General features: G+C 29.7%; 3 protein-coding genes and 2 long non-coding RNA genes across 8 annotated transcripts; 4 read left to right on the top strand and 1 right to left on the bottom strand.

The window, feature by feature from the left end:
- The first annotated feature begins 3652 nt into the window (after positions 1-3652).
- Positions 3653-79758, top strand: LOC132951627 (two pore potassium channel protein sup-9-like). 2 transcript variants are annotated; one of them, XM_061023444.1, is made up of 6 exons: positions 3653-4623; positions 20854-21219; positions 37963-38118; positions 43143-43461; positions 49311-49497; positions 78574-79758. In XM_061023444.1, the coding sequence occupies exons 2-6, from the start codon at positions 21093-21095 to the stop codon at positions 79111-79113; spliced, it is 1329 nt and encodes a 442-aa protein (XP_060879427.1). In that variant the 5' UTR covers positions 3653-4623; positions 20854-21092; the 3' UTR covers positions 79114-79758. The 2 variants fall into 2 exon arrangements, with proteins under 2 accessions (XP_060879427.1, XP_060879426.1); XM_061023443.1 differs by having other exon boundaries at positions 3653-4611.
- On the top strand, positions 55380-56128 carry LOC132951628 (uncharacterized). Its single transcript, XR_009665371.1, has 2 exons — positions 55380-55526; positions 55651-56128. It is a non-coding gene; the product is annotated as an uncharacterized LOC132951628 (long non-coding RNA).
- Positions 56252-58793, top strand: LOC132951626 (zinc finger MYM-type protein 1-like). The gene has a single exon (XM_061023442.1). It carries the CDS (start codon positions 56697-56699, stop codon positions 58791-58793), a length of 2097 nt encoding a protein of 698 aa, XP_060879425.1. The 5' UTR covers positions 56252-56696.
- Positions 79759-84829: 5071 nt separating the features above from the next.
- LOC132951957 (uncharacterized) lies at positions 84830-86137 on the top strand. The gene is made up of 3 exons (XR_009665428.1): positions 84830-84864; positions 84938-85073; positions 85137-86137. It is a non-coding gene; the product is annotated as an uncharacterized LOC132951957 (long non-coding RNA).
- On the bottom strand, positions 86137-118778 carry LOC132951956 (uncharacterized protein DDB_G0287625-like). Of its 3 annotated transcripts, none has more exons than XM_061024033.1 (19): positions 118179-118778; positions 108983-109171; positions 108298-108428; positions 107669-107764; positions 104533-104652; positions 102530-102607; positions 100671-100736; positions 97998-98063; positions 93978-94055; positions 92837-92908; positions 92639-92701; positions 92255-92518; positions 91895-92146; positions 91766-91822; positions 91582-91671; positions 91094-91183; positions 88564-88635; positions 88113-88499; positions 86137-88045 (listed from the first exon to the last, which is right to left on the bottom strand). In XM_061024033.1, exons 1-19 carry the CDS (start codon positions 118308-118310, stop codon positions 87760-87762), a joined length of 2589 nt encoding a protein of 862 aa, XP_060880016.1. In that variant the 5' UTR covers positions 118311-118778; the 3' UTR covers positions 86137-87759. The 3 variants fall into 3 exon arrangements, with proteins under 3 accessions (XP_060880016.1, XP_060880015.1, XP_060880017.1); XM_061024032.1 differs by having other exon boundaries at positions 91895-92170; positions 118179-118771; XM_061024034.1 differs by lacking the exon at positions 91094-91183 and having other exon boundaries at positions 91895-92170; positions 118179-118774.
- Between the last annotated feature and the right edge of the window lie 25401 nt (positions 118779-144179).

Here is a 144179-nt window from a genome sequence, read left to right on the forward strand (position 1 = left end):
CGAGTTTAATATTAACATATTATCTATAATTTATATTATATTTATAGTTTTTGTTTTTGTAATTGAATCAGTTGAAAGTTTCTAGTGTGAATGTAAATTAGAGTTTAGTGACGTAATATATTATACATATATAGTTGCTAATAAAATTTTCATTCGTACCTAAACTTTAAGTAAATAAACCATTTTGGAAGTAGTGATTTGACAGCCAAAAATATTTGTGTGGTTAGATTAGACACTGCATGGTTGAAGCTGTAGGAAAACTGGAGAGAAGTACAATATAGAGAGATTACAATATATTTCGAATTCTGACGATTGCAATGAACCTATACCATACTCAAACTCTTTTTTGATTTGGCACAAACATATTTTTGTTACATTACGCAGGTCTCAAGTCGCAACATTTAATTATTGTATCTAATAGGGGGGGGGGGGGGTTGATTCATGAAGGATAAAAGTAAAACCGTTTATAATTAAATAATATTTTATAAAAATTAAACATTATTTTAGATTTTGAGTAGAGCGATGAATGTATTGTTTTTACAATGGTATATTGGTATGTATTATTTATTTAGTCTTGGGACACTAAAGATTTTCATCTTCAGTATCTTATTTAATATTTAGTAGAATATCGTGAATCTAGAATGTACTTTGCAGAGCCCTCTCGCCTAGTCAAAATAAAAAAATTCCTAGTAGTTTTCAAAAGCATGGAGAAAAAAAACTAGACATTTTTATGCAACACCAGTTTTAAATGTTGTTTTTTTAGTGTAGGTACTTACCTTAATCCTGAACATTTACAAACGTTTTTGAAATTAAAAATGTATAAAATATTCAATTTTTACAGCTAAAATATGATACTTTAACACATGATTCCTCAATGCTCATAGTAGTTCGTACTGAAACCAAATTTCTAAAAAAATATGTATGTACAATATTTCTTTAAAGACGTTTGAAGTTCAAATTTTGATTATTTATTCAAACTAAATAAACTATACGAAATTATATCAAAATTATTTAATTAAAATATTTGCTTTTTCAAAATATTGAGATTAATATTAAGCTGTTACCTACCTATTTATTATTTATACCATGGACCTTCTTTTCACAATGTTCTACAGTAATGACTTAAGGTGGCATCGATTAATAGTTAATAATAATAATATGATATGATATAAAATATATACAATACTATAATATTTATAGCTATTAAAATTAAACAATTTTTTTAAAATTATTTTTATACGCCTCAATTGCTAAGGTTATTGGCGTTTCTGAAATACATTATATTTTATAATTTAAACAAAAAATTCGAAGTTTGATGCATAAAAGGCTTATTATAATTATATCTTAATTTAATTACATGTGATAATATTATATTCTATGTGTTGTATATGCCATACTTTCATATTAATTGTCTCATTCAAAAGTTGAGGATGAATCGATGTCGTATCTGTGTTGGATGCTAGTATATAAATATAATTAAATATTAACCATATAATAAAGGTAATGTTTTTGGACATCAATTAAATCTATAAATATTAAAACTAATAGGTAGTAAAATAAATTACCTACCTAGTTTAATAGAAATATCAAAAAACATAGTATCATGAAATATACTTGACAGAACGTCTCCACTCAGAATCGTTTTTCGTAAACAATCATATATCATTGAATTAAAAAATTTAACTCATCCATTACAGTGAACTACATCACAGTGATCCCTACTTTTTGTTAAAAATTAGTTAAATATTTTTTCAATTTTCGTTTTTTGGTCACAACAAATATTGGACCGCAGGTTGAATGGCTACTTTTTCTATGGACGTTAGAAACATTATAAATATTGTGTATTAAATTGGGTATCAGTGTATCACACACCAATTGCTATAAATATGAACAATTTTATTTTCTGGATCGACTGCGTCAACGATGTGTCGATGTCCAAAGGGTACCACGGTAGAAACCAAAATGATTGAGATGTGACGATAAGATTATTGACTGTATTATAGTACATTGCAGGTACGAAACAGCCTAGACCAAACATAAAATCAACATATTACATAAACGGAAATTTCAAAAATTAATTTTTACAACCCTTACGATGAACACGTTTCAAACAATATTATGTTACAGTCACTAGCACTTCCACCAAAGTGCATTTTCGCGTAAACAATGTTGGCGTATATACCTATTATCAAAGTAATAAAATTATGTGAAGGGTATAGCAAAACGTAGATTAGATAATTGAGAATTTTTTTTTTGTCGGAAAATTCGAGTCGAACTATATTAATTCAGACTTATATTATATCGGCGCCATGTGTGTCTCCGTCCGTTTCAAATAATATTTTATCTAGAACGCTCGACTACGGCTAATATGGAGGTTTTGGAACTAGCGTCGCAGCGCTATCTAAAACAATTCTAGGAAATAAAATTTAAAAAATTGACAACAATGTATTCAAATTTGGTTGTGAAATTTTCCCAGAAAGCAAATAATTACTTTCAAAACGATTATCCATTAAATAAACGTTTTAATATTTATAGATATTAAAAAAATATATTGTCGTTTAAAAATGTTTTCAATATACCGTAAAATAATTATCTAAACTAAATTATTTTGAATAACCAAATCATACTTGAAAACTTATTGATACTTAGGCATGTGTTTTTATTAATAGAAACTACTGTTTGTTACAGGATTACGTGTTCTTTTTATGTTGATTAATTTGTTTACGCACAATATTAATAGCAATTTTAAAATTTCATTATTAGCTCTAGTGTGACGATATGAATAAATTGAATCATGAATTTTATTCATAAAAATTAAATGTAAATACTTAGCATACAATAACGCGTGAATATAAGTTTGAAATTTTAACAGTATCTAATACGGAATAACTAAAAATAACACTTGTGTTTACATGGGTAACGCGTTAGTAATAAGTATAACCAAATTACAGTGGCAAACTTGGGTAGGTAGCTTAAATAAACGGCACAACAAGCATATAGATTATTTTGTACCCCATTTAAATTATCAGCAGTAAGGGATTGTTGGAGGCAATATGTATGTCTGGGTAATCGTTTCATAGTAACTGTTAATAAAGTGAAAGCTTAAACGGAAGCTCGACAGTAAGAATTTTTTTATTAGAAAACAGTTCATTCTTACATTTATTTACACCAATTATAGACATTGGGTCAACAATTTGTGTAGCCTGGTAAATTGTTCAAAAACGTGGGTGGAAATAATATTCCACACTTTCAACCAACTTTTACGAGTATAAATTTAAAAAAAAAGTTGCCGCGGAGGGTGTATTATACGTTACGCATGTAGTATAGAGTTGGGGAGCTTAGACGTCGCGGTGACTGGAGGGGAGGTGGTCGATACTGAGGGGTGGTCGGTGTGTGTGCGTGAGTGGGGTGGGGTCGGGCAGAGGAGAATGAGTATAAGTGGTGAACGAGAAGGAGGTGTAGATGTGGTGGGTGGTGGAGCGGTAGGATGAACAGGAGGAGGGAGAGGAGGTTACCGTCAAAGACCATGTGCACGACCGGAGATGACGTCACAGGAACAAACGGGATGTGTCGCGCGCGAGAGGGGAAATATTGATTCTGGTACGGCGGCGCTGCGCCGACCGCCGCGTTTCTCTCCGCGGATTCCTGCCGCCGCGGTAGTCTCTCTGTCCGAGCCGTCGGCCAACCGACGACGCATACCCGGATCCCGGCGTCCCGTGTACGCGCGTTGTGCCCGTTACCCTCCCACACACGACATTCACACACGCTCTCTCACACACAAATACATACCCACACTCATACACACACACACATACACACACCAACACACACACATACACAAACACACACTCGCACGCATCCACACACACACACAAACAGACTCACATACATACACACGCGCACAAATACACACACAAACCGTAAATAACACGCATCTGCATGACGTAGGTACGCTACAAGAAAATAATATTACGCATATATTATAATATTTATGTTATCGTAAACGCCGGTTTTTCGTTTTGGTTTTCTTCAAAATTTTTTTTTTCAAATTTTAAAAATATATTTTTTTTTTTTTTTGAAATGCAGTGATAATAATACAATTAATAATACAATAAATTATAATATCGATATTTACACGCGCATAGGCGTGCATGTGCGCGTAATACACATACTACAGAGTAAAACACCGTTCGGGAGCGTTATCTATTTCTCCCTCCCCGACGCCGCCGCGTGTGCCACCGATAGCCCTCGCGGCGTCCGCATCCGACTCTGCCGCCGTATGTACACTCGCGGACGCCGGTGCAGTTCGTGTACGCGCCCGCTATGATCGTTATGTGTATCGCATAAATTGCACGTGCGAATTTCGATCGTCAGCCGCCGCGGTTGGTGGTCAAACAGAGACGGACAGTTAACGCACGGGGAACGGACATTATATTGTCATATATTATCGTACAATATCGTGCAACGGACATCGGTCGTCCCCGCGGTAGTCGTGGTCGCCGCCGCCACCGCCGCTGCCGCTGCCGCCGTCGTCGTCGTCGTCGTCGTCTCCGCCACCGGAGCAAAGGAGCCGCCGACGTCTCGTCCGACGAGTACTCTATGCTCGCTTAGGTAAAATCTACGGTATAATACAATGTTAAATTATGGTATAATTATAATATCGTCGTAATTTATACATAATATAGGTACCTACCTAAAAGTATTAAGTTTCGAGTAGCTATACCGGTCCGCGCACGATCGCTATATAATATCATTTTACTGCAATAATACTTGACCGTACCTATATACGCTCACATCACTGCTATAATAGCCATCTACGGAAAACTTTGCTGATTCACGTCACGCATTTCGGACTGGTCGGTACTTATACTATTACGTTCTACAACAGCCCTATACATATCACTGGGTATATAAACCGTATCGATTCACAGTATTTTTTCGCATTCAGAACCCTGGCTCGTCTTATACACGTGAATACATGGTATTATATAAAATACAATAAATTCACGTATGTATATATATAGTTTGCACATATTTACATAGACTATCAGAAATTGATATTCGATATTGTGAAAATATTAATGCAGCGTCATTGTTAATTTGAAAATTTGTCCAAACGTTTTTATTGCAACCTTCGTAAAAAAACTAGGCTTATTTAATAATATGCCTGTGATGGATTTACATAACTATTTTAATATAATATAATATATGTATATTTTTACACCGAGTTGTAATGAGATGCGATATTTAAAATGTTTCGAAATCAACCATCTTCACAAAAAATTAATCACGTTGCTACGGTGGTAATAATTAATTTTTAACAAGTACAAATGTTTATCGCGTCAGGTTTAATGAGTAATTTGTATTTTAATATTGTACGAATATACGAGTATACCTAATATAAATCTGTAGATTAACAGAAAAGAGCCTATCATTCGGTTGGTAATCACTAATCATAATATTATATGTGGTACAGTTGTATTCGAGGTTAGGTATGTGTAAAGTACAGACCGATATAGTGGCCGATGGAACTTAGCGTGGACCGCGTACAGTTGGGCTTAACAATAATAATACATATTACACTGCCACCCCTTTTATTCTTAACCCATTGACCGCCACCGCGGTGTATTAATATCATATCAAATTACACAGTCAGGCATGCTGTGAAATGTAATTGGTATATTATTGTTATTATTATTGTAAGGTTGCATCATAAAAGGCGTTCACCGCGAGTCTGAAGGAAAATAAAATATAACAAAAAAAAAAAAAAATCGAAATGAAACCTTTCCCGTCCCCATTGATATAATATATACTGCTAAACGTAATCAATGAAAACGTGGTCAATTTGATGTCTCAGCAGTAGCGTTTTTCGACAAGCTTTAAAATTTTATTTTTTAAAATAACAACAATACCTATGTAATAACAATATATATATAAAATTAATAATTTATATCACATAAAGGTAACAAATGTTATTATGTACAGGAAAATTATGTATTAGGTATATACATTAGTATTTCATAATTTTGTTTTCATATATTATCGTATGCTGGATTATCAGAACATGCCATCAATAGGACAGTGCACATATATTATTTGGTATTTATCACGGGAAGCGGAAGAAACATTTTTCGTAATATGCGACAATAAAAGTGCATTGTAACATAAAATGGATATTTAGACTAGTACTTAAATTATTAATGTATAGGTCATAATATAATACCTAGGTATATTCATAAAAATGTATGATTATATATTTATATAATATATAATGATTTATTAACATACCTAACCAAACAGTTTTTTTTTATATTAAAAGTGGTATATAGTATTATATTTTCGTTCTATTATTATTATTATTTTTATCAAAAAATGAATTATATAAATTTTATAATGTAGTATAACTTTTTTTTTGTTAACATTTATTTAAAACTTTAAATTTGTATTAATATATAATATAGGTAATATAGGTAGTAACAGGAATTTATTTGTTTTCCCAAAGTATTGCTTTAAAGATTTATTAGTGTTATAGTAAAACTTCTTAAACAGTGACATACATTTTAGTTAACCGCATTTTAAATATTTAAAATACATTTTGTTAGGAAAAGTTTTGATATTATAAGAATTAAACATACAATAGAGCGTTGGTACACAATAGATTTTTATGCTTATTAAAATATAGCCTAAACAAAAGCCATAGCGTTTTTGTATTGCCCTTTAATGACCTATAATAAATATAAGCTGTTGAAATTATCTACGTATAAATATGTTACACTTACATATCTATGTATTATAATATATACATGAAAATGTAATATATAGGTATTATATATTACATTTTCAGGAATAAATTTGAATTATTTTTAATATGGATTTATAGTAAAATATCCATTACCTATTACCATTATATTGAATGTTGAAAATATATGAATACTCGTAGTAAAATTTACTTGATTAATCTTATTTAATACACCTTAATATGTTCATATCCATATGACTCGTAAAATAAACACCAATATATTACGTGAGAAAATATATTTTAGCTCAAAAATATTTGAGTTAAAATATTTTACATACATTTTATATTACTGCAAATGTTATTAGAATAATAAATTCATATATTATAATATGTAGTTAATACTATAATTTTATAAACTTACTATACCTAATTTTATTTTAAACGTCTACAACAATTTGAATACAATTATCATATGCCTAGCTATTGTTAACACTTAAATTACCAAGTTTATTAAGCATACAAAATGTTGATAAATCAATAACTTTGATGAACAAAATTTTTTATTATAAAATTATTGAAATGTTAGAAGCATAATACGTAATTTGATATTGCCCCTAACGTCTTATTATAATAATATCACGAGACGCAGACGCAAAGTTTTGTCGATGTACAACGTGTGACAACGATGTCATACACGACCGATTATCTGTTTAAAAAGTATCGAATTTTTAAATATGTATTTTTTTTAGTGTAGAAAACACGGCTGATGATTAACTAGTTGAAAATCGTATGGTAAAAATAAATAAGTAGAAAAAGGCGTGATCATTACTTTTTATAGATTTTTCCCAATGTTGAAAAGTTCTTATAGTTTCCTATGCTATAAAATTTAATTTCTTCCCTTCATATCATTTGTGGTGTAGAAATGGACTGCAGGTTTTAAGGGAAGGGATAAAGAGAAATAAAAAACAAACTCAACTGGAAACTAAAAAGTTGCAGGTCTATAAAAACTAAAAAGTATGTATTTTTAATATTTATTATTTTGGTTTTATAATATTCAACATTCATATATACACTTACCTACGCCTTATTTTAATAACTTATAATACTATAAAAATAAATATAATTAAATTAACTTATATAATTTACTAATATTTATAATACATATTACATAATATATTTAAAACTATTTTATTATTAACAACAAGAATAGGTAGGCATCTAAGTTTTTTACAGTATTTGTTCTCATTGAAATATTTCGCATGGATTAAATATATAATATTATATTACTATGTAGTGATACAACGGGAATATTAACGCTAGGCATGGAGTTTTCGACATACCTAATATATTCAGTTTTATACAACATTTTTGGATTAGAATCATATAGACATTTTGGGTCTTAATGAGCTATTTATAGGCATTTCAAATTAAAAATTTTTTTCTATAAATGTTTAACCTAAGTCCTAACCTAACCTGTTTATAAAAACAATTATAATATCTCTTATGGTTTTAGTTTTAATATTAATACCTATATTGTAATTCAAAAAATATTATTTCTAGGGATTTTAAACTTTTCACATTACATATTATTAGTTTCTATACATAATTCAATTTTCATAATAGACTAATTTTATAAGCTAATCATACCACACGATTCTATAATCACACCGGTCGAAGGAACGTCGGTATTGACTTATGGATGCAATAATATAATATAGGTATGCCATGTTTTCGGTTAAAACTAGTTCAACTCACCGTATAACCAATGGAAAAATAAATTAATAATGGTAATAAAAACAAATTGTAAAATATCCTTAAAAATAGATTCTGTGCGCACCACCACCGTTCAGTATCATTTTTCGTATGCGATGATTACCTACATGGCTATATCTATGATTGCAGTGATATACACAATTATGAGGTATACTCGAAACATACTATATAGCAGATCGGCTTCTTTTGTTTTTCTCTCAAGTTTTTTTTTTTTAAAAATGTTCTAATCAAATGATTGAACAATGTTCTCAGAAATATTAATTGTATTATGAATTTTTTCAATGTTTGAAGTTATTTTAAGGGCCAATACAAATCGTTTTGTGGATTATGACAACACGTAGGGCAGACAATCTGAAGCGCACTTAGAAAAGTCGTTAAACGAAAACTTCTTATTCACCTTTTTTACAGATCCTCAACCATCAAGTGCACTCAATGTCATTTAAAAATATCTCATCCTTGAATTCCGATTAATTAGCTGGAAACAATTGATAAATATTCACAAATTTTTACTTTACACCAAAGTTTAAGAACTCAATCAAGTGGTCGTATAATCCTACTAAGATAATAAAATAAATCTGTAAAAGTAATAATCATCCTAATAATATATATTTTTTTTTTAATTGAAAGAATACAAAAAACATAATAATTAATTTAGTTGTTATATAGTTTTGATAATATGGTTATACCATTGTATGATATATTTGAGAAAAAAAAATTAAATTATGTTTAAATTAATAAATTAAAAATTCCGTTTTGCATATTGAATACGCATTAAGTGAAAAAAAAATAAAGTATATTACCAGCCTATATTTTCAAATTTCAACTCAAAATACCAGGTTTGTATTAAAATGTATGAAATAATCAATTTATTAGAAATATAATTATTCGTATTGACATATTTTTAACAATCGTATGCCTGGTAATATTTATTTATAAATAATAACAAAGTAAAATATTTTAACTTACTATTAGTTAGAATAAGCGAATTGAGTAATTATTTACTATATATAGACATTTTGGGTGGAGCCTTGATTACCTACATACTAGCATTATAAAAAAATAAGAACCAAATTTAACCAAATTTTCTAACCAAAAAAATTGACTTATTATTCAAGCAACACCCCTCAACAGAATTATGAAAACTATAAATGAGTTAAACATCAATCTGCTCATATCACCAAACTGCAACCCTTTTAAAATGTCTTGTAATACCACACGCTTGTATTCATAGATATATCTATATTATTAATTGTATATTTTATTTCATTGTTTTTTCTTTTTAATTATTAATGAACGATTGTTATTATTATATTATGTATGTAATTGCGCCTAGCCCGTTTAAAGCTGAAATAAATAAATAAATAAATACAAAATTAGAATAAAATGCCACCACCAAGGTTCAATTTGTTGACCTGGCCCAACGCTGATTTTCTAGTTTGAAATTTGAATTTAATTTTCACCTAACCCTGTTGGCCGTTTTGATGAAGATGACAAAATCCATATTGATTTATTTGTCCATTGTTTTATTTGTATACAAAGGTAGCCTGATTAGCGTTGGGTATTATTTTTAATACTATGTAAATATGATCACCTATATGCTATAGTTTAAATTAGGTATCTAGTGATTTTTGGTAACTTAGTAAAACGCCTATGCATTATACGTTTACCGGATTATATTCATACTGTTCGTAATAAATATGTATTTTATATACCTACCCTCATTTATGTAATTTAAGAATCATCTTATAATTTAATAATTCCTTTTAAGGTTAAAAAATGAAATAGAATAGTAAAAGTAATGTATTATCAAAATAATTAATATTTAAACTTCAAAAAAGAGTAATTGTATATATTATAGTCTATCGACACTATAAGAATATTTTAAATTGCGTGTTTTATGTTAAATTCGAAAATATATAATGAATTTAAAAAAAAAAATAGGAATAATAATTAATTATAAATATGAAAACTTATAAATTATAATTAGTGTTAAGGCTTAAGGGGAAATAATATCATTGTTAAAAATAACTGTACTTAATACTAATTAAATCAACACGGACTAATTAATTAAATTTTTTTTGGAACATAACATAAAATAATAATTTTATTGGTTTGAATGTATTTTCAATATTTTTATTATCATTATGATGTCTACATAATATCATAATATTAAACTACAGACATTAAAATATTAAAAACATTTTTTTCCTTGAAAATTAATAGATATAAATACTTAATGATACTGTATATTTGTATAGTAATAATAATAATATAAATTGTATGGCTTAGTTACTTAAAATAATTAGATATAAAGTATGATTAGGTACAGTAAAATAAATGTTTTTAAGTACTACCTACTGTCAAATTGTATTATGATTAGTCAATATATTATATTCAAAAAAGTTATAAATTAATTCAATTATTATTTACATCGGTTAATGATGGCACCAAAAAAGTACAGCATTTAAATAGTTTTAAAAATATTATGTAATTTCTTTAGTTATTTAAACTACTGTTTTTAATTATATTATTTTCTTGTTAGATTGTTCTTTTTCGATTAGTCTTAGTCTTATTATTTAGACAGAATTATGTTATATTATTAATGGGTGAGTAAAGGATTAAAATATTATGTAAGTGAATTATCAAATACGTTATATTATGTTAATTTTTTATTAACTAGTACATTTATTATATTTATATATATATGTTTTAAATCTGTCAAGAAGTTCCATCACTGGATGGATTCTTCTTTCAAGCCTCCAACCCATCAACTCCCATAGCGCTTGTACTTATTGTAAAAAATTAATTTACAGATTGTATAAATAAATTAATAATGTAACAAAAAAAAAAAAATATATATATGTAATTATTGCACTTTTTTTTACCCAGTTTAACCTTGTTTGGTATATCTTAAAAAATATGTCGGTTATAAAGACTATTATTTGAATTTATCTGTAAACAAATTTTAGTGGCCAGCTTAATGAAGTTGATTTTCTCATTTGACTTTTGTGTTGAAGTTAAGACACAGTAAACGATTTATGTGGGGTTTTTAGAAACATGTCTTGGTTTCTTCTTTTCTTCATATGAAGCAATTGTTTTAAAATAAGAAAACAATTTAGTTTTGGCACTCGCTTAGAAAGTTTTACTAATACATATTGTTATTTCTAAATTTCGTTGAGTGTTTCAAATATAAAAATTAATTTCGATCAAAACTTTTCTAAACGCGAACCAATAATTTACATACGTAACTATGGTATGATTATTAATACCTTGTACTTTTTTCAAGACTGTAATATTTACAAATCGAACCTCAAACGATTAGTTGATTAGTTATGACTTTTAAGTATTTAAAGTTTTAATGATCAAAGTAGGTGGCTCAGGGCCAAATGGTATTCCACAAAATGTTGGTCCACTACTTCCACTCATCTAATCTTTAAATACTTATAAGTTATAATTAATTAACTACTCCTTCGAAATTAGATTGTTAAGTATTGAAGTACCTACTGTGAAAATATTCTATTTTGGAATATGAACAATATAAATCATCAATCAAAAAAGTAAAAACTCAAAAAATTATCACGGTAAAAATTGTAAAAATATAGCTGGTTGGTAATAAATGTTGTTTTATAATTAAATCAAATTATGTAAAAAATATTTTCAAAATAATTCAAAGTTTTCGAAATAATTAGTGTACTTATGTGGATCACAATATTAGGTATTTACCATATTATAAACCCTTTATTTATATCACGATTGACTAATAAAAGTCAGTTTGAACCTTAATATATGTTACAAATAAACATTTAATTTATTGTATTAGGTATAACATATTTTGATGATTATTTTACATTTTAGATTTTTAGCTACTAGGTATGTATACATATTTGTATATTTCAATAACACAATAATAACTATGACTATATATTTTGACTTTTGTTTTTGTATTGATCATGTTTTTTATGAAGTTAATCATTATTTCTAGAAACATTCATAGCCAACAGTTTAGAACCAATGTAGTTCTCAATACTCGGGTGTAGCAGAATCGCCTATAAATTGCCCATGCATGTGCGATGTGCGTGTTACATTTGATGCTACATGTTTTGATCCACTTGATGTCTAAAGTCTAATGGGTTTCCAGTGTAATTAAAAACTGAGCCACTGTTATAATACGACAATAAAACTGAAATACAAAACAGAATTAAAAATATTAATGTTGTTTTTGAATTTAAAATGATCCGTTAAAAAAGTCTTTTGTTTAGTTAAAGATTCTATTTTGACAAACGTTCTATGGCAGATGGGAAAAAAAATATAGAAAAAAAACCATACACTCAACAAGGACGATGACGACTTGCACTAATCGACCTCTCGGGTAGAATAATAATAATGACTATAAAAAAAAACTCTCTATAGTACAGTTCAAAGACGAAAACACTCGAGCTAGAGACAAAACCACAACATCGATTGATCTCTATTGTGCACACGATGATTTGCCAAACTGAGCTTTCAATATTCCCGTCGTTATGGAAATTCCAAGGCGAATTACCTGGGTGAAAAATCGTTTTTTTTTTTTTATTTAATTTTGACAGTGTTTGGTGTGTATATTAGTGCGGGGCGGATGATAAAAAAAAAAATCATGGATAATATATATATATATAGTTTGTCCAAACAAAAGAGTCGACGACTCGTCCATCATCAGCGGACAGGGTGCATTAATATATATAATGTATCACGTAGTGGATTTCCAAACCCTCTTTCCGGCTCTCTATGTATGCTCGCCCACAAATAATACACACGCGTGGTCCGTGTTTTCTGCGATACACAATATGAAATTACAACTTTGATCGGACCCCGGTGTATATATATGCTGCGTACGTGTAAGTGGATTTATGTTTGCGCCTCGGTGTTTCAATATTCAGCTTCTATATATATATATATATATATATATATATAATGTATATACGTATACACATGTTATATAGTATATAAATATAGAGCCCGGGCTGCAGTCTTGGAATTATTCATTCCGCTAGTATTCGTAAATTATGGTTTAATATCCCGAATATTTTGATGGTTACAGTGTATTGTGCAAAAATTATTCCCGGGAGTGAAACAAGACAAAAATGTATGTTACATAATACCAACGCTGTTTGTTCCGGATAAGGCCTGCCCTATAGCCAATATAATTTCTTTGTGGTATATAATACAGTTGTTTACCATTTTTCCAGCACTCATTAATTCTAAGTGTGTTACTTAAAACAAGATTAGTATACGACGTTAAAGTAATACGGCTTCACGTCAAAAAATATTTGTCCCCTTTTGCTTAAAAAAGAAGTTATTTTAATGACATAAAATATTCAAAAAAGTAAAACTTGGTTTTATGGTTTTTCCAACGTATTAAACACAGCATATATGGTTGTTGTTTAAATGCAAAATAGTTTTCTTAAGTTTCTTTAAAATGTGTTAAATCTTTTTATTCAATGAAGATGTTTGTTTATATAAAGTTCAAAGATGTCTTTATATTTTACTCTTTAGTATGATCACTGTACGTATAATTGATATTTGATCCTTTTCAGATTCGTTATATTATTATGAACAATTTACGTACTTTTTGATTTCTACATATACAATATTATTATATTATACATGTTACAATTTCAATGAGCAAAGTCAAGTAATAATAAAGTACGAAATATTTAATGAAATATGCAAATATATCTTAAGTTACAAATCATTTAATTTATATTTACTTTACGGTTCATATTTGCATATCGAAGAGCCCTTTATAAGAATATTTATTTGAAGACTTAAATTTATGTTTTTGCTAAGTATGGTATAAGAACAAACTCTTAAAGTTTATTATATTTTATAAAAAAAAAATATATATATTACTTGTTTATGTTTCAAACAAATGTCTATAATTTACCAGACATTAATTTTTAAATCAGAAAAACAATGTATTTTCTAACTGAATTTAACTAAAATTAATTAAAAGATTAAAGCATGAAATATTTTGAAGTTAAAAGTTTAAATATGTTTAAGTTAACTAAAAAACATATTTTAAGCAATTTAAGGTCTATATGTACAGTAATATTTACGCAAAACTATTTTTCGACAAAATGTATTTGATAAAAAACGAATAACTGTAGAAACTCGAAATTTTTACCAAATATTTATACTAACAATTTGTAGACATAATGTAAATATTTTATATGTTTGAGCTATTTAAAGACATTATACAATATGTTTGACTTAATTTCAATTTTTTTTTATTGTATAATCAAATTGTTGTTTGTCAGTAAAACAGCTTAAAAATGTAATACAATAAAGGTACTTATATCCTTTTAATATTCACCTAATAAGTACATTTTTCTTAAAGAAATTTAAGTTATTGAAAATACATTGTCAAATTTATTATTTTGAAATTAAAATTTCATAAAATGTTTAATTTTAATACTTCAAGCTTGAAATATTATGCAAAATTTCTCAAGTTTTTTAACTAGAATTTAAGATAAAAGTTTAGCTTTTAGCTGGATAAATATTTATGGGTGTTTAAAATTGAAATTTTGACGACATTCGATATTCCAACGTATAATAACCAATTTTATTATCCTAAAATGGTTTTATTTTATTTTATTATTATTCAAAAAACATCAATCACAGAAATTTAAAAAATGCAATTATTATTTAAATTATCATTATCATCTATTCACTATGAATATTTAAATATTTAGAAACTCGATATCAGCTAGGTATTATAAAACAAAGTAACTTGTTCGGTTTTTTATATTTCAAATTGTTATAGGAAAAAATACTAATTTATACCTTTTAGGTATTTTTATTATTGTAGACTTAATTTTCTTAATTTTCATCGTATTTATAATTTGAAATTTTATGATTTTTATTTGTACCTACCTACTGTGTATAATAGTTACGATTATTCTTTAACATAATCATATTAATATACTTTGTGAATTTTATAAATATTTCTTTTAGAATAATTTACGATGGACAGTCAATTTTGTCATTCAAAGAAAGTCAATTTCACAAATCATTTTAATATAGTTATGTTAAATTAAATGTAGTAGTTCATTACACAATATTAATAACCTAGTTAATTCAATTTGAATTTAAAACAAAATAAAATTACATTATTCATTCTTGTATTTACATGATTATTTTTTGTTGTGAGCAACGTAGCAATGTAGATATGTAACTTCCGAGAGACTACACTGGTTGAGATTGTCAACATAATTTATTAAAAGCCGGGAATAAATTCAAAATTAACTCATTATTTACTAAGTTTAAATGTGTATAAAATTAAGTTAAGTTAAAAAGTAATGTTCATAAAAAATAAATGTAAAATATCATTAAGTTAAAAGGTTGAAAGGTTAAAATTGACTTAACATTTTAGCTGGACCATAACTAATTAATTCGTTGTACTCAGCCTTTGTGTTTAATAATGAAGTATGGTAATCAAAGTTTGATAAATCATTCCTTTTTTTCCGTTAAATTTATTATAAACTATCATTATTATATAAAGTTTTATAAATGGCCTAATGGGTTTTTATGTTCTGTATACGAAGCGTTAGTTTAAAAGGATAAAATATGTACCTAAGCATAGTTATTAAACATAGTTCATCAGAATATATGCACGTAAAATCACACTTTTGAGAAGCATGATTTTATTTTTTTGGGTATATCACATATTATTATATGTTTATTAGATTGTTAAGAAATGTAGTAATATGTTATAATTAATATTACAGTATTGAATAGGTAAATATTTGGTACTTACTTATGTAGATAAAAAAAAAGTGTATACAGTGTAGAAATGTTTAAATCATAGTACCTACAACATTTTATAGGTGCGTATAAGAATTAACTCGAAAATAAAGAATAGTGTACAAATTTGTTGGATGTATTTCATAAGTGTCTGTTATGGTTGTGCTGATGGAGGTAGTAAACTATGATGCCAAAATATACGTCATAAATTATGTATGATTTTTTTATAAAACTTCAAATTTACGTTTTAATCTTAATTTTTGGTAGGATGTGAAAATTATTTAGTTTTAATATTTAAAATTTGAAAATACTGTTAAGCGATATTTTTATCAGTATTATATACTTATAGTTATAATAGTTATACTTATTTATGATCTTGGAGACAATTATTATTACACTCATTGTACGAATACTATAATTTTGTAACATCTTATAATTACACGAATTTCGTGTTATTAATGTATGGTTTATACTGTTTATACAGCTTCTGTGGACATAATTTTTGGATTGGATAAAAGATAGTTGTTGCTATTTTGTATTACAACAAAATGTTGTGTGTACCGTGCTTTTAAGGTATTTGTACTGCAGTGATTCGTTGGGAAACGTACTGGGGATTTCAAACAAGTACAGGTGGTCTTAGTGTAATGAATTGGAATTATATTGTATGTGGTAGATACGGCTTAAATCGGTCCTAGATCAATCCCTTATAGGACGGTATAGATCTTTCGTTAAATGTATTTGTACAATACCGGCGTTGTTTTATACTATCTACGACCTATACCTATACCAAGTTACGCAGCTCCAAAAATATGAAACAATATGCATTTGCTTGGTTTTCTCTTTGGTTAATAAAACAAAAACACAGACATGAGTGAGTTGTCATTATTATATTACATTATCGTTGCGTACACCGTTAATAAACAATATTATTTTATCTGTCTGTTCGTACGACATGACAAATCGCGAAGGCTTTGTCTTCGATAACTATATTAAACGATTGCCATCGCCGCAGGTACCTATTCTGTCAAGTCCGAAATACACAAACACACACACACACACACACACTATAAAATAAACATTTATTATAATTCCCAACTGAAATGTATATCATATATACGCTTTACCAAACTAATAAGTAATAAATATTATACGGACAATGACGTCGTATATTAATAATAATATATAATATTATATTAATTGAAACCGACGCGTGGTTCAGCGCCCAGCGGTAATGTATTCAATCAGCAGGCTCTGTTTAAGTTTAGCCGAGTCAAACACAGTAGTATAAGTATAGCAACTATAATAATAATTGTTGTTGTACTTGGACCGGGGTATAGTTTTAAGTTTTAACCACCACAGTTGCGTGCCACAACTCACTACACCGCGCGCTAAACTAATAACATTGTGTTTATTGAACTCGAAACGCGCGGGAACTCGACGTTAATAATATACGATACGACAATACGTTCTTCGTTTCTGGTGAGTCTGTATTGTAATGATAATAATGTATACAGGGCGATTTCACACCCCTTCCCATTTTATTGATTTATATACCTATTTACGAATTCAATTTTTTTTTATTCGTATCAGTTTTTTTTTTAGGTGTATCTACTTAATGACCTGCATATTTTCAAACACGGCTGTTATTACGTTTGAGTTGTTCGCCATAGCGATACAAATTTATTTTTACTCCGTAAATCGATTTGCACCGACAGATGATTGTTTTCAAAACGGTGTATGTGGTACACCTAAATCGAAATTCGATCGAATAGTGTTTGAGTTTTATTTTATAAAAATAATTTTAGTCAACGGTAATCGTTCTAGGTTCGAAAACGATGGCAATCGAGACGACGTATAGTCGACAGTTGCAAAAATCAGAATTTTAATGATGCTTATAGCTGTTGAGTTATTATAAAACGGTGGTGCGAGTATTTGCTTGGCCAGTCACTATCTGTAAATTTATTATTCGTCGAAATGACGCCGAACGATTTTAAAACATTCCGACGGTAGTGTCTTTGTCTGGATTTAAGTACTATACTCATCATGTATTGTACACGAATGAATATATTTTATTATGTTATATACATATACGTATCTTGTCATTGTGAAATGTCGCACGTATACTGACCGATGTCCAGCGTGCGCCATGGGACCACTATATAGGTACTTTGTACGTTCGAATTGTTTCGACTAACGTTTACGGCGGCAAATCCCTTCGGTTTTATATAGGTACGCGTAAAACGATTCTATATTGGACGACCGCCACAAAACTCAATGTCACGCGTTAACGTTCGTCGCAGTGGCGTATTTTGTATTTTGTTTAATGGGATGGAAAGATATAACTAAAAGTATTTTAAATTTCCCTCGAAACTATAGGCTGATTCATGATAGAATCTTTACAAGTTCGTCCAAATTTCCTACATCATAATATTGGACAAATACATCTCCATACATATTATTACAGCCATATATGATCACATCACGGAACGGGTGTGTATATACTATATTATACCTACAACTACTGTGTACAGTAGATATTAATATATTATATCATATAAGTTGTAGGTAGAACACACTTAGTTTTATCACCTAACAGTACCGTGTTAAGTACCTAACACGGACAATTTAGAGATTTACCCGAGGTGAACAAATCTCTGAGAGTGACAATATTTTGAGGGTGTGTTTTTTAGTAGGTATTTTTCTATACATTTCACAATAGAATTGTTATAGAACAGTACTACAGAAAAAAAAATGTGATGATATTAATATCTACGTGATTTTTTTCGGTAGGTTAGAGAACAAACAATACTGTAACACATCATTGCCTATCCAATTTAACATTTAGAGAATACTAAAAACTATACAGAACGTACCCACATATACGATATAATACCTACATGGACGAGAATGAAGCGTGGTACGCAGAGTGTACGACGAAGGTACACATTATATTATAATGAAATATGATATTATGGACATTTGAGTGTTTTTTTCTCGGTCACTATGAGCGTATAAGCCTATATTATTATGTATACGATAGCGCGCGCACTCTATACGTACGTGTTATTAAAACGAAATTTTGACAAATCGTTAGTGGGGTGTAATTAGCGTTTCCCAGGGGTCCCTATGATACGCGTAGGTATATATACGCATGGAGATAATAATAACGATGTCACGTGCGTGCACATATTGTTATATATTCGTTATATAACGCAATGATATAAAGCTTAATGTTGTACAAGTCGATTTTGGCGGGGAGGGAAGATTAACCATTAAAACGAAACCACTTCAAAATCCGATGTATCTACTTATTTGATACTAAAGAGTTCGAAATATCATGCGTATGTGACCAAAGGTATCAACTGTATCGACTTATACGACGCGTAAGCGAATTTTAAATTATAATATTCTAGTCACACAGCGAAAAGACTTATTATGCTATAATATTATACGTCTATATTGTAGGAATATACAACGAATACATTGTCGAAGGGTCTTCATTTATGTTGATATAGGTAACCATTATAACATATTATATTTTCGTACGTAATCACCAATACGAAAAAGTACTAAAATATAAAGAAAAGATTTTATACAGATTACTGCAGATTAGTACGCCAAACTGCGTTATTTTATCCGTATGCTTCTGATATATTTTGATCTGGAAGTTTTGTGCACTTTTATAATCTTGTCTGGCTAATACTCTTTAGATACAGATGAGAAATGAATGAGCTGCACATACTTGGATGTTGAACGTTACATCAGCCTGCTATACGAATAAAACGCAATTATTTTCCTACAACGACCTAGGACTGGGAATCTAATACCCTGAAATCCAAAATACTGTACACATTATATAAAATTCATTTAAATTTAGTTATTTTGAACAAAAATATTATATATTAAATTTAAGAAGACGTATTGCAGAACTGCACAATTTTAAATCTTCTACGTATGGACTTTTAATTTTAAAAAACAATAGTTTTCATTTGATTTGCCATCACTATTCATGATCTTGATTGTTATGTCATACGGATCCGTTTGAAAAATTATGATTAAAAATATAAAAATGGACAATATTCGATTAGGTAAAAACCTATTGTTAGCAATTTACAATGATTCTTTTTTTTTTTTATTTAAAAAACTATCTTTTAGTGTGGGATGCCCTAAAACCCTTAAATATCTTTAAATTGCTCAGTTGATTTTCGTTTTTTCATTGTTTAGACTTCAAAGTTTAGAGCCTGAATAATGAAAACAACGAAAATTGTCAAAAAATGCAATATAAATACTATTCTTATTCTAAATCAAAAACATAATGCAACGTATGTGTTAATAAAATGCTAGGTAAACGATGCAGCATATGCATATAGATCCCAGCCCAGAATGACCTGTACCCCTCCATATATTGTACAGAAAATGTCTATTTTTTAATAATTGTTTTCAAAACTCATTGACTGCATACAAAACGACTGCAATAATGAAACAATAATAATATTATCATTATTAGGCATCGTTTTTTTTTTCGGAACTTTTTGGTAACGATTGTGTCTTGTCCGCAGGTCCGTGTGATGGGTGCGCCGGAAGACCGCGGCCGCCATGTTTGTCAGACGGCGGACGTTGTGCGCGGCACCACTCAGCGCGGTGCGGTACGGCGCCCGGTGCGGTGTGCGACGTGTGCGGCTCGGCAATCGCGGTCGGCGACCGGCAGCGGCTGTGGCTGCTGCGACAGCTGAGGTGGCGGCGGCGTCGTTGATAAGGCGCCGGTGGCGGCCAGCACCATGGTGGTGTCGCCCGCAGGATGAAGAAGCAAAACGTCCGCACATTATCGTTGATCGTTTGTACGTTCACCTATCTGCTCATCGGCGCCGCCGTGTTCGACGCCCTGGAGTCCGAGACGGAGATACGCCGGAAACAAGCGCTGGACTGTAAGTTTTCCGGTCGACCGGACGGCAGAATATAATAATAATATATGCGTTTACTTAGCAAAGTCTTACCAGCGTTTCTGCCCACGTGACCCGTACCCCACCGACAACCCCCCTCCCCCCCCAGCACCCGCTCGCCCAACACAACGATCGGCCCGAACCAAGACTAAAAATATTTTAGCTGTGGGTTGTGCTAAGCTCGTACAAAAAGTCGTTCCCATCTCGGGGGGGGGGGGGGGGCGTATATGCAACGACGGTGTAGGCTTCCTATATATATATATATAGGTATAATAAAGACATAATATATTATACGGTCTGTCGGATGTCGAACCTATTCGAATTATTTATCACGTAACGATTGTTTACGTTCGTTATTAGATCAGTGGTCTTAATAATTCATTGACCTCACTTGCAACAAAAAAAAAAAAAAACAACAATATGACACAATTGGGACAAAGCACTATAATATTGTTTCATTATCATAAAATTTATTATTTGTTTATTAAATAAATTCCGCACTAGAATTATATCAGAATATAAAATCTAATAAATAAAAATAAACCGAAAATCATACCGACATAATGTTTAAACTCAATTCTAAAGCGTATTCGACCCGTTATTGGGTAATTTGTCATTACCCACTGGCTGAGATAGTTGCCGTGTAAGGAGGGAGTGAAAACTCGTGGTTTGTAGTTTGTACTACGATAGTCACCCAAACTTTTCACCACCAAGATAATATCATGTCCATTATAACTTTAAACGGTTGTACACGATTAACTATTGAATATTGATCCAATGTTTGTGTATCGATATTTACATAACATTAAATAGAAAGTCAAAATTGTAAACGATTGGCCTAAGGTGAAAAAAATGTCTGTAGATACCTGGTTAAAAATTCTGAAGTTTTTTCTAAGACCGTTTCCTCGTTAACAACGAACCAAAATACACTAGTAAAACCAGACTAAACGATGTTCTATATTACACCAAGATGCTCACATGTGTATCCGGTATATAGACGAACAGTATCGATATAATACACGATAATAATATTATGATATTTATATAAATTATGCTAGGTAAATTAGGGTATATATACACTGACCTATTATACAGTGTGTCCACGTAAAAGATAATAGTACCACTAAAAATTTCAGCTGGATGACTGATGAAATAGTGGTTTGACTTTTGGAGGTGCTACGCTTTGTACCAAAATATGTACACATTTCGAGAAAACTTCAAATGTTCAACCCTTTCGTACCGAAAGTTGTTTTGCTTCGTTTAAACACTGTACGACAATGCGATTTGATAACATGGATTTTACCTTTATAAAAAACAAATTTAAGTCAATTTTTTTTTAATTACGATCGACAATCAGTTATTACAACAAGGTATGCACTAGGTGTACAGTATATATACCTACACTATAGACGCGTACTATAATATGATAGATACGTATTATTAACTGTCAAATTATCGTATAGAAAATGAAATGCTGATTATTTTTACGTCATTAATTAATGTCGGACCTATTTTAAATGCGCAATTCTATATACGGCAGCACACACATTAAATCATATTATATTGTACGTACAGCGAATTAGGGCACGCCACCCTGCACTCCAGCAGGCACCACTAACCAGTATCAGCATCGAGTCCGTATTATCCTAAACCTCCATAAATCATCACTATTGAATAGTGCCCGCGGACCGACCGAATTCATTTCTACCGAAATACGTTAACATTTGGCCTGTGGCTCACCTATTCGCAAATAAATAGATATCGGGCTCGTCGTCAACGCATCTTTTCGGGGATTCGGAAAAATGTCGAGGCAGACATTTTCGTGCGTATGGCGCTTGACGTCGCGTTGTATACGATTGTATGAATTATTATATTATAATATAATGTACGCATTGTACACTGTAGCTTTCAACGGCGAAAACGCCATATTTTCGATCAAGGGTGATGGGCAGCAGGCGGATGTGCATTTTACTCACGCTCGTACAACAACAACTGTCTTGTGTAGGTGATTTTTTTTCCCACGAAAGCTCGGACACGCTGACAAAACTCCATTATTACACCCAGTCACGCGGTCGGTGGCTTACGGTGGTTCGTCTGCGGGGAACACCCTGTACAAAGGAAAAGTGAAAAATAATAATAATAAATAAACGAAAAGAAAAACATACATTCGTATACGCTGCACACAAACACAATACGTTACGCGACTTGAGTGCATGTTTCGTATTTTCAACACAAAATTCCGTCCGTACAAAACCTTTTTACTTCGCCGTCATGGTTCGACAACGTTTTATAAATGATACCGTTTCGGGAGAACCCGAAAATATACGAGTATCCACTTAATGTTTCCCATCTGCTTTTGTTAGCCATTAAGATTTTGATAAAATACTATACAATAAATTATATATGTATAATATTGTGCACTATTATGCTATAATAATATTATATTAGTATATTATATTATTATCTACGCAAAAAAAAACTTCTTCGTATTTGGATTTCACAAACGATCGTCAAAACTCAAAAGTAATTTCCATAATATTACGCTATACAAATCTATCTTTTAAAAAATCCGCATTGTCGTCGTTTTTATACAGTACATTTTTTAATGCCAACAGTTATGTCTATTTCAATACAAATGTATGTTTAGATTTTTAATCTTCAATATTTCTGTAAATATTTACGACTACGACACAATAATAATTCCGTTCCTGTACATTCATATTAGTCTTATAGACTATAGTTTAAGTAAGTAAAGTTATTATATTATTATGTACATTTCCAACCTAATTAGAATACTTTATACTTGTTAGGTAGGCGGAAATAGCCCTGAGTTATTACTTTGAAGGGAAATTTCGTTCAAATCCGTAGTACCTAATTCATCACGATGTTGAACCTTTGGGCTATGACTAAGTACTTGCAATATCTTAGCTGCAACGCTAAGACTTTTTTCCCATACAAATGTATTTAGTGGGCTTGAGAATTATGATCACACAAATCATATTATATGTATTGAAAAATCTTTAATAAAGAGTTAAGCGATAAAAGTTTTCATAACATTTGGAATATACGGAGTACTCATAGATAATAATATTTATTGAAACATATTTATAAGTTATTCGTGTTGAAACTATAATGTGGGTATCAAAATGACAAACATTTAAATCGATAATTACAGTTGTAATTAATGATAATTCCGTATGAAAACAAATCAAATATGTATTTACACTGCGCTCAATAAATAGATAATTAAAAATCCATAAATCACGCGTTGTCAGTTAAATACTTTCAATTTGTTTAAGTGTAAATACAAAAATAAAATAAAAATAATAATATTCAAATATAAACAATTTATATTATCTAATGATATAAATTTAAGGGTACAAAATTACCTAATTTTATAAATTAAAAACTTCCACGGTTTTCAATACGTCAATCAAAACTACTCCACGGTAATGAATTACACTCACATTGGACGTTTATATAAACCATGTATTATGCACATGAATAGAGTATATTATAATCTAATTACACTTAGGGTTAAAAATAGCTGATGCACTATGTTTATAACGAGAAAATTCGGTATTTATTTAGTAGTGGCGTTAGTTAATGATAAAACGTTTTATATTTTCTACCTATTCATTGGTATAATAAAATCAATGCAGATAATGTTTCAATAATGTTATTATATTTTACGGATAATATCGTTCTCAACGGGGATAAATATTATTTAAATAATTTTTAAACGAAGTTAATTAATTATTAATTACTAATTATTATACTATTGATAAATATTTCAAGACAACGTTATTGAATTTCCACACGAAAATATCTTATTCCCGAAGTATGGCTATTATAAAAGGTCATCTCTTTGAAAAGGCTTCATTGAAATGATGCCTGTAAATTATTTTAAAGACCATGTGACTATTCAGAGTTGACTTTTGAGAAAATGTAAACTAATTTCTGGAAGATTATTATTTTATAAAGCTCTAAAAATAATTAAAAGCATCAGAGAAGCCATTAACATTTATAATGGCAGTGCATCGATTGGAAATATCAATAATATGTAATCATAAATTAAAATTGTAATGAATAATTGCATCATAAATTCTTTTAATTTAAAAATAACATAAAATACCTAATTACTTATAAGTAATAAACTAATAACACATAATATTTTACTCAATTAACAAAGATAACTGGGAAAGAAAATCGATATTAATTTCTCAATGTTTCTTACTACCTATAATTTTACCAAAAAAAATTTAATTAATGGGTTTTGGCTATTTGAGCCATCTTCAATTTCTTATTATATTCAAAAGGAAAAACATTAATTTCTTATAGTTTATTATACACAACATTAAGTATACTACCTACTGTTAGAAACAATTTTTGTGATAGAAGTATATACGTATATATATTAAATTTTTATTTTTAAAAATATTTACAAACTATATAATTTAATACGTATAATAAGTCAATTTAATGAACGTATCGTAATTAAAATAAAAAAAAACTACGAAGTGACGTGAGTTGAATAAATATCCATTTATATTAATCAGCAACCATGTCCATGTGTATAATATACAAGGTGATTCACCAAGCCCAATTTTTTCCTTTAAGAATGAATTTATTCAAATTTTGATATTTGGCATTTTTCAGTATATTCAAAGGCAATTTTTTCAAATTATTGAATTTTTATGTTTTACTTAAGGAGGTTCCTCCCGTGACGATACATACTTCTGTTTTTTTTTTAAATGGTGTTACAAAAGATGATTAAATAGACGTAATATTGGATCTAGTAATACTATAGTATTTATGTATTTATTATACTTGTGACATTTTTACAAATTATTTATGTTGACAGATAAATATTAATCACTACAATTTTAAAATCTCCATAGCTCCCAACTTTAAAAAACCCGCATTATCATGGACCTATTATCCTTAGTACTCAAAGTTAAATAACACAAAAACTACTCGTACAAATTTTGATTTTGATAGGTCAACAAGTTCAGAAAAACTATCTACTAAATAATTTACAGCAGAATGTGTCTCATTTAAAATACAGAAGTTTGTATCTTCATCGGACATTCCTTAAGTAATACAAAAAATCTCAAGAATTTGAAAATATGGTCCTTAAGTATATTTAAAAATTCCAAACCTTGGATTTTAAATAACTGCATTATTGGAGAACACTGTGGGTGAAATACTCTGTATGTAATTATAGTAACAATAACTGTTAAATAACCAGTGTTCGGATTAGATAAGTAGTTTTTTATCTAGATAAAGATAAAGATAAATACTTTTTTATCTAAATAAAAAAAGATACAATTTTTTTTAAATGGGTTTAAATTTAGGTATATTGTAGTTGGGCACTAGGAATTTAATAATAATAATGATGATATAAATAAAAATTATTACATTAATTATAAACCATAAACTTTGTTTGAGAATCTGTATAAATATTTAAATGCGTTTGTACAATTTCGCGATTTTTATCAATGAAAAATGTATCTAGATGAATTCATTTAGATGAGTAAAAAAATTATCTAAGATGAACGTTTAGATACCTTGTAACTATTTATCTAGATAATATAAAAGATGAACAAATAATTATCTAGATAAGTCCGAACACTGTAAATAATACGTTTTGGAACACCATGAATAAAACAACAGCTATTCATTTTTTGACTTTTTTTCATATGTTATAAAGTAAATTCATATTCTTAAATATCTTACAAATTAGTATTGGTAATTAATTTATTATTTCGTAAGTATTTTGTATTTTTATATTTACCTATTGACAATAACCATTATCCTATGGGAAATAATATGGTCAATCTATCGTAAATCGTAATAGAGAACATCCGAATAAATAAGATATATTATGAAATGAATTTTTATATCGTCATATCGGTTATAGAGACACCTATAGTCTAGTACTCTAGCAGTCCAGTTACTAGGTTCACGTCCAATCCAGTGGCGTCATTTCAGTTTTTGAAAGGGGGGGGGGGGGCAACATTTTTGATCGGCCCATAATAAAACTGAAAAAAATACCTTTTTTGAGAGATAACAATGACTAAATAATTAATACATACGCAGTGGGATACCAAAATATATTACCTATTTACCTATTACTATACCTATAGCCAAAAACTGGCCTGACAGCGGCCCGTTAATGACAAGGGCGGGGGGCAAATGCCCACCCTGCGTCTCTGGCATCCTAAATGACGCCACTATTCCAATCGTTCGTGTTTCTATGCAGCACTTTTCTTTTGTTATATAATTAAAATTTAAAAAATGAATGCGTACGCATCCTAATTATAATAACAATGATAATAATATAGTGAAAGTGGGTGCTTAAAATATTTATCTATACCAATTCAATTTCATTATGAAATCTAAACAAACAAAATTGTATTTTAAAAGTAGATACCTATTATATTTCACTATCAAAACACTTTTTATTTACTTACAATATGCAGTGTAACGTGATTTTTATTTAAAAGAAATAATATGTAATTTATTTGATATAAATAATGTTTTTAAAGGTGCCAACAATAAATATGGTTTATATTTTATTTTATGTGTATTGTAATTTTATACATGATTTTGATACCAGTTATCTTAATAAGGTCAATGAATGTTGCATATTTTATAATTGTGTTCATTTTCTGTTTTAGCAATAATAATTGATAAAAAATAAAAAAAATTAAATGACTGTTACCATAATAATTTTGTAATGGTTTACATCGCCTAACATTTTTTTTTTTGTAAAATATTAATTCAATAGGTTAATTATACACTATTATTCACAATTTATATTTAACCATTGTTGTTAAAAATTAGAAAATAGTAATATCCTAATTTATATTTATTTCTTAGTATTATATTTTCATATAAAATTAATTACACGGGATTGTATTTTATATTTCTTATAGATTCGTATCAAAAGTTGTAAGTTATTTCATTGCAATATTTCACGAAATTAATTTTGTGTAATACGACCTAAGCCGCATTTTGTTGGGAAGACGCTAGTAAATACGGATAGAAGGATAGATATAAATATAATATAATATAAGTCTAGGTAGCAAAACACACCGTGGTAATTCAAAACCTGATCCAATTCATAAGTACATAATTATTATATATTCAAACATAAATCAGCAACAGTTTTATTCCAAAAATAAAGGATTTTAAAAATACACAATTATATCAAATTATACACCACAATTAAGGGGACATAGGTTGCACTATAGAAAATCGTGTCATTAGGTCAAATTGATGAGCGGCGGATATATAATTAATGTTATCGAGGAAGAAAAATTCTAAATAATTAGCGGTGAAATAATATTGAGCATATATTATGTGTTGCTATTGTTTCGTGCGATTGTCGCGTGGGAAATCGATGAAAAAAAAGAAGTAGACAAAGAGGCCAATATAAATTGTATTGTACCCGCAATGGCGTAATGCGGATGACCGTTATTGGTGTCGTTATGTATCCGACTCGACGATAAAAAATAATATAAAAATAAAAAAAACGTGCCACGTTCAATTTGTTCTATTTTTTTTTTTATATATATAATTTGTCAAACAGAGCGTGTATAAAAAAAAAATTCACAATATTATATTATAGTCGAGTATCGGTCGTATTATATATTTTTTTTTTCTCTCCGTCTTTACGTATTCTAAGTCTCTCCGCACGCTCTGTACTTGTACCATTATCTATGTCAGCTATACATACTGATATACACTATATCTATCTTTTTCTTTTCACTATATACTCTATCTGTTTATAACTCGAAATATGATATATTATGAAAAACAGCCGTGGCAGCGCAATGGCGCGTGTGTGAGTGTTGTAGGACGAGAAAAATAAAATATATGGAAAAAGTCAGGGAAAGTCTAAAGAGCAGAGTGCAGGGGAAAAAAACAGGGTGTACCGCGGTGGAGGAGTCGTCGAGAAATTAAAGTCGTCGCCGGGAGAAGAAAAATACGGCGGACAATGAGTGCCGGCGGCGTCGAAGGGTTTATGCGGGGCGGGTGCAGCGTGTATACGGCAGCGGTGGCGGCGGCGGCGTCGACGACGATTGCGTTTACTCTCACCCACCACGCCGACCCCCGTCCACCCATCGTCCCCCGTGCACCGCACCCCGTCATGCGTCGACCCTGCTACGATATGCCGCGCCACGCCGCCGGTCGGTCGCTATGGATACACGCAATGACGTCACCGGCAATACGCCACATCAATCACGACCGGCCCCGCCGCCAGCGACAATCGCCACCCGGGGCGATGGAAGTGGCGGCGGTTGTGGCGGGGCGCGAGTGGGTGGTGGGTACCGTGCGTAAAAACTGCTCATGGGATAATGTTTCCGAAAAAAAAAATAAAATTAATTGTATATTTATTATACGATTCAATTCTTCGTCCGTACGTCCAGCTCCTCGCCCTGCGCCCCACGCACACCCGCCGCCCGGCACCCACCGCGCCGCCACCACTGCAGTAGTTTCTCTCGACGCCAACGCGCCAAACCCTCACCACGCGTAACGTCTATCCCGCGGCGGTGGAGCGATGCGGGGGGGGGGAGGGGAATAGGGTTTAAGGTCGATATGACTCGGGATGATATAGAATGAAAAAAAAAAAATTTCGATAACATTTACTTTAATTCCGACGAGGTCTATAAGGCGAGAGAACTATTATACCACACATATTAAGTACCTATATAGCGTACAATAATACATTATTATATTTTTAATAACCGGAGAAGTCGTATTACGTCCCGTGACGCGCAAATTCTGTTGTTTTTGTGTAGACCGTGCAGATGCACCACTGCTACGACTGCATCGCGTATGATTTGTATGCATTTATAGCTGCCCACTCGAAGGGTTGAATGCGATCGTTTACCGAAAATTACAAAATACATTCTATCGTGATAATAATAATAATATCGTTGCAGTGCTATAACGAGTACGGTCTCTTTTCATTTTCAAAAAAACAATATTTTCATAAGCCCGCGCCTTGTGCATAACGTCCACTCGCAGCAGTAACAAAACGTCCCGTAATGTAATAATATAATATTAGTATATTACATTATATACTATTATAATTTATATTATGCAGGGCGTGGCCGGAATTCTGTATAAGTACATACATCAAGTCGTCGGTTAGGTTAGCTACAAAACGGTTTAAAAAAAAATTATAATAATAAAATGCGAACGACCCTATAAGAACAAATAAAATTAATAGCGTATTTAATTTATATATATTATATAATATTATTATATTCAATCATGGTTCGAGATAACTGATAAGATTTTATTTTTCGACACACGTTGTAGGTAAGTACCTACTACTGATTCTTAACGCAAGCTACGCGGCACATTTAATTTTAGCCTTTTATAAAAAAAATAAATATGCATATAATTTTATTCAAAATTGTAAACTATAATATAATACGCTATAATTGTTTTAAAAGATTTTTCACTATGGTGAATTTTTATGAATTTTTAACCTATATAATATATTTTAAGCCAGATTATATTATAGTCATTGATCACTAACTTGACGCAAAAATAACAAATACTGGACTAATATATAGTTATTTATATTTTATAAGCATTTAATGTTTGGGGCAAAATATAATATTGTAGTTCAATTTCGAAGAGAATATTTACTTACACGAACCTACTCTCTTATTTTAATTTAAATAATTGTGCATAAAAAATGAATGGTTCGATATTCGACAATTATATATTAAACGTTAATATTTTCATAAATATTTTCTGCATATGAAATATACCTACTATATAGATTTTCGTTAAAAAATATAAAACAAAAGAACACTCAAATATAAAAATAAAACACATAGGTAGTCAAAGTTCTTTGTTAAAATATATTATATAATAATGTAATATAACAGTATATATACCTACAACTACAACTATACGTATCGACTTTAAACGGTTTTATAAATTATAAAGAACAAATTTTTTGAAAATGAATCGGCAGGGATTCTGATTTCCGAGCGTCCCGACCAGTGGTGGATCTAGAGGGAGGGCAAAGGGGGCATTTGCCCCCCCCCCCCCCCAATCACCGTAGTTTCCCTATGTTTAGCCAATTTAGAAGCCAATTTTCGTACTTTTGCCCTCCCTAAAATTAAGCCCTGGATCCGTCACTGGTCCCGACTTGGAATAATCACCTTCGTGTACGCGAGACTGTTGGTCTATATAGAAGATTGCCCCGTTGAATTATATATAATTTATATATAGTAAGCAGCCACGCCGTTATTACACGCACCTGCAGGATTGTGACGGGCTTAGATAAAACACACATATTATATAAATATTAAATGAGTGCATTTGTGCGTGTGTGTGTGTTGTTTATTATAATACGAGAGGAAGAAAAAAATTACTATTCTGTGCCTCCGGGACGTAATTATTTATAAAAACTCGTCCCGGTCAAGACGTAGGTATACACGCGGTGTTTATATTATCGCCGACCTGCCGCGAATCTCTCCGAACTGTTCAAATATTTAATGGCACCTACACTGCAGCTTCTTCGGTACCGCCGTAACCCGCGTCGGGTGTGCTGAGTTCAATTTGATCGCACACAGGTCGTAGGTATACAATACATGTAGGTACACATGGTATAATATATATTATATCGCACTACCGAAATTATTTAGCGAACACTGCAACTCAAAAGACGCTAATCACTCAAAAGACACAAATTCCTCTAAAGTGATTAGACATTTGAGATTTTAAATATATTAGATACCTGCTATGATCCCACAAACGAACTGTATTTTAATTTTCATTCCATTTTGAATAAGGCGTCAAAAAAAAAACATTTGGTTATTATGTATATAGGTACAATGTATATCATCATACTCGATCGCGTTGGACTATTTACTTTTTATTTGGAAAATGTCTGAAGGATATAATATAATAACATTCGTTCCTTATCTTTTCGTCTTGTGATATTAAATTGAAAATTTAATCACCCAGGAAATATTATCGATCACAAAACGGTTATATGTATTTTATTAATAAATTCCACAAATGTTGTGTTTTCTTTAAGGATAATATATATAATAATAATAATGCGTAAGAATAAACCATAAACGCATTATGCACGGTACCCGCCTGCGATCACTCAGTTTATTACAATACACGAGCAAGCACCTAACAAGAACGATAATGATTTGAATTGAAAACAGTTTTATTTTTTCAAAATATTTTTTCTTATTCGCATGATTGGATTTTCAATAACTTTTTTTACTGGAAATAATATCGCGATATTATTTATCATGTTCCCGACTATGACCAATAATAAAATCATAAGTCTCGAATCGTAAAATACTTTTTGTTGTAAATTTTTTTAAAAATATTTTAGTACCTACGTATAAAAGTGTAACATTACAGCTACAGGTATAATGTGTAGCTTAATCAAATTCTACACTCTTAACAAAACTTTTTGGAATTACGGAGTATAAAAATGTTATCTACTTCAAATAGTAAAGTTAATGTTAAAACCTTAAAACCTTCCAGCTATAACACGCCATTAGGTGTTAAAATATGTGAATATCACGAAAAATAAGCTCGTTACCTATACATTGAGTAAGATTATAGTTATTACTTTATTAGGTAATAGGTTGTGAATTTTAATTATAACGCTAAATAATTAAATTGGGGGTAAATTATTCCAAAACTTTTTAATTAGTGAGTATACACCTGTTTTTATGCTGCTTGTTTCTTGTATTTGAAATAATTTCAACCATAATATTTCTACTAGAAAACGTAGTAATCTTATATCACATTTTTTATGAAAAATAATTACTTACCATATAATATGAATTACAAACTAATCTTTCAACTTATATCGAACATTTCATTTTGTAAAAACTTTCAATTTTTTGTGATCTGTCAAATAGTTATATGTACCTACAAATTTAAAATTTGAACCAACGTTCCATAACATTACCTGAAAAATTAACAGTCAATGCGTTAATTAATTTATGAATTTATAAATTAGGCAGGTATTATTCAATAAATGGACAGTATACACAATGGATTCTTAAATATCATCGATTTAAAAACCTGATAATATGTTGCCTTCTGCAAATGTATAATAATATTATGACGAATTCATCTTTTATAACAAAAAGAAAAATCGAATCAGATATTTTACGTTTGGAATTTTCGTTTTAAAACTTATATAAAGGTAGTCATATTAAGATAATATATATTTAAAAAGCTACATTTAAAACAAATGTAAAGCTATAACTTGGGAGAAGTCGATTTAAAAATATTTAAAAAGTTGGTAAACAACATTTACCAGATGTGAAATTTTTGTGAATCGTGACTAAATTGTAATAAAAAATATGAGAATTCTAAAGAAATAAAGATTATTTTCGTGTTCACTAGGTGTATTAAATAATTATTTGATTGGTTGTTCATCGTCCAGAACATATCTAGGCATACTTATGTAAAATTGAAATTTTAGACCTATGAATGCTTATAACTTGTGGTTGCAAAGAAAAGCCAATATTTGAGTGTTAAAAATGTAGGAACATTATAGAAACAAACATTTTACATACAGTTTTATTTTATAGGAATTATAATTTTTAATTAAATTTTTTTTACGTGTATCATAAACTGAATTTATCAAAACTGTACTCAGTTTAAAATTATCTTTTTATAAGATTTGTTTATTTTATTAAGTATTATAATATTATGTAGGTTGTCGTAATGTGGTTAGTGGACCATTTGGTCGAGTTTTTATTTCTATAATTTATAATTACGTTATGAAATATTAATGTTCCTATATTATGTTATGTGGTTTCAAATTATTTATTATTTTTAAATAAGACTAATATGATTAATAAATACAAATAGCAGTTTAAAGCCTTCATTTATAAAGTCAAAGTAACTTTTTTCAATTTAAAAACTACTTCAACTCAGATTTAATAAAGTTGCTCTCTATTGTACTCAATAAGCTATCTACTCCAACGCACATATGCTTATATATATATAGTATGTGTATGTATGCGAGTGTGTGCGTTTATTGTTTATGGATTGTTTCTTTTGTCTCTGTTTTTCGTCGACACAATCACAACTATCCAATTCTATTAGTCCCAATCTGTCTGAATGTTCGAATCCCAAAATGTCTTGGTTGTTATCTCTACTTTTCGTTATATTATTAGCAATATATTTTCGTTATCATGAACTGCTGTTTTACTTTTATTTAAATCAAAATTGTTTTGCTCTAAACTTTAAAGTCTAAACAAAAACAGACCATACTTAGTATAAAATAAGATTTGAACATTATCTGATGTTTATTCTTGCCATGTTAAAGCAACATATAGGTGCCTACAAATTATTAAAAAAAATAAAAATTATTAATTACCAAGGTAATAATATTTAAAATAGATATATTATACGTCTTGTATATTATTAAAAATGTATGTTTCAACTTAATTAATGTTCATTGTTTATGGTTGTTTTCATATAAAATCAATATGAACTATAAAAAATTCGTAATCATCATCTAAACATTCCAAACAGTATAGGTAATAATAGCTAGCGGCCTTATTATAAGGTTTTTGTCGTTTCCCGGAAACAATCTTAATAAGTCCGATCGTCCCAGCAATAAAATATTTCAAACGACTTCTTATATCAAATGATATAATAGGTATATTCGCTCTCTGCTTAACTGTAGGCAATGAATATTTTTCATTACTATATCGTAAACCAATTCACTTAAAACATCGATAAGTTCATAAAATAGACAGAAAAACATTTAACGGCGATGTGAGTCTATCTAATTTAATCGGTCGACTTTTTTTATCATCTACTCTCGGCCGTTACGTGGATACTCTATACACAGGGTGTTTACTGTGAGGATCAACTGTATGTTCAAGCGAATCGTTATGTGTTAATGTCGCCGCCGTTCTATATAAAATATGTATGTATGTATGTGTGTGTGTGTGTGTGTATGTATGTATGTATGTATGTATGTATGTATGTATGTGTGTGTGTGTGTGTGTGTGTGTGTGTGTGTGTGTGTGTGTGTGTGTATGTGTGTGTGTGTGTGTGTGTGTGTGTGTGTGTGTGTGTGTGTGTGTGTGTGTGTGTGTGAGAGAGAGAGTAAAACGTTGTGGCTTATGTGTTCCAACTGGATTATTTGATCGGGCGAAAGCAAAATCACTTTTGGTCGCACATTTTGCTTTACCAAAATCCTAGCAGTAAGTTTTGGTTTAGATTACTGATACGCGTATGGGAGGAGACGATACGACTACAAGAACTGCCGGGCTTTACTGCACCGAACAAACGGGGTCGCCGGCAGGTGGCGGATAGTTGTAGCGCATACCCGGAGAATGTGACGAGCTTTTTAATAAACCGTGTTTCGCTTATTTCGGTATCCTATGGTTAAACAAAGGTTATGGGATTGAGAAACCGAGATAAAAGACGAAATAATATTTCGTGCCCAACGCAGTACTATAGAAAATGACGAATTTGACGACCCCCCCCCCCCTACTCAGCCTGCAGGAGGCGTTTATTGGTTTTAATGATGATTATAATAATAATAATAATAATAATAGTGATTTATGTCCTGCAATGGGAAAAATAATCGCTTTCACAGCTCGTTTTAATATTTTTAAATATTTATTTTCGCTTTTCAATCAACGAGAATATTTTGTTTAAAAAAACCAAAGGCGTGCTGTTGTTAATCTAACGAACAATTTTTTTTTCGTTTATCCACACCATACGCAAATATAGATACGCATTATACGTATGGGGACTTGATCCCTTATACCGTTCTCAGAACCGTGGCATTTCACGAAAAATAAAATGTTATCTCATATTCTTAAAACGTGAAATTGAAAGGCGTAAAAAACTTTTCAGGAAACCCGATAATATTCTTCATATAATATATATACATTCAAGTATAATATGTTTAAAAGGTTCCTTATTTTTTTTTTTTACTTTATGATTACAATATTACAATCAACCCGATATAATTTTCTTCGTATTCCTTTTCAAAGAAATCACTGTCAGTGGGTGGAATATTAAAATATAACATGAAAATACTTACGGAATCATTTATTACAAAAGATCTGTAAACAAAATTGAAAAATATCCAATACCTAGGTACATTTTTTCATAGTTTCAAATTCTATCACAGAATTATTTGGTTTTTCCGTGTATCTGTAAAAAGATATTTTTAAAAATGATAAAATACGCTTATACATTTCCTAGAACCGTATAATATATATTATAGTAGAATTATTTTTACGATCACGTAAGCAATAAATTTTGGCTTACTTATAGGGATTTTTCTTAAAGCACCGAGCATAATTTATATACGTTCATGTTAAATCTTTGGTGGTGTGCCAACAATGTAAATCTAAACAACTCCATGAGACCCAATGGTTGATAAACAAAAAAAAAAACAACAAACATTATCATTAATTTCAATTAAAACACCCAAAACAGAATTTATACTTCCTATGTAGTTCAATTAATATTGGTAATACGCAAACAACATGTGAACGTAATGGAATTAATAAACCGTAATAAATAATGTATTACTGCAGGCAACATTAAAATTTGTGTATAATAGTATAATATTATACTATTGTAATTAGCTTATTGTTTTAAAGCAATCGATTAAAATGCGGTAACTAAAAAGGGGTTACTTTATACTTTTTTTTAATCACGTGTTAAATAGTTTTGTTTTTGAATACTGATATCTGCTGTGACGCAAAACTCGTGCTGAATTGTTGGCCAACTATTATTATAATATTGTGTCAGTTGGTAATGTGAATATAGATTTGAAAGTTTAAACACAATTATTATTATGAGTCGAAAAGCATTATCGGTCAATGGCGATGTGGATGTGATGTGATGCGAAGATCCTGCGAGACGTGTCCAACGCAAAGAAGACAATGTTGTGGTCAATTATTAATGTCGGAGAACCATTTTGAAAGGACTTTGGATAAGAATTAATTTCGTCGGCATAATGATTTTCAAGCGCAAAGTTCGAGTTCTGGTTACATTGCGCACACGTTTTTGCGGTCCAAGGGGTGTGATATAAAAAACATTCATGAAAAAGAACGTATTTTTTTCTCCTTTTTGTCAACGATCTATACACAAATGCGTAGACGAAGCGATAACTGGGTCAAGGAGTCGCGAGAAAAACTATGTGACAGAGTCGAGTACCTACTTATACAATATGTATTCGTGTGTGCGCGCATATGGTAATAATAATATGGGTACCTTACCTACTGTTTATAGGTATAGTGTTTGTTCGGTCGGGCAGGTTTTATAATATATTTGATGTAAGTCGACAAAGTATTGAAACACCAACTCACCCATTATGATGAGTACCGCGTGAATACAGGGTGGTTACATTCTACGATAAAAAAATATGTGCGATTACCACAGACAATTTTTGATACACGCTCGTCTCTAATAATTATTATAACGGTATACGCATAATAGAACATTAAAAGGTTTTAAACTAAAACTTTTGAGGTACCTTGAAACACAGTTGCACATATCCCTATTAAAATATTATAATGGTGTGGAACCCGCGGTGATAGACAAATCGAGAGTCTAAAATCTATATACATAGAACGTCCTACGCAGCTAAGCTCGTTTTAATGTTTATTTAATTTTTCAAAACCATCATAATTTTCTTCTTTTTTGTTTTTTTTGTTCACGCAGCCATAGAAGGGATAATCCTCAACAAGTACAACATATCCACAGACGACTATCGGCTGATCGAGACGATTGTGCTCAAGTCAGAACCGCACAAGGCCGGACAACAGTGGAAGTTCGCCGGAGCATTTTACTTCGCTACAACGGTACTCACGACTATTGGTACGTATATACCTACGTTATAATGCGTATAATAGACGTTATAATAATATTTGCGCACGCTCTTATATGAATGTGTGTGTGTGTGTGAGTGTGTGTATTAATTTTATATAGATATAGGTTTATACTTTGTATACATAATCCCAATATCAACTACCGTCGACAGAGAATAGCATCGCTTCTAAAAGGATTATTAAGGATTAAAACACTTTGCACCTTTTTAAGTATACCGCAGGCGAAGTGCACTTCGATTTCTCTCGAACGTTTTAAAAACGCTCCACAATGCACCCCGATTTTTACCCTCCACTTAATTTTTAAAACAGAAACAACATGCCGCTGCAACAATACAAAATATTTTCAGAGGAACTCTTTTAGAGTTTCTTTTCATAATTATTATTTTTTTTTCATATTGATACTTTTGAACTTTGTACTTACAACAATAATAATACTCGAGTTTAAATCCAAAGATTTATAATATTGTACACTTCTTTAACTTGTAATCACTGAACAGGGCACTGTAGGTTTTTAAATTGGGTAGGTTGGTACACGTGTGGTGTGTGTTTTGGCAGAATTTCTAATGGGGCACCCGTAAGTTTCTGCCGTGCCCCGGGTGGGAGGATGGCGGCACTTGTTCTCCGGACACCGTGACTTGCCCGAAGAAAAATGCCACCCGCGTCCGACGTATCGAACTCGGGTCGGCTGCGTCGCAGCCGACGCCTTAGTCCACTCGGCCACTCCGTCCCCCAAATGTTATTATTGTAGATTAACAAAACAAAACACAACAACTAAACAATTGTTCATGTTCAAATTGTATAAGAAACTAGCTTATATGAATTATATTAATATATTAATTCCATGGAACCGTAGTATTGGAACTATCACTTTCAAATTTTTCTCAATTTTACAATCTTGGGAAATTAATAATAGGACATAATAGTTAGGACACTGGACATTTTTTTCAGTCATAGTAAAAATAAACTGTTATACAAATGGAACTGATTCAAATTCTACGAATAATCAAGTCGATTAAATTTCTTTTTAAGCAATGACAAATGGTGGTAGAAATTTGTTTTCATTTCTATTTAATGAGACAAACTGTGTAAGAAAATATTTGAATGGTATTATATATTTTATTTATTAATAATATATTAATATATTATAATATTTTACTAACATGACTGTATGGATAAAAACATCCTCCTTTCGAATAGGCATCGCTCTCTCAGTTAGGTATGCGTAATTAATATGTCGTTACTTTTTATTCCTTAAACCTTCCGTATGCTTGACCTAGTTTATTAAAACGTAGGTTACCATTGTTTAATACTATAGTAGCTACCTACTATGTATGAGTACTATTTATAATACTACTTGACAATTTAAAAATAATATTCAAACGGTTGGTTGTTATATCGTCGCACACAATATCAATGTCATGATTTTTTTGTGATACCCTATTATACTTTTAACTTTGAGTCGGTAAAAATAATGACGTTCCAACGCACGGCTAAATTCGTGATTGTCGGTAGCTAACTGAACTCTTATCTAAGTGAATTCGCAAAGATGTGTGATCACTGTTCTGTGACAATTTATTTGTATTTGAAACAAATGTATTTAAAAATTTCAAATGATTTTACATAATATAATAATTATAATAATTAAAATTTATTAAGAATAAAAACTACTGTCCATTTTAAAAAATAACAAACTCTATGAACACAATTAGGTACGGTATAAAAACTAATATCGGTGGCCGGTGCATTATACTGATCAGCGATCACTGAGTTAATAATAAATAGCCCTCATGAAGACACATTTTAGATTCTGAGCGAAGCAATGAATGTATTGATTTTACAATGATGTGTGTTTTTTTTTGTCTGTCATCACCTTTTAGGACAGTAAAAGTGCTTGGATTTTCTTCAACAGTAACTGGCTATCTTGTCGTATGCGCTCTACCGGCAACATTGCGACTGGAGTATGCGCTCTACCGTGTCTTGCCACTCTACAATTATATTAAGATTTTAGACAATATATTATTCTCATAATAAGTGGGATGATGTTAAGGTGGTTTTAATGAAGATCTGGAGCAATGAAGCAAATCTGGAATTGTACCACACATATTTTTCATAATTTTTAGCCTCAGAGGCCGCCATAAACTTTCAATCTTTTGGGTATGTGCCTGCCTTTGATATTGGATCTACGAAATTTTCGATATGATTTACAACGTAGTGGTTGTACCCGTGTTCCAAGAGTCCATTATATCCTGACCAGCTATTGGAATGTATTGAAGACCCAACAATAACCTCTCTGTATAATTTCGTGCAAAATCGTTTTATCCCTTTTTTGGACAACAAAATACCTTCCTTCGTTGTTGTCACACAAGCCGAATACCCATGGCTCATCAAGCCGTCTTCCGTAGTTTCTTGCCCCGTTTTCTATAGGATCAACGACTAAATATACGATCAAAAATTATATGATGCAGGAAAAGAGAATCCTAATCTTTATTATCACGATAATAAAGATATAAATTGCATAGTAGAGCGCATATAACATTATAACAAGTGTTGGCAGGTAGTCGCAGGTAGACCGCAATCTGGGGTAGAGCGCATACAACAAGATAGCCCAGTAATTTTTCTGGTAGGAAAGTGAATCTAGTTGGTACTTTGGGGGGTCAAAAAAAATTCCCAGTAGTTTCAAAAGCGACGTGAAAAACAAAAGAAAAATTAAGGAAAAACGGAAATGTTTACGCAAAATCTGTTTTCGAGAAAATCGATTTGTTTTTTGGTGAAACTCTAAAACAAATGATCGTAGTTACATGAAATATTGACTGAATAAGTTTGTTTATATAAGTATTTCCTATACATCATAACATTTTCCAAATATTTTGACTTATTTTGAGCTGTTTACGGACGTTTTCAGTTTTCAATTTTTTTAGTTTTTTTTTTCTATAAATATCAATAAAATTTTATTTGTTGGGTAAAAAAGCGTGAAAATTTAATATAAGGCTCCTGATATATCGTTCTAATAGCAGTTGAAAAATATTAAAAATACATAGGCACAATTTTTTTTATAAGCATTTAAAGTACAAATGTTGACAACATCTATCAAATTTATAATTTAATAATTATTTTGTAGTTAAAAATGTATAAAATGTTCAACTTTTATAGCTTAGGATTGAAAATTTAAAACAAGGCTCCATGTAAATAGGTTATTTATAAATTACTTAATTCACAATAATATCATGAAATATACTTGGTAATATCATAGGCTGACTGACCGTTTTCGCTCAGAATCGTTTTTCTTATACAATGATATTATATCATTGAATTCAAATTTAACACCATCCATTACATTGACCCACTTGTAACCTACTGTACAGCAGAGCGACATCCACTTACCCGCCTTTTTACCATTGTAGCTGGCTGAAGAAAAAATGTTAGACGTAACAGTGTTATTCCGTTATTAGTTATTATTTAATATTATATTACACTACAGCAGATACGCAATTTTTGTAATATTTATTTCATTTCTGTAATAATGCATAGTTAGTTCTAATATGAAATTAGTACAATTATTTAGTTAGCATTATATTAAAAACTATTTATATATTATAAAAAAATCTCAATTTCAAATTTAAATTTTCTATAAAAACAATATTGAAAGAAAATTAACTATTATGAACTTACGCGTGAGTGTGCCACGTTAATCTACTGATACAAATTATGATGACATTTTTAAAATAAACAGTTTTTTAAAAATTGATAAAAATTTAATCGAAACAGTTTCATATTGATTGATCGTACCACACTTTTTGTTTCTTTATACTGTAATAAAATATACAAAATACAAAACCATTGATTGCGTCTAGCTTCGATCCTATCAAAAATATATAATATTATTCAATATTAATGTGTTAATATTGAAACTCACCAAGTGTCAGTGTTCTAAAATTACGTTCACGCCTTATTTCAACTGATCAAAGAATGAGTTATTAATATTTTCATTAATTTTATCTCGTTTGTTGAAAAACTATTGACGGTACCTAACTATAATAATAATATAAATAACTTCAGATATTATTATTATTTTATTTTGTTTTAGATATTCCCTAAAAGCTTTAGAATTACGACGCCACCGATGATACTAACATAAAAAGTACCGAGAGTTTAACTCGATCGAAACTAATTTATTAGGAGATTGTCCGGGAAAACTCTAACTTTCATAATTAATAATACCACACTATATAGTATAGGTATATTCGCATTGAATACAATAATTGGCATCCAGTCATTTGCTTTAGGTTGAGTCGGGAAATTCGGAATCCGCAAGTCGTCTGTATAAGAAAATACACGATGTCACAGCATAAATGCCCTCCTCGGAAAGGTTAGGAAACACTAAAACACCCTCGTCTCACATCATTTTCCGACATAAATACATTTAATATACCAGAGTGCCTTCTCCCCTAATTTATACACCTTACTGAAATATCGTAGGAAATCCAAAATCACAGTCCTTGTATAAAAAAAGTTTCTCCCACCCTCGCCTTTTGTAGTGTTCATAACCCGGGAGTTTTGCGGGATTGTTATATTATCTGTCGATGACGTAGGGGATTGCGTATCTGGAGGACTCGACAATCACCGAAATCACGTTTAAATAATATTTATAAGATCTTCCAGGTCTGTACAACCTGCAGTATAATATTAATCGCCCGTCATCTTTTGCACTTGCTCCTGCAGATTACGGGCACTCGAGACACCGTACACGAAATCCGGAAAATGGTTCACCATGTTCTACGCGAAATCCAAAATCACAGTCCTCATATAAAAAAAGTATCTCGTCCTGCCCTCGCCTTTTGTAGTGTTCATAACCCGAGAGTTTTGCGGGATTGTTATATTATCTGTCGATGACGTAGGGGATTGCGTATCTGGAGAACTCGACAATCGCCGAAATCACGTTTAAATAATATTTATAAGATCTTCCAGGTCTGTGCACTCTGCAGTATAATATTAATCGCCCGTCCTCTTTTGCAGGTTACGGGCACTCGACACCGAACACGAAATCCGGAAAGTTGTTCACCATGTTCTACGCTATGGTGGGCATACCGCTGGGCCTAGTCATGTTCCAGAGCATCGGCGAGCAGCTGAACAAATTCTCGTCAGTGGTGATCAGACAGGCGAAGCGGGCGCTCGGCTGCAAGCGCACCGAAGCCACCGAGATCAATCTCATATTCGTCGTGTCCTTTTTGTCGAGCTTGACGATCGCGGGCGGCGCGACGGCGTTCTCCACGTACGAGGGCTGGACGTACTTTGACTCGGTCTACTATTGCTTCGTCACGCTCACCACCATCGGGTAACTTGACCCATACCTATAGATGTTTATTCGGTATAACACGGCGGTGATGTACAATTTGATTGACGACGACAATAATAATAATAATGACAGCTAAATGGTATAAAAGTGACGATTTAGTATATTATGTAGTTCGCTTAATAATATATTATTATGCGGTGATGATGAAGATTATATTATTATAATGATAATGATCACTCCGTATTATAATAATATAATATACGTACCTACATATTTACCTACTTCGGATAATAGTCCCCCGACGACGTTTTCGCGTTATCTGTAGATATAACACATCCCCCCTCACATTTGTGGTCCGATTGTTTACGACCAGTTACGAACAAATAAATATTATCATCGTTCCACCGTTATTATTATTATAGTGCATGATTTTATTATTATTGTTATCGTTTATTGTCCGACCGTGATTATCTGAGCCACTGTAACCGCTTTGCTACTGCAGTATTATCCTAAAGTTAAAATACGCTTCGTTCGCAAAACCAATTTCTGTACTGAATCAACGTGTACTATGTATTACATTAATACACGATACAAATAAATATAACATACTGCTGACAAAGTGAAAATTGTATGATTGCTTTTTTATTATAGTAATTTTATTTTTTTATTATTTTTACCTATAATAACGTAATGGCTTGAGCTTAATAATTCGACCTGACCTTCGTAATAATCTGCCGATACGGCCAGAACCTACGACCACCTATTTTCCACTTATACGTAGGTACTAACTTTTATACTTTACACTCTACACACGCCAACTATATTATCACATTTATACTATATTTATCACATTATCACTTAATTGAAATTAAAAACAAAAAAAATAAGTGTCAATTAAATATTATCAGCACTAATTCCTCGTTGTACCACATTATGGAATTTAATAATGTAATGATTACGACCACTATGATTTTTATGAATATTTTGATGATAATAATTGTATTAAACTACTACAACATCCATCTCATTAATAAACGTTTAAACGGGTCGAGCAACGAAATAATGTATTATATGGTCATATAGGTACTGATCTGTGGATTTCTTGATTTTTTTCGCATTAAAATTTGTAATACATAATATTATCTTTATTGAATTACAATTAATACTCGAGGTCTAACCAAAAACTGTAATAATTGGGTTATTAGATTTTTTTATCATAAATGAACGAAATTTATTTATTGGTTTTACAATTATAAGATGTATTGTTGTTTTTTTTTTTGTTTGTCCATTATTACTTTTTTGGGTAGAAAGAGTGAGCTAAAATTTTAATTTTAAAACAATATATAATAGCCTCTTCAGACACTATACTGTATACATTATAAGAAGTAGAGTTCTCCCCTCTATAGATTGGATTTTGGCAGATGATTCCTACTTTTAAGTGGTAATTTCTGCAGTAGTTTTCAAAAAAGTTTTTTTTAAAAATCACCGATATATGTTGATCATATAACAATTAATTGCAAGGAGTGGTCATAATATTGATTTGATGTACGTCGCTTTCTTGTTGTACAAATAAATTTCATACTGAACGCTCTTGTTTTTTTAAATAATTTAAAGTTAAAATAACAAGTTTATGACGATAATTTTTAGTAAATGTTTATAAAGTTTTAATTGATCAATATTTGACTTAATGCTGATCTTTCCTTTTGAAAATGACTTTATTTATCTTATTTTTGTTCCCGTTGAATAACAATATCTAAAAATGGTTTAACTTAACTTTGTAAAATAAAAAATAATACAATATACGGAAATCAGAATACAATTAAAATATAAAATAATATTATAATAATGCTCATATATGTATTTAAATGACTGTATATGTTAGCGTTAAAGTATTTAATGGCAATATTTCATGAAATACCTAGCTATTACATACATTAACCAAATCAATGCGATAAAACATATAATATTAAATTTAACTAGGTATTTTATGAATCTCCCGTGATTGCTCAGTTATAGTTTATATATTAGATTTCGTTAAGATAAGGCGAGATAACGTCAATAATAAGTGACGGTCAAATCTAACCCAACGTTCCGATAAATTTATTATTTCGTTGTGGTAGAACATATAATATGTTTGTTTCTCAACCAGTTGTTTGCAGTACACCATAGTTACATTTAACGCATTATACAGCTGTATTACCTACACGTGTTTTAATTTTTTTTTTAATTCGAAATTATATTCAATATGGATGAAACAATGATTCTTATGAAACAACAATTTTACGAATCAATTGAAAAACGTGAGTACAAAAATAATAGTGCTATTTTATCTAGTGAAAAATATTTAAATTTGATATCTGACGTCAAAAATATGAAAATTAAAAAAACTCAAACCCGTGATTATTGGCTTGCGAAACATTACGATTTAATAACAATAAATGGCGTTGAAACATTAATTTACCCATTTAATGAAAACAATCCTAATTTCAAAATATACGTTATGATAGACGATATGTTTGACATTTTAAACAGTGTTCATAAGTCAATTGGACACGGAAGAAGGGACCGAATGTTATTTGAACTTAATAAAAAATATAAAAATATTACCCAAGCTGATGTGAAGTTGTATTTAAATTTGTGTATTCCATGTCAACAGAAAAAAAAATCACAAAAAAAAGGTATTGTAGTCAAACCAATGGTTTTTAACGATTTTAATAGTCGCTGTCAAATTGATCTTATAGATTTTCAATCACAACCTGATAGAGATTTTAAATTTATATGTGTCTATCAAGATCATTTAACAAAATTTTGTATTTTAAAACCTTTAACTTCAAAACGAGCAGAACAAGTCGCATGTGTGTTATTAGATATTTTTTGTTTATTTGGTGCGCCCGCTTCTCTTCAATCTGACAATGGCAGGGAATTTTGACTATTATGACTATAAGATAGATCCAAAACCAATCTTGTATAAAATATTTTTTTTAAATGTTTATTCATTTTTATGATTTATTAGATTTTTTTAGAATAATTTATAATATCAATTAATATTAATAATATTTGTTTATCCACTTTAACTAGTTATCAATTTAAAATGTAAACACTTTAACGATTCATTATCTGTAATTCTATAATATAACTAGTTATTTTATGCATTTTCTAGATAAAGTCTTTATATAATTTGAATGTAAACACTTTAACTAGAATGTTACGTTAAATTATAAAATAACTGGTTTAATACTTTAACGGTAACATATATAATTTAATTTGTGTTATAGATTATGGTAATATGATTAATTAACGATAACTGTTTGGTAAAACAATTTGTGTTTACTGTATGATAAATAGATGCTAATAATATACGAGGTACAAATTTTCGTACAAAATAAATATACATCAAATATACGTGGATATTGTTACAATGTCTATGAATAAAAAAAAACTTTTATTTTTCAATTAGTGTTATGGTAAATAAAATTGTATTGAGTTGCAGTTTTTAAATTCAGAGGTGGAGCGAATGAACGAATTGTATTTAACAATGATGTGTGTTTGTTTTTTCTGTCTGTCAGTAGCATTTAAGGTGGGTAGTAAAATAATTGCTTTGATTTTCGACATCAGCATTTTTTCTGATAGAAAATTGAATGTAGTTGGTACTTTTGAGAAGTCAAAATTGAAAATTCTAAGTAGTTTTAGAAAGCGTCAAGAAAAACAAAAAAAAGTGGTATAATTTTTAAACAAAACGTATTATTGAAAAAATTAATTTTATTTTTTTGGTGTGACTCAAAAACTAATAACCGTAGATCCTTGACATTTTTATATTAGCATTGTCCATAAATGGTTTTAAAAATTTTAAAAAATCATTTTTCAATTCATATTGAGCAAGTTATAGCCTTGAAAAATTGTTCTTATTTTGTAAATTTTTATAAAGTTATTCTCGATAAAAACTTTTTTACTATGTAAAAAACTTGAAAATTTAATAGAAGGTTCCTTATAAGTTTCATTAATGGAAGTTCAGAAATATTAAAGATACATAGGCACGGTTATATTTTATATGCATTTTATGTTCAAATTTTCATCAAAATTTTGAAAATTGTAAAAACTATTTATAAGTTAAAAATCAATTTTCCTTTTATACCTAACATTAGATAATATGTTGATAGAAGATTCCCCACAAATAATATATAATGAGCGTTTCAACTTATCTTTTTTTCAATATTTAATATTTAGTGGTAAATTATCGAATTTTCATTAAACATTTTTTAAACTCAACCTCTCATCGGCTGTTACTCGTTTGTAGTGGTTTGTGGTATTAAATTGAAAACAATGTAATAAATCATTAAATTCGAAAATCAGCTTTAAACAGCGCTTACAGCTGTCATTTCTTAAAAACCATACTTGCTTGAATTATTCCAGCATTTTTCGACGGGATCGGTAGTTTTTCTTTGCATGAAAATAACCTATTGATAAAATTTAAATTTACCTTTTCAAAGTACCATCTAGACTCGATTTCCAAACTACAGAGGCGATACTTTAAGAACTTTTTGGACACTACTTTTAGTTTAAAAAGTTTTCACAGCAAAACAAATTTAAAAGTATATGTTTTACAATACTTTTCTTGCCCTACTCACATCTATATCCTCATTGGGTTCTCAAAATATTAATATTACAACAATATTATTTGAGGTAAAGTTATGTATAATAAATCATCAATAAAAAAACTATTTCTTACTACCTACCTATTTAATAACTTATATATTTTGCATTTGTATAATATAATAATAAGTAAACATCGTAAGTTGTAACTATTTTACTGTATATTGTACTTGATTTATATAGTTCTATTTTTCATCATTGTATCACGTTATTCGTATTATTTTAAAACTATTTCAGAGATAAAAATATGTATTTATTCATATTTCCTGCGGTGGAAAAAGAATAGTGTTCCTTTGGTGGAAAAGAGAATCTAATATTATTATCTAGTCTGGTGGAAAAGGGATAAGGTTTATTCTGTCAAAAAAGAGAGCGTTCTTCAATGTTTGTCACAAAATAAATAAAATAAACAGTAGAATTTTGTACATAAAAAAATATGCTCATTTTATAGTTTATTTTGTTCAATGAACAATATGCGTAGTATAAAATATATAGGCATCGTGATATTGTTATTTACAAAAGGTCATAATAAACGTATATCTAGATAGATATGGTTATTGATTCTTATTATTATTTCAAAAATATTTCTTCAAATCAATTAACATTTTTATGAAGTATAAAATAAAAGAAAACTGGTATATAAATATTATAACAATATATTATTTTTTCATATTTCCTTTTCAACGAAATCTGTTTTACTAGAGCTTGTTGAATGTAGTTGTCTACATGTAAGTACCTGTAGCTAATGTATTATTTATACTGTGTAAAAAGAAGTCTCTATAATATGGTTTTACTTCAAAGTTCAAACTATATTTATCGTGTCAGAAAATAAAAATAATTGCCATTCAAATTTAAAATATTTCGCTATACACTCATAGAATATTATATTTAAATTATTAATTACTTTTGGCGTTGTATACCTTTTTATTTTATAGATTATCATATTTTTTTCGTAACCTCTTTATCGCACGCTCAAAGCCGACCCATATTTCACCTTATGCATACTTATTCAAAACTAATGACAATATTTGTGAATATATTTATACAAAACTATTTGTCTTATACAAGACAAAAAGTGGAATCGATGACAATTCGCTGGCTGCTTAGCATGCGTCTCAACTATTTCTGCTACTGTAGTGCTATACTACCAATTTGCTATTTATCGCAATGGCTGCATTATAAGTTATAGGCATATAATATTCTATATTTATTGTAATTTTTTGATTTCGGACTTTTCACAGGTTCGGCGACATGGTGGCCTTGCAGAAGAACAACACGCTGAACGACAAACTCGAGTACGTGGCGTTCACGTTGATATTCATTCTGTTCGGGCTGGCAGTCGTGGCAGCGTCGCTCGACCTATTGGTGCTCAGGTTTGTCACGATGAACACCGAGGACGAGAGACGGGATGAGGCTGAGGCGTTACAAGTAATGTTAAACGATAATTTATTCATAATAACCGTTACAATAAAAAAAAAAAAAATTAAACAATAATCATCAGCAAATGGCGAGTGTCGTGCGCGCAAAAAAAAAAACGCAATAAATTCCATTTCCCGGTAAAAAACGCATACACACATAAGTGCATGTCATATGACGTTGATGTGGAATTTTTTAATAACGTTAAATATAATATGATATAGGTATTGCGGGGTGCCGGGGTTGAACGGAGTCACGGGGAATGTCCCGCTTAATTTTGGTTAAAGGCATTTAAGAGACACGGAAAAACCTTCGAAATCGTATTTACGAAAACAAACGATTGACCAGTAAAAATGAGTGTCCGACATAAAAAAAATATCGTCGGCCCCGTTTGGAAAAGTCCGCAATAACCTGCGTACCGGGTTTGAGATTTATTTAATCTAACTCTCGTAACCGATGTTTCGAATATATAAGGTACCTATACCACTACGGGACGGACGATCACGACAACGATGGGTAGTGGAACGTTTCGAATATGTGCCAAACAAATATAATATAATACAGCGTAGACGCATGTCCCATAGCAGAGTAGTATACAATATACATATATGTTTAAATATAATAAAATTATTTACATACGGACAGATTTCCGTTTGTTTTCATCCGATTTTGTTGTTTACGCGTATGTTTGTATTCGTTTCAAATACCTCGGGCAAGGCAGGTAGAACAAATACTGTGGGGAAAAAAAACACAATGCAATAATAAAATCCGTGTACCAGACATGCGGTACCTATAGCTATCGTACGTCGATGAGGGGTGGAAAAATCCGGGAAAAAGCCACAACGCAGTGGGACTGTCATCGGATGGGGATGTGTTCAAGGCGGCAGTATACGATTATACAGAGTGGGCCGTGATATGTTATTGTTTTTCTGCACGTATTAGCAATATTATATGCACACCTATGATTGGTGTATCGCGGTCAATTATAACACCACAAAATGGTATAAATATTTATCATATATTTTATATTATTATTATTTTTATTACAATTTATATGTAAAAATGTTCGATGCCCGCGAGTTTTATGAAAGAATTTCGGTCAAGTATCTCGTCGCGTTGTAAGACAGTGTAAGTACAGTGTACACATTGAGTTGCTAGAGAGGGGAATACAGTATGACGCATAGTATATTATGTGGTATAAAATATAATTTTAGAATGTTCAAATTTACCACCAGAAAAATTCAAATTGCAATAAAGTAAAATTTTAAGAATTAGTAACTATTGAAACATAAATTGTTAAATCTAGTTATTGGTGTAGCCGTAACCTTCCTGTGATAGGTATACTTAATAATGAATAAATATTGTATTTTTATGGTTAATAATCGATTCGACAAGGTGTTAACACATAATACAATAAAACAATATTTATTATATGTCTTATATAATATAATTGTATCATAAATGTATCAATAGTTCGTCAAATAACCATATAAAAATTCAATTTTTCCAAATCTATTAATATTTACTAAGCATTTTATTGACTTTATTGAAGAATAATGAATTTATGAAAAATTATCTTAAGGTATTTTTTATAGATAATACACTTAAGCTCTACGCACATTATAAGGTCTTGTAAATGTTTTTGTAAATGCTTTAGTTTTTAATGTAATTTAACAAAAAATAGTTCAAAAGTAAGGACCCCTCAGTGTAGGTATATACCAGGGATGGGCAACTCAATGCTACTAGAGGGCCAATTTTGAATGTGCGAAAATCTAGGGGGCCAGAGAACATAGGAAGCAAAAAAAAAAACCTAATGTTAACTAGGTATACCTCTATAAATAATATAATGTTATTTACATTGAATAGTTCAATACTAGATAAGAATTTATACCTATGTTTTACGATAAACATATTATATTGTATCGATTTTAATAATTTTATAAATATAATAAAATAAAATACAGAAAAATCTTGACATTTTATATTTTTATAAACTAAATTGAAATGTAGCACGGGCCAGTGAAAAATGGTACGCAGGCCGCCAATTTCCCATCCCTGGTATATACAATATAACACATACGATATACGCAGTATACATACATAGTGTATAGGCACTATATATGATTATGGTCGGTGGAAAAAGTTTAATATACAACAGCCTGGCTTTTGTTGCTCCTCTCCTTCCTCCCACTCTCGATCCTGATCCTGATGTCAATTCTATCTATATATATATATATACACACACACGCACTTTTTTAAAGTTGTCAACATCGCAGAATTTCACTTGACGTGACGCTCTTATAGTCCCCATACATGTATAATATACTATACCATACTGAAATTCTGATCCTATTTGTTCCTCGACGTCGACATCCTCGTTATTGTTCACACAATATATATTATATTATACGAATAAAATATATATACGTTCGAACGATAAAGCTTAGAACACTTTCAATTATTTTTTTTCCCTAAAAAAAATATCGTTTTAATTATAAAATATGTGAGCGAAAACGGTCGACGCCCACTCGCCTTCCGTTTATTTCATAATATCGTACACTCGTTATATTTCAATATACAATAACCTATACGACACACGAGAACAGAACACAAATATATTATATTATACACATTCGCATGGATTGATAGGTGGACGGGTGTGTGTGTTTGCATATAATATTATTATAACAATAATATAATATTATATATGCAAAAAATGTGTGTGTGTGTACGAACAATGTACGAGCCAGTGATAATATATAGATTGCGTGTTGCTCCGCAATCCATATTTTACCGTGTTGGGTTATTATTATCATTATTTTAAAATGTTTCGCTGCAGTACTGATGCGATGTATATATTATAATAAAACGAATTCTACGGTATCGTCAAAAACAATATATTATATTTTATGCGTATAATTTTTAAGAAAATATTCAGAGGCAACATTATGATATACGCAACACTGCCACAACATGTATTATATTCCTATGCAAATATCGTTTTATATTGTATACAGGCAATTATATTTTGATTGAAAATCAAAGTTTTTCTTGCGCTGCAGTGGCACATTGTTATTACACTGTGTAAGACGACGCAAAATTTAACTTTTAAAAAACTTTCCAATGTTGTTTCATTGTTTGTGCCTCCGAGGGATTAAAATAATATAATTACTGAAATTGTGAGGTTTCAAACCGTTACCGCGGCCGATGACTTGGAAAAAAGCGTACAACGCTGACAGTAATAAAATATTATAAAAAAAAAACTTTTACTACACACACACAGCTGAGTCGGCTGTGGTAGCGAAGCGTCTTAGAACACTCGAATTATTATTAAATAGTAATAACAATAATAAACGCCATGAGTGAAATTATTATAAAAAGTTTTATCGAACAATAATATTTTGGCAGTCTTTTTTGTACTGGATTCCAATGCATCGTATATACGTTGAAAAATGATGATTATATTTAAAATTAACAAACGATTTGTATTAAAACTAATGCGGTAAAATGGATTATAAATTAGTTATGTCGAACCATTCCGATGCAACAATACATTTTGTAGACACTATATGATAACGATTCCAAGTTTGGCTCGTATAAATTGTTTCATCCGTTGTCGCCGTCGACATAATGTTGATTGCAACACCTTTATAATGCATCATAATAATATGATATTAAATACATATCGGCACATACAAGTGTATGATATATAGGGTAGGTGCCTGTATATGTCATACGGGTGTAAATAACGATTGAACGCGTAAAATTAATTACACTCCGACCATTTAAACTAATTAAGAAATTGCAGTGTTCTCGTTCAAAATAAATAAATTGCGATAGAATATAATATATATGTATGGCTTATGCTAATCTCGTTTGCGCCGATATACTCTATATTATAATACAATAGAGCTGCAGCTGTTAAACAATAATGTCATTTGACACGCGCACACAAGGATACCGGGTTTTATATTATTATAATACTATCGTGCCAGCCCAACCCATGCGTGGCAGTGAAAATAATTGACAATCCCCGATGAAAAATTATTCATTGTGGCGCGCATTATTATACCTACCTATTATACTGTTAAATGTAAAAAATCTATGTGCGAGCACAGCATAGCCAGACAATTTCAAAAATGTATGACCAGCGCAGTAAATCGAAAACAGCTCCCTATGGTTGTTATTATTATTATTATTATTATTACTATTATTGTTATTATTATTATTGGCGGAGGCAGATTCGATTTGTGCGCGGGGGGTGACCGCAGGTCGAAGCGCCGCTGACATAATTCGAACAAAAGGTTAGATACAAATTACATTTCAAACGCATATTATCCTACGTATACACAAGGACACACACGGACACACGGACATTTCTCGTTTTAATTACAAAAAAAAAAAATGTATACATAAAATATGTACACTCGTGTCGTATAATATGCGTGTAAAAAATACAAAAAAAAAAAATTCTATCCAATGTACGCGAGCGAACGACGAGCGTGACACTATGAAAAGGGTTCCTGTATACGTTAAATGCGTACGTGCGATATTATATTCACTTGACTGGTTTTTAGTACCACGTGCGTGGTTTTTGATATTTTATTTATATCATCGACGGGTCGTCCCGTCAAGAAAAATCTGCCCGGGCAATTTCGCTATTATTTAACTGCTGCACGAATCTATATATAATAGTGCGACCGTTTCTCTCGAACACTGCACACTAAACATATTTTTATAATAGGCCGTTTCGCCCTGTCCGAATATATTATTATTATTATTATTATTATTATTATTATTATTGTTATATCGTTATACACTTACACCGCGTCGTTATATTCGCACTATTACGATCGTAATGTCGTTAGAATAACAGCATGGTTTATATGGCGCTAACCTGCTGGCAAGTCTTTCTATAGATATTCATATTTCGTAGAAATTATTTCGCGGGTTCTCGCCTAGGCCTTGGCGATTTTCTCCCAAAAATGAGATAGGTACCTGCTATGTTCCTCTATACTGTAAGTGAAACATTTTCCTCCATGATATCGAAGTAAGAACTTTTCATCCTCTTATTAATTTAAATATAACTATCGTTTTCATATTCTGATCAGGAATATTAATATTGTATGTACCTACAAACATTAAGTATGAAATAAATTAAAATTAAAAATCATTGTAATTTAAATATAATATTATAGTAAAATATTTAAATATGTATGTGTCTAGAATTAAGTTTAATTAAGAACTATAGTAAATTTAAATTTAAAAAAAGTAGGTCAGCGCATTTCGGTGGTGGATGTTTGTCCATCGTCCCTTTGGGCCTCGGATAGGATAGTGTAATTTTACTGTATTCGATTTGAATGCAATGATTGCATTCGATAAAAAACGATTCTGAGCGGACGAGGGAATCTTTTTTATTTAATTTTATTCGTTTCTATGGTGATATACAAAGCGTTTTTAGAACCATAGGCGTGCGCACGGGGGATGCCGGGTATGCCATGGCATCCCCTGCGGAGGTCATCTTTATCATAGTTTATGGTTGTAAATATTTTGATCAAAATTTAAAACATTTTGGTTTTTGACCAAAATATTTTTATTTTTACTTACAAAAATGTTTAGAGTTTAAATGATATCTAATATCAATTAGATTGCGAATGATGCTCATATTTTCTATAGATAATAGCTGATAGTAGATACCATAACCATGATGTTGGCATAATAGCTTGATTATGTGAATTATTATTTTTACATTATCTTAAATCGTGTTCACAAACGACCACGGTTACCACGGTCCGCGATATAGGCATATACATGATAAAATAATGTTCTTTTATCATGGGCATATATTTAATCATATCTCATATTCTCATTGTCACTATTAACATTATCAACATTCTCATCATGACATTACACCACAGAATTTTATAAAAAAAACGTTATTCTGTCATTATTCTAACACACAATAATCATGGCAGCTAAAAGTAAAAAATTGAAAACTTTGCATGAGTTTTTTATGCCAAACACATCAAAACGAAATTCCGGTAAGTTTATATTAATTATATTAGTACTTTAATATAATATAATCCACATATCCACAGTCTATACATATTATGTAAGCTGTTTTATTTAACTTATGAATTAATAATATTCATTTTATTAATTTAGGTGACAATGATCTAGATGATCCAGTAACATTAGAACAGTGTAGTCAAACAGTTGTAGAATCCGAAAAAATTACTGTACATGAGCTGTTAGGTATTTATTTACAATTATTTTAATAATGTATTACCTAATGTTTATGTTCAGTTCTAGACTGTATTTATAGATGCATTGTCTCTAGTTAAATATTTAATTTATAACTTATAATATATTATGTAATATGTATATCCTAATTCCTAATGATTTTGTTTCATAAATGTCTTATATTGTGAAATACCCTGTGGCCTGTATGGCTGTATATTAACATATTAGTTAGTAGTAACTTAGTACCTGTCTATTGTCTAATATGTATTTATTTAATAACATTGATGTTAAATGTTGTAATTAAATATTTTGTATATAACTTAAAAAAATTGTGTTGTTTATTTTTTTTGTGTTGCTCTGTAAGAGTTAATATAATAAATAAATTATAGTTTATAAGGTATCTATTATTTAATCAGTGAAATTGCAAGACATACATTTTTTTTTGTAGGTGAGTAATTTTTACGCTTGAGTTTTAATATGACTTTAACCTGACATATTTTTGCTTATAGTAGGTAAGTTTTATTTGAACTTTTAACAAAGTTTAAAAGTTTTAATAATGTTAAACTTTTTTTGCATTTATCATGATGCATTTCAAATTTCAATATCATTACCTAACATAGTAACATGTACATATTTATCAAAATGAAATAAAGTAAACATTTTTATAAGTACCTAGTACCTACCTATTTGTGTTGCTGTCTTTTATTTAGCATAGTATATTTGACAAGGATGTTGCATGATTGTATTATATTAGGTACATATAAATTAACAAGTATTTTACTTTTCATCTTTTTCTATTTTAATATAATAATACAGTATTCTGTATCTTTAAATAATTATTAGACTCAGTATGTGACCATTATGATTGTGACCCTGAAGATCCAGCGAATACAGATAATACAGCACCAACTTATCGATTAGAGCGAAAACAGAGAATACATAAAGGGCCATTCCAGCCAAAATTAAAAATGTATCCCAGGACACAATTCGGTAATAGAGCTCGAAGTTTCCAAAGCGCCTGGTATGATGATTTTAGCTGGCTAGAATATAGTTTGAAACTTGATAGAGCATTTTGTTTTGTGTGCCGAATGTTTAACACAGCTTCTGGGTTAAATGTTGGGCAGATAGATTTAGCTTTTACAAAAAAAGGTTTTCAAAATTGGAGTTCTGCTACTACAAAATTTAAAAAACACCAAAATTCAAAAACCCATAATTTCACCATGACAGCGTATCACAATTTTTTGAGTTCAAAACCAATTGACGTCACCTTGGATGAATCTAGAGAGCTGGCCATAAGTGAAAGAGAAAAACAGAGGTTATACAATCGAAGCATCCTGCATAGATTGATAGACATAACATTGTGTTTAGCTAAAAGTGGCAAACCATTTCGTGGACACTTTGAAAATGATTCCCATGTGTGTAAAGGTTTATTTTTAGATATTGTGGACATATTGAAAAAATATGATTCAACATTACAAACACATTTACAAAAAGGGCCACAAAATGCCAAGTATATAAGCAATCATATACAAAATGATTTATTGGCTTCTATTAATAATGTAATGAAACGTTGTATTGAAAAAAAAGTAAGTAACCGTCTTGTTACGATAATGGCTGATGAGACTAGCGATGTGGGACATCACGAACAGATGTCTGTGGTTATACGCTACTTTGATGACGAAGCATGTAAACCTGTTGAACAGTTTATTGGCATCCAACGTTTGACTGCAGTAGATGCCAATACTATATTTAATAGTTTATCAAACAAAATTGCTCAGTTTAATATTAATTGGAAATCAGTCATAGCTGTATGTTTTGATGGAGCCTCAGCTATGTCTGGAAAATTTAACAGTGTACAGGCCAAAGTCAAGGAAATTAATCCATGCGCATTGTATGTTCACTGTTATGGCCATTGCTTAAATTTAACCTTGGTTGATAGCTTAGGGAATAAGAACCGGATTATATTTGATTTTTTTGGCTGTGTTCAACTTATATACAGTTTCATTGAAGGAAGTCCAACGAGGCACGCTGTTTTTGAAAAAATTGTTCAAGAAACAAATTCTAAATTGAAAACTCTTAAGACGCTTTCAACAACCAGATGGGCATGTCGTGCTGAGGCTGTCACAGCTGTTGAAAATAACTATTCATCTGTTATTCAGTGTCTTCAAGAAATTGCCAATAACACTAAATATTCAGAGGTAAGAGCAAAAGCTAATGGTATTCTTTATCAAATGAAGAGTTTCAATTTTATTTTTGCACTTTATATGTTGAAACCTATTTTAATTCAAATTCAAATTGTCAGTGCTCAGTTACAAGCTCCCAACTTGGATTTATTGGGAGCAGTATCTATTGTTAATGCTTTAAAAAAATCTTTAGGTGAGTTAAGAAACAACGATGATAAATATTCTACACTTTATGATAATGTTCTTAAAGTTTGTAGTGAATTTGAAATTGATATACCATGTGTCAAAAATAGAAAGGTTTCTACAAAAATAGAAAATAACAAAACACAGCATACACACATAGATAAAAAAAGTGAAATGAAATACTGTGTATTCTTTACTGTGTTAGATGATATGTGCAACGGTCTTGAAAATCGTTTCAACCAGGAAACTTTAAATATTATTAGTTCAATAGGCCGCTTAATACAACTGAAAGCTGAACAGTTTGATATTGATTTGCTATCTCAAACATTTTCACTCAATAATGATGAATTAGAAGGCGAGCAAAGTCTTCTACGTTCCATGCCAGATTTTATACCAGGCACATCAACTAAAACAATTTATCAATGGTTGGAAAACTTATCAACAAGTCAAAACTTTTTAAACATTCATAAGGCATTGAAACTTTTTGTAACAATTCCAGTTACCAGCTGCTCATGCGAAAGAGCTTTTTCTAAACTCAGTTTGGTAAAAACGAAATTAAGAAGCCGTATGAAGCAGGAGAGATTAGATGATATGATGATGATTTTCATTGAACAAGAATTAGCATCGCAGATAAATCCCGAAGATGTAATTGACGAGTTTAAGAATCTGCATCCTTTTGAGAGAAGATTAGAACTCTAATACTATTTAATTTCTTTATAAATATTGTTAAATATATAATTAAAAATAATAATTAAAAACTATGTTTTGTATATATATTTGTGATGATTCTGATTTTTGGATTCGATACATTATAAATCATGCTCTTTGACTATCACCTTTTTATTTATAATATACAGAGTTATTGGGGAGTGATTTTTTTTGTATTGGGTTAGGTACTTTTAAAAATATTGGCATCCCCTGCGAAAAAAGTCTGCGCACGCCTATGTTTAGAACAGCTTAAGAACGATTTATATAAATAGATAATTTATATAATTATAATTATAATTTATAATTAGGAAATATCATAAATATGAAAAAAAATTTAAAATAAAAGAAAAAGCTCATAAGTCGCTCAAATGTTTTGAAAATGTTACCATGTCTAGTTGAGGCTAATATAAGTAAACAACCCAAATTTCAAGTTTTAACGAATGTTTTACACCGAATTACAACAAAAAATTCCCAAAATTAAAATGTCTATAAATAGCTCAAAAATGGCTAGCATTTTCCGAACAACTTTAACTCGTAAAGAACGAATTCCAAAAAACAACAAAAAATATCTCTTGTCATTTTTCATTTGAAGCAATATTGCTGGTAGAAAACGTCGTCCGTAATTATTTAATATTATAAAATAGTGAAATCGTACGTTTTTCTCTTTTAACCGCTTTTATTTCGAGTAGCGTTTCGAAAATCGAAAAATGACCTCTTTAAAATACCAGCTCAAGAACATTACCTTTCAGAAAAGATGCTACACTTGATACTTTTGAGCCAGTTTAGAGGGAGAAAAACTGTTTACAGAATAAAAAAGAAAAAGAAATAAACATCATTGTAAAACCATTTCATTCCTCGCTCCGCTCAGAATCTAACAATATAGTAGGTATACAAATAGTTAAGTAGTAGCATTTTTTAAATATATAATATTAATGTGAGATTGTTATATAATATACTGATGTAAGTATGAATTTATACGAATCAAACACTTAATCTATATTTTACATAAAAAAAATGTGTAGCAAAAAATAGAAATTTTTAAATATTTTTGAGAAAAATGAGCATTGGAAGAACACTATACTTCATTTTTGGTGGAAAAGTGTCCCTCTCCTCACCTAGACCCCTATAATAGATGGTGTTGATTTCTATGTAATGTATATTATATCGTTCTATAGGTATTTCATATAAAACCGCAAACACATTATTTGTGACTTTAACACATCATCGCCTAATTCATATTCATCAATTATATTTTGATACAGATAATGATATTGAGTTGTACGAATATTTGAGTTCACAATACCAACGCATAGGTCAGTAAAACATGAACAAATTATTATGGACTGGATAATTTATTCAAATTGATATTAATACTTCTACATTTAAATCTAAAACGGATTTTCACTTAACTACTCAAAACAATTAAATTAAAATTCTTTCCGAGTATGTAGTAAATTCTGCTGTATAATAGTTGTAGTAGGAATTAGAAATCAACACGGGCCGTTTTTTAAGTCCAACCCGATAAGGTTCGTTCGTTAATTTTAAGGGCAACATCGACAAAAATTGACGATAAACCATTTTAAAATTATTATAAACTATGATGGACAAGTCAATAACAATGTATGTATATTGTATACCTATAATATTAGTACCGTTTAGAATTCTCGACAATCGTTTCCTGGGAAAACATATTATAGTTTCGCTATTTTACTTTGCTTGTACAATTAGACGTCAAATGTCTTATATAATTTTTGTTAAAATGTAATTGTAAAATTTACAATATACGTTTTATTTTTGACCCACCCGGTCCAACCATATCCAACCAGAAATATTTTTCTTGTGGCTCTGCTCGGTCCATTGCACTCAAATGGATGACGTATTAAATTTGGATTTAAAAATAAATCATTTATATACGATTAAAAACAATTCCAAGCAAAGACCGTCTTTTTGGTAACCATGGTTACCATTTGAATATTTTAATAATAATTTCAAAATTTTAACAAATGTTCGTATTTTTTTTTAGTTTCTCTCGATTATTTTAAGAAGTACTGAGAACTTTCCATTTTCACCTTTTAAAAGTACCAACTAAATCCAATTTTTCACAAGAAACCTCCATCGAAGTTAATAATCAGAGCATTTTTTTTACTAGAAAAAGTGTCTTTAGCACACAAAAAACATACATCATTGTAAAATCAATAGAACCTTACGCTCTACGAATCTAAAAATAGCGTTCCTCAAAATATAGTTATACAACAGTTCTCATAATTTTTGTTGGTATTTACAGTAGCTACCCAATTATAATAATTAATAATAATATATCAATTATGTATAACGATATAAATATTTAAAATATATCGTATATATAGTATCGATTTTGCTATAAGTAGATCTTTTACGTTTATCCATGTATTCATAACTAATAAAGCTTGAGAATAAATTATCTACAAGGCGTATAAAAATGCAAATAATAAATGTACAATTCCAGACATAAAACAAGTTGAAATTTGTCGTTTAGATATTATATTAATATTGTAAATGATCTTTATTATAAATAAAGTATAGCATAAATTACACTGACCCGGAATGAACTAGTAAAATATACATTTTAATCCCTTAGATATAATATTTGTAAGAGAATACTGAATAATAAATATGGTACTATACTGTCTACTGGTACTGCAGCGCTGGTAAGTTTGGTTTATGTGTATAGTACTATCAACTACATGTTATGATTTATAACTAAAAACATATCTAAATCAAATTAATGTTGGTTAATGGTCTCAAAATGATAACAGTACTGCAAGTGTATACCGAATAACTTAATAATCTTGACAACCTTTACAACGTCTATAATGTTTCGCATGATTATTTTCAACGACCCATCGAGGGAAACAATAACGTAGTTTCGACTGAACGCATTTCGTAAATAAATTCATTTTTTCTCCTGAAATAATATATTTATTTTCATTCTTTATAGCCGAATAAAACATACTAGTTTCCAACACAGATACGTACACAATGTAACTGGTTTACGACTTATTAGTTTTAATCTCGAGTATTATATATGTTTTAAAACCATGATATATTTCATATATTTATTCAAATATTCCGACTACATATTATTATACATTTATACCTTACCTTTACCTAACTTAACATCATAGACTTTAAGTACAAGGCTGAGGGTTAAACGACACTCTAATGCAGACCCTAAATTATATTTATTATACTGAACACTTGTATAATACATTATACATCACAGATTACTATATACAAACGAAAATTACATGATGATTATTATTGACTTACAGGTATATAATTTCTATGATTTTTTTTAGGAAAAGTTAGTGCACCAAATATAGTTGGTTAATAATAATGTTTAGTTTCAATAAGTTTCATCTTCGACTCCTTACACTAAGCGCGTATAGTTTGAAGTGATAATTTAACTAAATTATGGAGAGTCGATGATTGGTTATTTGAAATTACCTTCAATGACTATTACTTTTAGTTCATAATATTATATTATCTATTAAAAAAAATGTATAATAACTATTCAATTACAATTCCTATGCCATTTAAAATATTTTTAGTATAAACTGATTTTTTTTTAATCTCAGAAGTTTCAATACATTTACAAAATATTATAACTGAATTTCATATAGATATTATAAGGTTACCTATATTGATAAATTATGACCTATATGTATGTATGTATATATATTATATATTATATATTATATACGTATACTTGTGAATAAATATTTCTTAGGTACTCTATTTATATTGAGGACACTTAACACTAATATTGTTTTCACGCTTGGTTACAAAAATTTAAAACTTTAACGAATTTTTAAATATTTGAATAATAATTTCGACCGGGAAACAATCCTGGAACCCATATCTTAGACATTTCAGGCCAATTCGAAGCTAGATATTGAAATATAACATTCGGGGTACATGTCTTCCGAACATATTCATACACTTATATTTGTACTATATTATTATTTTTTATCGTCATAATTTCCGAGATGAACGGAAACCGGACCAACATATTTTGGGGCGGGAATGGCTTTTGAAATAATGAGTGACCATTATATTATGTATCGCGTGTGTAACGACAGCGTATTGATTTCCGTTTCGCAAAAACCGCATCACGGTCGTCGTCGGTCCTGCCGAAACGAGCTGATTTCTCCCAAACATTTTATTTCTACCAGCCGATAACAATCATGCCCGGCCAGACCAAATGGCGGCGCGCCACTATATTATTATTACGACATTACATTATCTATTCTCCGCATTTTCGAATCCTCTGAGCGAGCGGGCGTTTCCCGTTTCACGTGACACCCGCGAGAGGTCGATAATATTAAAATTAATATTATACACACGCACGTGAATGTGTGACGTGTGCATGGATGTATATATGTATTATTCTAATTTATATGTTATACGATTTACCTAATTGCGATGTACCAGACACCTATTTAATATGTCCCGCTGTACAGGGTGATTATTTTACTTCGAACCGGCTGATGATATCCTAGGAAAGTTTCAAGTTACCTCTATGGTTTTTCGATGGCTTATAGACTTGCGTACGAATATGAAATGTAGTGCCCCAAGTGCAGGCACCGTGTGGGAGAATTTTCATAATATTGAGACGTGGAGATATTGAATTTTCTATGAGTGATCATATTGATACGTATTTTGGTGACAGTGGTGAGCATTTTTTGTCAGACGTAATAGTGGTAATACCTAGAATATTGCTATCGCGAAAGTTACTATTACTTAGCTAGTGATCGCCGATTATAATGTTTATCAGGTATGGGTTATCAGTTCAGTTCCCATGCAATGGTTCCAACACGAAAAAAAAGGTATGCGTTACCAGGTGAAAATTATACATTGAGATTTTTCAGGAAAGAATGCCAACCAGATGTTTGAACGATTTTGTAAGGTTATTAATGGCACGCTGTAATTGAGTTTGGACTGTTATATTATGCTTTGGCTGCTATGCTACTAAGGTTGAAGTCATCAGTGTACAAAGTAGATTAAACAGGCGAAGCGATGTTCTTAATTATTATGCTAATATGTTACTATACTTACTATAATATAATATAACGATATATATTTTGTCTTTTAAATTTCACACTTGTTATAACTATATACCTACTCTATTTTATGTTAAGATAATACTCTCTATAACTCCATTAAAACCAATAGCTTAAAGGCGTTCATAACTTTAATTATTAACGAATGTACTGAATATTCCATATTATTTATACATTTGTAACAATAAATTAATATCTTTTTTAAATTAAATTTAAAATAATTTGCTGTGTAATGTTTATGGCAATAATAAATAAAGGAACTGGAATTATTTAACCCTGTGGGAGTCAGTTTATCTACGACAAACGTTCTTATAAGGATAGTCGTATGCTATTAATACATCAAGACCATCGAAAGATTGACTCGAGAAATTTATTCGTGGAAAAATTATTTTATACGTCTGTGTATTTATTTTATAAGCTCTTATAACTTATAAGTACCCATCTGTATTTTTGCGAAACCTCCATTGTTTGAGATAAAAGTAATGAGTTTTCTCTAGCCTCTATAGGAACCATGTTAGACGTAGATGAAAATTTTTTTCCGATAGGTTAAAAAATTATGTATTCGAGAGCGAGATGATAGGGTAGTATATTTTGTGAATCTCTTCAGAGTAGATTAGACAGGTCAAAGGTATTTAAGAATATTTATTATTTTTCAAGAAATCTGGAATATAATAATTGTTGTTAGAATTTTCTTCAAAGCATTCACCGAGTATTTGTGCTACCGTAGATGAATTCGTGATTAATGATGATGTAGCATTACGTGTAAGTGATTGATGAATGTTATTATCTTTTTTTCGTTCTTGTACCTAATGAACAAATTTTGTTTCACATTATCGTATAAGGGTTGACTTGAGCTCGGATATTCGATGTTAAGTTTTGCAAAGATACGGTTTATCCGCTTTTGACAAAAAATATTGTATTTAATTAATATATGGATATTTTGTTTTGATAGGGAGTTTGTATTTGGAACGTTTTGTGTCTATGTGTTTATTTTACTTGTTTATATCATATAGCTGCGGTTGTTTTGCATCGTAAATTTTAAGCGTTATCTGAATTTGTACGGACGCAGGTAAGTCATTAATCTCGTTATCTACAATGTCGGTGGAGTCACTGAATCAGTGGTGTTGGAGATTCTAACATCATTGTGTTTACCATTTTCGTTTTTTTCTTTGACGAGTTGGTAAGTTTTTCCTTAAAAAATTTAGAGTCAGTGGGCGGATCGATCCTTATTTCGAGTATGAAAATGTAATAAATAAAGTATAGGTGAAACATGGAGTATAGACGAAATAATAATAGCCATTCTGGTGTTCATATTAACAGATCACGTTATTATATGTAGTATTACAGTTGTATGGTATTGGAAGGTAGGTACATATACGAGGCGTGGGATACGATAAACGTGCTACTCGGTTGAGGTTGTACACGTAACTGTTATTATGAGTATAATATTATAATATATTAGTTAGGTGCATTTATGCGATTAGCGCGTTTAGCATAATGAAACGAAAAATCGATTTCGCGACTCCATTGAGAAAGACACGCTCTCGTGCAGTACGACAACTCCGCAATACACAATATTATATAATAATATAATACGATAATAATAACAACAATATTACGTAACGGTAGTAGGTACATGGAATACATATAGGTGGCATTATATTATGACTTTGTCGCGATTTCGTATGTACAATGTACATTATATACTTTGTACATATATATATATATATATTATATACACGACGGTGTACCACGCTTACTCCCACGTAATTATAATAATAATAATAATGTAATATAATACTGCTCGTCGACGTCAAACGCTGTAAATAAGTCATTGTCACCGATATGATATCTATTCATGTTTTATATAATATTATACAATAAGGTACTACTACAATAACAACGTCTAATTCGCAAAAGCAATTGTGCGACAATGTGGGCTAGCCTGCCGTGGATTATAGTGTAGCTATATATACGAATATGACGAGTACAATAATACATATTATGAAGTCTAAAGTCGTTATGTATAACGGAATATCATAGTATACAAAACCAAATCCGATAATATCTGCAAAGTTTCCTGCATATTGTACAGTCTAAATAAAACAAGAAAAAAACTATTTCGAACTCATAATTCTATAGACAAGCAATTTTATTTTTGACCTATAGGTATAATACTATGCACCTATGTAAATCTTGTATACTTATATTTTATATTTTATATTTATATTTTTATATATTTGTTCATATGATATTCACTTAAAAGTACCTATAGACACACTATGGGTGATGAAGCACTGGGAACGCGTAATGTCAAAAACTACTAGATGAGCGACGATCGTCACACTCAACTAGATTTATGGGTATATTACTCTCATTGTCAGATGTCCCGCCCGAAAAGCATCGTATGATAACGAGATGTGGATATGGCTATAATATATTATACCTTTATACCGTACCTATAATAAGTAGATGGCTACCTATATGTACGGATATATAACGAGTACAATATTATAATACATACTAAAGTCTAAAGTCGTTATGTATAACGCAATATTATATAGTATACAAAACTAAATCCGATAATATCTGCAAAGTTTCCATATTGTACAGGCTAAATAAAAAAAAAAACTACTTCAAACTCATTCTATAGACAAGCAATTTTATTTTTGACTTTTAAGTATAGGTATAATATGCACCTTTGTCGATTTTATAATATTTTATATTATGATTAAACGACCGGGTTTCATGCGCTATTTCATTATGTCAAGTATACATTTACTGTATATAATATATAATATATTTGTTCATATGATATTCACTTTAAAAGTATGGACACCCTATGGGTGATGAAGCTCTGAGAACGCGTAATGTCAAAAACTAGATGAGTGACGATCGTCACACTCAACCAGATCTATGGGTATATTACTCTCATTGTCAGACGTCCCGCCCGATAAGCATCGTATGATAACGAGATGTGGATATGGCAATAATAAAGCGGACGTGAGAGAGATGACGTCGTAAAATATGCCAGTGTCGAGTTGTTTATTTTAATGAGTAATACAGTCTGTCTTGCGATAACTCAAAGTCAAGAGGGGATGAAAAAAAACGAACCGTTTTGATTTGACTAACTCGAATTTTTCAGGAAGTATAATTCAAGTCTTCGGATTACATACGAAGAAAAAATAAGGGACATTATTCACATATTATAATAATACATAGACACTATAGACAGCTGCTACCGGGGTAGATATGCGTTTATATTTTGAAATGAATCGTTGCGTTACAAAAGTGTGATATTCATCGGAAATCGCGTAGTCCATAGTATAATAAGACATAATATTACAGTCTATATTATATTAAAGACCTATAAAATATATAGTCTCTATAGTAATATTATATTCTGAATCACCTCGAAAAATATTTTGTTAAAAAGGGTGTGTTATAAATTCCACTGTTTAGTTCGTTTTCATTGGATTATCGCAAATTACTAAAAAAAAAAAAAAAAATAGTGGAAAAACTACGAAAATAGAAAATTTAAAACATCGTTAATGTCAAATTTCCATTCGATGTATACTTAGGACCTGTCCTGTATGGTTGTATGAGAGTTTTGAAGTACTCGTTATATACACTACACCCGACGAAACTGTTATAACTTATAATAGTTTTAAGTAATATTACAGACAAAAATAAAACGCTCATTGCGGAGTGCAGACTAATTTGATACCGATAACAAGGCAATAATATATTATATAAATGAAAATAAACCAAACTATTTGTCAAGCGCGTATTATTATTTCTAACTTGGGTATAACGTGACTAAAATGCATTCAATTAAAATTTCTCTGCAAATTGAAAATATTTTGAGTACAACTATATAAGTAGCCAAATGGTCGGATTTAAAATTAACGTAATATACTACATTTACTGTAGATGTATAAGCATAAAGTAATGATAACAACAATCAGTGATAGTGTAAAATTATTAACCATCTATATCTGCAGTAAATAATCGCTTGTGAGAATACATTTTTTCGAAGTATAGTTGTTTACGGGAGCGTAGTTTGACCATTTTTTGGAGGGTAGACCTAGAAATCAACTAATAATCATAGTTCTATGACAATTTGGCAATTGAATTTTTTTCTGGCAATAAGCCATTTTGGCAAACAAATGTTCTTGCGAAGACTGCAAGACATATATGAATTCAAAAAAACATGTTTCACGCACTATACCAATAGTTTGATATAATTGAATCTAATCGCCTTATGTCAACAGAAACGTATTTTTTTTTGATTTTGGACCCGTCGTGTGATATATTATTAATACATATTTTGCCAGGTGGTGTATGTATTGAAATTTGTAATCATGTATAGTTTTTGTCTAAATATGTGTTACATAAAAATAAAGTTTTTGAAAAATGTCCACTATAGGTACTTCAACATTTAACACGCGTATATGAAATGGTTTGAACAATCATCAAGGTCGTCGTACTATTGGAAATACATAAGCAAATATTTTATAATGAGATCCAAAAATTGATTCACTTCACATAGATTTCTTTCGGAACTCACTTCCATAATTAATCCCTTAATTTTTCTCCTCACGGTCACTTTGCAAAAACAACTCGTTCCATAGTGTTCTTATTCTTTCATAATATGAAATTATCCTAGGAATAAATTATTCAAATATACTTTCATTATATCAATAATCATTCCATCACACATTATTAAAATTATTTTTAGTATCGCAAATTGTATAACTTTAATTATTACTATATCATATTCTCACTATGTAATATTAGATATCAAAATGTTAAATTAATCAATATCAAATAGTGTCATCAATAGGTCTCACCAATGCCCTCATGATTTTCGTTTCATAATTATTTTTGCTTTTTTGCTTTTATAATATTATATGCTTATTGTACAACTTTGTATAGATTTTTTATTATCCTGTTAAAAAAAAAACTTTATTTAGAAAATAAGCAATTTTAAATATTATTCACCAAAATGCGTTTGGACGTAGGTACCTATACATTTTACTATATAATATATATTCCCGGAGAACGTGATTCCTTCTCGACGACTAGACGACAGTGTTCGGTACATTAATATTAATTTTAAATTCGCAATATTATCAAATTTTTTACGATTTTAATCACAATTTATTTAACAGATATTTTTTTTTAGATTGCGTTATTAAACACTTGGGATAATATCTGTTAGTAATCATTATACACTATTGTTGCCGCAGATCACGTAAACGTACGTGACAGTCGAGATTTATTTTACGTCGGTGTTCAAAACAAAACAATTAACGTAACAAATTTCGTAATAAATAAAAGATGCGCCGGTGGTGCCGGGATATGGCCGTACAATAATACAACGCCAAATCGCACACCGAATCCGTCTGACAGTGCCAGTCTTTGTTGTTATCGACGAATTGCCAGTAAATGTCGTCTCCGTCTGAAATAATATCGTCTTTGGCGCAGTAACGATGTACCCTGCACCTAGTATGTATATACGTTATACAACGAATATCAGACTTGGCAGTATTCCGAATACTTTTTTCAACACTGTTTTCCAAAAGTATTTAATGCTGTATTCTGCAGAATACTTTTGAAAGTTATTTGAATAGTTTATTCAGAATACTATTGTACAGCATTAAAATACATTTTTTTATTTTAATATTTCATACGATTTATAATATATAATATTATATTTTTATGTCGTAAGTCATACAATTTCACAGTTACATCTATACCGACACAATACATTTTTACATTTTTTCAAATTTTCCCGGAGACAAGCATTATATATCGTTTTTAAAACAAAAAAATATTTTAAAAGACCTTGTTTGGAATACTTTTATAATATTTGTAAAAATAAACTTCATACGGAAGACTATTTTTCACGAGTTATTCGGTAATTATTATACCTATGTACCTTTTTCAAAAGCTTTTTACACCAAGTCTGAGCCGAATAATATACTCATTCAAAACATATATAATAATATAAACATAATATGCAATAAGACGGTGTAGAATTACATGCTCGTCGCGCAATACCACTTTAGCATTCGATCCGTTCGTCTGACATAACATGCGACAGACTCGCAGCTGTATACGGTTTTGTATAATATATTGTGTGTAATATTATATACGTCATGCGATGTACGCGTATTATATGTATATACATCACTCGGTGGGGCGTACTCGGCGCCGCGGACAAAAGCGTCGTCGTTTCGAGACGTGATTTTGACGGGTCCGAGTCGTATTAATCGGCAGAGGACAAAAACAGAAGCTCCGGCGACGTAAGCCCCAGTCGCCGCGGTGCATCTAGCGACGAGATTTCCTCGTCAAACCCTGTTTTTCGTGAAACCCAACCCTTCGTCCGGCACACGGACACAAATCATCTCTGCGACGAACGGAATACGAGTCGCATAGTGACGCACAGGCACACACACCCACACACACACCCACACACACACCCACACACACACCCACACACACACACAAAAGCACGCACGCACGCTATACAGGACGAATCTCGGGAAGCAGACGACGCGCCACGGCGTATATTATAATGTTTAGAAGATGCGAGTATACATGTAATATTATTTTAAAACAAAATCCGCTGATAACCATTGAAAAACGCAAAAACAATCTGTTTTTAAACGTAGTGCAGTAGACAAATAAATAAATTTGAATTCCCATTGTATCTCTTATACTATAGATATATTGTCCTCGGTTCACGACCACATAATCACTCTGTAGACATGTTGTATACTTGGACCCTAATTTATAATATATGTTCAGTATGTGTATGCGTTTGCGTGTATATATATGTGTTATAATATATTATCGTTGTAAAATATATATTATTGTCGACGTCGTCGTCGTAGTCTAGTGCACTCGCAAAAATCGCCGCGGGTGGGACGCGCGATTCCGCCGCCACGTGACCGGATTATTGTTTATATACAGGATGGTTAGCGACATTATCGTGTTTTATGTATTTTTGGCGTTTTTATGGCCCTCCAGTCCCATTTGTTATATCGTATATACCCATACACGCGGAATATATTATACACGAGTTCCACTACACCCTGTTCGCTGGTTTACCGCCACTCACATAACACGGGATTTTCTTGGCTACACTTAGTTTCTAGTGTTTCTTGCGAAGCAAACAAATGTTTACACAACGTTTGAAGTGTTTAACAATACATCCTCACAAAAACAATCAAGGATTATAATATAGTTGGGGTAAGTGCTGTATTGGGGAAAAGAGCGTTGTTTTAAATTATATAAAAATAGATACATTTTCATAACAACCGATAATGCGTAAATGTTGAACCGACAATACTAATTCGAACATATTTGTGTAGAATAAAATAACTATATTATAGAACAGTCAAATGATATAGTTCAATTTTTAACCGATTTCGTTTCTGACATAATAATACGTGTCAGTGGCTTACTACATAATAAAAATAACAATACCCAAAGCAAAATCATAAACCTAAATTGTCAGTCTAGAAAAATCGAAAAATTGAACTTTTTTCTAGTGACGCAGTTATACGTACTTATACTTACTGTAATTTAAAATTTGTTTTTTTTTTTATTTAAGAACAACCTATGTTTTTAATTCATAATCTGAGGCAGAATAATATTTTGTTCAATTATTTTCAACAAAAAAATGTTTTATAATAACATCAAAGTTCGGACTTAGTTGAACCAGTAACAACTGGACTACGCGACTTTTGCGGCACGGAGTACGGCCGATTGCCATTTCACTATTGATTCGTCTAGACTTTAAACGATTCTCAGTAGAAACTATTTGTGTAAAGCGTTATAACAAGTATACTTCAAACCGCATGATAATATTATCATATATGAAAATACAAACGTTTTCTCCGGCCGGATATACGCTAGTGCGGCCGTTTGATAATGATGGATCACACTGTATAATATATTATCATACCAGTTAATGTACACACACATAATGATATTATATACGTTTTAACCGTATTGTATATAACGCACTCGAATGTAGTTATAATAATAATGTACATCATACACATTATTATTATTATTATTCAGCGGCGCTCCGCCACTATTACACACACACACACACACACACACAGTACGCTTTTCGCGTGCCTCGAAAGTCGCGGTTATCGTCTCTCCTTATAAGGGGGGCAGAAAAAACAAACGCGCCCTCGGAACAAACACGCCCGCGGTGCCGACGCCGCACACGCACATAATATATAATAATATATTATATCGTATTGTACGATTTGGGTACAATATGATATGCGTATAATACGTGTACGAATATTGTGCGCGATATGATGTTGATTATGTACCTACGCACGCAACATGATGCGCTGCGTCTCGGAGATAGGGTAAGTAATAATGTATGATTATAAACTTCTGCATCGCGAGGCGCGTGGGGGGGGGTGGTATATACATATTAAAACCTCTCTCTTCGGGGAGAGTTATACGGTTCTACACCACCCCCCCGAAATGTTCATCCTTCTTCTTCCAAAAAAAAAAAACAATAATCTTATTTACCGTCGTAATCAATACACCGCATAACTGCACGTTAGGTAGTGTATTGATAACGAATCGTATAATCGATTATTACCGCGGCCAGATGACCCGGTTAAATATTCAATAACCAATATTGTTATATAAAACTGTTTAGCAAAAAACAAAATGATATGAACGTAGATGAAACACCCCCCCCCCCCCACCCCCACGGATCGGCGAGGTAAAAACCGTAAACGAACTAAAATCCTGGATACGAAACTCGTTTTGCTCTATATATTTATTAATATCTGCTATATACCGCGGTATATACGCTCATATTATGTTCAACCGCAAACGCTTTTATCGTCGTCGCCGCGGATGATGACAAAATACGTCTTCAAGTGCAAACGCGCGAACTAACCCCAAAAATAAAAAAACCTAATGTGCGCAATGCGAATATATAGTAATATAATATGATATAATATCACGCAGAGGTATAGACACGGAACGAGATGATTCTCTATGGATCTTTGCCGAAACGAGATGTCAAAAATAAATGTACGTCGGGCGCACAACGTCTACGGTTCGACGAGTATTGTCTTTGCGGCTCAGTGCCAAAAAAAATAAAAATGTGTCCATAGACCGTATAAAGATTATTTTTGCCAAATCACAATAATCTGGTTTACCCGAATCGCCTCTTAAATCTCGGTAGGTTGGATTTATTTTACTATAGTATATTGCCTCCGGACGTTTTCGAAGGCAATTCGAGTTTATTGGGACCGGCGGCGTCGGTAATTTATTACCTTTTGACACATTATTTTTTCGAAAAATTATCGTCCATTTCGCGTAAATACATCTTGGCCGTATTCCGAAAACATGGCGATTTTTTTCGGGGGTGGGGGGGGGGGTGGTAAGTTGCCACATATATATACATGCATATATAATAATATATATATAGTAAATATTATATTTTTTTTCAAAGCTAATCGAATTTCTTAATTTGTACCCAATTTTAATAACTAAATCAAATTATCTGAAATTGCCTCCGATGTAAAATTCAATATATAGATATATATATTGATTTTTAAAATATTTAAATTCGTTCGGTATATTAGTCAAAAATAAAAATGATATATTTTCAAAAATATAAATAAATTAATAAAAAAAATTAAGTTCTAGTTTTCCCAAAGTTTGTCGTGTATCGACATCGATAATCGAATACCATCATAGGTATAATATACTACACGGGTATAACGATAACATTTATCGATTTGTCAATTTATTTATAATAACGGTAATGGTAGTGAATCGACGCATCTCGTCGACCCTCCTTGCCTCACTGTTTCGGCATTTATGAAATTAACTCAAAATATATTGTAAGGAGAATGTAGGTTCTTACATGAGACATATCAGGTAAAATCATTTGTTAGCTATTACTGCGCAGTGGAAAATATTATATAATGTAACGTGCAACATGGTAAGAAAAATTACGTATTTATGTTCCTAAACGGTGGAAAATGATATATGATCTTACATGGATGTTTGGGTATTATAGTTTTAGATAAATTATTTATACATGATGATGACAGCCGAAAGGTTAATGATACCATATAGTACGCAACTCGTGCCTTAAAATATATTATAATTTGATATTTAATATATATTCTTAAGAATGTAAAAAATTGAATACATATTAAAATATAAATGTTATATTATTGAATGGTCGTAGAAAAACACATTGTGGTTTGTTTTGGAACCTGCAACACTTAATACAATCGTATTGACTAATTTTATTTGTCTTGAAATCTAAAATCGTGTCGTTAATAATTACCACAGTGGTTGTAACGAACGTGGTTATGCTATTATTACACGTAACCCAATAATAATAGATAAACGATCGGTGTAGAAACCTAAGGTCATCTAATTTTTATAATCATGTAGGCACTTATAAACATTCCATTTTTATACTCGCGTATGATTAATAACTAACGAATGTAATTTTAGATCTAATGTAATAATATTATCTGAGAAGTCTTCAAAAGCGATGGTTATTAGATTACTTTTAATTGAGATACGTGTCTTGTCGTGATCAAAACAAAATATCATTATTCACAATTTTTGACACTAATTTACATTATAGAAAAATAAATAATGTTACGCTTTACTTCCGTGTTTCCTTCGGCAAATGCATGTTGACTAATTGGAGTGAAGCTGTGTTGATAAAGATTTTTAGGGCTTCACTGTATTTCAGACATTTGGTGTGCACAACGTGATTGATCGTAGGGTTATCCTTGCACGAGTGTTGGAGGAGCCGGTCCATAGATGATTACGAAGGAGTGGGTTAGCTGCGTATGCGTCCTACTCTGACTCGGACGATTATTACTTCATATTATCTTCTATTTAAAACAAGGGGTAATTTCCATTTGTTTAACGGAAGATTTTATATTTAATGTAAGAACGCTTATAGTCATAAATACTCACCTACACGTCATAATAACGCGTTGAACGGACTATATTATATATATATATATATATATATATATGTATATACGTCATTATACGCATAACACGCACTGTTGTGCACTCGTTTCACGGCTATAATATATCATAATAATATTATATATTATGTATATTGTATATAATATATATATATATATAAGTACACACGAATGTTATAGTTCGTAGGGATGTAGATAGGGGTAAGGGGAGGCCACTGAGGGTGGGGAAGTGTGTCTTCGTCGTCGTTGTTGTTGTTCAATCGAACGAAAATCCGGACGCCCCGGCGATATAAGCGATTTCTCATTGGCGCTGTGGCGTTTTACATTATACTATATTATTATTACTGTATAATATTTATTATTATATGTTATACGCAGTATCGACGGAAGAAAATAAATTGCCTGTATGGCAGGCGTGGGCACAAGGCTCGTGTATAATAAAGTATATATAGAGAATATAATATAAGAAATAGAAAAAACGGTGCGTGAGCGAACGGGAGGCGAAAAGAGTCACGCGCGCACGGTGTCGATGGCGCATACATATCATATTATTATTATTATTATATTTCTAGTTACCAAATACCTACCTATATTGTGTTTTATATTATGTAGTGTATACTGTTCAAAGAATGCCGAAACTATAATGTACCGTATACATAATAATATTATATATATATATATATATATATATATATATAACGGTCATAAGTATAATATTATAGGTATACCTATAATAGGTACCGATATAATATTATACGGCTCAGTAAAAACTGTTTCAAGTTTTCGGGGGACGATAGTAACATTAATAATAATTGTGCATAATATGCGCTCGATTTGGTGAAGCGCGCCAAAGTCTTAGGTACCGCGGCGCGTGTTTGTCAACCGTCCGATAGGCTTATAATAATATCATAAAATAATAATTGCGGTATTATAATAAATAAAAATAATAACAATAACGCGTATACGACTATATAATATTATTATGATTATCGTGTGTGTACAACGATAATCTTATATTTACCATACTATTATGTCTCGTCACGTTTGGCCCGTCGCACATGCATTTACTGTATAGCCGCTTTAATACTACGATGACACTATTACGACTTGCATGACTATATTATTTTTTGTGAGCGTGTGAGCGTGTGACTGGATAAAAATTCATAATATTCGACTCGTACAGTATAGTGAACATTTTTCACATAAAACATATTATCAGCCCTAAACCCATACATTGGATATCGTAGATTTTCCAAATGACAAGAAAACGACAATATTTTGATTAAAGTCTTCAATCGGTATTTACAAATCTAATATTACTATGGATAACCTTTTTTTAACATATAGTCGGTACAACCGTACAATTGTAATAATATATTATTAATAATAATAATGTACAAATAAGGTATCATAATACCTAATATGAAGTCGATTTGATTTTTGAAAATGTTCTCCTACACGTCCATGTACCTATTTTGCCTATATATTGCCCCGTACAAGTTAAAAAGTTAATATATGCCTAGAGAATATTAATTGAACGCAACATGAATACATGATACAGAAACGGTCTTCCTCCGATGCAGTATAGAAGTTTATTATTTATCGATTGAAAAAATAAATTACAAATAATCGAAAACGAACCGAAAATAGTGATAACTTCTAATACTATATTATATTATTAAATGTAACAACTATACAGTGCGTTAAATTATAGATTTTTTTTCTTTTTAATCTCCCGGACTGACACAATCGTTCATCTGATATTCACGTTGTAGGCCATTCGAATTAAATTAACGCGTGGTTTTCAGTTTATCGAAATTCACATCCATCATCGTTTCACACAGCGCATACACCGATTTTATGACGTATATTATTGTAATATGAAAATATGTACAAATACCCTGTGTAATATAAAAAAAAAATTTATGATGGGTCTGAGTATGCGTGTGCGTGTGTGTGTGTATGCGTGTGTGCGTGTTGTATTCACGTGAATGTCACGTGTGACATTTAATTAGCGCGATGGCTGGGCGCGCGAAGTTGTGCGTCGACTTTGGCGTGCGCGTTTTAATCGACGAACCGTGGATTACGCAACTCCGCCCTCTCTGTCTGCAACAGAAGTGTACATATTATACCTACCAGCCCGGTCAGGTCGAGATAAACGAAAAAAAAAATATTATCCAATTAATAATTATCTATACGCAGTAATAAATTCTCGTGCGAGGAACGCGAAACGGATTATTACATAAGTACTTAAATAATTCGCTGGTCGTCGATGCGTGTATATACGGCCGTTTCGGGTAGGCGCAATGACGCATTTAGGGAGTGGTCTATGGATGGTTGGAGAGAGGGTGGTCACTCCGGCTGATTGCGCAGTACGGCATCGTGAGCAAGAGAAATTATTTTTTATCGTTATAATGATGATAATATTATTGACATATAGTAAGTCACTGCGACGTCGAGAGAAAGCGTGAAAAAACAATTAACCTACCCTGTTCGCCAAATATTATAGGTAGGTATTGCTGACGTGACGTCACTGCCTAGCTGGTGTAGGGGAAAATCTAACCGATGCTCACCCAACAGACATCTTCGATGCGTTAAAAATATACGCGATAATGTTCGCGGAAAAATGATTTAAGAAGAGCGGCTACAGCGGTTGCTTTTTTTCTCACGGAAAATGAAAGAAAAACCGTAATCCTTGTTTGTATTTTATTCTCTGGACGGATTTGAATGATATTTCTGCAGAAATAGTGAAAATATCCATTTATTATTATCAGGGGCTTCTGGCAAACCAATTTTTGATCTTTCATACTTGAAGATTTCGTAAAGCTTACGAATTTATCCAAAATCGTTAAAAGGGAAACGATATTTAACACTGATAGCATGGGAAAACTATAAAGAATCCAAGTTAGGACGTTATATACTTAAAAAATATTCGTAAATATAGTAAATCTATAGTAAATCTCTAAGTGTGTAATGTGACCCATCTTATTACTCGGCCTGAAAATAATATTATATTAATCTATGCGTTTAGGACGCACAAAAAAAACTCTAATAAAATGTATGCAAACAAAACGTTAAATATTATGTAAAAAATGTTTACAAAATTCCAACAAAAATATATACATGTATTTATTATTATTTATGAACATCGTTGCATTATTAGTATATTACGCTATATTAAATATTGTTTTATCAAATAAATTTAAATGAAAGAGAATGTCTGATGTGTGAAGAACTGCAGATGGCCAGTTGTATAAAATTGTACTTATTGGACGAAAAAAGTATTACCGCCAATTGCCGGTTTAGGCCTAAACATAGTAGTTCTAACAAAATATATTTTCAATATTTGTGAAGTTGTCTATTGAAATACGCTATACGCAGATCACAAAATAAAAACACTAATTTATTTTAGAAACATTAAAATATTGAAATATACGCATTTTGCACAAAAATATAGACGTTTTTTCTAAAATTGGTAAAATATGCAAAATAAGCATTTTAAACTTGTCCATATACGTAAAAATAGTTTGGTTTACTATAAATGTAGTACATAATATTATATGGACAAATATTTACTACAATATTATACTTCCTCGCTATAATAATAATAATAATAATATTTTTCACGTCCATGTGTTTCAGGCCGCCCAAGGAGCCGTCCGGCTGGAAGGAGACGTGATCACCTCGCACGGATCCGTGTCCAGCCTGCCGATGGGCAGCGCGACGGCGGCGGGTGGATCCGGTCGGGGCAGGGGATCGTCCTCGCCAGCGGATAACGCGTCCGTGTGCACCTGCACGTGCACGCGGTCGAGGAGCCGGAACGACGGTTACCGTTCGGGTGATTCGCCGCCGTACGCGTCGGGCTCCGTCTACGGAGTCGGGACCGGACGCGGCGTCGGCGTCGGCAGCGGCGGTGACCGCGACGACGGCGACGACGGGTGCAGCGGCGACGACGACGACGACGAGGACGACGACGGGACGTGCGAACCGCAGGACATCCAGCTGGACACGTTCTACGACGGTCGCGATGCGGCGTCGACGTCGGCCGATCCCTATAGTTGCCGGCAGCGCGTCGTCCAAACGCAACAGCAACAGCGACAGTATCAACAGCAGAAGCAGCAGCAGCAACAACAACAACAACAACTGCAGCAGCTGCAGAACGAACACAGATCATCCATTTGACGTATGTTCGCCAGTGGCGGAGGCGGTGGCGGTGGCGGCGACTGCGACCGCGTCGGTTATCCGTACACGCCGTTCGCATAGCTGCTGTGCGCCGACCGTATATTATTATATAGGTATATACCGCGTACCGACCGGCGATACCGCGGTAACGATAACGTGTCCGTTGCCCGTCCGTCCGGGAGACATGACATACAACGCGATCGAAATACATCATACGAATTATTATTATTATAATAATAATATATTTGTCGTTGTTGCCGTCGTGTGATATTAATAAAATATATAAATTAGGTTGAGTAGTAGGCGGTCGATCTACCACGGTGTACGATCGTACCACGAGTCCGATGTTCTCCTCCGGTGTCGTATACGATTTCGGACGAAAGATGGCAGACGGTCATGACGTGAATTTGCGCAGCAGCCACGTGGTCGAAAAACCGCCATTGAAAAACGGAAAAACGACGCGAAGATCGTAATCGAACGATCGGATAATACAAACGAGGCAGACCGACACGCTGTACTGCTATGCAGATGAAGCACAAAGGGGCCATGGCTGCGACACACCGCAGCCGTGTAGAACGAAACAAATTTTATTAGGAACATTAAAATATTATGATGATATTATATTAAACATTTAAATCAAATACTATTAAAGAAAAAAAAAACGTAATTATGTACATACAAATGATAGAAAACGCGACTCAATTCCGTATCGACAATTTATGTTGTTGGTCCTTTTGAGTTATTTTTAATATTCTTTCTAATTTTTTTTGTATTTTTTTTTTTTATTTATGTTGTACGAGTACCTATACACGTTAGCGTAAACGTATTAATCAAAAATGTTAAAATAATACTAATAGTTTTTCGTCTTTGAATAATATATTACGAACGATTCCGAAATCAAAATAATTATATGATAATATATGTATATTATAATATAGTATATATGTGTATTATTATAATTATAATTTCTATTTATTTTATTTTTTTTAATTTAAATATTGTACATTTTTTGCTTTACACGTCAGAGCGATCATATTATATTCCTTCAAATTTTGGTCTCGTTTTTCAATTTTGTTATTAATTTTTTTATATCTTTGAATTTTTTTAATACAATTACCATTGTCATTCGAATATTAAACAATAAATAATAATAATAATGATAAAATAAATTTAGTTACATTATTTTGTTTACTTATAATTAAACGTTTTAAACATTAATTTTGAAATTGATGTATATAACTATAATATATAGCTCGTATTCAAATGTTGTACATACATTTTTACATTATTTTATTATAATATATTAGCTAAAATCTATTGTTTTTAAATAAAAACCTAAAACACAAATGAAAAAAAAAATATTGGGCTTGTTATTATTTTCTACAGACCATATATATAATATATATTTTATTAATATAATAGGTATATCTCTATATAATTTAATTGGAGAATACCAGCGATGCAAATTGTTAATCAATAGGTGCCGAGTACATGGAGCTCGGTAGGGAAAAGGGCAAATGTTCCACAAAGATTATTTCCTTTGTAAATAAGTATAACAATGTATATAGGTAGTTGCTAGTGTAGGATTGGATTGGAAGTATTAATGTATTATAATAACACATTTATAGTAACTATTTGGTGAAGGTAGACTCGACGTTGGAGGCAGGTAATTTCGTAGGTAATGGAAAAATTATTTATCATCGTGGTTTATCCAGGATATAATTTAAAGTTTTTAAATAATACGATGGCCGACACCAAGATAAGCAAAGAACGATGATTATAATTATAATTTCTTTGTGCGTTAACTTTAATATGACAATTATAATAATATTTTGTATTTGTTTCACTGCATTGCAGGTACTAATACGTGCTTCAGACTTTCAGAGAGAATTAATTATGTTTATATGTATTTTATAACGCGGTCAATTTTTAAAATCTCAAAGACTTAATTATAATTTGATATGATTTATTATAATTTATAATATATATATGCACATAGAAATGATTCGCGTTTCTAATGGTTGTCTGTAACTAAAGTTTAAAACCATAATAATAAAATTAAGTTATGTGTAGGTTATGTTATTTTTTCTATTGTAATATATTTGTACATGTTATTGTTAGTTTAATTTTAGATTCTGAGCGGAGCGAGGAAGCTAATGATTGTACAATGGTGTTTATTTTCTTTTTTTTTTATCCTGTATACAAAATTTCTACCAGAAGGAGTGCTTTGATTTCAACATAATATAGTACCTTATCTTTTAGCAAATTGGATCAAGATGGTACTTTAGAGAGGTCATTTTTCGATTTTCTCAATAGTTATTTAATGCCACTGGAAAAACTACCGATAAATTACGAAAAACCGCTAAAAATGGGATTTTAATTTCTAAAGCTTTGTTTATCACCATAGCAACGAATAAAATATAATAATATAATATTAATACAACTTACAGGCTATAATAAATAATAACAATATAAAAAAATCCAGACTGACAAACCGTCTCCGCTCAGAATCGTTTTTTTTATACAATGATATGCATATGATAATATTGAATTCAAGTTTAATACAATCCATTATACATTGACCCACTTGTAACCTACTGTACAGCAGAGCAACATCCACTTACCCACTTTTTTTAAAAATTTATGCCCAGTTTCATAAAACTATAATTCACTAAAATTTAATGGACCAATCATGGTTCACTAAATCATGTACCTATACCATGTATTGCTCATAGCTGTTGATTCATTAAATATTTAGTGGTTATTTATGAAACATAGCATTATAGTATTAATAGTATTATATAAACAAAAATAAAATGTATTCCTCGAAATACACAGAAAACAAAATATATACAAATTATTAAAAAAGTGACAACTATAATAATTGCAGTTCGGTATGTGTTTCCTATTTTATCTTTAAAATGTGTTTGTTTTAAAAACGAATAGTTCCACAACATCAGTGTTAAGAAACCTTATATCAATATTGGAAGACCTGTAACATCTATGATTTATATATCTATTATATAATTTGTTATGGGTTAGCTCCTAAACTACTTATACAATCGTAATGCAGTTTTTTTTGTATTCAAGAGGACATCGCGGAGCAGGTTCTAGGCATACTTTTAGTCCGATTAAGTTGTGGCGGTTAAAGGATGGCCTAACTAAATCTGGATATCAAAAATTCAACAGCGGCGCCATCTGTTCAGCAAAAAAATAAACTCAATAATAATATGTTTTTGTTTATTGCAAGGTTAGTATTGGTTGCAAATTAAAATAGTAATAGAAATAAGTATTGTTTTTTTTTTATATTGGTTGCCATTGGTTAATCGGGCAGATCAGGTACAAGGCACCACAAGCATGCATCAAATTTAATTTTTGCGCATTGCCTACCAGGGTGGCTGAGTGGCACTTACAGCGAGTTACACCCAAAATGAGTTGAACAATCACATTTTTTTAAGAGTAGTCATTTTTTAACGGGCGACGAAGTGCGCTGGAACAGCTATAATAGTATTTTATAAAAATACAGAACGTATACCAGTACAAAACGTTGAATGATTAAAATCCGTATGACAAAACAATTTTGAAACTATTGTAGACACATTTAAAAATGTATCTTCTTTTTCTTTTTCATTTTCTTTATCACTTAAGTAATAAAATATGTAAGCCGTTGTCATAAATTGAACATACTGCCATGATATAGGTAAATAAATGTATCTGTATACAGTAGGAATAAACAATAAAACTGTATACGTTTGAATAATCACTCACCTATAATATTAAAAAATCAAATGTGTTATTTAAATCATATTATAGTTAGTCAATGAAATAAATGAATTATAAAATTCCACTTGATAAGACATAATAATCTCAAGGGGTATTAGATAGGCAACTAAACGTACGACAGTACATAGTGTTATTATGGTGTTGTTGGTACAAAAATCGATTTTTTGTACTAGGGTCCCATGAAGTATGCGTCACAGTGCTACGTCAACAAATTTTCCGCACAAAGCAGATTTTTTTTAGCTACCCTTTACTACACTTTTACCTATTGCCAAAATTATAAATAAATAATAATAATAAATTACATTAGGAAATTTTTTATTTATTTATCTTCTTTATTTGTTTATTAATAATACAAATTTAACACTTTTTTTATTACTTTTAAGTGTTAATGCTGCGGATTCGTTAAAATATCCTCTTCCAGCCCATATTTTGTAAATCACATTTCTTATGGACACGAGGGCTACCGATGAAATCTTTTCATTAGATAATGAGACGTTCTTGGGAAGTTTTTCAGTATCTTTAAAATGGAAACAGATCTTCTATTAGTATTTAGATCACGGTATTAAAAAAAAAATTTCAATTCTATTCAAACATTTCGAAACGTACAGTTAAATTTTAATCTAGCTAATGTTTTTAGAAAAGTTTGACTAGATAATTTTTCTAGACTTCAAAATCTTTACTGTACCAATTGATATCGCTGCTAACAATTTATTTATCTTTCACCTAAAATTCATTAACAGTTTTTTTCATTGTAAAAAGCGATTCTCGATGGATTGTAAAGCAACCAAATGTACACCAAGACGTCACGTAACTAGTGCGCGCCGCCCCTTTATGACGTATGGGGACCCTGGTATAAAAATTAAATATTCAGTTTTCATCAAACCGACAAAATTGTACGTTAGGTTGCCTTTATAAAACGCCTTGCAAACGAGATTTTATGATTGACATTCGTTTGAAAAAAATACATACTGTAATAATAGTACAATAAATCAAGATGTTCCGTATAAGTGTGCAATATAAGTAATACTACCTTAAATATCGCTAAATATGCAATAAAAATAACGAAATATCACTAAATATGTCCTAAAATTATGCAATAAAAACAATGAATTAATATATAGGTGGTTACTGGTTATATACTTTTACCCAAACAAAATTAGCAGATAACAGTTTAATTATTAGAAGCAACTAATATAAAATTATGAATGGCGTTCATTAAATGTGCGGAGTGCCGAATTTCGTACTTTACCGTACCTAGTGAGTAGGGTTGGTGGTATTTCGAATTTTGATATGTTTGAATGTATGAATATTATGTATAAGTATAATTTGTAATTGTTCGAATACTGATCACTGACGACCGTTCTTATCGATCAAATTGATCATATTATCCCGCATCTGATTATATTCATTTATATTATACGATTTCCGTGCGGTCGATTATTATTATTATTCGATATTAGTGATTATTACAGTTTTAGTAGTTATTACTTTAATAGTCTGCGTCCAGTCACTTTAGTAGAGTCAGACGCCATGATGCATGAGAAATAAAACAGTTTTTAAAATAAAACCGTTGACATTTTTCCAAATGCCGTCGTGTTATTTTATTTTAATAAATTACTAAGCCATCCTTTGCCGTCGTCTCCTGCAAATATTGGTATTCGGTTAGGTATTATCCATTTTACTGTAAGACAAAATAAATGGTAACTACAGAAAATACAGACTGTGTCGGTATTTCGATAGGTTATCACCACGGATTAGGATAAAATTCTATTTTAGTCCTTGGTAATTACGTTTCTCAACACCACGATTTAAGATAGTAAATACTATCTTAAATCGTGCTTATCCGTGTTGACCTATTATTTATTTTTTTTATAGGTAGTTATCAACTAATGCGTAGTTATCTCAATCATGATAAGAAGTATAACAAAGTACCAATTTTGAGAATAAAAATCTTAAGTGCACAAACAAGTAAGTACCTACTAAATGGGTGACTACAGTATGTTTTAACATGTTATAATATGACTATATTTTTAATGTTAAGCGGCAAGCGCCGTAATATACAAAGTTCTATTGCCGGACACTTGACTGCAAGATGTAATATTATAGAAGCCCTATGCCAATATTATTGTTGTATAAAATATATACTTATCCATCATTACTCATTAAGTATTCATAAGGTAAGTACTTTTAAAATCATTTTTTGTACAAAACACAACTTATCATAATATAAATATTTACAGATTGTAATTTTTCCAAAATAAAATTGTTGTGAATTTGAAAACCAAGATCTTGCACAATTCAATTCACATCCTCATACGCTGATGGTTCCGAATTTGTGCATTCGACCTAGTGTATGATAAAATTATAATGATGAAAATTAAAAAATAGCAGTTGACTTGACTCGGCGTTGTTTTTAGAAAAATCAAGTTGTATGGTGAAAATTTTAAATAATATTATATTGTTATAAGTTATAACTATATGAGACAAGAAGGAACAATGTATTCCCGTATTTTACATTATTTTGGTAATTTCAACTTCCTAGTTATAAAATTAAAAATCAATCACTAAGGTGGATGCTGGATAACATTTTAAAATAAATATTCAAAGATTATCAAATGCATTTGCGCATTAAGATCAGTGGCTTTGTCCTGTAACCTGTTGCAGAACAGTTATTTAAGTCAATTAACAGGACTAGAAAAAAAATTATATATTCATACTATACAATAGTAGGTACCAACCATGCATTATTTCAAAATGTATAATATACTAGTATAGACCATGTAAGATAGGTGATATAATAGAATTGGTATGGTTTGCCACTTTTTGGGCCTTCCAGAACACTGTTAAAGATTAAAACTATTACCATTCATTTTATAATCAATACCATTACCTATAAGTATACAATTAGCTGAAATACCAAGTCAAAAACACAACACGAGTCAGTTTTTGGTAGAGTGAAATGTCAGTGCAAGTTTAATATCAATATTGAGCCTTCACTATGTATTTGATGACAGAATCTAAATAAAACATAATATTTTTGTAACAAACTTAAAAAATAATTCCCAAATTTGTTTTAAAATTTTTAACCTATAGAGTAGGGCAAAATAAATAACAAAACATTTAATTTGTTCTATACTAACATTAATTATATTACCTATATTTATAAAATACAGATACATTAATATGTCATTCATATTACTTACACTTATTAAGCTAATTATAAAATAAAAGCATACCCTGTGACAAGTGTGCTTACTTATGATTAATAAATTATGGACAATTATTAACAAAATTCACTTCATTGTACTGGTTCATGTTCATTCAACAAGAACAATTTCTATTCTTATTGAATTTTCACTACTTTAATTGAGTATGCAAATTAAAATTATTCAAACTATTTTTTAATAATTTGATTAATTTTGCCCACATATTTAATGATTAAATATATAAAATTATTAGATATATATACATTCACACAACTTGTCAAACAATACATACAGATTTAAAAATAAAAATAATAAAATTAAATACTTATTTTATGTATCAAAATAAGTTACAGTATTCCATGAAAAAAAAATGTTAAATACAATTATCCATCAACGGTCCACCAGACACCAATATCTTTTAAATATTGCTAGAGAATAAACCACACCTGGATGTAACTAAGACTCAGCAAAAGACAAATATTGAAGTCCCTGAAGACTAATGTTATTTTTTGCAAATAAGCTTACAAAATAATTTTACAATTATACAAATTAAACCATACATTTTTTTTTATCAACATGTGTTATGTTTAATGTTAATCAGTTAACTTCTTAAATATTATAGTATTAATCATAGTTATTTTTATGCATTATGCATGTTGTAATAATTTGTATATATAAAACAAATAACATATCAATAATATAATAAATAAACAAATAATACAAGATAAAAATACCCCAGTCATCATTTTGACATATTATAAAAATCAGTTCTGTTTCGGCAAACTTAATAAAAATAAATTATAATAATTAATAACAACATAAAAAATATTTTAACTGTAGTATAAAAGTAAACAAACAGTTTTTAAAAACAAATTGGAAAAACCCCCAAGTTAGAAATATCTGAATATCACTACATACAATAAATAAATATTATAAAGTATGATGTATCAAGATATTTATGAAGTCGACATGTTATGAATAAAAAAATTAATATTGTTTTTAAATTAGTAGAATGCAAGTGATAATTTTATTTGCATTCAACAGTTTATAAGATAATAACGGATTTTATTCAATAAAATTTTTAGTTTTAGTTTAGTTATATAATTATCATTAGTTAGAAATACTTAAATTTAGTAGGACAAGCATACACGATTAATTGCTTGTGTACAAAAAAAATAGTAATAATAATAATAATATAAAAAAAAATCTTAAAGTAAATATAAATAAGACATACAATTTTTAACTTGCATTATTTCAATGTAACAAAAGAAATGATAAATCATTAGATATAACTAAAAGATTATACTAAGCAAAGAAACATACTTATATTAAAGTATAAATCAATATGAAATAATGCATGTTTACCCTTCAGTGAAATTAAAATTGGTAAAAAGTATAAGTAGTTTTGAATTATATTTACTTTGAAATTAAATTACAATTTCAAACAGATTACTTTTGAACAATCTAATAATATTAACAATAGTTTAGGAAATATTTATAACATCTAATGGATAACACTATAACTTATAAAAACAAAAAAAAGTTTATACAAATGTCAGTTATAAAATATATACATATATATACAATATATATATGTAAATTATATACTATATATATGTATGTTATATAAGTAATATGAATGTTTATAACCCTACTTTTACTTTTTTGCATGTCCCCAAGTATGTTTTTCAAGTTCTATCAATGAATCAAAACCTTCATTGCAATGTACACATATTAATCTTTTACTTGAGTTATTAGTAATTGGTAATTCATTATGTTTATTTATACAAGCGTCTAAATGTTTGAGCATTGTTGTACGTTTAGTTAATATGCGATTGCACAAAAAGCAATATAAACATGACTTTTTTTCAGAATCACATTTTAGATAAAGATGTTTGGAGGTCATGTGAGCCCATAAAGCAAATATAAGATCTGTTGTATATCTAAAAAATACAAAAATATTTACTGTTAATAAGAATTAGTTGAAATTTATTGATGTTTAATACTTACGGGCAATATTTACACTTAAAGGAGTCAATAGTATTATGTCCTAAAGTCTTAAATGCTTTCAACAAATTTGTTCTTTTGGCTAATTGATGGACTGCTTTTGTTTTATGTTTTGATGTTACGCAAAGTTGCAAATAATTAAAAAGAGTTAACTGTTCAGTTAACGGTTCAGTATTTCTTGGGGTAGAAACAACATTCACAGGTTCATGTATAGACTCAAGCAGCGAGGAATGCTTTAAAACTTCATGTGTTTTGCGTGACTCTGGACTATAGAGAAACACATCACATATTGGACATTGAAACATTGGTAATGAAATATTATTTATAACAGGTAAGGTCCATCTGCAGTCTCTGCTCTCTATGTGTTTTCCTAATTTACATAAACCAGAACTGAAAAAAAAATATTCTTATAAATTACATTATGTTCAATTGAATTCTTTAAATCATAATATACTTTCTATTCTCAGCAGCACTGTCAATAGCAGATGCTCTCTTGGGCCTAGGCTTTGTTAGTGGCGTGTCCGACCTTTAAAATACAATTTTCTTATTACTAGGGCTCGGTAGTAGTAGGAATTGCATATCATTCTTATGCTCTAAATTTACAGCAAACCAAATTAGAAATCCGAGCTATACATAGTGAGTTTAAAAATTTGAAATGCATATTTTGCATATTTCTTCAATTTTTGGGGAAATGCGCATATTTTTTTTTTTTTTTTTCATATGCACTTTTCATGATCTTATTCTTTCTTAAGATGTGTATTTTAATAAAACTCTATATTATTTATTGTTAACGTCGCAGTTCACTATTAATATAACGACAACGGTACAATGCGCATTTAACGCTTTAATATTACGATGTACTATCATTTCAAATATAAATTTATATTAAGTTTAAACTAATTTTTACAATTCAATAAAATTTTAACATAGCAAACAGTTTTCTGCCGTATTTTAAATATTATAAATTTATATTTTCATATTTTTAATTTCTCTTAGTGCAAAAATAACAACATAAGATTTTAAAAATTTTATGATATTCATATATTATGAAAATAAAATATATTTTCTTAGTCTTTATACACTGTACACAATATATAGTAGAAAAAATGTTTTGATTTTTAATTTTAAGGGTGATTTCTGATAACAATTTAGATCTAGATGGTATTTTTGAAAGGTCAAAATTGAAAATTCCCAGTATTTAAAAAAAAAATAAACAAAGTGGGCAAGTGTATGCTCTGCTGTACTTAGATGTCTAAAAAAGACACTAAAGGATGTATTACATTTGAATTCAATGTATGTGAAAAATGCTTCTAAGCGAAGCCTATAATATGACTAAATATTTTAAATTATATTAATGCTATTATAGTGATTTATTTTACTTTTAGGCATAGTAGATTGATTATTTTTTTTGTCGAAAAAATTGAATTTGAAAATGTCAATGTGTACCCATAAAAAAATATAATAATATATTTTAAGTTTCAAATACCCAGGGTCAATATTTTTAAATTTCAAAAAAAAATTACCAAAATTGTTTTGGTTTCAAGACTAATTTGAATTAAAAATATCTACAAAAAAAAACTGTTTATATAATATATTTTAGACTTTTGTTACAATATAAAATATTTATGAAAATTCTTGTTTTATATTTTCAATCCTTAGCTATCCTCCCGTAATTAGGCACTATTTAAATTTAGAAGTATGTTTATACGGTTCTTAATAAAATTTTAGATTCTGGGTGATTCTCCAATGAAGCTATTATTTCATTGAAATTTGAGATTATGAAGAAACATACCTAAGTCTTTCTCTTTTAAATATAATATTATAGTAACAAAAGTAAAATAAGTATATATTTTGATAGCATTATTTGTTATAGATGAAAATAGAAAATTGTCGATTGTATTTATATTTATAGATTATAAATAGGTACCTGTACCCATGAAAAATTAGAAAGGTATCATCACAGTATTTTGATACATATTCTCCACTCTTTACTTTGCCTTTATCGTAGTTCTCCATTTTGTATTGGCTGTCAATCATATACATACATACATAATACAGAACAAAATCAACTAATGAGAAGTGGAGAACTACGACATGGGACAGAGGTAAAGGAGATGCACATACTACGCAAAACTAGTACAACTGTGATGATACCTATCTAATTTGTCATGCCTGTATTTATATTATACTACTATTATTGTGCATAATACACATAATGATTATTGTGGTACCAAGCTAACCATCGCTAAGCAATAAATGACGTTGTGATGGGAAATTCCAAATTAATGAAATAGGAATGTGGGTTCATATTCTACATGCATTGTGTCCTATGTTAACAAGACGAATGTGACGAGTATCGATAAATGATTTCTATTCGGACCATGCTGTTCAAAAATCAAATTGCAAATGATGCGATAAATTACAATATGTTATGTTCATATTTGTAATTGTCATAAGAATACAGCGTTAAAGATAATTATGTAATTATAACAAACATCATAATATACATTTTTGAATATGATTTAACTTTTTTTACTCAATTATTTGAGCCTTGGGTATTTCAACAATATAATGGGATGGCGTTAAAATATTTTGGGTGTCCAGGCCATCCCTTAGCTACGTGCCTGGTTTATAGTTGTTTGAAATTAAGAGTGTAGGATTATATTGTATTATTTTCACAATGATGTGTTTAAGAATCAAGAAACCTGATTTGTTGGTTTAAATAAATGTAATTGTTTAGTGTTCTAAAAAAGTAATTTTTCAATTTTCACCAAGTTTTTAGAAAACTACAGTAAAATGTAAGTAAAAAAGTTTAAGAAATTTTTATTTTAACCGTTTAACTCATAATGGTTTTTTTTCTTTTTTTAATCAATATTCAATTAGATCAATGTCAAATAAAAACAAAAAAATATAGTAATTTCAAGTTACAATGAAATAGACAGACTAATGACATCTATAAATTAACAATAAAAAAAATATATTACTGTTCTGTAGTTGGCAAAGTCGATGATCTTAGTAGTTGACCTTTTGTTTTTAGATTATGTAGAGCAATGGAAGTTTTCCGAGTTTGTTTTCTAAATATAGAAGAAGGGGTATTTATTAATATTAATATTAACATTACTTAAAAGCTACAACCTAATTAATATAATTTGAAAAAATAAAATTCATCCTTAGCTTATGATTGTTTAAAATTGTGTGTAGGATAATGATAATGTATTGGTGTTTGGTTTTATAATGATGTGGTAGGTCAAGTAACCTGATTTGTTGGTTGAAATTAAAAGAAACCTTTTGTACTTTAAAAAAGCAATTCTTAAATTTTTCTGTTACAAATAAACTACAGAATGGTGTGTATGAAATTGTGATTTAAACCTAGTTTAACTCATAACTGTTTTCTTTTTCTTTTAAATCAATATTCAATTAGATCGACGCTAAATAAAAACAAAAATAGTAAGTTACATAAAAAAAAAATTACTTTTCTATAGTTGATGATGTAGACGATCTTATTAGTTGACTTTTTGTTTTTGGATTACTTTGAGCAGTGGAAGTTTTCTGAGTCTGTTTCCTAAATACAAAATAAAGGATATTTATAAATATATATATACATATTATATATTTACAATATACACAATATATTAAAGCAAATAACTATGCATTACTTAGAAGCCACAGCCTTTTTGGGTTTAGGAGTTTTCTTTTGTTTTATGACTGGTTTTCTGTAACAAATATTATATTTTAATATTTAATTATGACTATAAACTCTAGACTAATCTATAATATCAACACACTTTTTTGGTGTATTGTCTTTAGTGGTCAAGTCAACTGTTTCATCAGTTGAGAATAAAAAATGGAATCCAGTATCTGGTAAAACTCTTGATGGTTCAGTTTCTGGTTCAACTAGTAATGATTCAGTTGGCTCATTGTCTACATCAAAGTACATGTCTTCTCCCTGATTTAATAAAGAACCCTCATCAGAAGTTGAAAGTGGCATATCTGGAGTAACTGTCATTTCTTCACTTGAGATATTTGTGGATGGTGCACTGTTGTTCAAAAAAATTACTTTTCTGAATTTTAACAAAAAAATTATTTTTAAATTAAATTAATTAATTATAATAATATTATATATTTTGTATAAATTCATTACATACCTTTTGATTTTAATGATATTATTTGCATTATTTTTGTTTTTATTTTGATATGATTTAGGGAAGTTGGTTTTAGCATTATTATTGGTATTGGTATTTCTGTTTAGTAGTGGTGATGGTGGTGGTAATATCCACTGGTTTAAAGGATTTATGGAATTTTCAAGCCTTTGTAAATTATTGCCATTACCATTATTATTATTGTCATTATGAATATGATTATTGTCATCATCATCATCATCGTCATCCAAACAAATTACTTCATCATCGCTAATTTCATTGTACAAAATTTTTAATTAATTACTTTTAATAAAACAAATTTTTATATTTTAGTTTTAAAATAATAAACTTGAATTTTTTTTACAAATTAATATAAAATAATACTCTTACTTTATTTGTCCATTTCTCTTTGATTGAACACTATCACTGTGATTATTAACTGTACTTTGGACTCTGAAAAACAAATATATAACAATATATTAATACAATGGAATCTGTTAAAAAACATGAAACATTTCCAAACTCATGTGAACCATATCATGTAAGTGTACCTATATCTAATTTACATTTAGTTGTTATTTTACTTACATGGACGGACTATTCACATTAGGTTGATTTAAATGTGCAGCAGAACCAAGATTTTGTACAGTATTTGTATCACTAAAAAACATAGTACATTCACAGTTAATATAATATTAACATATAACCTATCTATAAATAATATTACTCTTTTTGCTATGTACAACTAATTATACTTCATCAATAATGTATTACTATTTATAACATAAAATACTACTACTAATACATACAGTGAATATCACTTATCCTGATCATTGGTTATTACTTATTATCAACATCAGCATTGAGTATCATTAAAATAATCTCTAGAAGTAAAATTTAAGTTTATAATTCTGCGACTCCAATTCGTTTTTCTACTTACTTCTGTGTAATTTAAAAGAAGTTCTTTGTGTGGCACATACAAAAGACAAACAAAAAACTGAGATCTCGTTTATGCTAAATAGTAGGTTTTGAATGTAACTAATCATTGGGTAGGTCACTGTAATGGGATTGTTAAATTTGAACTCAATGATCAATTGCTGTATATACAAAAAATGATTCTGTGCAAAGAAGACGGACAATTTAAACCTTAAACACTTACACTTGCAAATAAAAATAACCCAGAAACAACAATTTTATTAACGCATATAAAAAACTATTGATTATCTTAAAAAGAGACAAAAATATTTTTAAATTATAATATAAGTATTTAGTGAAGATTTCTAGTCTCTACAATTATTTATTTTTGAATTATAATATATAACAAACAGCTAAATTAATTTCGAGTAAAAATTCCTTCTTTACAGCTATTTTTTAAAAGTAGTTTTACCTATTAAAAATTGTAGAAGTTCTTGGAATTTACTATTTTTGGACCAGATAAAGAAAATTCTACATAAACTTTAGATGTAGAGGTAATCTTACTTAAGCTTCAAAACTGATGTCAGAAAAATATCAATAATAAATCATTAAAAATAATAGTAAAATATTCTTATTGGGAATCAAAATTAAATTGGAAAAAAGCGCCGAAGATTCAAAAAAATTCTTAAAATGATCCTATAGAAATTATAAAACATTTTTAACTCTGAAAAATTATGTTCCAAATAAAAATTATTTAAATTCATTTAATGTATTATGATTTTTTTACTCTTTTATATTATATGTATATACTTACACATGCCGTCCGTTCATAAGTATTTGAGGTTTACTTAATATGCAAAATCTAGTTGATTTGATTACATTATTTTTACAACTATAAAAAAAAAAATTTCATTAATTGTTTTAAATAATAAGTTAATTAGCATTACTTAGTATTTATTTTTTGTAAGTGATACCAATTTTAGGATATAAGTTGAAAAAAATCTTAAAAATAATTAAAAGGATGTCTTTTCCACAATGCTGTCGTCTTATAATAACATAACATAACATAGCATATTTACATTAAGCAGTTTTGTTAGTTTTAAATATTTGAATTAACTTACCCATTATTAAGTTTTAAACTTTAAGGTATCAATATTTTCTGCATTTTGTTGGAAGTGGTAATTCAATATATTAAATATTGAATAACCACCTTCACAGAACCACAGAAAATATTGATTTTTAAATTTAACATTAAGTAAATTTACTGTAATATTAAAACTAACAAAGCTCAACGAGAAAAGATGAATATAAAATTGCTATGTAAGCTACTCGCTTATAAGATGGAGATAACACATGCTGGTGAGACTTCCTATTTTAATCTATATAGGGTTTTGATGACTACATTTAATGATATTAAAATGATATAGGTAGTATAAAAACTTCAATATTGAATGCACCCAGTACCTACTATAATAATTAATAACTGAAATGTTACAAGTACATTATATACATTACATACATTACTAGTCGCCGCAAGGCACAAAAATGAGTGCTGGCCCTCACAGCTATTGTTCATACTCACCGTTGTAACTATTGGTTATCAACATATCACTGTAGCGTTAAGATTAGATTAATTTATACCATCATGTATTACAAAATAAATAAAATTAAAAAATAAAGGTATGTTTTTAAGTAATCTTAGAGTAAATTATTCACCCATTACAAAAAATACAGAGAATAATATTTTAGAGGGAATGACATCGATTTTATATTTTATCGTTACTTAACTTTGTATTCAACTGCGCAAATGCGTTTTGTTTATGTTGCGCATGGGTCAGTGAGAGAAAACAAATACTGCGCTGACATCCTCTTAAAGTAATTTATTTTACTATAAGATATTAGTACAACAGTAGGTTAAATTTATTTATGTCAAAAAAATATACTTGAAAATGTCATTGTGTGTATAAAATATAATACTATACATATCTTCTATAAGTCTCATATACCCACGGACAATATTTTTCAATTACAACAAAATGACTAAAACCGTTATTCTTAATTTTAATATGTTATTTTGTCCATCCAAATAGGATCTTAAAATGTATATGAAAAATAACTGTGTTGGTTACAGTATGAACTATTTATGAGAATCTTTGCTTATTGAAAAACTAACAAAAAATTCAAATGTCTATAAATAACTCAATACAAGTCAAAATATTTTTAAAAATTAAAATTAACATTTAATGAAAATGTCAAAAGTACTTATGGTTATTAGTTTTTGAATAACAACTAAATAAGAAAAATGTTGTATGACAATTTGTTAATTTATGAATAAATATCCAAGACTTTCCACTAAACTTTTTTTTTTGGTAAATATAAGAAGACTTAAGGAGAAATTTGAATAACATTTTTAAAGCTTAGATATAAATAGAACATCTTTTAAGAATTTATTACTCAAAATAATTTGTTAATTTTAGCGATTTTGATGAATTTTGTCAACATTTTAACTTCAGGCTAAAAAAAATTATTGTGGATTTACATTCAACTTTTTTTAATTTCCACCAATGACAACTTATGAGAAACATTGTATTACATTTTCAAAAACGTTTTATAGACAAAAATAAAAATTTAATGTTCTTATGCCTATAATTTATAAATTGCTCAAAAAAAGGTGTAATATTTCGAAATTTTTAAGGTGGATAGAAATTGTTATTATTAACATTCAATGAAAATTTCATATATCTGATTATTTTTTTGAGTTGAGAAAATAACAAAAACAATTTTTACAAAAACTAGTTTTTCCTTAATTTTTTGTTTGTTTTTTTGACACTTTTGAAAACTATTGAGATATTTTACTGTTGATAGCCCCATAGTACCAACCTAGATTCACTTTCCCAGCAGAAAAGAATGATGCTGTTGTAACTGAATATCCAATATTGTAAACAATTTTAAATCAAACGCTCATAATCATCAATTATTGTTACTTATTTTTTTATTGATACAGTTAAGAAAAATTGTTGGGAACCTTCTATTAAAATTACTAATGTCAGATACTAAGCTATAAAATAAATATTTTATGAATTTCTAACTGAAAATAATTTGCTAATTTTTGGGATTTTGATTAATTTGTTCAACATTTGGACTTTAATGCATAAAAAAAAACTCTGCTTATGTATCTTTAATATTTTTAAACTACTATTAAAACAATTTATAATCAACCTTGTATTACATTTTTTTTTAAATTACTCAGCTATAAAGTTTAAAAAGAGTCGAAATAATTTGAAAATTTTACATTGTATGGACAATCTATATACAAAAAAATAAGTGTACATTTTGAATAAATTTTATAACTCAAGATCCACCAAACCGATTTCGATAAAAATTTCAGGGCATATTAAAATTGATATGTAGATGGTTTCTGTGAAGTTTGTATGCTGTAGGATAAGTGGTTCCAGAGTTATGGCCTCTTAAAGTGCACACCTGGCGACATGGCCAAAAACAACAACGTCTATACAATTATTTTTATCTATATATATAACCCCCCATAGCAACTATTAAAAAACAAACATTTTGATTGTGATCACTTTCCTTTTTAAATTAGCCTATGACACTCACAAAGAATGTGGCCTTGTATTGGTGTAAGAATTTTCGAAATCGGTTCAGTAATTTCGGAGTTTATCCCGAACATACAAACAAACGCTATCATTTTATATATTAGTATAGATAAAAATGAATGTTTGTGTGTAGATTAGACCTCTGGGAAGAAGATAGGCTAATTTAAAAAGTGTTAAATTTGTTTCTTTTTATTTGTCGGATTTTAGTACGGTTGCATTAGGCTTTTGTATTAATTGATTATATTAATCCTCTGTAGGTGGAATTAAGTAAAAATGACAAACTTGGTACAATTTTGATACTTTAGAGTTAAATCATACACTTACATACAAACAGCACGGGGTCCGTGATTTACCGCAGGTAGATTGCCTACCTGATAATATACTGCTGCGAATCAGAATTTTTATTCCGGGCAGCAGAAAAGTTAAGATAAATTTTGAACACGATACACCGAATATTAAATAACGAATTGAACAAAGTTGGAGTCATGTAGAATTGGTACATTTAACGGGCAACAAAGTGCCAGCGGGATCAGCTAGTTTTAACATAAATATTTGGTGAAAATTTCAAGTACCTACAATTGTTATAAGTTTTTGAGTTATACCAAAAAAAATAAAAATCAATTTTGAGTAAAAATTCCCATTATACCTTAATTTTTTTTTGCCTGGCGCTTTCAAAAACTTCTGATAAAAAAAATTTGACATACCAAATGGAACAGATTCACTTTTCCATCAGAAAAGATGATTTAAAAAACAGGACCATTTTAACAACCACAAATGTTGATGAGAAAAAAACCACAATACTGTGAAAACAATACTTTCATCGCTACACTCAGAATTAAAAATAATAGTAAAATAACATCCACATAATAAATAATATAGGTATTTCAAAAAAATTTATGAATTTATAATTTGGATACCATTAGACAAAAATGCCTCTTGGGCACATGACGGACAGCTCTCATTTTATTATGCCTTTGACTATAATAATTAACACGTATTATAGACAAATATTTTAAATTATGAACATTGAATATTCTTATAATAATCTCTTAAACTTAGAATAGCAATATTACTATAATTTTTTTTTATTGTTTTAAATTTCTTAAACATTAGAATATGATATTAATTTTATAAAAAATACTTATACCAACCTATACTTTTACCTATTAATTTTAGTACTGTTACCTACCTTTTAATATTATTAATTATTAAATACTTACATAATAGGACGGTTGTTTCTAGATTGATTTATATTATTTGTGGCATTGTTTACATTATTTGTTCCACTAAAAAAAAAAAAATGTAAGTATATATTTTAATACAATATAAACATTTATAATATTTCAATATGAACAAAAATCAAATTATAGAATAAATAGAGATAAAAAATTTGTAAACAAAATGTATTGTTAAGGTAAAATCTAAATAGGCTTTTTGGTTTTTTTTGGTTGTGATTTAGTAATATTTAATAATATTATCTATACAAAAAATGTTATGATAAATTTGATGTTAATCAAATATTTAATTTTTAACAACTGCTTACTGGTCCATAAGTGACATATTTACTTAATTTTGTTTTAGTATTTACATTTATACATACAAATATATGTATTATTATTCTATGCACAATAGCCAATAACAAAATGTGTCAATTATCATATTCATCAATTATTATTAATGAGAAATAAAGAGAAAATGTTGGGATGAAAATAAATAAATTAAGCAAGGCAGTAAATAGATAAAAGAGGTGTTCCTTCCTTTTGGGTACAGCAAACATGATGCAGTAAGTAAATAAGTGATGTTGAAAAATTAGAAGAAATTAATAAAAGAAAAAAAGGAAAGAAACTCTGAAATAAAAGTTTGAGGAACAACTAAGTTTGCCAACAGAACATGAATTGGCAAAATTCTAGCAGTCCATCAGAATACTTAAATTGAGTAATTTACTGATGGTTTATTTATCAGGAGGCCAGTGAAAATATAGCATGAAGGTTTATTACCTATATGTGATGTAGGAATTCTTAAAACAATGATCTAAATGTTTGTGACACTTATTGATAGTTAAGTCAAAGGCAAACTAATGCACAATATAAGAATCATACATTTTTAATTTATGAGAAATTATTGAGTGGACACAAGTAAGCTTAAATACTTTACACCAAATGTCCTCAATAAAAGGACTTTAGTACATATTTGTAAAGCCTAAATCAAAAATGGAATTCCCAACACATTCTACTGGTATTCCTTAAGTTAAGTTGGTGAAGTAAATTAGAGACTGGTCAAGGAAAATACATAATTTAGCATTTAGAAAGTTTAAGATATGCTAGTGATATTCTACTAAAAGTTGAAAAAAAGTCAAAATTTGCCTACATTATTAATGAATAAGAATAGTGCCTTGAGGTATACCAGAAGAGGAAACACAATGATATTGAACTTATGATTATAAAGTTTAATCCATTGTTTTACCCTCAACAATTAGGAATTTGACTGAAAAATATAACATGGTATAACAAAACTACTAATTTTTATCAATATCACAAACTCCAGAGTATAAGCATTTAAGGTACATAAATTAAATAGGAGAACTCAAGGAGCATTTTTAGTAAATTTTGTAATTAGGAAAAATTAAGTTATATTTTTCTATCAGCTGGTTATAGATGCAACAAAGCAATCTGGAAATGAAGCAAGATTAGAAAGTTAAACTGACGTTGGATTTTTTAGACAAAAATACAATAAGTAGTATAAGAATTCCAAATCACCAATCAATATTTCAAGACTTAAAGAATTGGATTAGGAGAATTATCAACGGTAAAACATTCTACAAACCAGTAGCTTAAAGTTATTTTCAGACAAATCATTTTACACAAACATATATCGTAAATAGATATTAATTAATGTTGATAATCTTAGATCTTAGATTTAAGGTATTTAGTTATTTTATCCATAAATACGGTTTATCAAATCATTTGATTATTGTAGGAATGGCTTATTTTTTTGTTCCTAGTGACGAAGAACCCACACCTACCAAAGCTTAGATTTCAACTGGAACTTTTCACTTCATTTATAGAAACAGTGTTCTACTTAAAAATTTTTTTGCTTAGTGGAAAGATGATAAATGATTATCATAGGGCTTAAGATGCAGATTGTAAAGAAGTGAGTGACAGTATTCCATCCAAAGGATATGAGATCCTGTGAGATCCATACATCCAGATTGAGGCCAGAGGTTGCAATGAAGATGCTAATACCCCATTAGATTAAATGCCTTTTGGCAATATTAAATATTTTTCAGCAGTAGAGGACTAATTTTGCGGTCTACTTAAAAACCCTAAAAAAACTGCAGAAAATAGGTATTCAAAATCTCAAAATAAAAAATGGTCTCATGATGTGCCTTTTGTACGACAATACCCAGATCTTATTGCGTTTGGATAGAACACTGTTACTTGCTCCTTAAAATCCAGATTTTGCGTTGTCATTTTTAGTATTATCAAGAAGTTTTTGGGCGGATAACATTTATCTGCCGGCAAATATATGAAAGAAAAATGGCTAAAAGAGGTGGCATGAAAGTTATTCAACACTAGAAACAAAAGGTGGTGCCAACCCTACATTGCATAAATTTGAACAGTGATTGTGTACAATATAATAACCATACCAATAAGTTTTGAGGCAAAAAAAAAGTACTTATGGGTCTTTAAAAATGTTGTAACCTTAAATTCTATACATCCCTGGTAAAATACAATGATGGACACTTATCATTTTAACCATTACAATTATAAACAGTCTAAAATAATATTCATAAGTAAAATATTTATTAATTATAATTTATTCTAGTATTCTTATATTGTATGACTAGTTATTAATATGATAAATACCAAATACTAGGTACAGTATATACTTACACAGTAGGAATAATACGAAAGATGCCTGAACTAGTATTAATTGTATGGCTTAGATTGTTTGAACTCCTGAAAAAAAAAAATACATTTAAAACTTGGGTATATTTTTTTTTGTTGAGTGAATAAAATATCAAGTATAAAATGAGTGGACAAGTGGGTACCGCCCGCTCTAATATACAGTAATTGTAATAGATGTGTTATATTTGAACTCAATGATAAACCATTGCATACGAAAAACAATTCTATGCATATTTGTATAAATAATCAAATTTAATAATAAAAAAAAAATAAGGAGATCTTTGGCGGACAGTTTTTAATGAGTTCGAAATAGACAATTATTTTTGCATTCATGCGAGTCTTGTAAATGTGTGTAATAAGTGATCATTAGTGGGTGTGACTGTGAGGAAAAGAAATAGTAGTGCGTTCCCGCACACACATGTACAAGTCACTGCTGCCGCAGGTTTGCACGCGTGAACGGTAAACAATTAATGCTTATTTGTACTTTGTTCCATCCTACCAATCGACCTAATAATGCAATCATTTTTCAGAAAACTGAACTGCATTTTTTATAATGTCTACTTAAGATCGGTCAGTCCACATTTTAAGATCTCTGATTTAAATTCCAAATAATCAACATTTGAAAATTCCGAAATTTCAAAATATTTAAACTAAACTAGTTGCTAAATTAGTTATTGGGGGTGAAATTGGGAAAAGTGGACTGACCGATCTTAAATAGACATAATAACAAATCAGTTTTAAAAAGTATTATCGCATTACTAGGTTGATCAGTATGTATGATGGAATAAAGATGGTATGTTTTGGCTAAAATAACTGTCTGATATTGATCCCCTTAATAAAAATTGAAAATATCTCATGGCTATGAACTTTTATTAATTTCTAACTGAAATATAATTTACAAAATCAGAAAAATTCACATGGCTATAAATAGCACAAAAAGTCGAAATATTTAGAATAGAAAAATTTACTATGTATGGAAAATACTAATATAAATATTTGGTGAAAATTTCAAGTGTTTACGGTTAATCACTTTGAAATTACAACAAAATATCAAAAACCGATTAAGGGGGCTGGCGTGTGATTCATTTTTGGTCGAAAACATAGCTCACGACTTCAATCACTACACCCAATATAATGTTCTGATATTACTTTTGAAAGCAGATTTGAATTTGTCACTAAATTATCTATGCTTTGACAATTTCATTTTTCTGATTTTTTTTACTTAGAAATTTACTAACAAAAAGAGTAAAAATAGATCATATTCATAATTCAAATTTAAATAAATTGATATAGAATATGAAAAACAGTTAAAGCATAGTAAATTTAGAGGAGAATTCAAATCTGCTTTCAAAAATTTAAATCGTAACAAAGTATTTGTGACAATAATTTAATAAAAATGTACAATATTAGAAAAATTTTTTAAGGCTATAAAAAACTCAAAAAGACCATATTATATGGAAAATGCTAACATAAATTTTTGGTGAAAATTTCAAGTGTCTACGGACTACGGTTTTTAGTTGTTGAGCTACACCAAAAAAATATAATTGATTTTTTCAAAAATTGGGTATAAGTAAAATTCCTATTTTTCTTTAATTTTTTTTTTTTTTGTTTTTTTCAATGCTTTAGAAAACTACTCGGATTTTATTTTTTTATCAGAAAAGATGCTAATGTCAATAATCAGAGTATTTTTACTACCACAAATGTTGATGACAGAAAATTAACACACAGTGTAAATACAATACATTCGCTCATAATTTAAAATACATAAAACTGTTTAAAAATTTGAATACATCTTATCAATGTTATGAAAAATACTAACATTAGGTTTACTATAATATACTTACATAACAGGAATATGTGCATTTAATAGAATGTTTCTAGATGTGCTAGCGTTAGTTGCATGGTTTATATTATTTGTGTTACTACAAAAAAATAATAATAAATAAATAAATAATGATACATTCAATAGTCCTATACAATATATTGTGCTATAACAATACAGATTATGTAACCATGAGTATATAATATGTTATAATAATTATTATATTGGAATCAAAAACATACAATATCTCAAGATAATTCTCTAGAAGTAAATATATATTTACAGTTTATAAAGACCCCACTCAGTATTCCACAATGTAATATTTAATATTATAGGGACCCAGTCAGTGTAGGATTCAGAATTATTATGTATTTATTTTATACAGAAGTATATAATTTGTTAGTTATTGATTTTTGAGTTAATGAAATCTAACCTAATTATGATTATTAGAATATCATTTCATGTAAATTTGATCTTATTTAATTTGACTTAAGTACAATTTATATCAGTATAATAATTTATTGTATGCCGTTTAAAAAGTTTGTAAAAATGGTTATACTATAACCTGTATTATATGGTTTTTGTCATAAGTATATTTATTTTAATTTATTCAATATTTGTGGAAATGAAGCAAACATTCATAGAACAGAATAAACAAATATTGATCATTTTCAATGATAATGATGAAAAAGTAACATCCACAAATTGTACTCAAGTTGTAAATACAAAAAATGTACCACAATAAATCAGCAGTAAATTGAACCTGTATGCTTTGTAATACATAGTATATTGATGTTACATTTTAAAATAGAGAAACCTTTTGTGATAGAACCTAATCCACAGTTTTTTGAAAAACCTTGGACATACCACTCACTCTTTGAGGCTTTAACCTTTATTATCTATCTAACCTAACCATTTAATTGAAAGGTCATAATATTGATTACATCTACATTATAAAAATAAAGAAACTATGAAGTACAAAATAATTAATTAATATTTAATTATGATGAACCCATCATTAAACATACAATTTGGGGTGATACCAAATAATGCTGAACACACAATATAGATATTCAATATTCAAATATTTTGCCTAATTGTACACTGACATTTTTGTAAGTAAATATGAGCTACCAAAAGTTTTCGATTAGATATTTAAATTTAGTCTATATATATATAACAATCATATTTCCTTGTAATAAATAAAAAACATGTGCTTAAAATCTGCCAATTAACAGAATATATCATTAGAAACATGTATAACAACAATTTCAAATTTAATCAACTTTAAATGATTTATATACAATAAACAGTGTGTTCACGCTAAGAGGTACCACTAAATATTTCAGTTTGATTACCTGGTATTGAAATGGGGTTTTCGATAAATGACAGATAGTACTTAAATACAAATTTTCAGATAAATTTCAAATTTTTAACACTTTTGATACGCGCATGCACAATACAACTTTTTTTTTTAAATGGTTACATCAATTTTTTTTAGATTTTCGGATAAAGTATTTTTTTTTAATTACAAAATTGGCAAATGAAATTTAATGTTTACGAGTAATTTATTTTTGACGAAATTTAAACTAAATTCAACTTATTGTTACTTATTAGTTATTATCATCCAATATTGTTAAACACCTGTTTGCGCACAGATAATATAGTAAAAATAACTTAGACAACATTTGCCAGTAATTAAGATAGTATAATTCCTGTTCGTTATTAGAAAAAAACTTTTTATACATAAAATGTCATAAATTGTTAAGAAAAAAATCAGAATATGTAAAATAAAATTGATGTTACCATTTAAAAAATAGTAAGTTGTATTACGCATGCGCGTATCAAGTGTTAAAAATTTGAAATTTATCTGAAAATTTGTATTTAAGTACTATCTGTCATTCAGCGAAAACCCCATTTCAATACAAGGTCATCAAACTGAAATATTTAGTGATACCTCTCAGCATGAACACACTGTATACCTATGCATTTAACTTTTAATATTAATATTTATTATATACTTACATGATAGGTCTTAAAGATCGGTTATTAAGATCTATACCAGAATTATGAATATTGTCAGTAATAACATCATCAGTGTCACCAGAATTATGAACTTGGTCAATAATAACATCATCAGTTTCACTAGAAAAATAGAAATACTTATATGTATTACCTATAACTATATATGTACATTAATTTTAACAATTAAAAGGTGGCTACTTCTTATAGATCACATTAAGTCCCCACTGTACTATGATTATATAAAATATTATTAAAAAATTATTATTTAAAATCCAATTTTAGAAACATATTATAGGTACCTATTTATAAATAAGTTTAATACAAATATAATAAATTCTGCTTATTGTAACAATAATTTGTCAAAATAAAAAGTATTGGCAAGTGGGTGTCTTCCAGTGTGAATTTCTTAGTGGGGTTCAATCCGGGTTGTAAGTCAATCTTTTTGTTGCTTGCTTTTTTAGAATAAATACATATATACATAATACAAATAATCCTATCTTTACAGTAAATTATTTAAAGTATTTGATGACTCATCTATCCTACGGCTTTTAAATTATACGAAGTGTATTGAATAGCTTTCAATGAAGATTTAAACACTGGGAGTTTTTTTGAAGAACTATTATTTATAAACCATTATGTGTATTTTCTATCACATTAATAGTATAGTATATATTTAACTATTTAAGCATTGCTCCATAATTTGAAGTTTTTTTTCAACTAATTGTTGTAAATCCATGTATAATTAAGTACCTCATTAAATATACATTTGACTGATAAGAGGTAATACAATTTGACTGGAAACATTAATAGGTAAGTTATGAATCTAAAATAATATTATATTTAAGGTTAGTATATATTGATAGTATATTATGTTTTAGTAAATTAATTAAATTAAACTGTTGCATCCTTTAAGTTGACGCTACATCTTCATGCATTGTCTCCGTCTTACAAATGCCTACCATAGTCCATAGCAAATAGTACATTCTGAATAATCCTTTTTTACTTTTTGATATAAACGCCAATCGGTTTTTTACATATAATCAGTATGAAATAATACATACAAAGGTAATTATTATAACATAAGATGACATAAGTGTTGTAGATAACAAAATATTAATAAATTAAAAATAAACAAAACACAATAAAATTACAGACATTTAAGGCCATATATCAACATTATTATCATTTAAACTACACATTGTTCTAACAAAGGGATCATTTGATAAAAAATTTTAACGAAAAGATGGGATGTGAAGTCTTAGGAGCCAGTACGGGCTGTTGGAACTTAAAGGCTTATACGCTCAAAAAGTTGTGGTGGATCAATCTTACTCTGAATTAGTTGTAATACATGTTATGATCGACCCTTAGATGCCTATCTTCGAGAGATCAGAAATTTAGCGCATCAATGACTGGTTGATAAAAATGTTAGGAATGATAAATTTTTAGTTGGAAGTCAGCATAGGTAAGGAAGCGATTCTGCATTTGTTTAACTAATTTTATTTCATTTTGAAGATAAGGATTCCAAATAATCGAGGTATAGCATAGAATTGAACGTATAAGAGAGGAATAAAGGGCTTTTAAACAAGGTGCTACGTTAAAGATTGTAGTGTGGCGACGTAGGAACTCAAGAAGTTGTAAGGCCTTACAAGTTGTATGGTGAATATGAGGTCTAACAGAAAGTGAAGAAGTATATTAAATTATACCTAGATCTTTTACATTGGAGACTCGATTTAAGGGCGAGTCATTATAGATATAAATGTAATTAACGAGATTCCGTGACTTAGAAAATGATATAACTTTACACTTATCAGAGTTGAGAGTAAGGCCAATAGTGTGACACCAGTTAAAAAACTATTGAACGATGATTGAAGGACGCCAAAATCAATGTTGGAAGATACATGGGAAAGCAGTTTCGCATCATCGGCAAAAAGAAGTAAGCAAACGGATGGGATATTGCTGAAGATCGAGTTAACAAAAAGGTTCAATAGTAGTGGGGATAAATGCTCGTCTTACGGAACTCCAGAAAAAACATTGAACTTAATTGGAATGAATTAAACTATTAAACAACATATTTACATATTGTCATCTATCCACCAGGTATGAATGAATCCATGACAAAAGAGGATAACCAATACCTTACCTATCCAGTGTGTAGATAAGAGAGGTATGATCAATAGAATCAAACGCTTTCGAGAGTCAGTGAAAATAGTATCAAATTGAACTCTTATATTATCTTAAAGGGCATTGAGAATATAACAAGAAAAATCTAAAAAACTATACTCTATTCAGAATAAGATTGAACCGCTTCGCGCATGCAGACTGAGCCGCCGAACAGTGCCTGACCCACCCCCCTCCCCTCCCATGCAAAAGCTGTGCGTTTTGTGATTGACCGACAGTCATCGCCGGCCGTTGTCAGGCGCCTGTGATAAGTTTCTCACTAATTTCCAGATTGTGGTGGGAATAGGCGGAAAAAACGTGTTTTGGTTGGCAAAGTGGTTCAATCTTAGTCTGAATAAAATATATTATACTCAATTACAAATGAGAATGCACCAGGTGGCGGACGAAAACTGGTCAAAACTCGTGCAGGTCCTGACAGTTTCAGCCGCAATTCATTTTGTGGTAGGGAAGTGTTTCTGGCCACCTCTGATAACGAGGCGCAATGCGGTGCGTTCTCATTTGAAATAGAGTATAGTTATTTTGGACCGACCAGGGAAAAAGCCATGTTGGTCCATTGACAATGCAGAGTGAAAAGTACGTTAAATTTTTTAAGCACTAAAAGTTGAAAGAGTTTATCAATAAAAGGAAGATTTGATACCAGTCTACAATTTGTGACTAGAATCACCAGATTTTAAGACCGGTTTAACACGACCAATTTCCAAACAGTTAGGAAATTCCCTTACATGAGAGACTTGTTTAAAATAGTGCAAAGTGGGGAACAAAGGTCAATTCGCTCTAATATTAAGCATACTAGAGTTAAATGAATTATTCAGAACGAACAATTTGCTATGTAATACGCTTGAAAGATGGAGACAATGTTTGCGGGTGTAACATCATCTTGAGATATAATAGATGGAATTATTTTAAACTCAACCCATTACGATACTAACAATAAAATGAAACTATATTATCTACTTACACATTGGACCCATTTGTACTAGGTATATTTACTTCAAATACCGAAGAGCTTTCTGGAATAGGTGTATCATTTTCAATATCAAATTGATTTGAAATACTATAAAACAATACATGATAAGTACATACAAAATATATTATTTAACATTCAAATTTTAAATTGCCTATAGCGAAATAAATATTAACATTAATACATTTATTTAGAGATGCAATAAGACACACTATTCTTAATATATCATAAACATAAGTTACTATATTAAACATCATTACAGTATAATTTCTTTAACATTTCCTCTGCGCATAAAAATATTCTATTTTTATAATGAACATAATTTGATAAATATTTAATTTAAATTAAATTTATACTTGTCCTTGCTCAAAACCCACAAAAAAATAATTATATTTATATTTTATTTTTATGTTTTTTATTTGATTTAAATAAATTAGATAGGTACTATTAACAATAGTATCCATAACACCCTAGGTCAGTACTTATTATACTTTAAAAAACAAAATACTTAAACTTACAACCAATTTATACATTTCATTCAAAACAATTATTTTTATGATGGCAAAAATATTTATTATTTTTAAATACCTAGGTACTTATTATAATATTAAGCTAATACTAACCTGTTATTAAGACCAAAATATCGGTCAAAATTTTCAAAATGTTTGGTCGAACTTAGGTTTTCATTAGTATCATTCAAAAAGCTTGTTACTGCACCAAATAAGCCTTTCACATCAAAATGGTATTTATTAAACTATAAAATCAAAATCCAATAGGTTAAGACCATTAATATACTTAATTAAATAAATAAATATAATTGTAAGTGTTTAAGATTTATAAATGATTATAATGTGATTAAGAGGACGTGGTACCCGCATGTGTTATCTCCATCTTACAAGTGTGTACTGTGTAACATAGAAAATGTTACGTTCAGCAGATCACGTTTAGCTATGTTGATTTAAAAACTAGAGATTGACTATAAAATGTAAAGGTAGGATTATTATCTAGGCAATATCATAGGCTTTTAATTATATTTTAATTTTAAAGCCAGTTATGAGTAGATATTTTAAGATGTACAAACAATTTACAATTTACAATCATAACTCTCATTAAAGTTAAAATATAATAAAAAGCCTATGAGATTGTCTAGATAATAATCTTACCTTTAAATTTTATAAGAGGTCAATATACTCTACTTATTAAACTAATGGAGCCAAACGTTATCTGCTGAGCATAAAATTGACTATGTTTAACACTTGTTAAATTTGCACGTCCTCTTAATACTTTATAGTTAAAATTTATTATTACCAAAGCATGAACCGGTATTCTCATAAATTTTTTATATTCTGTTTTGACCACATTATTTGAAGGTTCATTTGTTAAGTTTTCGATATATTTTGCATTATTTTTTCGACATGCAGTTGCAAATCTGAAATTAACTTCAACTTGCCCATAGCATATTCTACAAATATGCTTTATAGGATCATGATCAGTGATCTGTAAAAAGTAAGAAAAATAATTATTAAATTTAAGTAAGTACCTATTAATAATAAAATATCTACTATGTTTAGAATATTAGCACAATATTTATTGAACTACAGCAAAATCACATTTTTGGAATTGGATTAGAATCTAGAGCAGGTATTGAAATATTGTTCAATATTAAAGAGGTAGGTTTTTATTATCTAATTATTTAATTTTCATATATGTTTCCTGAAGTGTAAATACTCATGTAAATATAGCTACTTACCTACAGAGAATTGTTAAATAAATGCAAAGTGCAAAGTGGGATTCAAAAGGTATCTTTGATGAACTATTATTTCTTTTAAATGTATACTACCTATAATAGGTACACTATAAAAAAAATATTATTATCCCGAAGTTGTATGAACTAGGTTGTTATTAGGCCAAGATCATAGATCATAGATCATAAGAACTTACTCTGCAGCCCAACTGAAGATCTCATTGAATACAATATGGGAGCAGTATTTATGCGTTCAAAATATAAAACAGAAAGATAGGCTTCATTGTTATGATTCAAGTCATTCTAGTAGAGAAGAAAAAATAGGTAGTTGAGGAGGGGTCCGACAATGTGTACACAGTCCAAGGTATCAAACTTTGGACATCTGCCTGTCACAGTGGCATAATTACAAATATTTTATGAGAGAGGATATGCATATTTTATAACTACCGAACCCCTCCCCTTTTAACCTTATCACTAACTTGTTTTTGAATAATATTAATTTGAATAAGTGGGTAAGTGGGTAACACTCTGCTATACATTAGGTGTCTAAAGTCACTACAATGGTCATGCTACATTTGAATTCAATGATATAAAATCATTATGTACGAAAAACGATTCTAAGCGAAGACAGTCCGTCAGTCTATAATATTACTAAGAATGATGATTAATTTACTTTACTATTAGGCATTAGTATTTTAGAGATTATAATAAATGTTGACAACATTTTAACTTTAAATACTTATAAAAAAAAATTGGGCAACTGCTATTATAACTTATGAGGAACCTTGTATATAATTTTCAAGCATTTTGAAACAACGAGAAAAATCATATTGACATTTATAGAAAATAAAACTAAAACAATTTGAAATGTCCATAGATAACTCAAAACAAGTCAAAATATTTTAAACATTTTTAATGCGGGTGCCTACAGAAAATGATAGGAGGACGGTGCGGCCGAGCGGTCTAAGGCGTTGGTTGCAACGCAGCCGACGCCGGCTTGATTCCTTGGCCATGGGTGGCATTTTTCATTGGGCAAGTCACGGTGTCCGGAGAACAAGTGCCGCCATCCCCACCCGGGCATGGCAGATATCTACGGGTGCCCAATCAAAAATTCTTCCAAACCCAACACACACGTGTTCCTTCCCCCCTACCGACATTAACAACGAACAAAACCAATACAGCTAATGGCCATAGATGCCGGGCTTAAGATCTAAAAAAAAAAAAAAATTAAATGATAAAATAAACATTTCTTATTAGGATTAGTTCAGCAGATTATGGGTAAAAAAAATTTGTTACTTATTAATTTAACTTTTTAAATTCTGAGTGGAGCGATTAATATATTGTATTAACAATGTTTTTTTCCTGTCTGTCATCAACATTTGGGGTGGTACAAATGCTCCAATTTTCAACATCAGCATCTTTTTTAACTGAAAAATGAATCTAGTTGGTACCTACATTTAAGAGGTCAAAAGTCCAAGGTGTTTAAAAAATATTGGGATAAATAAAAAAAAGGTGAAAAAAGATGGTGATTATTAAAATTATTGAAAAAATCTTTGCAAAACTTCTTTGAATACACCGGGTTTAAAGAAAATTCCTAAAGACTATAACAATGTTCGTAAGTATGATATAACAACAATAAGAGGGAAAGATTATCTTGTTAAAAGTGTTAAAGATACTGTATCCAATATCAATTTTACTCTGTAACTAATGAGGATTTGTCTGATATTCTAAATACATGTCATACTTTTATTGGTCATCGAGATACGATTGTATCCGAATTTAAACAAAAATATTGCAATATTACAAAAGAAGCAATATTTTGACGTATTTGAAACTTTGTATCCATTGCGAGAAAAAATTGTCAAATACAAAAAGAGGACTAGTTTCCAAACCTATATTACATAAAGCATTTAATTCACGTGCACAGATGGATCTCATAGACATGCAGTCACAAAGTTTTAATGATTTTCGTACATTATGAATTATCAGGATTATTTAACAAAGTTTGTGATTCTAAGACCTTTAAAAACTAAACGTGCTGAAGAAATTGCTTTTAATTTAATGGATATTTATACCATTTTTGGAGCACCGGCCATTTTACACTGACAATAGCAGGCAATTTGTCAATAAAATAGTAATAGAACTCAATGAAATGTCATAAAAATTGTGCATGGAAAACCAGGGGCGTCCCAAGACAGTTTTCTAAAATGGGGGGGGGGGGGGTGAATCTATTTTTTAAGTCAATAATTATCCTATGTGTATTTTTTAATAGTTTGAGCAAACTTAAATCAATTATACTGACCTAATTGTTTTTTGATGCGACTACATTACAAATAAGTTTACGTAACAAAGTATTGTTTCATAAATTCAACTTTAATATTTAATTATTAGTGTTTTTAATATAATTAAGTACAATTGTAAGTAGTATAAACAATCACGTTATCACACAGATATGTATACACCACAGATAGAATCTATCTTAAACCGTGATATACACCGATAACCGATACCCGCATAGACTATGCCAATACCAGTATACCACAAAAGTAGTTATTACTTATTATCTTTATCTAAACAGTGATGGTTATCCATAGATAATAATTATTATCTTTGTGGTCATTAGTTTTTGTACTTAGTTATATCAGTAAATTAAATTGTTGATCATTATTATTTTGTTGACAATGAGAGTAATTTTATATTATAAAATAATATTTATATGCAGGATTTAATTTAACATAATTTAAATAAAATCATTGGATTTATTTTAAGGTATAGAAAGATTGGCATATGAAGCCATGTTTGGTTGCCCAGTGTGATTAGAAGTTGCATCAGTTGGTTTTCCATCAGATCAAGTTGCCAATTTGAATACTAAAGAAGATATCAAAACTATTATAAACAGCCAATTAGAGAAATCACCAAATGATGACATAGAGCTAGGTATATTATTTATTAATAGTATTGTTGAATATTGAAAAATGTCTAGGAATTATTTAATGTTTTAAATATTAATTAATTAATCAACAACAAGATATATATATATATACTTAGTGCTCATGATGAATCAGCGAAATGTTTAGAAAAACAGTCTAAAAAAATGACAAAAACATCAAACGGGAAACTGAAATGTATAAATGTGGGAACTACTGTTCGAATACCAATCCCTGATGTTGATAAGGTTAGAAGATCACCTTGGAATTTATTAGCTGTTGTCACCGATGTTCAAGATGGCTTGCACAATTTATGTAATTGGTTAAATTTAAAAATGAGAAAATTATAAAAAAAAATTTAATTTTTATTTATACAATTTTAAGTATAGAAAATGGTTTCTTAAAGTACAGTTACACACGAACAGAAATAGTTCCATGTGACAAAATTCTTGATTTGAAGGGAACAAATAATCACACGAAAGAAAAAAGAAATTAGGTACTCTCCGAGAGGCTGCCGGGCATAACAGTATTGCTGGGAGTCGGGGGATATCAAAGGTGTCATTGTAAAACAAAATGTCAAAATAATCGTCAAAAAATTATGTAATCCAAAGTGCCATAGTAGTTTATCTTGTGAAAGAATAAAATATATTTCTATGATAATAATACATGGTTTTAGTATGTTATATATGTTTTTAACAAATCTACTAGGTAATCTAATCTTTTCTGAAAGATGTCTAACAATACTGAAAAAGTACTAGCATTGTGATGCTATTTTAATTTATTATTAAAAATAAAAATACTATATACATAAGATAATATAAATATTTTTAATTTTGTGTGCCCCCAGAGATTTTAAACAACCTGGATAACTAACTCATTGTCTATCAGTGACGACACTACGTATCGGCCGGCTGATAATGCTACCTAACCATTTGCAAAGAGATCAATATCGTGTAATGTTACATGTGCTAATGTAACACGTGCGAGTACCTACGTTTAGTGCTTAGTGCTTACATTTTTGCCTGTTAAAACCACGCCTGTTGCCTATGCAGCTTATGACTGTAGTAATCTGTGTGAACGTTCAACCCAAACATTCTTCATTTTAAAACTGCATTGAAACAAATAATTTAAAAAAATAGCATGACCCCTTCACCATGTGCAAATAGTATTGCTCTTGTTGATGATCCTGTAGGGAACATTTTTGAGAATAAATGAGCACAAAAAAAGATACACCTTACTGAGTCAGATTTAAGTGATCAACAAGTTGAGTGTATAGAAAACATTATTATGATGAGCTAGGGGATGAGATGTTATTAAATAAAATATCAATTATGGATAGTTATATAGCACTAATGTATATGACCAAAACTTAAATATATTATATTATATAAACGGCCATATCTTATTAAAATTAATTTTTAATTTGCATAATGTACCTATATAAAAATTACTTTTATTATTTTATTATTATATTTTGTAACTATTGTAACGAGTACATTTTGTATTACTTATACCAGTCATTAAAAACATCACTACTTTTTATCTTATTTTTTTTTACAAATTTAATTACAATTTACTATGTGTTTTACTATATTATTCTATAAAAGCACATATTACCCCTAACTCGTAAGCAAAAATATTAAGAACATTTAAAAAATCTAGTGTTGGGCATTGAGTATTGCTTTAAGATGTCGAGTTTCAATTATGTCGAGTACTCAACTTTGTTTAGTACTTGATAACTCACGAGTACTCAATATTTATAGTCGAATTGAGTACACAAACTCGACTCGGAAATTTTTCCAAAGTTAAGTACTCGTCTAACTCTAAATTAAAATAGTGAAACGAGTACTCGACTGAAACATTTTCTGCCTAACTCTAAAAAAAATCACATAAGAATTATATTTTACTTTGACCTTTTTACAAATGGCTGCCGTTTACAACAGCTGAATTCAGTTTAGGTGATCGGCGATATTGATAGTTATCTAGGTTGTTTAAAATCTCTGGTGTGACCTAAAATTTTTTTAGCGAGCTACCACGGGCACACGTGCCATGGATTTGTCATCCCTGCTATAGGTAGTACTAGAGAGCCTAGATAATAAGAGAGGGGTCAACTGAATAGAGATCAGCCATGTTTTGTCGAAAAAATTCCCACAAATTTTTAAACCTAAAATGTATAAAATAGGAAATAATATAATTTACTAGTCAATTTATAAAATATTAAAGAAATATGCTTAGGTACTGCATAACAGCAACTAAAATAATAAATTATTGTATAATATAATATGAAATATGCGTGTAATAACTAGGTATGTATATATATCTTAATTTATAATACATAACTATAGTCTATGATACAAAATATGAATACGGGTATTATATAATTATGCAACAAAACAAAATATTAATAGTTACATATTATTAAAATTATATTGTAGTATAAAAACAATTGACAAATAATGTATTTAACATTGGTAAGATATATTCAAATTTGGACGAAAAATGGCGTCCACTATCAATAATAACAGACAGCCAATAGAAAATGTTCACCGAGTTGGCCACTCTCTTATATATAACGGCTCTCTAGGTAATACCATTAATTATAAATACTAATTACTAGTATACATTTTTAATAATGGTAATTACATTTACACTATAATCGATGGTAGTACCTATACTAGATAGTGGCGGCTATACATAACCATTCTTATACAATTATACATAGTAAAATTAAAAGATATAAAAATTAGGTACCTAATTTTTTTTTTTTTTTTTCTTTATTAGTAATACACAATCTGTACACAATCGGCACAATAAGAATATGAGCTGAGACACAATAAAAAACATGATTTTATGAGCTAAGAAGCCACCCACCGATGACACTTATGTTTATTTTTAAATTATTTGTTTTAACTTAATTATTATTATTTTTTTTTTTTTTTATTAGGGATTAAGTAGGTCTCTACACCATTTACGCTTAAGGCGACGAGGAGGATTACCAGGAATGGTTAATGAAGCCAGATTTTTTACAAGTTCGTTTGGATGAGAGTGAAGGCGTAGGTGGAATCGTTTGTAATAATTTTTAGCTTCTTCCTGAACTGTTTTCATATGTAGGTCTTTATGCAGGGAGTGATTTGAGACATATAGTGGAGAGTTGGTAATTTTTCTTAGTATTTTATTTTGGAATCGTTGAATTTTATTTAGATTTGATATTTTTGCGTTAGCCCATAGCTGTGGGTACCTAATAGATTATAAAGATACTATGTTTTTTTGAATTAGGCTCTCAGCTGGTAGGAAAATACAAGTTAGGGACATGACATGGATTTAAATTTATTACAAAGGGTGTTATCAGTCCTTAATAGTAAATAATTAACAATCACACATTCATACACATGCATAGTTAAATTATTATATTAAATTTAATTAAATATTAAAGCGAGTAGGTAGTTATTAAAGATATATTTACATTTTAAAAACTAAGATAGGTACAAATTAAAGTTTAAAGAAAACATTTTTAAATTATTTGCTACAGACAACAGGCCAAAATATGTTCTAGTCCAAAAATGTGTAGTACAACTATTAATAAGTTTTGAAATGTAATATACCTATACCTATACAAACCTATTCTTAACATTAGGTATATGATATAAATGTGGTATCAATTATAATGGGCAAAATGTTATAATGATCCATTATAATTAATTAAAAAATTTCCATCGGGCACTTGTGTTAAAAATAACTTTAAAATTAATTTTGATAATAATATATGTACCTAATCATATTAATAATAATACTCGATTAACAACCAACAAAACATACAAATATATGAGTTTGATTTTTTGTTTCTAAACAACCCATATTATGTGATAAACACTTACGGCAGGTACCTAATAGTATTGGTAAATTTTTTTGTCGAATTATTTGATTATTAACGGGATATATTTATTATTATGGATAACAAACCTGAATGGTGGGCTATAAAGTTTTCACACACATAGACAGAGATATAAGCAGTGGTGTAGTGGAGGATATACGCGGGTACAAAGCATGTACCCACCTCCTAATTTTATATTTAGGCATGTACGGTGTAAATTTACGCTCAGCAAATCATGTTTAGCTCCATTAGTTTAAAAATTAAAGTGAATCAACTTATTATAAAACTTGAGGGTAAGAACATTACCAATATGTGTTCTTATGTTGGTTTATTTTACGATAAATCAATATTTTAGCTAGTTTATAATTAGTGATTAGTTAACACTATCGAATAGTTCGATAGTGACTATTCGATAGTTCCCATCACTATTTATAATATAGGGTAAATTAAAAATGCTCATAATCCACTTAAAAACTGAATAATTGTAAGAAACCATCAAACGAACACAGAAATGTTCTTACTAACAAGTTTCTTAATAGGTCGATTCACTCTAATTTTTAAACTAACTGAGCTAAACATGATCCGCTAAACGTACATTTTGTATGTTAACCACTTGTAAGACGGAGACGACACATGTGGATGTGGTGTCTTCTTAAGAAGGTACATAGGATTAGGTACATTTCAAGTATACTGGCTTTTAGAAATATATATCAAGATTTAGGTATTTGGTAATAGTATAAGTAGGTAGTGTACCTATATTATTACAATTTGGTCCAAACTCTGATTTTAATAAACAAAAAACTATTTTTATTTTTTGGGATCATAATTTTTCTGTATATAAAGAAGCGCTTTCTTAGTAGGTATAAGTGTATAACAGTACCACAGTACCATAAGTGTATAGCAGTACCTTTGACAATTAATATTTTCTCATAAAATTGGTTCAGAAAAATTAACACTACCTACAAATTTATGGAACTTTTCTGTTTTAACTGACATCCTTTTTGTTGTTTTGATGTACGTAGTTAAGCATGCTGACAACAATGGAAAAGTCCAAAGCTGGTGGTCGGACTTAGGTTTAAAGTTATAGCTAATTGAAATTTATAGTATTTTCATATACAACCGGTGTGGTTACTCGCATTCTGCGCTCGCTTAGACGATTAAAATCAAAAACATCTCTCGACTTGTTTTGTAAAACCACATTGGGTGGGTCTTGAATTTCAAATAACTATAACTTCAAAACTAAGGCCGACCGGCAAATTTTTAATTCACCATTGTTTTCAGCATGCCTAACTACATACGTAAAAAAAATTGAAAAAAAAGGATATCTGGTAAAACATAAATATACCAAATTGGTTTTCAATGCTTTTTAATTTTTTAAATATAAATTATGTAATTGTGGTTAGTGACAACACTACTAACATTAAATAGAAAATTAAAGGTATCAGTTTGCTATTATAAATATTGTATTTAGTATTTTTTGTTACACATATTTATTTTAAAGTTTTCAATTAAAAATAACAATTCTGATAACTTATATAATATTATTATATATACAGTATATACACAGAATATCCTATATACAGTATGTAAATTAATTGGAGTCAATAGCTATATTATTTTTACAACTACTGACATTACAATTAATTTACATAGGTAGTAGCTAACCTACTGTAAAATGAAATCCATAATATAATAATGAATAGTAGTGATAGGTACACAATATAATGTTTGAAGTAAAACTATGTAATCGTATATTAGATCGTAAAGAGACATTATCGCAAACACTCAAGCGACCTTTGTTTATGAATTAACGCTGTATACACACGACGAGACATTGGTTTGTAACACCCTTAACAGCTGAGAACACTGAAAGACGGACAACAATGCAAGTACACAAAATGATAATAATTAAAATAATAAGAAAAATAATCGCTAATATCTATGTCATTCGGGTGCACTTACCATGATTGACAGGGCACAGAGTATTTTGGCGGCAATTTGTTCTTCCTTTGCCTCCTCCGACGACAAATCGATGACAACTTCCTTGTCGTGGTACATGCGATAGCATATTCGGCACTTGTAAACGTTGTCCATGGTGAAACAACGGCTTTGGCGGCGTTCGGGAAGAAGCACACGAGATCGACGACACACGATTCGTACGCGTCTGGAAGGCGGACGCCGAAGGCAATGGTGGCGATGATGCAACGGGAAATACGATCATTAAAACGCAGACCGCGAGATGATTGACTTAGCGGCGAGAACACGGTGATGATTTGGATTCAATAGTGCAACGTAAAACGTACCCACCGGAGGATTATTATTATTATCGAGTAAAAACGCGCTCGCCGGATCCAGGACGCACACTCCGACGAGGAAAGATAAACACTTTAAAGCTTAATTATCCAGCGACGGTTCGTGCACGAGAACGCGGATGCGGTCCGGCGTCGTTGCTCTGCGCGCTACTATACGGTCTACAAGTCGCGCGAAAGAAAACAAAAAACAACCATTTACACTAAACACCAATAACACCAATCATCATACGCCATACGGTAACGGCAGATGCATGTTATTACGCTGTTATCATCTATGGCGGTCGTCTTTCGACTGATAGTAGGTACCTCCAAAGATGTTGTACATGAACTGCTGCCGCCGAAATAGAATTTCGTCGTACGAGGGGCACTCGAACCTATGTTACCTAGTAAAAAGGTAAGTCGGCACTCGGTATCCGGCCCTAGATCTGCAAAAACGACACAAAAACGACATTTGTTGACTTTTGAATCACCGACGTTTACCCGATCCGTTTGGTCATCTATCATAACATTCGTAATACAATATGTCCGTCTCTGGGAGATTACAACTCGGCTACCGGCGTTCTGCGTAAACACAACAAATGACCTGGTATAACAAGCGTGGTTAGAGTAAGTAACTGTTTATTTACTACGACGCAAGCGTAAGCACATATTCCATGAATATTAGTTGCAATGTCATTCTAATAATCTATCATCTGCGTTGTTTAAAAAGAAAAAAAAAATTACAAAATTAGATTAAATTTATATTTATAAATATAATGACGGTTTTAAAACAAGGTACATTTACAACAATGTGTATTTGAAATTATTTTAATATGGGAAGCTGATGTTTATTGATATTGTACGTTACCTAATTTTCTGAATATCTAGCCGCGTAGAAAGATAAGTGTATGTACAAATGTATCCTTTAAAATAGAAGAGTAGGTACCTAATCACAAATTATTTTGTAGATGAACAGTACCCATAAGTGTGTATCCACTGCCGATAGTGACAACCCAGACAACGGCCAGAGCTGCGAATTTATTGAACTACTCAATAATAACTTTTGGAATTCTTTTTCTCAGAGAGGAAGGTATGATTTTTTCACAAAGGGTTTCCCAAAATATCTACTCTTATTCAGTTTCGCAAAATAGTTTTAGACTAGGGAGACCATTTTGAGAATATAAAAACACCGGACAGCTGTTACTCCCCCAACCAAAAAAACCTCTCCAACATGCATGCTTATGCACACAACTGTAGAATGTAAAAAAGTCTAAATCTCTATCATATCACAAACAATTATTTTCTTATTAAGTACCTACTTTACCGTTTTTGAGTTAACTAACCTAAATAATAAAAGTGTTTAGGTAAATGTTTAGGTTGAAACTAGATACGCCTATGGGCTATGCGACCACAGGACTAAGTGATAAATAAGTATACTCTGTTCAAGTTAAGAAACATAGTCGGCGGGGACCAGTTTTCGTCGGCGGCAGTCAGGCGACACCCGTTTATCATCGATACCTGTTTATTCCACACCGAGTCGACTATGTATATAATCCCGTGTTTATACTTGCCACGTCTCTGCGCATGAATTGGCCGCACTCGAGGGGTTCGTTACGTATGTACCTTTTTCACTATTACGTTCTACCAACCCAAACTTAGTGCAACGTTGCCGTTGTTCACAACCGTGGAAATTGGTAATATTACTTATTTTAGGCAACTATTGCATATATATTTGATAAAATGTCATAAACATTTTACCTATTGTGGTTATTATTCCTAGGCCAATACGTTTCGATAATCTATAAAATAAGATTGCCATTTGCCAATTATTACCTATACTGGATTTTAGTATACAACCACCTGTCATTCGATAAGTTACTGGTTTTAGTGTTAGTCAAGCCTGGATTAAGGAGGGGCAAGGGGGCACGGTCCCAGGGCCCATCTTTATCCCCAAAATATATTTTTTTAACGCGTCCAATACAGTTTTCAAAAAAAAGAATTATTTAAGTAGGTAGGTATAGTAAATTATTATTAATAATTATAAAATAAAATAGTTCTCAATTTTATATCACGAAAAATTACTATAAATAAATAAATAATCAACTATGTTTGACGAAAATGTTGTGTTTTTTTTTTGAGCATAATATTTTTTAGATTACTATAAGAAAACATTATTTAGCTCTTGTAAATTAGGTAATTCGGTTAAAAGTATTAATGCATATTAGAGGACCATAGTTAATAACCTTGCGCCTAACGAACCAAAATTGATCATTTGACTGTCAAAATGTTCAGAAAAAAAGCTTTACCAGAATCCATCAAAAAATATAGTGGTTACCATTTGAAAAAATAAAATCAATTTTATTATTGGTAAACAACTGCGTGTTTAAAAATGTTATATAAAAATTGCCTGTTAAAAATAAAGAAACACGTCTTTATTTGTTTTAACAAAATTCCATATCATCGATCCATAGGTAATTGTTAAAGAAACTCGTGTACAATGACATATTATGTACAAAATTATACAATAATATAAAGTCATCAATATTTAATGATAAAATTATTTTGAAGTTAACGTTGAAAGGGGGCCCATACTAAGTGTATGGTGTCCCGAAGCCCAATTGATCCTTAATCCGGGCTTGGTGTTAGTGAGTAATAATGCGATATTATAGTGGTATTAATTAAGATCTTATTTAACCATGGAGAATTCGTTACAAATTATAATGCCAGAACACGGGAACTAGTTCCTTTCTTCAAGACAGGAACGGTAAAGGATTTAGTTCCTTTTTAACAAGAGGAACGTGAACGTTCCTTTTTCAAAGCACTGATCTTAACTGATGTCAATAAATCTCAAGGTAATACGGTAATTGGTGATCACAGTCATGAAGAAATAACACCTCAAAATATTGAGCGTCAAGTTCTCAGAGAAAATTGGAAACGAAAAGTCAGCGATTCAAATTCAACTCGATCAATCAAAATTATACGACAGTAATTACAACAAATTAAAGTACAGATACTGTACATAAGGATATTTCTTCTGTCTGAAAAGCAAAGTGAAAAATCATTCCTATATATTATTCTCGGATGGTACTACTGAGAACCTTCCCACTCTGTTATATTCACCGATATTTCACTCAACAAAATTATTTATTGTAAAAAATTATGTATAGCTTGTAATTATTCTTTTAATAAAAAAAAAAAAAAATATATACTATCCAAAATATTTTTATGAAGCCATATATAAATTCTAATAAATATTGGGAAAATGGTTCTACCATTTCTGCCTTATCAACTAGTCGAAGACAGTTTTATTGATCTAGTAGGCGATAATTCGGATGAACAGTGCCTGACCATGGCCGCTGGGCCGCAAAAGCGGCCGATGCACTTCTGTTTTTTTTTTAGGGTCTCATAAATTGTTTTATTTATTTGGCATGTGCCTGGTCTATATAGGGAGTAAGGACCCCGTAGAGTATTTATCGATATATTTAACCGTACGCAGTTTTTATTCACAGAGCCCAAATGCTTGTCTATTATATAGTGTGAGCCAGTGCTCGAATTGGGAAAAATTAAGTAGAGGAGCTCAATCTAACGATTTAAAAACTGCGTTCCAAGGGTGCAATTACTCAACACAGACCCGTGGGGGGCCTTGCCCCCCCACGCTCTTGCCTTACATACATTTTGAATAGTGAAAGCAACACATTTTGAATTCCAAATAGGTTTAATATATTTTGATAGCAATATCTACATCTTACATTGTTACAGTAGAAAAAAAAATTAATAATAATTTACCCGTCTATTCAATATACTAAATAGATAACAACATCAATAATTATGGTTTTTGATTCAAAAGAGACGACATATTTTGATAGATATAAAAAAATTTAAAAATTTAAAAATTCAAAAACACCGATAAATGATAACCATAACTGATAACATTTCATTCGGAACACGATTTAAGATGGTATACTAGCACACATCAGTATATGTGCCTTAGATAATATACTTGTATTGTTAACTGTTGTATATGATCTATGATCTGTGAACTACTCACTATATAGGCACAACACAGGGTGATATATTAGATATAATTAATTAATAAACTAATATAAAAAATAATTTTGTTATGAACAATAGTAAAACTTGTTATGTAATTGACATCAATTGAAATCGACATTTTAATAAAAATTATTTCAGACATGAGTTTGTACCGTCCAAGTAAAAAAAAAATAGGGGTACGCAAAAAAAAATAAAAATAGTAGGGGAGCTCCGTCCCCCTGCACAACCCCTCCCCTAATTCGATCACTGGTCTGTGAGCAAGGCATAACATTATAGTACAAGTGTCAAGTAATAAGTAGGAGGAGGATTTTTTGGATTAAATGCGTGACTGCAAGTTAAGTTAGGTTTTATATCTCTTAAAAACAATGGGCTCGGACGACCCTGAAGCAGCCCCGCTGTTGGATTCAGTGATCATGAACATTTTGCATACAAAAATATGTATGATTTATAATACTATACGTTGAGTAATACCTATATATATATACAAATACAAAACAATGATGAAGATTGAACATTTACTTTTGAAATTGTATTAAATATTATGCTTATAGCTTATAACTATGAAGTTAAAATTCTATAGGCAATATAAATATAGTTTTGGTTTTCGTAATTTCGTTTCTGTGTAATTAATAATTATTATTTATTATTTTGCAGTTTCAAATATTTCAATAATTTCATAATTTTTTTTAAATGAATTCCCCTCGTCAGGCTTTTCACTAATATTATAGAGATTGATTTTTTAAGTATGCTCACCTAATTTTTTTACTTCAGTTATACATGTTATATTCAAATTCTGATTTTTGGAATTTTTAAATTTTTAAATACACTTGAAGATTTTTGAAAACTTGATATTTTTAAGCCATTTAAGGACGATGATGTTATAGAATACAAACTTCTGTTTTTCAAATAGGAATCCTCTTTTTTTATTTTTAGTAATTATTATTCTGCAGATATTGTTTTTTGAGAATTTTGATGCATCTAAATCAAAATAATTTTGAATAATTAAAATAATTATTCAAACTAGTAGTTTTTGAGTTATATAACTTTGTGTACTAAGGACAATATATATATATGTATGGAAATTGATTAAGTAAATTTGTGGGCTCAGTCGCTTAGATGATTTGAATATGTTAGTAATTAGTACTAATTAACAATGATCTATCAAGATAAATAATTTGTAAAAATTATATAAGTATACATGTAAACTGAATAGTGAATAGGTACTACATCTAATATAACTTATAGTATTTTATTGTAAGACCATATTTTAGGATTATTATCCTAAGTATAAACATTTTAATAATTCAGCAACTACTTAATAGAATTTTGATTTAAATACATCTACATTTACAAGAATATCATCTGCTAAATAATTTGCGGTAAAAAAGGAGATTCTCATTTGAAAGAAAGAATTTTGTATCACTACAGAACACTCTTTAATAGTAGTATAAAAAATATCAGTAGGTAATTTAAAAATATGGTATTTAGATATACTTAAAAATTCTAAAAATCGAAATTTGAATAAATGTATTTTTAAAGGAAAATAAGTGGTGAGCATTTTTTTACTAGAATGTCAAGTACATTTTGTATTTTATTATGTTTTATCATTAGGTTTTAATTTATATCTTATTATTTTTATTTTTATAGGAGGAATATCCAGCCATCTAAAAAATGTATACCCATTTATCTTCTTTGATTTTCAACTTAAAAGTTCCCTAATACATTTTATGTTATGTGTCCAAACGTTCACTACCTACTCTTATTTTTAACCTCCTCTCCTATTTTAAATTAATCTAAGATGCCATTGTACAGGTAGGCTATGGAAACATACATTGTTGTTAATTTTCTTTAGTTCTTACCTCCATTGACATGTATTAAACTTATGGATGTGTAATTGTATAAAAATCTGCAAGCCAACACAACTGATTCCATTGTTAACCAAAAAAACGTTACGTCTTTTTTCTCTGTTCACTGTTTTTTAATGTTAGTTTCTTTATGGCGCAGAAGCTTCTGTGCTATTGAGAACCATCGTTACTTTCGCTGCTATGTTGGCCCAAAGTGTATGTTTAGTGAACATTTTAACGCCATATCTATATGTTTGTCTGTTTATTTCCTATATTTAACGTACAGATTCCTAATATTCACAATTCACTGCAATGTCCGGAAGCTGCGTCTAGCGTCAACTATAGTACCTATAGGTATCTACCAATCCGGGTGACCGGATACTGTCGGTGTCTAGACAAAGTGTGCAACACTGCCGTGCCACGCGCCATTCTGTTTCACTTTCCACTTATAATTATATATAAAGGTACGGTTTCTTAACGTATACAGTACACACGCTAGAGTCTTTAATTGAAATATAAGAATAATTTTTGTTAAAACACGTTTTAATAATTTAAAACGCGTTTCAAAACTTGCATTACCTATAGTATAATCATAAATATCAAGAAACAAATATATGTTGTAGGTATGTATTAAATTCAATATTATTATAATTTTAAAATAAGTAAATTATTATGTGAAATGGGCAAATTTTACATGTGGGTATAAATTATGTATAGTTATTGTAATGAGATAGGCGATCGTAGGGTGCCTGGCCTAGTAACGTGAGTCACGTAATTCACCTGAATTGAATTCCTCAATATCTGCTAAACAATTGTTCATGCTATTTTGGTGTTGATTATTCTGTCTACAATAATTTTGGTTGAAATAATAATTTGGAGAAAAAACAATTGTATTGTGTGAAGTGCTGTGTTTACGAATATGCCACATAGGGCCGATTTTAAAATACTGCTTCTTACTAATTCTCCTTCTACAAACGTCACTGTAATGGATGGTGTTAAATTTGAATTCAATGATATAATATCATTGTATAATGTATACGAAAAACAATTCTGAGCGGAGACGGTATTTGTAAGCCTATATGATATTTTATATTATTATACGGTAGCCGGTAAGTTGAATACATTTTATTTGCATATTACCATATTTAAATATTTGTATATAATAATATACCTATTTACTACAAAAATACTAAAATCATTCTTCTTTGTTTAAATATCTAATTTCGTCCAAACTTGAATTTAAAAACCTACAAAAAAAATGTGCATATATAATATAATAGGTATTAGGTATATTATATTTTAAATTTTTTGGTTACAGTACGAACTACTTACATGGAACCTTATTTTAACAATGTGTGGGGAGCATTGTACTAAATTTTAAAGCTTTTTGACTCAACGAATAAATTGTATTGATATTTAAAGAAAAAAAACTAAAAAAATTGAAAATTGATAATTTCTGTTGAAGTGTTAACTGCTCAATACTATAGCCAAAATAGTTTAAGAATTCTATTAAGTATATCAAATGATAAAATTAACATAATAAGGTGTACATTTCAAGTATATACGGTTATTCGTTTTTGAATAACAACAAAATAAGAAAATCGCTCCATCAGAAACCGAATGAATATCCAATCCCAATGTTGTAAATATTTGAACTTTAAACATTCATAAAAATGTAATTTGAATTTCCGATAGATATTTTTTTTTGTTAAAATTAGAAGACTTATGAGGAATCTTGTATTAAATATTCAAATCTTAGGTATAAAAATAAAAATTTTATGAATATCTAACTCAAAATAATTTGCAATCTTCGTGAATTTTATAAATTTTATCAAAATTCTAATATCAGATGCTCGTAAAAAATTATTTTGGATTTACGCTCAACTTTTTTTTAATTTCCACTAACAACAACTTACGAGGAACCTTTTAACTTATATTAAATTTTCTAATTTTTTGACCAAACGAAAATTTTTTATCGACAATACAACAATTTTATACATCTGCAGATAGCTCTGCAACATGAGTCAAAATATTTTGAAAATGTTATGATGTATTGAAATTGCTAATATAAAAAAAAATGTATGCGGTCATTTTTTAGTTTTTTTTTAGAATTACACCAAAACCAAAATCAATCTTGCCGAAAACCTATTTTGTGTAAAACTTCCCGTTTTTCCTTTATTTTATTTATTTATTAATTATACTTAATAATATTTATTTATTATATAGAAATTAGAAGCTGTTATTATATTATTATATTTTATACACGAAATTACATTTTCAAATGTAATTTTCTTGGCAAAAATTAATTTATCCTATTGTTGTACTAATATTAATATTATAAAATGCTGACAGACCATATCGCTCAGAATCGTTTTTCTTATACAATGATTTTATATCATTGAATTAAAATTTAACACCATTGGTCCATTACAATGACCCACTTGTAACATACTGTACAATAGATACCCACTTAAGTACCCGTTTTTTTTAAATTGATGATTAATAAATTCATGACTTTTTACAATTTGACCCTATATGTCAGTAATGCTCAGCCCGTGGCTTGCAAATGTATTCCATGTGGCCCGTCACAAATCTTTAAAACCAATATATAAAAAAAAAAAATCGGGTAAGTGGATGTCGCTCTGCTGTACAGTAGGTTACAAGTGGGTCAATGTATAATGGATTGTATTCAACTTCAATAATATCATTGTATAAGAAAAACGATTCTGAGCGGAGACGGTTTGTCAGTCTAGATTTTTATATTGTTATTATTTATTATAATATCCTGTAAGTTGAATTAATATTAATGTTAATTTTTTTTATTCGTTTCCATGGTGATAAACAAAGCGTTTGAAATTAAAATCCCATTTTTAGCGGTTTTTTGTATTTGTCGGTGGCATTAAATAACTATTGAGAAAATCAAAAAATGACCTATCTAAATTATCGTTTTGATTTAATTTGCTAAAAGATAAGGAACAGTATGTTGAGATCGAAGCACTCTTTCTAGTAGAAGTTTTGTATACAGGATAAAAAAAAAATAAATATCATTGTAAAACCACTAGATCCCTCGCTCCGCTCAGAATCTAAAAAAATTTTAATTATTACAAAATACGATTTTTTTAAATATTCCAAAAATACAATAATAATAATAATAATAGTAATAATAATACTAAAAATAAAATTATTAGAATAAGTCGATTCAGACATAGATTATTCGTACTTTTATATTTGGTGGCCCGCTCAAAGATAATTATTTACCAGAGCAGCCCGTCGAGGAAAAAAGGTTGGGCATCACTGCTATAGCTCAAAACAAATAACGAAAACAATATATATTTTTAATTTATTTAACTTAGGGACGCAATCGAAACACTAAAAACTTGAAAGTTAAAAAAGGTTGAAATGGGACGCAATCGGATAACGACCTTCCATTCAAGGTACCTTCTATAGTAAGGACAAGGTACACACCTATGTGCCAACCTAACAGGTGTGGTATTTTTCATGAATTTATATTTATCTTCAGGTTTAAATTTTATATTATATATTTACAACTTATTTGTTCTATCTTATTATTTTCAGTATAATTTTTCATAACTATTGTTACCTATATCATTGTATAAGAAAAACGATTCTGAGCGAAAACGGTCAGTCAGCCTGTGATATTACCAAGTATATTTGATGATATTATTGTGAATAAAGTAATTTATGTAGGTATAACCTATTTACGTGGAACCTTGTTCTAAATTTTCAATCATTAGCTATAAAAGTTGAACATTTTATACATTTTTAACTACAAAATAATTATTAAATTTTAAATTTGATAAATTTTGTCAAAATTCGAACTTTAAATGCTTATAAAAAAATTGTGCCTATGTATTTTTAATATTTTTCAACTGCTGTTGTAATATTATATCAGGAGCCTCGCATTATATTTTCAGGCTTTTTTACCAAACAAATAAAATTTTATTGATATTTATAGAAAAAAAAACTAAAAAATTGAAAACTGACAATGTCCGTTAACAGCTCAAATAAGAGTCAAAATATTTTCAAAATTATATGGTGTATAGAAAATGAAAATATACATTCAGTAAAATTTTCTTGTATCTACAGTTATTCGTTTTTGAATAACAACAAAATAGCAAAATCGTTACATGAGAAATCGAGTGAATATCAAATGTTGTAAAAATATGAATTTCAAACTCTCATAAAAATTTAATTTGACTTTCTTGTAGACATTTTTTTTTGATAAAGATAAACCTAACCTAACCCAGGAGCCTTTTATTCAATTTTCAAGCTTTTTTAACCAATAAATAAAATTTTATTGGTATTTATAGAAAAAAAACTAAAAAAAATGGAAACTGAAAATGTCCGTAAACAGCTCAAAGTAAGTCAAAATATTTGGAAAATGTTATGGTGTATAGAAAATGCTAATATAAATATAACATTCAGTCAAAATTTCATGTACCTACGATAATTTGTTTCAGAGTTGCACCAAAAACCAAAATCGATTTTCTCGAAAACAGATTTTGCGTAAAAATTCCCGTTTTTCCTTAATTTTTCTTTTGTTTTTCATGTCGCTTTTGAAAATTACTAGAAATATTTACTTTTGACCCCCCAAAGTACCAACTATATTCACTTTCCTATCAGAAAAGTTATTGTTGAAGAAAATCCAAGCACTTTTACTGTCCTGATAGGTGATGACAGACACAAAAAAAAATTTTAAAAATAACACACATCATTGTAAAATCAATACATTCATCGCTTCGCTCAGAATCTAAAATAAAATGTCATTAAAATCGGTTGAGCCGTTACGGAGGAGTTTTTACACTAACACCGTTATACAACATTTTTAATAATATATTAATATTATATATATATAATATTAGATAAAATATTTATATATATTATAATTATATATTATTATTATTATAATTATGGCAATTTTAAGTGTTAACAATTGGTACCGAAACAACGCAATCATATAATTTGTTACAACTATTCATCGATAAATATATAATTGTTTTATCCATACTATTAATAACTATAACTATTATGTAACGAATTAACTCAAAAACTACTCGACCGATTTCAAAAATCTTTCACCAATAGAGAGCTACATTCATGGGAAGTGTCATAGGCGTAAATTTATTCCGATAAAGTAAATAAATAATTAGTTATTACTTATTATGAATAATTAAAATAAACGTGTAAATTGTATACCTATTTATGGGACGACGGCCGTTGGGTTTCAAGCTACCTGCAGGCTGCTACCTGACCTTGTTTTCTTTGTGTGTGTTTTATTGGCGTCAATTGTTCCGAGAAGTAAAATTCGACAATCTATATATAAGTAGGTATAAAACTGCTCTCTCGCGCGGTAGGTTTCCTACGCAGCGGTCGTGTGCGGAATCAAAACATTGTCGCTTGAAAATATTTTGAATTCTTTTTATAAATTATAAATCTATAATATAATCTAAAATCTAAATATATATAAATGGTGTAAAAAAATTATAGTAATTCATCTATATTTAATTGAAAACCCTGATTAACAAAATGAATATGGGTTACTGAATGGTTTAATTGTAAAAACACCTATGAACAAAATTGTAGAGGAGATTTTTATCTGGTTCCGTGGGTAGCCCGATTTTTGACATCTTTAAAACATCATGAAATACATCATGATTAATGATACACTTTTTTTTTTATTATTTTTAAAAGATATTTTTAGGACTTAGCAATGAAAATTTCAAAATCGGTCTTCTTACGAAACCAGATATACCTCTCCTCTACAATTTTATGCATAGGTGGTTTTATGATAAAACCATTCAGTAACTCATGTTATTGAATCGCTCAAACATGTTTTTAAAGGAATTTTTCGAGTGATTTTTTTCCGTGACACGTCCTCTTAATAACTCTGTATTTTGTAACTATATGGTATGTATGTTCGTTAATATAGGCACCTACCTATAGGCTTTTTTTTTTCTTGTATTATCGAGGACCGAGGAGAGAACCCTGATCTGCTTTACAGCTCCCTGGCCCCCATCGTTTATTGACAAACACAACAAGTTATCAATTACAACAATGGTACAGGTTATTAATTACCACAACAGTGCAGTACCACAATAGTGCAACCTACCTATAGGCTATAGTAACCCATAAAAATATACATTTAAATGATAAAATAACCAATGTTATTTCAGCTAATTATCGTACAAAAAAAATAAGATAAAAAAACAATATTTTCTTGAATGTCTGTGAGTAATTTTTGTAGATTCTGAGCGAAGTGATGAATCGCAGTGGCGCCTTCACGTTATACCTAGTGGGGCTTAAGCCACACTTATTTTTGGGGTGGGTGCCTGGTGGTATTTGGAAGTTGGAACACTATAATCTGTAGATTTATTAATTTATAATTTAAATATGTAATATTGTAAATTGTAATTAGTATAAGATATAACTAATAACCAGGGCTCGTTTTTTTTTGCTACACAGGAAAACATGCTAATTGAGATACAAATCCGTTTTATAACAATTGTAATAATAATATGAAGTTTGATAGTGCATGTTTTTGCATGTTTTGGGTGTTAAGGCATATTTGGCATATAGTTTATATTAATATTTTTTAGACAAATATTTGAAGAGTTTCTTGTTTTTATGTACTTTCCCGTTTACAAAATTATAGTGTTTTGATTTATTTTTATTCAGCATGTCTGTGACTACCTACTAGGGTACATACTAAAGACCTGCAAGGGCCGACCCGACCCGGTCCTTAAAAAGCCCAGCCCGTAGTGACATTAGACCGGGTCGGGCCCTTGAAATAAAATAAAGGGTTGGACCGGGCTTTTTAAGTCTTGGAATTGTATTCCGGACCGGGCCTGGGTTTTTTTTGTACAATTTTTCGGAACGGGCTGGACTTTGAATAATAAATCAGGGATTGGACCCGGCTTTTTTAAGTCTTGGAATTTTATTCCGGGCCGGGCCGGGCTGGACTTCGAATAATAAATCAAGGGTTGGACCGGGCTTTTTAAGGATTTTTCTTCGACAGTAAATAATCACAATTTAAAATAATAAATAATAACAATAAAACCGACGTTAGTGCATTTATAGATACATATAGAGTATACTCTATGAATAGATACTAGATAGTAGATACAACCACAATGAATATAATAATATATTTATAGGTGGGTATAATAAAGATATTTATATACCATAATAATATTATATTTTTTTCACAATATTTTTTGAACCAGGCCGGGCCGGGCTCGAAGATAAAATGTATGGACCGGACCAGGCTTTTTACGAGATTAGCATTATTTTCGGACCAGGCCAGGGCTTTTTTTCACTATATTTTTTGGACCGGGCCGGGCCTGGAGATAAAATTGATGGAAAGGAAGGGTCCGAAAATTTACGGCCCTTGCAGGTGTATAGTACATACCTATTTAGATTTTATGCGTTTTACGTAGTACCGCGGAAACAATCGCTAACACTACCATCCTCTACTGTACAAAGTCCGTCGTAAAAAGTAAAAACAAACCTGTACACGCGTGCAGCTTCTCACCAACCCGCATTTATAATTTTGTACATTGGTACAGTAATAACAGTAGCATAGGCGCAATTTAATGGGGCTTGGGTGTGCTTAGCACCCCCAATTTTGAAATTAGCACCCCAACATTTTTTCATGTTAATTTACATTTTAATAGTCATTTTGTATAAAAAAAAACCGTTTTTATCAGGTTATTTTTTATTGATATGTATAAATAGTATTATTATTTAAAAAACTAATCAAGTGATATTCTGATGAAACGTTTGTGTCGGTATAGTGTAGACAGGTAATACGTAAGACGTGTAATAAAAACATAAAATCATAGTGAACATTTTAAATATAGATTATTTGTAAAATATACCGTAGCGGTGTCCATAACACCCGTTCGTACAGCAATTCGGCGAAAACGCATAGCTGGACACATTTGCAGTGTGACAAAATATATTACCCAGAATACTCTATGTTTCTGTGGACAAACCCCAATCCACTATTGCCACTGTTATAATTTTATTATTGATAATGATAGTAAATAATTCTATTTATACTAGTGAGTAGTGACCAATGTTTTCGAATTGCTATTTGCTTGTATTTATCGTCTACATAAGTGCACACTGCCACCCTGCATTCATTAATAATTAACCGCTCGAATAGACAACAGTGAAGTGTGAATTCGTAAGTTTATTTGAAAGAACCATTTGGATTATTTTGTTTTATAAGTAATTTAGTCATAAATTTTTACTCATAACAAAATGTTTTCAATATTTGAAAAGTATAAATATAACAAAAAACGACCAGTTGTGAAGCTAATGGAGAAATATCTGCCACTACCAGTAAGTAAAAACCTATAAAATCTCTAAACTAAAATTAAAGTTTGCACTGTCATCTGTCTCAGTGGTATTAGCAAAATTATTTTACACTCTTACCATTGTTTTCATGTTCACACTTCCAATCAGTTCAGCTACTCGTGAAAGATCCTTTTCAGCCTTAAGAAAAATTAAAACTTGGCTTAGGGTACCAATGGGTCAACAGAGATTAGAAGATTTGTCAATATTGTATATTGAAAAAGACTTGACCAATAAAATTGATGTAAATGAAGTATACATATTTATTTACATATTTTTGCTAAAACTGAAAGGAGAATGATATTAGAGTGAAGTGTAAAATTAAATTAAATTTAAAAAATAAATGTTTACATATTAGTTATTGTGCTTATTGATTAATTCTTAATTAAATAATATTATACTTTCCAAAGCATTATAGTCAATACTAAATATTTTAGGTAATTGTTGAATAGGTATTGTACGATTTCAACCTCTGACTATCTATAACCATATGATAATATGACAAAAAAAAATAGAGGTGCTTCAGCACCCCCAGTTTTTTCATTGAAATTGCACCCCTGATCAGTAGTATAGTTTTCTTGCACTGACCGATGGTCGTATGCGTTCGTCTGTTCAATTTCTTGTTTTAGTGGTGTGAGGTATAGGTACCGTACACATTATTCATATTTTATTTAAACAATGCCAAAAGAAAAACCAACAGTTGCGAGCCGTTTGTAAAATTTAGTGGCGGAATTTGTATTTTTTAAAATCATGGATTTATTCTTATTATTTTAAATTTTGTTCATGATTTTTTTACATTCTGCATATTTTGAGTGCATAATTTAAAAATATTAGGGCATATAAATGCATATTTTCGAACTTTTTAGTGCATATTTTAATGCATATTTTGACAAATTTTAGTGCATGAATGCATGCTTATTTATGCATTTTTTAGTGCATGAATTACGAGCTTTGCTAATATGTATAGAACAATTAATATAGATACAAAAAGATGTGAACAAGATATAATAATATATTAAATAAATATTATCTATACATCTATAGTGATAATTTATTTTTAGACATTAGACAACTGACCAACTATTTTTACATTATTATGATTTTGGTTGAGCGGTAGAGGTTGAATGTCGACGATTGACTATTATAAAGAATAAAGATAACAAAACTGTATTGAATGTTATTTTTAAAAATCTTTTCGGATTTTGGAATAATTATATTCGCGTAATATTATTTGCTATCAGTCAACCAGACATCCAGCGGCACTAAGCTAGAGTGTTAGTATTTATTTAAGTAATTAATGTGTGCCGTGTCCGTGTGGTTTTAACGGTATAACCAGTATAAGTGTTTAACGTTGTGCTTTGAAAGTTCGAAAGTAAAAACAATTTCTACCAGAAACTAGAATACAAACATTCAATTTTGAATTTTCTATGTTATTTAAAACGGCGACCGGTAAATAAAAGTTATTATTCATTAATAAATTAATCAAATGTACCTATCAATCAAAGTGTCAAATATTTAATATTAATGGTTTGTTTCATAATTTCATATATTTTAAAGTTGATTTGTGAACAATGAAAAATTGCGAAATTTGTGGACGCGAAAGAGGAGACATGAACCCTACAAATTGGAATAGACATGTGAAAAGCTGTAGATTAAAAACGCCTATATCACATAAACCAAAAAGAAATTTAAATAATACTTCAATAAAAGAATTTTAGTAAGCTTAAAATAATTATGATGTTCTTAATATTATAATTTATAGGTAGGTACTTTATAGTCAAATTTGGAGTACCTATCACTAATTAATTAAAATACCAATATGTATGTTCTACAAAAAATACTCTTAACATTTAAATATTTTAAAATACCAAGATGGTAAACTTTAAATGGTATCACGTATATCATTATAATTTTTTTAATTTTTATTTTTAGGTATAATAGTAGGTGTATTTTATGGTTATTTGCCCCTTTCACGTTTAAGTGTGTTATTTTAGATTCTGAGCGAAGCGATGAATGTATTGATTGTACAATGATGTGTGTTTTTTTTTTATTTTTTATTTTATTTTTCTGTCTTCTCTCCTTTTAGGACAGTAAAAGTGCTTGGATTTTCTTCTACAGTAACTTTTCTGATAGAAAAGTGAATCTAGTTGTTACTTTGGGTCAAAAGTAAAAAATTCCCAGTAGTTTTCAAAAGAGACGTGAAAAACAAAAGGAAAAACGGGAATTTTTACGCAAAATCTGTTTTCGAGAAAATCGATTTTGGTTTTTGGTGCAACTCTGAAACGAATGATCGTAGGTACATGAAATTTTGACTGAATGTTATATTTATATTAGCATTTTCTATACACCATAACATTTTCCAAATATTTTGACTTATTTTGAGCTCCACGTAAATAGGTTATATATAAATTACTTTATTCACAATAATATTATCAAATATACTTAGTTATATCATAGGCTGACTGACCGTTTTCGCTCAGAATCGTTTTTCTTATACAATGATATTATATCATTGAATTCAAATTTAACACCACCCATTACAGTGATCCACTTGTAACCTACTCTACAGCAGAGCGACATCCACTTACCCACCTTTTTATTTTTAAAAAGCCTTCAAATTCGTACTTTACTTATAAGTAGGGCAGGATTTTAATTTAAACTAAAACATCTAAAAAAAATGCAAAACAACATTAAATTAAACATAAGAACATTAAAAAATTTAAATTAATTAAATAAATATATTACAAATATATTTTTGTTTTTTTAAATAGTATTTTATGCATAAAGTATTAGCAATAGTATTAGTATTTTAATATAAATTTAAAAAAATATTTACACTTTTACAGTTATCTAGATTTATAAATCAATGATATCGATAATAATATAATAGGAATGAGTACCTCCTTTATATAATTTTCTATATTTTCTATATTTTTCTAATATTTTCATTTAGGTTCTACAGGTAGTAATGACAATACTGAAAATGTAGAAAATAATCAACCTTATCCTTTTATTCTAAATAGAATTGATGATCAAAATGAACAATCTACATCAACTGGTAAGATTATCATACAATTATATTGATACAATTTTGTAATTTAAATCTGAATATTTTCATTTAGCTGCTACAGGTAGTTATGACATTACTGAAAATGTAGAAAATAATCAACCTTGTTCTTCTATTCTAAATAGAAGTAATGACCAAAATGAACAATCTACATAAACTGGTAATATTATCATATAATTATATGTATTTATTCATATTAGTATATTTATATTTTATTATTTTATATGTATTAAATACAAACAACTGACATAATTTGCATCACATATTGTTAAAATTATTAAGTATTACGAATAGTTTTTAATATATACCTACATTAATACAGTATAACCATCATACAAATATTCAGCTGCTTGCTTATTAATTTAAAACATAATATTTTTTGATTTCAGAAAATATTACTCTTCCAGAAACATTATGTATTTCAACTTCAACACAATCAAATTTAATTTATGTAAATGATCCGGCTAAATTTCATAAATTTTTCAATATTACACCAGAATTTACTGATATGATAGTATGAAAAGGGCCTTGTCAACCTACAAATAATATTTTTAAGTATCCAACAAATGAGGAGCACAGGAGTTTTCAAGAGTCGTGGTTTACAAAAAAATTAAATAATGGGACTTTGGTTAATAGAGACTGGTTATCATATTTTATTTCCACAGATAAAATGTTATGTTGTCATTGTCAGTTATTTGGTAGAACAAAAAAAGACAACTGATTCATTAATGGTGTAAGTAAATGGAAAAATGCATTACATACAATTTTAGTTCATGAAACATCAAATCATATAGATTTATCTTTAAAATTTAAATTGAGAAATCAAGTATTACCTATTCTTCCATCACTGGCCGAGAAAAGAAAATTTGAAGTCCTCTGTAACCGTGGAATAGTAAAAGAACTGGTTGACATCACATTGTTTTTAAGCCGCTATTCTTTAGCTTTCCGTGGTCATCGTGAAAAATGGTCAGATTCATTAAGAGAAAATTTCAAAGATTTAGTATAACTTGTTTCAAACTATTCCCCTACAATGGCAACATACATTTCAAATTTAAAAATAAAAATAATAAACCTCAGTGGTCTTTCATAATATTATGGTGGAGGACAAAATGAACTCATAGAATGTATATCAGATGAAATTGTCAGAATCATAATATATAAAAGTATAAAGGATTCTCCTTTCTTTAGTGTTTCACTTGATACAACATTTGATGTATCTCGAAAATTAAAAATTGTCGTTTTTTGTTCGTTACATATATCAAAACTCTGGTAGTATTTATATATAGCTGGAAACACCTATAACAACAGGTCGTGAATTAATGAATGGCTTTAAACAAACTTGAGGTTCGTTAAACTAAGATTGGAAAAATCATCTTGTTGGTCAATCGTATGATGGTGCTGTCAATATGAGGAGTAATTATAATGGACTTCAAAGTTTAATCAAAGAAATTTATCCTCACGCTATTTATGTATGGTGTTGGGCACACCGATTAAACTTGGTGATAACTGATGTAGTAAGTTCAGGAGTCAATGCAATGGATATGTTTGGAAATTTAGAAGAATTATATGATCTAATTAATTCAAGTAAAATTAAAGTTATGAACAATTTCTAAAAGAAAGGTATAAGAAATTTGTTGAACTAAACGTGTGACAACTACACATTGGATGTCGTTTTCATATGCATTGGACGTAGTTTTGAGTACATATTTGGCTGTATTAGACACATTAGAAATAATGCGAAGATGGGCCAGGTGATAGAAAAAGTGGATTTGAAGCTGAAACTATAATTGATTATTTAAGTCTTATCGTTTTGTATGGACAGCTTTGACATATTTAAAAAAAATTGTTTGATATACTGTCACCAACCAGCTCAATATTCCAAAGCAAAGATCTAGATCTTATGTTAGCTGTTTCAATGATTGAACAAAATAAAATAAAAATATCAACACTTCGATCTGATGAGAGTTTTGAAAGTTTATCTCAAGAAGTAGATGCTTTTGTCTTAGAACAAGCTGATAAAAATGAAGAATTCATTCAACTTCCCACTCCTTGTTTACGTAAGAAAAAAAAATGTCTGGTGAACTTTCAGATGATGAAGTTATTTTAGACCCTATTCAAAACATAAAAGTGAACACTTATTTTTCTGCAATAGACATAATACAAAGACAACTATATGTCTCAGTGATAAATCAATTGGTGTTCTTAAGGATCTAAAACTTCTTACAAGTAAAGTAATTTATAAAATAAATAAAGATCCTAATTCTTTACCAAAAGATAGTTTCAAGTTCTCCTTAGAAATATATGGAAAGTTTGTTGATAAAAAATATTTATGTTCAGAGTACTTACAATTTGCTTAAATTTTTAATACTTTTATAACATCAGAAGCTTTACCAAACAACTTACATAGAAAATGTAAAGAAATATTTGGGAGTGAATCTGTACCAGAAATCGATAATGGAAGTGACGAAGATGATAATAATTCAGAAAATATTGTATCAAACATTAAAAACAATTCGGGAAGTTTACAACCAATTTTTCAAATATTTTTAAATAAAGGTTTAATATTTGTATTCCCAAATATTTATACAATGTCAAGATAGGATTGACGTTACCGGTAACTAGTGCTAGTCCTGAAAGAGCGTTTTCCAATCTGAAAATAGTGAAGAATCAACTTCTTTCTACTATGGGACAAGAGAGATTACATGGATTAATGAGAATAACTTGTGAAAAAGATATAATTATAAATTATGAAAATATCATTAACACCTTTGCATCTAAAAGTCCTCATATAGGTACTAAAAGCATTAGTATTATAGATTATAATATTTTTTTTTTACCCCATATTATATCTATTATATTATTTATTACTTGCATTTGAAATACAATTTGTAATTATTATAATATTAATATATATATTATCATGATAATTAATTATTAAAATATTATAAACTTGAAAGTGAAGTACCTACATAAATAAATATTTTTGTGAACAATACTAGCCTACTATGACTTATTTATAATCAAATTTTTTTTAATTCATTAAATGTATATTAATTTATAGTACCATAGTAATAATAATAAGTTGTAAAATTAATCATTTACATTTGAATTTCCTATTAAGGGCACTAGCTATCTATTTGTTTTCTCTCTCTGGCCCCACTTATTATAAAACCTCTGTGCGCCACTGATGAATGTAATGATTTTACAATGATGTGTGTTTTATTTTTTTTCTGTCTGTATTCACATTTGGACCCGTAAAAATAGGTCTACTTAAGATGTTACAACCATTAGGTCTATAAACTAATGGACAGCGCATTCCACTCCACCATGCCATCAATGCTAGGGAATCATATAACCGAGAAAGAAAGAAGAGAGAACGAAGGGAGAAATAATCATAGATATATACAACAACTAGATAGCCGTCTTTATCCTACAGATGTGACCAATGTTGAAATCGGCCGCCATTTATAAAGCAGGCAATGTATACATTTATTTTACATTTATTTATATACATATATATTTATCTATACATATATACTATGATAATATTATTTTGTAAACATTGCCCACTTTGTAAATGACGGCCAACTTCGATGACAAGAAGGAGACGGCTATCTAGTTGTTGTATATATGATATATATCTATCGAAAGAACATAAAGTAATAAATCATGGAGGAAATACTTCACTATTTTTTCATACTCTATCAACCATAAATATATATATAATATAAATAGGTAATATTATGGTTGTTACAATACACTCAAGTTTGGTAACCACAAATCAGTTATTATGTTACCAATAAAATATAACAATTCCCATATCTTTTCTGGTAGGATAGTGAATCTAGTGGCAGCCTGGACAGTGGGCACACTACCAGTGGGTCAGCAAAATAAAAAAGGGCACCTTCATTTAGGTACAATTATTGGGAAGACATGGGGCAAGACTTGAACATATTTTTTTCAATAAATTTGAATGGGGCCTAGTCGGCGAACGCTGTCTTTCTGACCTCACCAGGGCCTACTCAGTTACCTTGCCATTGAGTGAAGCTAGTACCAACTTCTTCGGTGAGTCAAAAGAAAAAAATTCTCAGTAATAAATTTTTAAAGTTTAAGAAGCGGAAAAACGGAAATTTGGGTAACTTAAAAACGAATAATCGTAGTTACTTGGTATTTTCAGAAAAAGTTTTTTATAAGCATTTTATACAAACTAAACATTTACAAAATATTTAGACTCTTTGTGATCTATTTACAGATATTAGGCGTTTGAAATTTGAAACTATTTTAGTTTTTTTTCTAAAAACTAAAGTTAGGTAGGTAGGTCAAAAAGCTTGAACATGTAACATGAGGTTCCTGATAAGTGATTATTATAGCAATTTAAAAATATTAAAGATACATTGGCATAATTTATTTCAGAAGCATTTAAAGTTAAAATGATGACAACGTTAGTCGAAATTACTAAATTTCCAAATAATTTTGTAGTTAAAATTTAAAATGTTTTATATATTATATATTTTGTAATTGTTAACTCGACAAATAACTTATACCCAGGTTCTATGTTGTGTATTAACATATATTTTGGTGTGTAATTTTCGACTGTATTGATAAATGATAAACTCATAACTCATAAAGTTAATTTGTTATAAATTTAGTGTTCGTCACTTTTTTAAGATGTTCTCAAGATGGTATTTTCAATTATGTGACAAATACTACTTAAAAATTAAAGAAATAATAACACTGTGTCAATTATAGTCTCCCTATATTGTCATTAAATATTTTCAACTATTAGAAATTTAAATATTGAAAAATATGTTAGATTTAAATATAAACCAGGTATAAAATAGGTAGAACATAACGAAATGTATTTTATAAACAATGTTTTAATTTTTATAATAGAATAATACATTGTTTTAGTTATCACAAGCCACAAGGTGTATCCAGATTCCTAAATCTTCGGTTCAACGCCGAATTATATGTAAGTTTTAAACCTTATTTTTTTATCTATATAGTAGAAAATTTTTTTTTTTTAAATAATAAAACTATAATTGTATTACATAATAGACTTTTGCGGATGTACCGAGAGCAAATATTTTACTAAAAATCATTTTGGCGATAATTGTTTGTAAATTGTAAAAACTGTTTACTGTTTACTAAATTATTTTCTAGGTAGTATCGCTGAACGTCTTTTCGACGATTTAGTTAAATATTATTGTTTTTTTGCCTTTTGGTACCTTAATTGATAATATATTTTCGTTTTGGCGATGAACAAACTTCATAATATGAATATATATATATCAAGTGTTATCTGTAAACACCACTCAGATAGACAATATAAACACTAAACTGTCAGCATACCGTTAGTTTTTATTACCTCCGTGAAAAAATACTGTTGGCGATAAGATAAGATAAGATTTGATAACAATATTTACAATTTTATCTTTTAAATGTATGGATTTTAAAACGTATGATACTAGTTATGAAGTATGAATTATTTATTATATGAATAAATAGTAAATACAAAATAAATATTACTAGGTGAGAAGGTAAAGCCCCTTAGTCCTCCTGGGTCCGCAGTTACACACCATGTTACAACATCCCTCAGTAAATACGCAAAGAAATTCCCAAAACATTTTAAATTTAATATTAATTTATTGTATAAATTCCTATTAGTACCTAAATAATGAATGGAACTTTACAACTATAACAGAAAACTTCAAAATTAAAATTGTGCAATAATTATGCAGCATATAACATACCAATGCCAACAGAGCTGCAGTTTTAATACAAATGCATTTCGATTGAATTATTCAGTGAACCTTACTAAAGTTTTAGATACTGAGCGAAGCGATGAATGTATTGATTTTACAATAATGTGTGTTTTTTTTTTATTTTTTATTTTTTTTTGTGTCTGTCATCATCTTTTAGGACCTTGGATTTTTTTCAACAGTAACTTTTCTGATAGGAAAGTGAATCTAGTTGGTGCTTTGGGGGGTCAAAAGTAAAAATTTCCCAGTAGTTTTCAATAGCGACGTGAAAAAGAAAAGAAAAATTAAGAAAAAACGGGAATTTTTATACGCAAAATCTGTTTTTGAGAAAATCGATTTTGGTTTTTGGTGCAACTCTGAAACGAATGATCGTAGGTACATGACATTTTGACTGAATGTTATATTTATATTGGCATATACCAAATATTTTGACTTATTTTGAGCTGTTTACGGACATTGGCAATTTCCATTTTTTTTAGTTTTATTTTCTATAAATATCAATACAATTTTATCTGTTGAGTAGAAAAGCTTGAAAATTTAATAGAAGGCTCCTAGGTTATTGTTTTAAAGGCAGATGAAAAAAATTAAAAATCCTTAGTCACAGTTTTTATTTATAAACATTTAAAGTTCAAATCTTGACAAAATACGGAAAAATCACGAAAATTAGCAAATTATTTTTAGTTGAGGATTCATAAAAATTTTTCTTTTTAAATCTAAGATTTGAAAATGTAATACAAGATTATCCATAAATTTGTCTACCTTTATCAAAAAAAAAATGTCTACAAGAAAGTCAAATTAAATTTTTATGAGAGTTTGAAATTCATATTTTTACAACATTTGATATTCACTCAATTACTCATGTAACGATTTTACTATTTTGTTGTGATTCAAAAACGAATAACTGTAGATACAAGAAAATTTTACCGAATGTTTATGTTTTCATTTTCTATACACCATAGAATTTTGAAAATATTTTGACTATTTTTGAGCTGTTTACGACATTGTCAGTTTTCAATTTTTTTAGTTTTTTTTTTCTATAAATATCAATAAAATTTTATTTGTTGGGTAAAAAAGCGTCAAAATTTAATGCAAGGCTCCTGATATATTGTTACAATAGCAGTTGAAAAATATTAAAAATACATAGGCACAATTTTTTTTTATAACCATTTAAATTTCAAATGTTGACAAAATGTATCAAATTTAAAATTTAATAATTATTTGGTAGTTAAAAATGTATAAAATGTTCAACTTTTATAGCTAAGGATTGAAAATTTAAAACAAGGTTCCACGTAAATATGTTATACATAAATTACTTTATTCACAATAATATCATCATATATACTTGGTAATATCATAGGCTGACTGACCGTTTTCGCTCAGAATTGTTTTTCTTATACAATGATATTATATCATTGAATTCAAATTTAACACCATCTATTACAGTGACCTACTCGTAACCTACTGTATAGCAGAGCGACATCCACTTACCCACCTTTTTTTAATCGACTTCGAATTAAAAACTGATTTCGATTTTGGACAGAAAGGCTGAAGAAATTATTACACGAAAACCGTTTAGGCTAACCTATTCCGGATGGCAGATTTTATAATATATGATTTAGACAAGACAAGAATTAATCCATGACAAATATTAATCATAATTTCTAAGTTATAGAAAATATAAGCCCAAGACAATCTCCTATAAGTATAGATTTATAGATTGAAATAACTTGTAGCTATGTTCTATTATATGTGATTCATAGTAGTAGCAGTATTACTCTATGATGTGAATAGATGTGATGTGATATTATGTGATGAGTCACATAATATATAGATAATAAACTGATAAACACATAATATTATATGGAGGTTATAGCTACCTAATGTACATTTTACAATTTTCAATCTATATAGTCTATGAAATCTATATCTATATTATATTATATAATAGACGAAAAATGTTTGCGACTGACTAACTGTGTCCTTTATGTGTTCCTAAACCGTTCATCCGATTGCGATGAAATTTGGTACAGAAATAGATTAGACCTTAAAGAAGAAGACGGGCTACGCGAAAAAAATGAGGTCCAATCCGGGGAAGTTCACAAACAGGGATTTTGAGATTATTATTATTATTATTATTATTATTTGTTTATAAATGGCTACTATTGGTTTTAATAATACCTAATTGTTATTATTAATGCGACACGCCTGTATATTGTACATACTATATAATGTATCGAGTTCGAACTGCGGTTTTGGTGGACCAATTTTTTGATACTCTAGAGTTAAATTATAGACTTACGTACGCATCACGCGAGGTCCGCGATCTACCGCTGGTAGATTGCCTACCTGATAAATAGTGATCTAAATACTGCTCGCATAATCATAGAAACCCATCAATGATAGCATTACCGTGCCAGCTAGTAGTCAGTAGTAACAAAACCTTACCTCGATTATTTTTTGGATGCTCGATAACTCGGCCATAAGTCTTCATAGACAAAGCCTTGTCCAACCGTAAGCTGTTACTTTTTTTATTCCAGTCCATTGTCCATAAATTATTGCACTTGTCT

This window comes from Metopolophium dirhodum, chromosome 9 (assembly GCF_019925205.1).
Source record: "Metopolophium dirhodum isolate CAU chromosome 9, ASM1992520v1, whole genome shotgun sequence".
Lineage (NCBI taxonomy): Eukaryota > Metazoa > Arthropoda > Insecta > Hemiptera > Aphididae > Metopolophium > Metopolophium dirhodum.

Bases quoted from the DNA above. Each gene is read 5' to 3' on its own strand.
- LOC132951626 (XM_061023442.1), top strand. From the start codon at position 56,697: ATGTATCCCAGGACACAATTCGGTAATAGAGCTCGAAGTTTCCAAAGC.
- LOC132951956 (XM_061024032.1), bottom strand. From the start codon at position 118,310: ATGGACAACGTTTACAAGTGCCGAATATGCTATCGCATGTACCACGAC. The intron at 109,172-118,178 runs GTAAGTGCACCC...TACTTTTTACAG, and splicing joins TCTGTGCCCTGTCAATCATG to ATCACTGATCATGATCCTAT. The intron at 92,702-92,836 runs GTAAGTAAAATA...TTTGTTTTTCAG, and splicing joins AATGTGAATAGTCCGTCCAT to AGTCCAAAGTACAGTTAATA.
- LOC132951627 (XM_061023444.1), top strand. From the start codon at position 21,093: ATGAAGAAGCAAAACGTCCGCACATTATCGTTGATCGTTTGTACGTTC. The intron at 43,462-49,310 runs GTAACTTGACCC...GACTTTTCACAG, and splicing joins GTCACGCTCACCACCATCGG to GTTCGGCGACATGGTGGCCT. The intron at 49,498-78,573 runs GTAATGTTAAAC...CATGTGTTTCAG, and splicing joins ATGAGGCTGAGGCGTTACAA to GCCGCCCAAGGAGCCGTCCG.